Raw genomic sequence first — 144,179 nt, 5'->3', positions numbered from 1 at the left:
CAATCACAAAAAATCCTTCAACGAATGAAAATCGCATTCTAAAAGTGCCTTTCATATGCTTAGAAACAAGGAGAGAGTAATCTAAACACCTATAATTTTTTTTCTGAATTTATCCACATAATCAACTGATCAAACTTACTGTAATGTTATTATTTTTAACTTATTTATGATTTTTTATTATTATATTTTATTTATAGGTTTGATTAACAATCATGATAAGAAATAATTAAAATTATTCAAATATATTTTCCAAAACATGTTAATTATATTATAAAATAAAATATTAAATATATTTGTAATAAAAATAAAAATATAATATATATTTATTGTAACATAAAAATATTATAAAAAAAATATTATATTAAAAAAATGATATCCAGTATCGATGATAATGTATAATATATAATCGATTATATAATTTTATAACATAATAATGAACTATTATGTATAACTTATAAAATTTTACATAATGAATTATTATGTATAACTTATAAAATTATATAATCAATTATAATAATATAATATAATAATAAAATAAATAATAATAATACAATTATATTTATATATTTATAATGATAAAAATATTATAATATAAATATTAAAATAATAATAATATGTAAAATTAATTCGATTAACATCGTTAATTAGAATCCCATTACAAAATTATTGTTACAAATGTTTTTCTCTATTATTTTTTAAATCAAATGAATAGTTTTATATTGAAAACTCTAAATATAGATAACTTACAAAAATGATTAAATTATAATGCCTTATTTTGATTGTTTAACAAATTCTTTCTATTTATATGCACGTGTCATTCTCACTGTATTCAAGCAGTTATATATGGATAAGTTTTAATAGCATATAATGTTAAAACTAGAACATTAAAATGACTATGATAAACTAGAACAAATAAAAAGACAAACGGTTAACCACACGTGATTAATTTTAAACATTTATTAACTTAAAATGGATCCAAAACACAGCACGATCACTCGTTTACATTTCTATAAAATTCCAAAAGTGAATGGATTTGTTTACATTAGAATAAATTTGTCAACAACTATTTTAACATTAATATTTTGACAATTCATAATATAAAACATGATTTTTACAATTAATTCTATAAATATTTTAATTATTATTTTTTATGTGATCAAAGAAAGAGAATTAATAAGGAATTTTCTGGTGCAATATTTTTCTTGCATAGATTTACTTGTGTTATATTTTTATGCTTATATAAGTCAACATTCAGAGTGCAGATATTGAAGTGTTCTCAGGTATTCTGCTTCTCTTGTAGTTCTTCCTTCTTTTATTGAGACAGAGTCTTGAAAACCATTCCCTGTGTATCACAGAAAGTTCTCTCAGACACCTCCCCAAAGAAACAGAACCTCATACATTGCGAAAGCAATGGATTCTCAACCCCCACAACCAATTGAGTGTCACTTTTCTTTCATTTCCAACTCTTGGCCATATGAACCTCATGATAGACACAACAAGGTTATTTGCCAGGCATGGTGTTAATATGTTTTTGGCTTTCCAAAAGGCCATAGACATTGACTTCAGCTTTGGATGCCATATCAGAACCCAACTGGTTCCTTTCCCTGCAGCCAAAGTAGGTCTCCCCGAAGGGGTTGAAAACATGAAAGGTGGCACTTCCCTAAAAATATTGCGTCATTCCTTCATGGAATATCAATACTCAGAAGTCAGATTGAGCTTTTGTTTCATGATATGCATCCATCTTGCATAGTGAGATATGTTTTATCCTTGGACAATGGAATCTGCAGAAAAACTGGGTATTCCAAGAATCTTCTTTTACAGCTCAAGCTACTTATCTGAGTGTGCTGCTCATTCTATCCGGAGGCATAGGCCTCAAAAGAGATTAGTGTCCGATACCGACAAGTTTACAATTCTTGATTTTCCTCAAAGAATAGAGATGACCCGTCTGCAGCTAGCAAACTGGAAAAGGGTTCGTAAGGATGTCCCGCACTATTTAGTGGAAATGTTTGAATGAGAGTGCATAAGCTATGAAGCACTCTATAATAGTTTTCATGAACTTGAAAGTGAGTATGAGCAATTTCATGAGAGAACAATGGGGATCAAATCTTGGAATATTGGACCAGTTTCAGCCTGGGTTAACAAGGATGATGGAGAAAAGGTGAAGAGGGAACACAGGGAGGACCTTCCAGAAGAACCAGAGTGGCTAACCTAGCTTAACACTAAGGGAATATGCAATTTATGTAAATTTTGGAAGCCTCACTCGGCTCCCTCATGCTCAACTTGTTGAACTGGCTTATGGGCTTCAACATTCTGGTCATAGTTTCATCTGGGTCATGAGGAAAAGGGATGAAAGTGAGAATGAAGACAGTTTCCTGCAAGAGTTTGAGAGTTTGAGGATAATATGAAAGAAAGCAAGAAGGGTTTTATCGTATGGAACTGGGCACCCCAACAGCTGATATTGAATCACCTTGCCATAGGAGGCTTTGTGATTCACTGTGGTTGGAACTCCATTCTTGAAAGCTTGAATGCTGGATTGCCAATCATCACATGGCGTATGTTTGAAGAGCAATTTTTTAATGAGAGGTTGCTAGTTGATGTGTTGAAGATTGGAGTTCCAGTGGGAGCTAAAGAAAACAAGTTTTGGGCATTCAGTGGCAAGGTTGATGTGGCGGGAAGGGAGGAGATTGCCAATGCGGTGGTACAGTTGATGGAGAAAGAAGAAAGTAGAGAATTGAGGAGAAGAGCAAGAAAACTCAGTGACGCTTCCAAAAAGACTATAGAGAAGGGCGGAGACTCTTACAACAACTTGATTCATTTGATAGATGAACTTAAATCGTTGAAGTCATTAAAGGCACTTGCAAAAGCAAGTTAGATAATTGAAATGGAGAAGCAATCTAGTGGTTCTAGGAGGTGCATGTGGTGAAGCCTTTTAATAAGATGTGCTAAATAAACTACTGATTTGCATGGCTTCTTGCATGCATGACACTCTTCTTCTCACCAAAACAGTAGGTCTATTTCCTTCCTTTGAAATCTGGAACAAACTCAACATTTATAATGTTTCTCATTCAAAAACCAAAATTAAGAAGCTCAAAATCTAACTCCAGAGGGCACTTCAGAGGGGAGAGGGCTATCACTACCTATCTTTTTTATATCAACAAGATTTTTGATACTTTTCTACCATTGATTTTTCAATATCTCCACATGATCATATTGAAGTTATATTAGATGGTTTACTTGAAGGCTACGATGTTTTTGTTATGTTTGTTTTTTCTTATACCGATTCTTACTTCATTGAAGACATTGAAGACATTGAGGCGTTGATTCTTTCTCAAGGAGTAAATGTTTGACAAACATAGAACTATTGATTTTAATTCTCTTGGGGCTAATCTTATAACCAGTCTTTGGCCTTCAAATACCAAACTTCGCTCCACTGGTTTCTCCAACAGAGTCAATCGTTCTTTTTACAACTCTTCTACAACTAAGAACAACATGTTTGTATGTTCAAAAGAAAAGTTAAAGACCTTATTGGAACTCCATAAATTCTTGGCAAAGTCAGAAAATAAAGTGTTAAATATGTGGTAAATTGTTACATTCTTCTCTTAACTAACTATTCACATTGATATGATACTGATAACCAAACTTCTATTTATGCAAATTCATCTCAGTTCTCAACTACGCCTGATTCTATATCTTCTTTGCTTGGGACACCATCCACTATTTAAGATCATTTGTGTTATCCTGACCATGATGTATCTCATTACATTACTCATGACAACAACAACTTTTCTTCCAAGCACCCTAATACCTATAGGAGGTGCATGTGGTGATTTTCTGAAGCCTTTTAATAAGATGTGTTGTACAAACTTAATTTTTTTTATTTCCAACATTGAAGTAGAATAGAGCGTATGAGTGTGGTCTAGTAAGTTATCATAATTTAGATATGCATTTTTTTGATTTTGGTGTGAAACTTCATCCAAAATGAACTCTCTGGTGGACGCATTATTTGAAATTATAAATTTGTTAATTTGTTATATTTTTTAAAATTAAAGTTATCATTATTATTTGGTTGAAAATGAAAAGGAATTAATAAAATTAAAAAAAAATTGATAGTTTTAATTTTGGATGCATTAAAAAATAAATGTATTGATTGTAAAAAAAATATAGAAATATTTGTAATGTTTAAAAAACTTAGAAATATAATCATTGAAGAAAGATGGAGAAATGAAAAGTGAGAATTCGTTGTAAGTAAGTTTCATATGAGAACACATGATTTGTATTTATAATTGCATGCATGAGTCAATCTTTAAAGCAAAACAACATTCTATCACTTACCTTGTCCTCCAGTTGATACCCTAACACATTTGTCAATGAAGTTACAAACAAAACTTGTCACATGATCAAATTCCATCAAAGCTATGTTGATGTAATAAGAAGTTGTGTGGTAATGTCGATAGTTCTTTCAAACGTGTTAGTGGGATAAAGTCAAAGGCTGACATGTCTGTAAAGCAACCCTGAGCAATAAAGTCGTGACATGGTCACATCCCATTCAATCACTCTTCACAATTTATCTTAGTATAATGAAAAAAAAAATATAGGAATGTATTCATATTCTTAAAAAAATACACTAAAAATAAATGAACATCTTTAAAAAAAAAATTCCAACATCTTCATGATTGAATCCCTTTTTCTTACGGTTGAAGAATAAGTTGTTATCCACAAACTATATTCAATTCGTGAAGTTATGAATTCTATCCCAAAGCAATCTTTCAAGCAAAACAATTTTGGATCATTTACCTTACTTATCATCTAGTGGATACCTTTTGTATTGCAACACATAAAAAATATAAAAATAAGTAAACATATAAGTTAAATATATTAAAAACAAGATAACAATGGGGTCATATCCCCCTACGATTGGGCATCATCCATGCGCAAAAAGTAAGCACTATGTATCATACCCCTAAAGCAAACTAATTTAAGGAGCCTTTTGGAGACACGATTTGGAGTTCTTAGAAATATAATTGGGTCACAAACTTTTTGACATTCAATACATAAATAAAAATGTTAAGGGAAATGAATCAACCCAACTCATGTCCCCCTACGATTAGGCATCATCCAAGCCCAAAAAGTAGGCACTACCCTTAAAAATACTAATGAAGGGACCTTTTGGAGACATGATTTGGAGTTCTTAGAAGTACAATTGGGTCACAATTTTTTTTTTCATTTAATTCATAAATAAAAATATTAAGGGAAAGGAATCAACCAAACTTATGTCCCTCTACAATTGGGCCTCATACAAGCCCAAATAGTAGGCACTATGTATGACTACCTGTAAAAAAAAACTAATTAAGGGGCTTTTTGGAGACACGATTTGGAGTTCTTAGAAGTACAATTGGGTCACAAATTTTTTTCATTAAATTCATAAATAAAAATATTAAGGGAAAGGAATCAACCCAACACAAAGGGGTCTACAAAATCCAATGGGTTTAGACATTATTGTCATTTCATACAAAGGAATCCATTGTAAAACCATTATTACAACACCTACACATTCCCATATGCACAATTAAAAATAAGTCTATGTTGAATAATGTATATTAAATATGTCAGAAATTTCTTGCTTTGACAATGGATGTCATTTTTTATCAACTATAAATATAGTTCATCATTACCTAAACCTACACAAAACATCCAATCAATTATCACATGTTTATGACTATCACAAAATGACCTAGTCAACTATCATTACTTTGGTGAATTACAATGGCCAAATAATCACTGGGGAGCTTCACTCCACCATCTTTGTCAGTCAATTAACTGCTTCAGTTTAGGATTATCAATCTATGCCCCTATTAGTTCTTAAAAACCTCATTCTATGTTTGTTTGTCCCAGAGGATGGGAAGTCATATGATGTTGATTTATGTTATTGGTGTCCAATGTATATGAATGAAATTAGGAATTCATATTGAGTTCAGATTGAAGACGATGACGACGTACAATGTGTCGTTCATTTTGGAGAAAGATATGAACTTCATGCAAGGTTTGAACTTATGACATTTATCCAGCAACATTCCAACACGTAGGAGGACATTGAAAAAAAAATAAATGACTTTTTAAGGATTAAGTGAGTGTATGTTCCTTATTGTTACCTTCTTTATCGTTTGTGCTTTTGTTTTAAAAACCATTGTTAACCCTTTTATTGATGTTCCTATTATTTCTTGTTATATTACGATTGAGTGTTGTACTTTTGTTATTGTACGGTTTTTATTTCAACAATGATCATTTTGTAAAGCATTAATTTATTACTTGAAAAAAAAATACATTGACAACAAATTCATATCCATTAAAAGAAACAAAGGAACAAGTAAACAAAATTTGGATATTAATAACCCATAGATTCTTGAGCAGAATGTCAAGCCAAAAACAACGTCTCACATTGAATATGACTCCATCAACCATCCACAATAAACCACACAAAGCACAAGACATTGTTCACCCACATTATTTCCTGCATAATCCACAAATTCTTGAGCAAAGTCTTAAGCCAAAAGCAATGTCCAAAATTGAATCTCACCCCATCAACTATCCACAATGAACCGCACAAAGCATGAGGCACTATCCACCCACGTTATTTCCTGAACAACCCATATATTCTTGAGCAGAGTGTCAAGCCAAAAGCAATGTCCCAGATTGAATCTCAGCCCATCAACCATCCACAATGAACCACACAAAGCACGAGACATTGTTCACCCATATTATTTCCTGAACAAGTTCTACATTATAAGCTATAAATATAACTACACCACATTTAACCATTCACGATATTTATGAGAATATTGCACTGTTAATTCTTGGTAAAGTCAGAAAATCCAATGTTAAATATGTGGTAAATTGGTACATTCTTCTCTTAGTTGTTGGCATTGATATGATACTGATAATCAAACTTCTATTTATGCAAATTCATCCCAATTCTCAACTACGCTTGATTTTATATCTTTTTTGCTTGGGGGCATTGTCCACTATTTAAGATCCTTTGTGTATCCTGACCATGGTGCATCTCATCATATTATTCATGAAACAACAAAAAATTTTCTTCCAAGCACCCTAATACTAGCACAAACACTATAAAACTAGGTAATGGTATAGGTATGCAAATTTCTCATGTTGGTGTTGCTACCTTTTTTTTATCCTTTTACAAAAACACTTTTTCTCTACACCAAGTTTTTCATGTCCCTCACATTACCAAGAATCTCATTGGTGTTTCCAAATTTGCTATTGATAATAATGTTTTCTTTAAATTTCATTTTAACTTTTTCAATGTTAAAAATCAGGATACAAAGGAGATAATTCTTAAAGGAATTATCTAAGATGGTATTTATGTTTTTCCAATTTTCCTTCTCCTTATATGTATGTTGTTAATAAAACTAGTCTTGATTCTTTTTTCCACCTTTGTTACAACTTTGGTTCTTCTAGAATATGGGTCTTCAAGTTCAATTGTTCCATCCGTTTTCAGTTTCTTGATATCCCACAATTTTGCCTTCTTCTTCTTACATTTCCTCCTAGCTTCTTCTAGCCTGATAGGTTGTCCCGAGTTATATTCATCCTCTTTCAAAGGCTTCCCTTGTTTGACCTTGTCTTCTTCTGTCTTTAATTCTTGATGAGGTATAACTTTCTCTTTGGCTTTGAAACCTCCATCTGCTCCTCCACTGTAGGAAAGGCTTTATCTTTTGATGCGTCCTCTTGTAAATCATCCTTTTGATAACTGCCTAATTTGAGTAATGTTTCATATTAAAATATAGGCACTTATGAGTTTTAATTGCTAAATTACATATACAATAATCCCATATTTATTAATTTATACCTTTTTACATTTTTTATGATCTTTAATTGAATAAGAGTATTTTATTCCCAAATTTGGTGTTAATTTCAGGTTTTTAGGGAAGAATGGAAGTTTGGACTAAAGAGGAATTATATAAGTTACAAAGAGAAAGTTGGACGGTCTTAGAATGCATAAAAGCGCAAAAAAAGCCAACTTTGCAACCAGGGATCTCGCTTAAGCGAGCTCATTCTCGCTTGAGTGCGAATGCTCCAATGACGTTTTAAAAAATCGATGCCTTTCTCGTTCAAGCGAGATGTAGCTCGCTCAAACGAGAATGCGTCAGGAAAATTGGGCCATTTTTATGTTTTATGAAGGAGCCCATCAACACGACGCAAGAAGTCGCCTAACCCTAACATATTAGGTTAAATAGGGGGCTAGAGGCTCACCCTTGTGTGTCAGATTGAGAGGAAAACATCATTGAGTGACTTGTAACCCAATTGAGAGAAGAGAAGATACTAGAAGATGTGTGGCTTATTATACCCTTTGGAATTGGGGATAATAAGTTCGATATATTGAGGTGATATTTAAATATGATATAATATTATGTTCTTGATTGATTATTGGTATTGTTGTTTTGTTTCTAACTCTTGATCTAGAATCTTAAATTGAATGAAAATTATTTTTATGGTTCTGACCTAAACAACAATTCTTAACATATTTGAGTGTGACTCTAAGTTGTTTTTATAAATATGCCTAAAATCGATATTTAGGAAACATTCTTAATAATTTTATATGCGAGAAATCGATATAAATGAATTTTATACGGGCATCAAATTCAATCAAAGAACTTAATATTAAAATGCTAATCAAAATACATGAGAGTGAGGAAGATGAAACCTAATCTCTATTTTTCCAACATGAATCAACTAATTTTTTGCCTATTTTCTTATTAATCATCGTCAACACAACCATTTTCAACACACTTATAATTATTCTGTTTCATATGTAGTGAGTATTGTACTTGATAATTCAACGGTTCCTTGTGGGATCGATATCCGTCCACAAGGAAAAATTATTACTTCTAGCAACGTGGTGCACTTGTCGTAAAAATTCATCACCTTTCTTGCATTATACTTATTTATATCATAAAAAATATTGACAAATACCTCATCACTTTGAGCTTTACTATGAGTTCTTGATATGATTCCAATAGCACAATTTGAATGATTCTTGACATTCTTAGGAATAATCTTGAGTTGGATATGAGATATGCATTTAAGATAGAATTGGATCAAGGTTCTATAATCAAGAACTCACCAAAACTAGTACCAAAACCCAAACTCATATGGAAGTTCCATGTATTGTCAAATTGAATCGTTTAAAATGGAAGAAAAGGCAAATGCACCGAACAAAATGATTAAGAACTGAATTACACCGAACATATAAGCTAGAAAATGAAAAAGAAGCAAAGATGAATCGGCAGAAATGAAAAGACCGAAGCAAAGCAGCAAGGAATTGAAAAGTGTCGAACAGAAAAAGCTAAGAAGCAAGCTAAGACATGAATATAACAAGAGAAGGAAGGAAGGAGAAGAGAAAGCTCATGAAGATGGAGGAATGGTTGGATGATCACGCCACTTAGAGGATGGTGACTCCAAGATGAGTGTGCAAGCCGCCACTTGAGGTAACCATGGAACTCTCAAGATAAGACTAGCGAGGAAGGCACAAAGCTCTCCAATGCTCTCTCAAAAATTGAGTATAGTTTCTCTAATCAAAATTCAAATCTCCAAAAATAAAAAGGCAGCACCTTAATTTATAGCCTAAAGGTGCTGAAATGCAAAGCTAAATAAATTCAAAATTCCCCCCAAAAACAAATGAAAGTGGCGCCAACTATAGTCATGAGGAAGGTGTGACCTTCTCTCTCACTTTGGCACCTCCCTATTACTCCTACACCTATCTACTAACGCACACCCCCCCTAAGACTCCTAACTAAAGACCTAAAGATGCTTTAACAAAAGAGGTTTCTAATGTTTCCCTCTAAGCACCTTCAAACAAAGAAATTACAAAAAAGAGAAAATAAACGTCCATTAGTTCCTAAAGCTTTGAACATGCTCCTTGTAAGCCTTTGAGGTGGGCTTTGACCTCCATGGGCGTCTTCTATTTGAGCCTCATCCTCTTCTTGCTCTTGATGATTGGCCTCCATGTCCACTTGAACTTGATCTCCACCAGTTCTTCTTTATCAACATCAACTATGATTCTAGCAGTTTTCATAAAAGGTCTGCCAAGAATCAAGGGAATCTCCTCATCTTCCTTCATGTCCATGATAACAAAATCTACATGGAATATAAACTTGTCTACTTTCACAAGAACATCTTCTACCACACCATAAGGATATTTGACGGTTTCGTCTGTTAGTTGTAATTGCATTTTGGTGGGTTTAACCTCCAAATTACCTATTTTTCTTAGAATCTCCAATGGAATCAAATTTATGCTTGCTCCTTAATTCAATTAGGCCTTACCCACAAAAAAACCACCTACAGATACAGGAAGATTAAAACTCCTTGGATCCTTGAATTTTTTGGACAAGCGTTTTTGGATCATGCCACCGCATCTAACTTCCAGCTCTAAACATGTTTTCCTTCTAACTTCTTCATATGATGACTTTTGCTCCGGCATTCCTGCAAAATAATTTTTTAGGGAGCAATTTATTGAAAAAAAATCTTGCCTTCTCTTTTTTTGAAAGGAACATGAGGACATGATAAATCTTTTTTTAGAACACCTCTCTCCTCATCTTCACTCCTTTTTTTATTTTTTTTCTCCTCTTCTCTTTTCTCTTTTCTCTCCTCTCTCTTTCTCATTCCTTTCCCTCCCAGTCTCATTTTTTTCTTCCTCAGCTCTTACAATCTCACCATCATCCTCTCCTATTATTTTACCATGCTCAGCGAGAATTTTTTTGCAATGCTCTTTGGGGTTGGTCTTGGTGTTGGCTGAAAATTGGTCACTTTGCCCTTCTGCTATTTGTTGGCAATTTGTCCCACCAAAGTTTCTATATTTCTGATTGCCACCATATTATTCTCTTGACTAGCCATAGTAGCCTTCATGAACTTTTCCAAGGTGTACCGACCAGTCTCGGACGTAGTCAATTCTAACAACCATTTCTTTTGAATACCTTGTCTATCATGTTAATCATTTGTTGTTAATGCATCAATAATCTTCATCGCTTATTCAACATCAACAGACATCATGGTGTTGTTAGATGCATCATCTTGGAGCATCTTAGTATCAGATCTGAGACCATTAAGAAAAATGCTCAGTTGAGCAATGTCTTCAAACCCATGGTTTGGGAATTTTCTTAGCATCATTTTGAATCTCTCACATATCTCATAGAAAGATTCATTTGCTCCTTGTCTAAACATAAAAATTTTAAACTTTACTTTGATGTAGCGAGGGATTAGAAAAAATATTTGCAGAAATTATTCCTCTACATCCTTCCAACTAGTGAGACTTTGATTTGGATGTGATTTGAGTCATTCCTTAGCTTTTCCTGCCAATGAAAGTAAACAAGCGCATATAAACATTCTCAATATCACCTAATTGAAAACCCATTGTTCCCACCAATTCATAAAATGTAGCCAAATGTGTATATGGATCCTCATGATCTATTGTTGTGAATTGATGGATACTGATGAGACTAAGGAAAACAAGTTTCATCTCCAAGGCCCTGGTGGTAGTAGGTATTGCAATACTAGAAAAATGTCTTGGTCCTTTGTGTGTGGCTCCAAGTGTCCTCCTAGGAGGTGGTGCTTGCTCTTCTCCATGTTGCTTTCCTCTTGGAAAATAATAGTGGAAAAAGAAGAAATGGTTGAGGATTCCTCTCTAGTGTCTCATTGCCTCTCTTTTTTCTTTGTCTTTCTACTTCTTTTCGCTGCCATTTCAATCTCTGCTTCAATTAATAATTGTTCTTTGAGAATTTGACCTCTCAATATCATATAATACAATTAATTCAAAGGTTAGCAGAAGGATTCACTAGAAGTAACAGAATAAATTGCTTTTTTTCTTTAAAATTTAAAATTGAAACAAATAAAAGAGAATAAATTCAAATAAATCTAAAAATAAAATAAATTAAAAAATCTGAAAATAAATTAAAAGCAGAATAAAGTTAAAAATAAATAGAAGCAAATAAATTCAAAATAAAGATTAAAACAATAAAAGCATATATTCAAATTAAAAGAAAATAAAATAAAAAACAAATATGTAATAAAATAAAATAAAAAAAATTCTGTAAATAAAGCAGATTAAAAATAGTAACAAATATAAAAAAAATAAGCAATTAGAAACAGTTAGCATATTCACAATATTTAGAAATTTATACTCAAAAATCAAATTGTTCCCTGACAATGGCGCCAAAAACTTTGATGACCTTTTACGGCAACTGTACCGCGTTATCAGAAGTAATAATGTGTCACTAAGGACGAATATCAAACTCACCAGGAACAATTGAATAATCAAGTAAAAGATTCACTAAATATAAAACATAATAATAAAAGTTTGTTGGAATTAGTTGTGATGACAATGATTAAAAAGAAAACAAGTCAAAAAGTTTGTTGTTTCAATTGGAAAAATAGGATTGAGTTTCATCTTTCTCACTCTTTTGTATTTTGATTAGCATGACAATATTGTGTTCGTTTGATTGATATTGATGCCTGTATAAAAATCATTTATATTGATTCCTCGCATAAAAAATTATTAAAATGCTTCCTAAATATCGATTTCTTGCATATTTATAAAAACAACTTTATCCTCAAGATCAAACGTTGATAGCAATTAACATTTCAAATCTATTCCTAACATTCAAATATGTTAAGCATTATTGTTTAGGTCAGAACTTTTGAAGTACTTTTCATTCAAATCCAAGATTCTAGATCATGGTAAACCAAGCATTACAAACAAAATAATAATACCAAACATCAATCAAGAAAAAAAAATTGTTTATATATCCCAAAGGGTAAAATTAGCCACACATGATGACTATTACAAGCAGGAAGAGCAAGAAAAGAAGATCCAGGATGTTTTTCCTTGACGACTCCCTTCTCTAATGTTTCTCACACCTCTTATTCTCCCAATTGGGTTACAAGTCACTCAATGGTATTTTCCTGTCAATCGTGCACACTAGGGTTGTGCCTCAAGCCCCCTATTTAACCTAATTTGTTTGGGCTTAAGTGGATTCTCGCTCAAGCGAGATTGAGCTCCTTGAGCGAGTAAAACATCGAAAATGACCAATGCTACTGGATCATTCTCGCTCACTTGAGCGAGATGCTCTGATGCCCAGTTCATAGCTGTTACATATTCAATGCTAGTGGTAACTATTAGTAATAATAGTTATTTATTGTGTTCTTTATGTTGTTATTTTACCTTGATCAGTCAGTCTCTGGTCATCCGGTACTGACCTATACACTTGCCCCCAAACTCGAAAAAAGTAATTTCTGAAGAGTAAAAAATAACTGGAAGAGTTCCTGAGGTAAGACGTGACCGTTGACAGCATTTAATGCTTGGCAGAGAAGCAACTTTTGAAGGGAAATTGCTATTCTTGTATGCACTGTTCCATCACATGGGTTTTGAAGATGGAGATCCTGTGACGTTTCGTATGCCGAGTGGCACAGGCCGTTGGATGAAAGGGGATCTGACGGTACTGGTTTTATCTTAAGGTTGCTATAAATAGGAGGTACCTTGACGTTGAAAGGGTTTACGTTCTAAAACGTTCCATCAAGTGCTCTGAGTGTCAACCCTGTCATTCTTTCTTCTGTATCTTGTATCCAACCCAGGTTAGTAATGTATTTGTCTTCTTCCAACTCTTCAAATATCGTGATTCACGTCAATTCTTTTGTTACACGTACTGCATTTGATGGTCCCAGTTATGATTGGGTTGATCCGTCTATTTTGAGAATGCCTACAAAGTTCAGGGATTCTAATACTCTAGATCAATTTCTATCTGAAACTTCTTTCATAAAACCCGACTGTCCGACTGATGCGGTAATGGTCGACATCTGTTGTCACACTAACTGAGTTTGTCATGGTCGGGAAAACGCGTCGCACAATTTTTTCCTTGTATATAATACTTTCTTTTCTAACCTGCACATAACCCTGCCTTTTGATGATTTTACCATGGGAGTCCTTCGGATCCTTAACGTGGCTCCTACCCAATTTACATCCTAACTCGTGGGTGATCCTTTAGACGTTCTAAGTTCTGTGTGATCTCTTTCAACTTATTCCTACTCCTCAGTCTTTACTGTTTTATTACAACACTCGTCCCAGTATTCCCGTGAGTTGGTTGTCTTTATCGAACCGATCGGGGAATGTTCGGTTCGCAACCTTTCCTACTTCGTGTAAAATTTTTAAAGAAAAGTATTTTACAATTTTTGTGGAACTGGACGGTTGTGACCACTTTTATAATTCTGAGGATCAAACAAAATTCCCTTTCCACTGGACTCAAATCCGACCCAGCTCGGTACTTGTCATGGTCGTCCATGTCGCCGCTGGACAAGTCAATTTTGGTGGTTTTTTTTATCATCTCCCTTATAAACTACCCACCCGAGAGTTGATAGTTTTGTTTGGGTCGTCCAAGAAGTAGGCGGACTTCACTGGTACGTAGATTTCTTGCATTTGGCTTTGTAATAGTCAAGTTAATGTTTAATTTTGTATGTACTTTACATATATTATTACTCGGATAGATCCAGCATTGAGTAATTTCATAAGCAACCTCAAGCGACAGGCACCCAATAGGAAAATTGGAAGTTTTGAAGCGGTAGGCAAGGGTAACCCAGTCATTCCGGTGGATGTATTCCCGGCCAGAGCTCCGGCTGCCCCAATAGTGAACCGGAAGAGAGGCCGACCGCCCAAGGCTCAAGCTAACGTAGAGGTAGGGTCCTCTTTGGTCAAAGGCCCTCCATGTTAAATCCCTCACTGCAAGTGGCTTAGGCTTTGGAGTTCGACTTGCTTCCTGAAGACGAGAGTCTCTTGGTAGTTGTCCCCACCGGTGACCTGATCGTTGAACTGGTTGAGTTGCAGGGTTGGGGTACTCTAGTTGGAAAGACTCTTGGTGAGGAGCTAAAAAGGACTAATACAGTATTGGTCCCTAGGTTGAAGGCGAGTTGGTGAAATTTGTCAACTCTTTAAAGGCGACAACGACAACCGTGGAGGAGTCTAAGGAGAAAATGCACCAAGATCAGGTGGCGACCGAAGCTGTTTAAGAGGCTTTGAGAGCTAACCTTGCAAGGGTTGAATTCGAAAGGAATCAACTCTTGAAGGAGAAGGCCGAAGCTGAGGAGAGGGAGAGGGTATTTGTGGCTGACCTAGAGAAATGCCACTTGTTCATGCTACGTATAAACGAGGAGAGCTTTCGGCAAGCCGTTCGTCAGGTATCCTTTTACCATGGCGTACCCACGGATGATACTCGTTATGATCTTAACAAAGAGTTTATGAATGGAAAGCTCGTGTCGCTGGGTGATGGAGATGATGACGCCATGGGAGATAATGAGGGTGACCGTGCTGGGCCGACCGAGCCAGAGCCATCTGTTGAAATTAATATAATTTAACCTGAACCCGGGTTGTGGGCTTTGAACAATTGGCGTTTGCTTCACATGATTGTATATGTACAACTTTTGAGATATGCTTGACTATTTATTTGTATTAACTACCTCTCATATGCGTATGATTTTTATTCTTAGCATTTTGATAAAAGTTTGTTTATCTTTCTGATGCTTTGAGCATTAGTCGCTTCACGTGCATACCGGTTGCCTAGTGTGATTTTCATGTTCTGATTGTTTATTTTGATGCTTATGTTTGACTCTAGTCACCTAGCAGTGATTTTCCTTAGCTTTTTTAACTATCATTCGTCCCTGTCATTTAGCGCAATATGCTTGTTTCGCTTAGCGCGGTATATTTAGTTTTATTCTGGTCGCTTGGTGCGGTGTTTTAATCTTATCTTGGTCGCCTAGTGCGATATTTTCATCGTTTTTCTGGCCGCTTAATGCGATTTAGTTCTGGTCGCTTTTGTGTAGTGTTTTAATTTTACTCTGATCACTCAATTTGATGTATTCATTTAATTATGGTCGCTTGGTGCGATCTATTTCAGTCGGTCGTTAGTCGTGTTATGGTCAATATTGCGTCAACTGAGAAATGGTTTTTTAAAGTGCCTCGTTAAAACCTTTTTGGTCGAAAACGCTACTTAGGGAAAAACAATCAAGCGAGGAAAGAGTATATTATTTTATTGAGATTTGATCAACTATAATAAAATTTGATATGCGTGGCATTCCACGTTCTCGGGATGCTTTTCCTTGACAAAAACTCTAAGTAGCAGGCTTCGCCTTCAATTATGTCGGCAATACAGAATAGTCCCTCCCAGTTGCTCAAGAACTTGTCGCTATCCTTTTGGGCGTCACTTCGCATGCACCAGACCAAATCACTATTATGGAATTTCCTTGGCCTTACTTTTGTATTGTATCATCTTGTTGCACATATTTTGCACGCCTTTTCTCTTATTCTAGCTTTGTCTCTGAATTCATTTATGAGATCTAGTCCGATGAGCAGACTTTCTTTGTGCAAGTCCAAATCTAGAGTCTGACGGTATAATGAGGGCTCTCTTATCTCAACAGGAATCATTGCTTTGGTTCCATATGTTAGACTGTAAGGGGTTTCCTGAGTGGTGGACTGTGGTGTGCACCAGTAGACCCATAAAACTTCGAGGAGCTCCTCAGTCTACTTACCTTTTTCTGGTCCGAGTCTCTTCTTCAATTCGTTAAGAATGACCTTATTAGATGCTTTGGCCTGGCCATTGGTTTGTGGACGTTCTACTAAGGTTGTGAAGTGCTTGATTTCTAGTTTGTCGTAAAACTTCGCTAGACCTCGATCCATAAATTGTCGACTGTTGTCGGTGATGATAACATGGGGTAGTCTGAACCAGCATACGATGTTTTTCCGAACAAAATTCTAAACATTTCGTGCGGTGATTGCAGTTAAGGGTTCGGCTTCTATCCATTTGGTGAAGTAATTTATGCCGACTAATAGATACTTGCATATTGTCCTTTGCACGGGGCAAATGAGTTGATGATGTCCATCCTCCACATCACGAATGGCCATGGGGAGAGAATATAGTGAAGATTCTCAGGTTTTTGGTGATAGAGGGTACTGTGCTCTTGACATTTTATGCACTTTGGTACAAATTCCTTGCAATCGCCCTGTACGGTTGGCTAGTAATAACCCGCTTGTATTACCTTTGTCGCCATCGTCTGGGCTCCTGAGTGAGTGCCGCAAACCTCTTCGTGTATCTCTCGCATGACGTAGGCCTCTTGTTTGGGAGTAAGACATTTTAATAGCGGGCGGGTGTAACCTCGTCGGTAGAGGTCTTCGTCTATCAGTAAGAATCGAGCAGCCTGTTATTTCGTTGCTTTCTCGACACGTGCTTCACACATTCTGTCAACCAAGAATTGCTTGATGGGCGTCATCCAGTTTGGCTTCACCATGCATACATTCGATCCCACATTGGGACTTGTCTAAGTGAGGTGAATGACCAATCGATGGAGCCTTTTTTCTTGGTTGTTGCTAACCGAGAGAGTGTATTAGCTCAAGCTTTTTGTTCTCGTCAAATGTGTTGGATAGTGACTTCAGAAAATTTTGTGAGCAGGTTTTTCACAAAGTGATAATACTGTTAAAAGAATTTTTCTCGAACGTCAAATTCATCTTTTAGCTGACCGACACTAGTTGCGAGTCGCTTTTGCATAGTAGTCGTTTTACGTCTAGGTCAATAGCGAGATTGTGGCCTGCTATGATGGTTTCGTACTGCGTGCCTTCTACTTCCGTCAACTAGGGACTAAGTTCGACTGCAAAATCAACTAAGGCTTGCGATTTGATCGCCCCCCTGGGTTGATATCGGATGTGAAACTCTTATAACTCTACGACCCAACCGATCATTCGTCCTGCCAAGTATGGCTTTGCCAGTATTTTCATAATGGGGTAGTTGGACCTGACTATGATTGGGTGATTCTGATCATACATTCACATTCGTCGTGCGGTTACAACCAATGTTAGGGTGACCTTTTCGATCATTTGATATCGAACCTTAGCTCCGTGTAGCACCTTACTGATGAAGTAGACTAAGCGCTCTTCGGTATTTATATCTTGTACCAACACTGTACTGACTGCTTCCTCTGATACTGCCAAATAGACAACTATGAGTTCCTTCGCAACCAACTTCTGAATGAGTGGAGGGGATGCTAAGAACGTCTTAAATTGAAGGAATATGTTTTCGCATTTGTGCATCCATTTAAAATGTAAGATTTTTTAAATTTTTAAAATGTATAAAATATAAGTTTACAAATTTGATAAATATAAAAAATTTTAAAAATATTATAAAAGAATTTAATATAAAAGAATTTAGAAATATATATATTAAACTAAAAATAAATTCAAATAAAAAAATAATATTAAATATTAATAAAAAATGTATTAATAATTAAAATAAAAATTAATCTTTTATTTATTATTTATTTTATTATAATATGAAAATTAATATTAATAATTAATAAAGAAATTATAAATTTTATATGTATATATTAAAATATAATTTATATATATATAAATTATATTTATATATATAATCAGTATAAAATTTATTAAATTTTATAAAAAAAATAATATATAATCAACTTTCTCTTTAAATTCCTTCAAATCCCTTCCTGAAAGCAAAAGAAGTTTTGTCAAAAAACATTCATTGTTTCGTTTTTTAACCCCAATTCTTTCCTCGTTTTTCCAACTTTCTCTACTTTCTCCATTTCCTCACCAATCCTTGCATTTCTTCACCTGGATACAAACAGGCCCTGAGAAAGAATCAACGCCTCAATGTTTTCAATGAAGTAAGAATCGGTGTAAGAAAGAACAAACATAACAAAGACATCGTAGCCTTCAAGTAAACTATCTAATATAACTTCAACATGATCATGTGTAGATAATGAAAAATCAATGCAAAAAAGTATCAACAATCTTGTTGATATAAAAAAGATAGGTACCGATAGCCCTCTCCTCTAGAGTGTCATTTGGAGTGCGAAGTTAGATTTTGAGCTTCTTAATTTTGGTTCTTGATTGAGAAACATTATAAATGTTGAAGATGGTTGTTGCCCCTTTAAGACATGTGTTTGATGAAGCCATTTGTGTAAATTTTATTAGTATTTACATTTTCTTTAAGAATGTCTTAGGTTTAGTTTAGAGGTTGTTTAGAGTAGGCTTTTTGCTAGGTAACTCACTTCTTAACCCCTGAGCATGTGATAAGAGCAAACACAAGTTTTCTGAAACTGTTTTTCACATGTTTTTGCAAAAATATCCTTACTGCATAAAAAATGAATTTGTTCTTCTCTAAATGAGTAGATTCTTTTCTTAAACTGATGCCTTGATTAAATGTTTCTGAAAATCATGTTTTGTGCATCAAGTATTTTAACAAATTATTCATTCCATCAAAACGACTGTGTTTCACGTGTTAAGAAGTTTATGTTATCGTTTTGAAAATAAATCTGTTCATCTGTAAATGAATTGATTCTTTTTAGTCTGGTGCAATGTTTACCTTAAAAGGCTTTTTTCGTTTTATCCTTGCACCAGGGTGTTTGACTAAGTCTCCTTCACATAACAGATTCTCTAACTACTTTTGAAAATAAATCTGTTCTTTTTATAACAGCTTTAACTGTTTTTTGAAAATATGTTATAAGATGTTTTTCTATAAAAGGAGAGGTTGGTCCTGCGTTTAAAGATTGATCATACAATTGAGAAAACAAGTTTTACAACAGAGAACTAAGGATTTTCAGAGAATTAGCATGTGTTATTGAAAGATTTTCTAAATCACAAAGTGTGCTTGTTCTTGGTTGGTTCTAAGGCTTGGTTAGAGGTGTTGTCACTGTGTGAGCAATCTGTTCTACTGGTCTAAGGTAGATTTCTGCATTCTCTATCAAGTTTATTCGTTTCATATTTCAATTTCTTGTAATGTGTGGTTGTAAACTCTTCTTGATAGTGTTTCTTGAAGAGTGTGTGTGCTGGACTAGTGTTTTTCAGCTAGTGTGTCAAGTTTCTTGTAGGGCTCAGGAACAGTGGTTGTGTAAGTGTGTTTGATACGTTTGTTTAGTGGATTTCACCTTGGATTAGGTGAGACTCGATGTAGCTCATTTGAGTGAACCAGTATAATTGTTGTGTGTTCAATTTCTCTTCATCCCTGCACTCGGTTATTGCTTTATCTATTAATATGTCAGAAATTGAATCTATTCAATTACAAATAAATTTGTTCTTTCTGGGCTTGTTCGTTCTGTTCTTATTTTCTGGAAAATTTATTTGGTTCTATTAAAAAGATATATGAACTGTTGAATACAAATGGAACAATTTGATTGTGGAAGGTTACCCAATTAATTGTCAAGCTGGTAATTGAACTTTTATCTCTTGCTTTAGAAGTTGAAGGTTTGTTTTTGCTTTTCATAGTTTCCTCTTTAAAATCAATGTGTGTAGCTTGCAAATTAATCTGCATAACTTCAAGAATTACTTGGCTGATATAAACGTTTTTAATACATAAACAGTGTAAAAATAAATCTGTAAATTGCTAAATAAATCGATTATTTTCTGTGTACTGTGATAAAATCTGAATCTGCGCGAAAGTTTTAAAAGGTCAATTCACCCCTTTCCCCTCTTGAACTTTGACACTATTGAACCAACAATAAACGTGTAATTTGTTCCAGATTTCAAAGGAAGGAAATAGACCTACTGTTTTGGTGAGAAGAAGAGTGTGATGCATGGAAGAAGACATGCAAATATAAGCTAATTTTATTGCTATAGTTGAAAAATTCTTGATTGAAGATGTTGTTCTCAACATCGAGTTTAGCAAATATGTTAGTAAAGAAAGAGAGAGAAAATATTTTATATTATTATGACGCAAAGATACAAGCCAGGGTATAAATATATGAAGGGATTCGTACACCGGAAATAACCGAAAGATAGCTAAAACAGTTACAGTTAATCAGTGGTTTGTTTAACACAAATTATTAAAAGGCTTCACCCGATACACCTCCTAGAACCACTAGATTTCTTCTCCATTTCAATTATCTAACTTGCTTCGGCAAGTGCTTTTGATGTCTTCAACGATTTAAGCTCATCTATCAACTGAATCAAGTTGTTGTTAAGAGTGTCCACCCTTCTCTAGAGTCTTACTGGAAGCGTCACTAAGTTTTCTTGCTCTCCTCCTCATTTCTTTGCCCTCTTCTTTCTCCATCAATTGTACCACAGCATTGGCAATCTCCTCCCTTCCCACCACATCATCCTTGTCACCTAATGCCCAAAACTTGTTTTCTTTAGCTCCCACTGGAACTCCAATCTTCAACACATCAACTAGCAACCTCTCATTAAAAAATTGCTCTGCAAACATAGGCCATGTGATGATTGGCAATCCAGCATTCAAGCTTTCAAGAATGGAGTTCCAACCACAGTGAGTCACAAAGCCTCCTATGGCAGGGTGATTCAATATCTGCTGCTGTGGTGCCCAATTCCATACGATAAAACCCTTCCTGCTTTCTTTCATATTATCATCAAACTCTTTCAGGAAACTGTCTTCATTCTCATTTTCATCCTTTTTCCTCATGACCCAGATGAAACTATGACCAGAATGTTGAAGCCCATAAGCCAGTTCAACAAGTTGAGCATGAGGGAGCCTAGTGAGGCTTCCAAAATTTACATAAATTACAGATTCATTTTGCTCAGTGTTAAGCCAGGTTAGCCACTCTGGTTCTTCTGGAAGGTCCTCCTTGTGTTCCTCCTTCACTTTTTGCCCATCATCCTTGTTAACCCAGGCTGAAACTGGTCCAATATTCCAAGATTTGATCCCCACTATACTCTTATGAAGTTGCTCATACTCACTTTCAAGTTCATGAAAACTATTATAGAGTGCTCCATAGCTTCTGTACTCTGATTCAAACATTTCCACAAAAAAGTGTGGGACATCCTTACGAACCCTTTCCCAGTTTGTTAGCTGCAGACGGGTCATCTCTATTCTATGAGGAAAATTAGGAATTGTAAACTTGTCGGTATCGGACACTAACCTCTCTTGAGGCCTGTGCCTCCGGATAGAATGAACAGCACAGTTGGATAAGTAGCTTGAGCTGTAAAAGAGATTCTTGGAATACCCAGTTTTTCTGCAGATTCCACTGTCCAAGGATAAAACATATCACTCACTATGCAATCTGGATGCAGATCTTGAAACAGAATCTCAATCTGACTTCTGAGCACTGATATTCCATGATGGATTCGACCCAATATTTCTAGGGAAGTGCCATCTTTCATGTTTTCAACCCCTTCGGGGAGACCTACTTGGGCTGCAGGGAAAGGAACCAGTTGGGTTCTGATATGGTATCCAAAGCTGAAGTCACTATCTATGGCCTTTTGGAAAGCCAAAGCATTAGCAGGGGTAGCTATAATGGTAACATTAACACCATGCCTGGCAAATAACCTTGCTGTGTCTATCATGGGGTTCATATGGCCAGGAGTTGGAAATGGAAGAAAAGTGACACTCAAGTGGTTGTGAGGTTGAGAATCCATTGGTTTGGCAATGTATGAGGTTTTGTTTCTTTGGGGAGGTGTCTGAGAGAACTTTCTGTGATACACAGAAAAGGGTTTCCAGGATTCTACCTCACTAAATGAAGGAAGAACTATACCAGAAACAAAATACCAGAGAACCCTTCATTATCTTTATCATAATGGATTGTGTTGTTTATCGGTGAAGACTTAAACAAAGCCAACACATCTCTTTCACCCTTCCTCAAACATGTCTTACGTGGTAAGTGTAGTTCGTTTTATGTGATCATTTATCAAGGACAAGTACCATTTTATATGTTTGTCTTGTCTGTTGTTTGTTTCATCAGTTTGCCTTTCTCCATTATTCTTCACTTCATCAGTTTGTTTCTTCTTGACTTGTGTATATTTTTTTTCTCAAATATTATTATTTTTACTTTTATTTTTCATTTTGTATCTTTTTTATTTATTTTTCTATCTAATACTATTTATTTTTCTTGATAACAATATTTCCACCTTTAAATATTTATAAAATTATAGTAAATTTAAATATTTATAAAATTGAAATAAAAGAAAATTAAAAATTAAAAATTAAATATATAAAAATTTATAAAAAAAATATCATGTAAGTAAATACAATATTTTATATAAAAAAATACATCTTATTTTACTGTTCAAATATTTTGAAAAATACATAAATTTATAAACTTCTATTTTACATATTTAAAAAAAAATAAAAATTTGTGATAAAGATAATTCTCACGTCCAAATCCAAAAACCTCACTCTCTTTTCACTTCTCTATCACATTTCTTTCCACTTTTCTCTCACATCTCTCATTAATTAATGAATAATGTAAACACACCCATAGAGTTATTGTGATTTGTAATGCAGGCAACCTCCACCTATATCATTATGTACATAGGTATAGTAACAAGACAATATTGGACCTCTCTACAAACAAATAATATGTGGTTTCCTTTATAACTTTTAATGTTTATATATTTTTTAATTTTCTTTTTATTTTTAACTAGTGTCCAAAATTTTAACTCACCATCTAGGCTATTATTAGCCAACTTCTATAATTTAACATCGCCTTTTAACAAACTTTCTATAATTTAACATCGCCTTTTAACAAACCTTTTATAATGATAAATATTATTAGTATTAATAATATAAATATTAAAATAACTATCATATGTAAATTAATTTAAAAAATAATAATATTAATTAAATAAATTTTTAAAGTAATGATAGTAAATATAAATTAAATAAATTAATAATAAATAAATAAATTTATTAAATAATAATAAATTTATTTTAATTTAATTTGTATCAAATATTTAATAATATTATTAATAAAATAAATAAAAAAATATTAATAATAAAAATATATAGTTATTTATATATAAAAAATAGAAAAATATTATTAATTACAAAAAATGAATATATAAATAAATAATTTTTTAATTATTTTTAAATATAAATAAATTTATTTATAGAAAGAAAAATTATACCCAGTAATGTTAAAGAACTCATTTTTTTAATAGTTATTTAATATTATTAAAAATAATTTACAAAATTTTAATTAACTGAAATATATAAAAAAAATACTTTATATTTTATTATTCAAATATTTTTAAAAATACATAAATTTATAAACTTCTATTTTACATATTTAAAATAAAAATAAAAATCTGATAAAGATAATTCTAACATCCAAATCCAAAAACTTCACTCTCTTTTCACTTTTTCTCTCACATTTCTTTCCACTTTTCTCTCACATCTCTCATTAATGTAAACCCACCCATAGAGTTATTGTGATCTGTAATGCAGGCAACCTCCACCTATATCATTGGCCATAGGTATAGTAACAAGACAATATTTATTGAACCTCTCAACAAACAAATAATATAATATGTGGTTTCCTTTATAACTTTTAATGTTTCAATAATCTTGACAATAAATAATTATAACAAGAAATTAACAATAACATCTTATAATTAGCATTTGTCAAAATAAATCCAACTCAATCTAATTATTGAATCTAGGGTGTTAAAATGCAAAGTGATCTATAAAGTAAAAATAAATAAATCAAAACATGATAAAAAAAAAGTAAAAGTAGAAACAAATTTAATTCGATTAAAATCGTTAATTAGAATCCCATTACAAAATTATTGTTCCAAATGTTTTTCTTTGTTAATTTTTTTAAGCAAATGAATAGTTTTATATTGAAAACTCTAAATATACTATAAGATAAACTAGAACAAATAGAAGAAAAAAACTCTTAACCACACGTGATTAATTATAAACATACTCGTTTATATTTCTATAAAATTCCAAGAGTGAATGGTTTTTTTTACATTAGAATAAATTTGTCAACAATTATCTTAACATTAATATTTTGAGAATTCATAATATAAAAACATCCTTTATACAATTAATTATATAAATATTTTAATTATATATTTTTTATGTGACCAAAGAAAGATAGTTAATAAGGAATTTTCTGGTGCGATCTTTTTCTTCCATAGAATTACTTGTGTTACAATTTTATGCTTATATAAGTCTACATTATGATTTGCAGATTGTTCCTGTCGGTTGACTCGAGGGCCATCGTACGTCTCACGATACTCCCCGCTCGATTCTCTGTGCCTTTGTTCGTGTCTTTCTTTCGTTCAAACACCTGAAATCACAAAGACAAAGGGCGTCCTAGAGGCCGTTTGCACTCCGACGCTGACGCTCAAGTCAGTGTAGGGCTAGGAAACACCAAAGTAAGCTGTAAAAAGCTTTTGTGCAATCTGTGTGTGTGAAGCGACGCAAATGAATAGTGTACCTTACTAGGTTTGTTACTTCCCTTTATATAGTCCAAGGTTTCCACTACCCAAAATAGACTTTCTGAGGGTGGGCCCTAGCGCTGCTATTACCCACTCTTAGGGCAACCTAGCATGTAGGGCTTCCTAACTGGAGTGCAACCTCTGACGGGATGACCACCTGGATGCCACCTCGTGCACTTGATCTCTGGGATCACCCGTCCTGGGAGAGCCCTAGCCGTTCACGTGCCATGCATGCAGCTCACCCCTGGAACGTGACTTTCTCATGTCGTATCTTTTCCAGTGGCTCTTTACTTGTGTTACGCCTGAACACGTCATCCACACCACACGCATGGACTCTCGTGACCTAGGCTTCTCCCTAATTGATAACTGGTGTGTGGTCTGGGATCCACCTCTCGTGGCCCAGCTCTGCTGTTCGAGTCGCCGATGTCCGACCTCTCTACACTGCCTGGTGGCACATCGACACGTCCTGGTGTACGATGTATGACCACTCTTCGGTACCTTAGCGCACGTGGCTCGCGAGATTGTTCCCACCAATGTGCTCATGAACTACTTCGTCTTGAGGTTGTTCTCATAACACCTCTTAGCCTCCTTCTGATTTGACTTGATGGTAATCACCTTTCCCCCCAGGCAGCTTCATCTTCATGTGCCTCATTGATGATACCGCCTCCAGCTTGTTCAGCGTAGGTCTACCTAGCAGTATGTTATACGTAGAGGGGGCGTTGACAACGAGGTACCTGATGTTCTCTGTACGAGACTCTGTGAAGGTGGTCCTCAACTCCAAGTGCCCACGCACCTCCACCTGGTCTCCCGCGAAACCTTGCAGGCAACCAGTATAAAGCCTTAGCAGGTCGGGGGACAACTGCAGCTTGTTGAAAGTCGTCCAGAACATCACGTCTGCCAAACTTCCTTGGTCCACCAGTACATGGTGTACCTTCCTCCCAGCAGTTACTACTGAGATCACCATCGGGTCGTTATCGTGTGGGACAACGTCTCGGAGGTCAGCCTTGGTGAAGACGAGGTCGACGTCGAGGTCGTCATCTGCCTCTTGCGCTTCTACTAACATCACTGCTCGTGCATATCTCTTTCGCTGAGAAGCGATGCACCCTTCTCCTGAAAAACCTCCCGAAATGTTGTGGACTTCACCGTGCATGGGGATTTCATGCCCCTGGTCACCCCTATCATTGCCACGTCTGCAGCACCTAGTGTTTCCTGTAAGTAATCCCTCAAGAAGTCGTTCTTCACCAACTCGTCTAGCTGATGACCTAGCACCAAACAGTTGCGTATAGGGTGGTCAAAAGCTTGGTGAAACTCACACTAGGTGTTCTTGTTGGGCCCGAGCTTTTTGTCGGTCTTGGCGGGTATCTTCAATCTCTTTGCTATGTTGGGGATAGCGATGAGGTCCTTCAATTCTACCACGAAGTCGTGCCTTGGTGATACATTTTCTCTTGCATGGCCCCTAGTTTGGGGCTTCCTGTGTTGGTAGGGCTGCTGTTTCGTCGGGGTCTTCTTCTTTGTCGTTGCCTCATGTACCCTTAGGGGTTAATGTCGACCTGGTGCACGTGGGTGCGTGGGAACAACGCACGTGCACTTCTCATGGACTTCTCCCTCTGCAACAATGTGAGCCACCGCTCGACGCCTTATCTCGCCGAAGGTTTTGGGGCGGTTCCTGATGAGTGTTTCGCTGAAAGGCCCTGGCACGATGCCTTTTCTGAACGCGTGCACTATCATCGTTTCGTCCTTGATATTTAGCCTCACCACCTGTGCTCCAAAGTGATTGAGGAATTCTTTCAGTGACTCTCCCTAATATTGTCTTACGTCAAAGAGATCGTAAGAGACAGGTGGGGGAGCCCGATTCGCGATATACTGCTCTCTGAATAGCTTAGTGAGTTGTGGGAACGACGTCACGTGGCCATCAGGGAGGCTAATGAACCAATCCATCGTTGTTCCCACCAATGTGCTCATGAACAGCTTGCATCGCACCGCGTCAGAACCCCCAACCAACATCATCTGTCTATGGAAGGTTGTGAGGTGAGCCTCTGGGTCCTCTACATCCGTGAAGGTGGCTTTCGGCCCCACCAGCTTGGTTGGTATCACGGCATCCATGATTGCTTGTGAGAACGACATCGAGAATTCCCTGGGTGGCATCACATGTTCTTGATCTTCCACCTCACGTTCCCCTGCCTGATTGTGCAAATCCTTGCGCAACTCCTCGTTGGCTCTCTGCAATTCTTTGTTTCTCAACAACGACGCAGCCAAATCAATCCGGATGCATTCTTGATTCGCTCTTGAAGTCGCCACCATCTCTTGAAGACCCTGCATCGTTTCCATGATCTATTGCAGGGTGAGGCTTTCGCCTCCATTCAGTGCAACGGATCATTGCCTCATGTTTGTCATATTTCTTGATCTTTTCTTCTTGATCTTGCGAGTGGGACAGTATTTTAAATCGTGCCCCACGGTGGGCGCCAAATGTTCCTGCCGGTTGATTCGAGGGTTTTCATACGTCTCACGATACTCCCATGCCCGATTCTCTATGCCTTTGTTCGTGCCTTTCTTTCGTTCAACAAAGGGCGCCCTAGAAGCCGTTTGCACTCCGACGCTCAAGTCAATGTAGGACTAGGAAACACCAAAGTAAACTGTAAAAAACTCTTGTGTAATCTGTGTGTGTGAAGCGACGCAAATGAATAGCGTACCTTACTAGGTTTGTTACTTCCCTTTATATAGTCCAGGGTTTCCACTGTTTCCACTACCCAAAATAAGCTTTCTGAGGGTGGGCCCCAGCGTCGCTATTACCCACTCTTAGGGCAACCTAGTGCGTAGGGCTCTATAACTGGAGTGCAACCTCTGACGGGATGACCACCTGGATGCCACCTCGTGCACCTGATCTCTGGGGTCACCCGTCCTGGGAGCGCTATAGTCGTTCACGTGGCATGCATGCAGCTCACCCCTGGAACATGACCTTCTCAGGTCGTATCTTTTCCAGTGGCTTTTTACTTGTGTTACGCCTGAACGCGTCATCCACATCACACGCATGGACTTTCGTGACCTAGGCTTCTCCCTAACTAATAACTGATGTGTGGTCTGGAATCCACCTCTCGTGGTCCAGCTCTGTTGTGCGAGTCGCCGATGTCCGACCTCTCTACACTGCCTGGTGACACATAGGCACGTCCTGGTGTACGATGTCTTACCACTCTTTGGTACCTTGGCGCACGTGCCTCGCGAGACACTGACCCATGGCGCTCGTGGAACCCACCTTACGCGGTCCCTTCGTTACTAGTGGTGAAACGACACCCGAGGACAGGTAGGTACACATATAATGAAGGGTTTTCTGGTGTAGTTCTTCCTTCTTTTACTGAGGCAGAGTCTTTCTCTGTGATCACAGAAAGTTCTCTCAGACACCTCCCCAAAGAAACAGAACCTCATACATTGCCAAAGCAATGGATTCTCAACCTCACAACCACTTGAGTATCACTTGTCTTCCATTTCCAACTCCTGGCCATATGAACCCCATGATAGACACAACAAGGTTATTTGCCAGGCATGGTGTTAATGTTACCATTATAGCTACCCCTGCTAATGCTTTCGCTTTCCCAAAGGCCATAGACAGTGACTTCAGCTTTGGATACCATATCAGAACCCAACTGGTTCCTTCCCCTGCAGCTCAAGTAGGTCTCCCCGAAGGAGTTGAAAACATGAAAGATGGCACTTCCCAAGAAATATTGGGTCGAATCTATCATGGAATATCAGTGCTCAGAAGTCTGATTGAGATTCTGTTTCAATATCTGCATCCAGATTGCATAGTGAGTGATATGGTTTATCCTTGGACACTGGAATCTGCAGCAAAACTGGGTATTCCAAGAATCTTCTTTTACAGCTCAAGCTACTTTGCCGACTGTGCTGCTCATTCTATCCGGAGGCACAGGCCTCAAAAGAGGTTAGTGTCCGATACCGACAAGTTTACAATTCCTGATTTTTCTCATAGAATAGGGATGACCCGTCTGCAACTAACAAACTGGGAAAGGGTTCGTAAGGATGTCCCAGACTTTTTGTGGAAATGTTTGAATCAGAGTGCAGAAGCTATGGAGCACTCTATAATAGTTTTCAAGAACTTGAAAGTGAGTGTGAGCAACTTCATGAGAGAATAGTGGGGATTAAATCTTGGAATATTGGACCAGTTTCAGCCTGGGTTAACAAGGATGATGGAGAAATGGTGAAAAGGAAACACAGGGAGGACCTTCCAGAAGAACCAGAGTGGCTAACCTGGCTTAACACTGAGCAGAATGAATCTGTAATTTATGTAAATTTTGGAAGCCTCACTCGGCTCCCTCATGCTCAACTTGTTGAACTGGCTTATGGGCTTCAACATTATGGTCATAGTTTCATCTGGGTCATGAGGAAAAAGGATGGAAGTGAGAATGAAGACAGTTTCTTGCAAGAGTTTGAGGATAATATGAAAGAAAGTAGGAAGGGTTTTAGCGTATGGAACTGGGCACCACAGCAGCTGATATTGAATCACCCTGCCATAGGAGGCTTTGTGACTCACTGTGGTTGGAACTCCATTCTTGAAAGCTTGAATGCTGGATTGCCAATCATCACATGGCCTATGTTTGCAGAGCAATTTTTTAATGAGAGGTTGCTAGTTGATGTGTTGAAGATTGGAGTTCTAGTGAGAGCTAAAGAAAACAAGTTTTGGGCATTCAGTGGCAAGGATGATGTGGTGGGAAGGGAGAAGATGGCCAATGTTGTGGTACAGTTGATGGAGAAAGAAGAGGGCAAAGAAATGAGGAGGAGAGCAAGGAAACTCAGTGACGCTTCCAAGAAGACTATAGAGAAGGGTGGACACTCTTACAACAACTTGATTTAGTTGATAGATGAGCTTAAATCATTGAAGACATCAAAGGCACTTCCAGAAGCAAGTTAGATAATTGAAATGGAGAAGCAATCTAGTGGTTCTAGGAGGTGCATGTGGTGAAGCCTTTTAATAAGATGTGTTAAACAAACCACTGATTAACTGTTTTAGCTGTCTTACGGTTATTTCCGGGTGTACGAATCTCTTGATATATTTATCTCCCTGGCTTGTATCTTTGCGTCATAATAATATAAAATAGTTTCTCTCTCTTTCTTCTTCTAGCATATTTGCTAAACTCGATGTTTATCAAGAATTTTTCAACTATAAGCAATAAAATTAGCTTCTATTTGCATGGCTTCTTCCATGCATGACACTCTTCTTCTCACCAAAACAGTAGGTCTATTTCCTTCCTTTGAAATCTGGAACAAACTACACGTTTATAATGTTTTTCAATCAAGAACCAAAATTAAGAAGCTCAAAATCTAACTTGGCACTCCAGAGGGCACTCTAGAGGAGAGGGCTATCACTATCACTACCTATCTTTTTTATATCAACAAGATTGTTTTTTGCATTGATTTTTTAATATCTACACATGTTAGAAATTATATTAGATAGTTTACTTGAAGCCTACGATATCTTTGTTATGTTTGTTCTTTCTTACACTGATTCTTACTTCATTGAAGAGAGTGACCCGTTGATTCTTTCTTAGGACCTGGAGAAAGCAAAGAAAGTTGAAAAAACGAGAAAAGAATTGGGGTTAAAACACGAAAAACTTTTTGTCAGAATTTTCTTTGATTTGGATTTGAAGGAATTTAAAGAGAAAGTTGATTATATATTATTTTTTAATAAAATTTTATAAATTTTATACTGATTATATATATATAAATTAGATTTTAATATATACATATAATATTTATAATTTTTTTATTAATTATTAATATTAATTTTCATATTATAATAAAATAAAAAATAAAAAAAGATTAATTTTAATTTTAATTATTAATACTTATTTTTATTAATATTTAATATTAGTTTTTTTATTTGAATTTATTTTTATTTTAATATATATTTCTAAATTCTTTTATATTAAATTATTTTATAATTTTTTTAAAATTTATTATATTTATCAAATTTGTAAACTTATATTTTATATATTTTACATTTTAAAAAAAATAAAAAATCTTACATTTTAAAAAAATTAAAAAAAATTTCACAATCATCACATCACTCACTAACTTCAATAAACTTTCTTTCACAAGTCTATCCTAACGTATCTCAATCCAAACAACTTCACTTTTATCTCAAATCACTCCAAATTCACTCCCTCAAATCTTCTCCCCAATTCAAACACATCATCAAGGAGTAAAAATGTTGAACAAACATAGAACTATTGATTTTAATTCTCTTCAGGCTAATCTTAGAAACATTTTTTGGCCTTCAAATACCAAACCTCGCCCCTTTGGTTTCTCCAACAGAGGCAATCGTTCTTTCTGCAACTCTTCTACAACCAAGAACAACAGGTTTCTATGATGTTTGTGTATATGCTAAGTTTAATGAAATTATTTTTCTTTATAACACACACTTATTTTACCTATCAGTGTTTTACTACCCTTTTTACATCCTCGCTTAACATGTATGATAACACTCACCTATTTTACACATTAAAGAAAATGAAAATAAATTTTTAAAATTTATAATCAAAATAGTACTCTTCTCTACAAGAATTTATTTATTTAAGATCATCCAAATTCATGCCTTCATCAAGTCTTGCTGGGCCTCACTTAGCTAACTAGTTAGTTCATTGACTTACGAACAATTTTTAAAATTTTAAGTCATGTGTAAATTTATTTTTGATTAAAAAGTAAAAAAAAAAATATAATTTTTGTATTATATCACAATATACCGTTGGTGCAAAAAAAAATGAAAAAACGGCGTTTTAACTTAGTCAACCGTTGTTTTATACTCGTTTTAATTTTGAAAATGTCACTATATTTTGATAGACAACATTTGACAGTAAAAACGTTATAAAATGTATCGTTTAAATGGACTTTTTTTCACTAGTGTACAATAATATTATAATTTATATTATGAATATTTACAAAGTTTCAGAAACATCAATTAACTAGATAAAACTAAGAAAATCGTATTATTACACATATTATTTTAAAAAATTATATATATATATATATATATTTAACAGAATAGGTTAAGGTTATTAATTTGTTCTTATCCATTTTTGACATATTAAAATGTGTAACAAGTGAAAACGAGACAGAATAGTCCTTGTCAAAACTAAATATTTTGCTAAGTGTTGTATCAATTATTAGAAAGCTAAAGCAAAAATAAGTTATTATAGATTGATGTCTTTGTTCATCATGATGTCGTCCACATATCATTGAAGCTGTTATAGTTCGGAAACACAATACATAATTTGCTTTTTGTTGTTCTAAATTTAGGATGGCAATGAGCAAAATTGACACATAATATATTTAATTTATTGGTAGCACGTCTGTTTTGTATATACCAGTATATATGCTATACGAATAATCAATTATAAGTGCCAATTTCATTTTTCTCGGTTAAAGCACAAACTCTCTGAATATCTTCAGAGAAAGCTTTAAATAATCATTCTGATGAGGTTTCAGTTAATATTATGAGACTTCTTTTGTTTAGACATTCTTTCTAAGCTTATTCTAAAGTCATCCAAAATACTTGCTATGATATGCCCTTTTGATACCATTTGAAGCTCTTGTCAAATTTGTCAGTTTGCATAATGTTCCTCAAACATTCCACAGTTAAAAATAACTGATCCCACAAAAGCCGAACAAGCAGAAAATATAGTATTCATAAGTCAAGAACAATGGAGAAAGGCAAACTGATCCAACAAACAACAGACAAGACAAACATAAAATGGTACTTGTCCTTGCTAAATGATTACATAAAACGAACTACACTTACCACGTAAGACATGTTTGAGGAAGGGTGAAAGAGATGTGTTGGCTTTATTTAAGTCTTCACTGAGGGATAAACAACACAATCCATCCTCCTTTTTGGGAAAAGGTAGACAATTTCTACGGAGTTTTCTGAAACAGGTATTGTTCTACTATCTTTCTCTTCTTGGGAATTTCTTTTATTTAATTAGGCCCATGTTATGATTACAAAGAATGAAGGGTCCCCTGGTATTTAACATACGGTTCTGGTTTATTTTTTGGGAAACAGGCTTGAAATTCTCTCTCAGTATCATACAAACTTCTCTCCAAGCTTTATTTCTTTAAAGCAGCATCTACCGCTGAGGAATAGAGCCTCATATATTGAAAAAGCAATGAAAGCTGAATCGCACGACCAACTCAATGTCCTTTTTCTTCCATATCCAACACCTGGCCATATGATCCCGATGGTAGTCACTGCAAGACTATTTGCCAAACATGGTGTTAGCGTTACCATTATTGCTACCCAAGCAAATGCTTTAACATTCCAAAAGGCCATTGACCGTGACTTCAGTTGTGGATACCACATCAGAACTCAAGTGATTCCATTCCCTGCGGACCAAGTTGGTCTCCCTGATGGGGTTGAAAACATTAAAGATAGCACTACCCCAGAAATGTTGGGTCAAATCAGTCATGGAATATCAATGCTTAAAGATCAAATTGAGCTTCTGTTTCAAGACCTGCAACCAGATTGTATAGTGACTGATGTTTGCTATCCTTGGACAGTGGAGTCTGCTGCAAAACTAGGCATTCCAAGGCTTTTCTTTTACAGCTCAAGCTACTTCTCCAACTGTGTTAGTCATTCTATCAGGAAACATAGACCTCATGAAAGCTTAGTCTCTGATACCCACAAGTTTACAATTCCTGGTTTACCTCAAAGAATAGAGATGACGCCACCGCAGGTAGCGGAATGGGAAAGGACTAAGAATGAAACCACAGGCTATTTTGATGCAATGTTTGAATCGGAGACTGAAAGCTATGGAGCACTGTATAATAGTTTTCATGAACTTGAAAGCGTTTATGAGCAACTTCATCAGAGTGCATTGGGGATCAAATCTTGGACTATTGGACCAGTTTCTTCGTGGGTTAACAAGGATGATGGACAAAAGACTAATAGGGGACACAAGGAGGACCTTGAACAAGAGCCACAATGGCTAAATTGGCTTAACTCTAAGCAAAATGAGTCTGTACTTTATGTATGTTTTGGAAGCCTCATGCGGCTCCCTCATGCTCAACTTGTTGAACTGGCTCATGGGCTTGAGCATTCTGGTCATAGTTTCATCTGGGTGATCAGGAAAAAAGATGGAAATGAGAATGAAGACAGTTTCCTACAAGAGTTTGAGAAGAAGATGAAAGAAAACAAGAAGGGGTTTATCATATGGAACTGGGCACCACAGCTGCTGATATTGGACCACCCTGCAATAGGAGGAATGGTGACTCACTGTGGTTGGAATTCCATTCTTGAAAGTGTGAGTGCTGGATTGCCAATGATCACGTGGCCAATGTTTGCAGAGCAATTTTACAATGAGAAGCTGTTAGTTGATGTGTTGAAGATTGGAGTCCCAGTAGGAGCTAAAGAAAACAAGTTCTGGACAAGCTTGGGAGAGGATGCAGCCGTGGGAAGGGAAGAGATAGTGAAGGTTGTGGTGCTTTTGATGGGAAGTAGCCAAGAGAGCAAAGAAATGAGGAACAGAGCAAGAAAACTTAGTGATGCTGCCAAGAGGACTATAGAGGAGGGTGGACACTCTTACAACAACTTGACTCAGTTGATAGATGAGCTTAAATCATTGAAGATATCTAAAGCACTTGCAGGTTAGATAATTGAAATGGAGCATTAATGTAGTGGTTCAAGGAGGTGCAGCTGGTGATTTTATAATGCATTTTGCTTTTATAACAGGATGAACAACTTCAAGTACTTATGAAGCTCACTGTTTTACATAGATCTAGCTTGTTACTTGTATTGCTGTTTCGGTATAATATTATAGTTTTTCCTATGTAATGTCATTTGCTTGTTTGAAGATTTTGGCTAAGAAAAATGAAATGAAAAACAAGAAAACAAAGACTTACAACTTAACTAAGGGATCGGTAAATTTCCCCTCTAACAAAAAAGGGAGGAAATAATTCTTCTAACTTGGTCTAAATTTCTTATTCAGCATTTCTTTTAGAACAGAGTTTGGAGAATGATAAAGAGCCTATTTGTATTTGAATTCAAATTATTATGAAAATAAGAGTTTCAATACAAATCATTACCCAAGTTTATTTTTTATGAGGACAAAATTTTGTTTTTAAGTTACAAACAGGCTAAAAATCATTGTTTGATGCCATTCAATTTGCCCAAATGAGAAATACTCCAAAACATTATGCAGGAACATAGGCATCCCATACTGGTGAATAATAGACGATCTTCGATCCCTGCACATATATTGAAAAATAAAATTATTATAAAATCCCATTTGTGATGGCCTAAAGTTAAATTTCTTGTTAATCTCAAAGTCGACAAAATTTAATCATACGAAAACCATTTGAATCTATTTATATAAATTGTAACATTCACTGGAAATCAACGAAATGCTTTACTCATTCTTCAAGTATTATAATATCTTAATACAATGTTCGTATCTATGATTAATATATCAGTTTTACCTTGATTATGGAGCCAGTAAAGCATTATTATTATTATATATACTTTTATAATATAAATTATGATTTCTATATAATGACAAAACCACCGGCCTGTGGTATAATAAGGGAGCAAAAGGTAGGTTATGCTTGCCTTATATGAGGACGGCCCCTTAAAATAACCAGACTCGGGGGAGCTAAATTATTTAATTTCTGGTTTGGATGCAGCCATTTCTGAGAAACAACGAGTTGATGAATATTCAGATTTTGATGTTGTGCTTTGTTAGATGATAACTCAGTTTCTTTTGCAATAATACCAAGTTTCCATGTGTTGTTGTTTTAGTGGTTCCTATTGTTTAACTAGAACAAGTATTCACTGCCTAGGGAACAAAATATATGACATGAACAAGTTCCAAGTCTGATACATCCACCTATATTTTAACCTGATTATGCAGTTTGATAATCATTTTAACAAGGTTTTTGGCCGTCAACACATAGAAACAGACATTAGCATACTTTTAAGTTTGACTCTTTCAACTTAAAATATGTTAATCTAGTTTTTATCACAACAAAAACAAAAGTAGGAGACAAGAAGAGGCAATTCAAAAGGGTACAATGAACAAGAATAACGGTTTGAGGCAGAAGCTAACGAAAAAAACATGACAAGAATAACGGGGAGAACAAGAACCGGCCAAAAGATCAAGTTAATAATTAACAGAAATGGTTCTTGTCTTAAGTGTGGTGGTTATAAAAAGAACAGCACTTACCACTTGAGAAATGGATGTGGAAAACTGAAAGAAGGGTACGTACTGTGGTTTGTGTTTGGAAAGAGAAGTGTGAGTAGTTTTTTTCTGACCACAGTTTACCATGAAGACAGAGTCGCAAGCCCACCGACTCAATGTAGCTTTTCTACCATATCTATCATCCGGCCATCTGAACCCCATGGTGGACACAGCAAGACTTTTTGCAAGATATGGTGCTAGTGTTACCATTATCACTACCCATGCTAATGCTTTGACATTCCAAAACGCAATAGACAGTGACTTCAATGGTGGATACCACATCAGAACACAACTGGTAGCGTTCCCTGCAGCCCAACTTGGTCTCCCTGAGGGGGCTGAAAACCTCAAAGATGGCACTTCCCCAGATATGGTTGGTAAGATCTTTTATGGTGTGTCGATGCTCCAAGGTCCATTTGAGCGTCTGTTTCAGGATCTGCAACCAGATTGTCTTGTAACTGATCAGCTTTATCCTTGGACAGTTGAATCAGCTGCAAAACTAGGCATTCCAAGGCTTTGCTTTTACAGTGCAAGCCAATTCGCAAGCTGCGCCACTCATTTTATCATAAAGCATAAGCCTCATGAGAGGTTAGTTTCTGCCACCCAGAGGTTCTCAATTCCTGGCCTTCCACATAATATTGAGATGACCACCTTGCAGCTAGAAGAATGGATAAGGACTGAGAATGAAATAGCAGACTTAATGAATGAAGCCAATGAATCAGAGAGCAGAAGCTATGGAACACTGTGCAACAGTTTTCATGAACTTGAAGGTGATTACCAGCATCTTTATCAAAGTACAAAGGGGGTCAAGTGCTGGAGTGTAGGACCAGTTTCAACCTGGGCTAACAAGGGTAATGAAGACAAGGTCAATAGGGGACACAAGGAGGACCTTGCACAAGAATCAGAGTGGCTACATTGGCTTAACTATAAGCAAAATGAGTCTGTACTTTATGTAAGTTTTGGGAGCCTCACGAGGCTCTCTCATGCTCAAATTGTTGAAATTGCTCACGGGCTCGAAAATTCTGGCTATAGTTTCATCTGGGTTGCACGAAAAAAAGATGAAAATGATAATGGAGACATTTTCCTTCAAGAGTTTGAGGAGAAGATGAGAAAAAACAAGAAGGGTTTTATCATATGGAACTGGGCACCACAGCTGCTGATATTGGACCACCCTTCCATAGGAGGCATAGTGACTCACTGTGGTTGGAATTCCATCCTTGAAAGTGTGAGTGCTGGATTGCCAATGATCACATGGCCAATGTTTGCTGAGCAATTTTACAATGAGAAGCTGTTAGTTGATGTTTTGAAGATTGGAGTTCCAGTGGGAGCTAAAGAAAACAAGTTCTGGACAAGCCTGGGAGAGGATGCAGTGGTGGGAAGGGAAGAGATTGCAAAGGCTGTGGTAGAGTTAATGGGAAAAGAAGAAAGCATAGAAATCAGGAGGAGAGCAAGAGAACTTGGAGGTGCTTCCAAGAAAAGTACAGAGGAGGGTGGATCCTCTTACAACAACTTGATGCAGTTGTTGGATGAACTAAATTCATTGAAGGCATCTAAAGCAACTGAGGAAACAAACTTGAAAATTGAAATGAAGGGATAGCCTTGAAAAGAAGGTTTCAAAAAGATAAGGAAAGTGATACTTTAAAAACTATTGGAGTTCTATACAATTTTTTTTTTTTTAATTATATTTTTTCATCCCCTCCTCCAGTTTACACCTACACTAAAATATTAATATTTATAATAAAAAAAATTAAAAATAAGAAAATGTCTTTAATAAAATATTAGACAAAATATAAAATGTTAAAATAATTTTTAAAATTAAAAAATTAAAAATAATTAAAATATTAATATTTAGTGGGATGTAAAGTGGAACAATGGGTGTCAAACCATCATTTCCTTAGAAATATATATACTTTGACAACTCACTTTATACAAATTTTGATGTAGTGAGTTTAAAAATAAATATATATAATAAAAGGTAAATTTGTAATTAAATGATATAAAAAAAGTATTAAAATAATAATATTGGAAGTTGTAATGTGGTTGTATAAAAAAATAGAGTTGTCAATGTATCATTGTTCGAAATGATGGAAAATGAAATGACTAAATTAAAACTATTGTTAAAATTTATATATTCTAGTTTTTTTATTATGAGATATGTTTTGATTATGTTGATTTAACGTTAAATTGTAAATCATGTCTATTTATATTTTTACAATATATAAAATTTAATTATATTCTTTATATATGCTAAAAATAATTATTAACGTTCCAATTTTTCAACAATACAGTACTTTTGTATCTGGATCGGTATTGTACCCGTATGCATACAATATAGGCTATAAATTACATGTTATGACAAGTTGCTTTCTTTTCTTTTAATGGTAGAAAAGAGAGATTAAAATTTGGAGAAAAGAACACATACTAGAAATTCATGGTGCAACTGTATCATAAACCACAACCCAATAATGAAGGTTAAAAATCCAAATTATGTTCATCTACCAAATCAAAATGGTAAAGCATAAACAACAATTTAGAACTAATTATGATGTGGTATTGTGCTAACTGTCAAGTTTCTTTCCAAACTAGCTTTTATGTGATAGCTGTCTTTCTAACAAAAGCACCATAAAAACACAAATCTGAAACAAACCAACTCTTTACATACTCTTAGCAATTAATAAATGTTATAATAAATATATTATGGATTAAAATATGATTTATATTTACTTTGAATTTAAAAAAAACATATAAGAGAACTAAGATAAAACTTAAATATGATAAAAATATTTGACATAAAAAATTATTTTAAGTTCAATGGAGTGTTATTAATAAAATAATTTAAATATTATTTTCAGTTTTAAAATTAATTACTTCCTAATTATTTTTTTTTTCAATTTTAATTTATACTCATTCTTATTAAAATTAAACTAAGTATATATAATTAATTAAAAATTAAATAAATTTATCTAAATATTTTTGCATTACTTAATATTTCATAAATATTTATTATTTAAATTTAATTTATACTTATTCTCAATAAAATACAAGAAAGGATATATTGGTAATTCATTATATAACTTCAATCATATATATAACAAACTTTTCACTCAAATTCAATCATTTCTTTTTCTATTCAAAAAAAAAATATTCAAGCCTTTTCCTTTCCTTCTTTTTTTTTTCATCACCACTCTAATCTAAACACAACATAAGAGAAAATGTCAAATTATACTTTTTCATTCAAGTTATTCATTAATAATGTTATTATCCTACACTCAATGCTTTAGCATGTAATATTATTTATAAACACTCTTATTTTAATATTAAAATACATAATAAAATTATCGTTTTCCTATTTAAATATTTTAGTAGAAACCTACTTTTAGTAGAAGAAAAAAATAATTATTAATATTTTCATTTATATGTATGATTGATGAATCATATATATATATATATATATGTGTGTGTGTTTCACTTATTTTAGGTGAAATGAATTATTCTCAATCTCAATCTTCAAGTCTTATTTTAGCAATTGTGATTAATAGATTAAAAGTGCTTACTAATTATTTTTTAGTATGGAGACAATAATCTCTCTTCTTTTTTTTCAGATGTCTCTAACTATTACTATTACGATCATTTCTCCTTTTCATTAATATATTAACAAAAACTGAAGGTAAAAGAAAAGTATAATAGTTGTGTATGTTATGAAATTGTGAATATATTTTTCTTTATCTCTTTTACTATGCATACAGAAGATAATTAGTATATTTAAAAATATTATTGAGTGCAAATATGAATAAAATATACATACAAAATGAGAAAATGTTTATTTATTTAAATAAATTATAATTTAATGTTAGTTTTATTTTAATAATTAATTATATTTTGGAAATATTTTTTTCACTCAACTTATAACTTATGTGGAGATAATACATTATTTTTTATTTATCTCTTCTTTTAATGAAAAACAAAGTGAAAAAATATAATTAGAAAATATTAAAAATGGTAATAGTGAAATATTATAACTAGTTATACAAGGTATAACTTTTTTTGTGAAAAAAGTTACAACCAATTAAAATAATTTTCTTTAATATGGTTACTAATAATTGTTATAGTATTACATTATTACATCAGTATAGATTTTGATTAAAAAAGAGAAAGAATTGTACTACTTACTCGTATACATTTAAAGTGAAAGAGATTATTATCTTGATATAAGAAATTATTAATTTATTTGTATGAGTGAGTTAATGTAAAATAAAATAATAAAATTATCTGGATGAGCACGATGACCAGACATGCATCATTGCCATCATCGCTACATGCATTGGTGTGGCAGCTATGATTGCCTTTCTTCGTTATACTCCACACTTCAACGGATGCCATCACGCCACGTCATCTCCGCTACTACTCTCGCGCGCGTCATCTGCTGCTACTCTGTTCCCCGAAGCTTCGATAACTTCCATAACGATTTTACCAACATTGCCACCTTACATAAGCAAACACAAAACAACGTTATTTTTCTTTCACTTCAATTCCTTCAAATCTCAATCCAAAACCAAACACAAAATGACAAATCTCGACGGAAATTCGTCGCCAAAGATACATGTTCAGACTCCGCCAGTGGAGCCTTCAGCGCCGCCCAGCGTGAACCACCGGACGTCGGCCACTAACAGCGGTGGAATAGGCGGAATCCTGCGGCGGTTGGAGAGGGAGGACTTGATGAAGAGAGGGTCGTTGGCACTGAGAGGGATCGCTCTGCTTTTCTCTCTGATTTCATTCATTGTCATGGCCAGCAATAAACACGGCGATTGGAGAGATTTTGATAAATTTGAAGAGTACAGGTAGAAATCTGACACCCCTTTTTAGAGTTTTGGATTAAGAACCATGGGTATTGGTCAAGATTTGAATTTTTTAATGTTCATCGGAGAATTGAGATTTCAGATAAAACTATTCGATGGTCTGAGTTGTTAGGATAGTTGATTGGTTTTGAGACAGGTAAATGTTAGAAATGTAATGAGTTTAATAATCAAGAAGGGTTGGTCTAACCAAAATGACTAGTCTCTCGTGGAGTGAATCAAATCATTGCTCGAATTTCCACTGATAGAATCTTGTGTGTGAATTTTTGTCTCCTGGAGGGAAAAACTGTGATAAACCAACAAAATAATGAGTTTAATTTTACTTTAACACCAGGGATCAATACACTTTAAAGAACATTGAATATTTGAATTAATTGTCAGAACTTGTTCAAACTTAATGTAGTGTCTCAAATTCAGACTTTTAATATGCAGTTATGTTAAATAGTTTCGAAAAAGTTTTATCACTCCTAATAATGAATCTTGTCACAACAACTCAAGCAAGGTTGTTTCTCACTAGGATATGTAATACATGTGGTTTCTTTTTTTAAAAGTTACACTTTAATGTAACTGTTATATAAAATGCGTGATCTTTATCATGACAATTATAATTGATCGAACCGCATTACAAAACTTTAATTTGAGATATGTAGATAGTGGTTTCACGATAGTAATGAAGTTGAATTGTGATTTGGAGAATGACAGGTATTTGCTAGCTATAGCGATTTTGTCTAGTTTGTACACTGGAGGCCAAGCGTTCCGTCAAATTCATGAACTTTCCACTGCAAAACAATTGCTTAAGCCAAGAATGGCAGCTATGCTTGACTTTTTTGGTGATCAGGTATGACATAATTTTTCTCTTATTTCAATGATCCTGCTTCTTCTTTTTTATCCCATGTCTGATTCTATGGCCTGTGAGGAGTCACTAATCAAGGTCAGTGTGTTGAAGTTCAAGTTGAATTCACTTCCCAAAGGGACTTCTTTTTCATACTAGTTTTGTTTATTTGTGTATGTTTCAGAACTTTTAAAATTACATAACCTTTTGGTTTGTTGATGAGATTCTTTGTAATATATTGCAAATTAAATTAATTTGTTGCCCTTTTGAGGCTGAGTGGCTGAGATATCCCCAGTGTGAAGAGATTATATTGGAAACTTGTGACTTCTTTCAGAAGTTACCTTCACGGAAGTCATGAAAATGAAAGCTTATCTAGATTCAAATATTTAGTAATAAAATGAAATGTTTTTCTGAGGATGCAATGACGTTTTAAGTGCTTCAATAATGCAATCACATGGGAGATTTTTATTGGCCTTAATTATTTGTTTTGGAAAAGTTAATGAATCCAACTGATGGCACCACCATATAATCTTCAGATGATTTATTGGTTGGTAGAGGCTTCATTTTTAATAATTAAAAAATTTATAGTATATATTTTTATTCAAAATCAAAACCTTTATGATTGGCTATGATTTGCGAAATATTTGCCTTGAAGGACTACAAATGTTAATTTTGCAACTTTTTTCGTTGCAGATTATTGCATATCTTTTGATATCATCGGCATCTTCTGCAATTCCATTGACAAATAGAATGAGGGAAGGAGCAGACAATATATTTACAGACACTTCAGCTTCAGCCATTAGCATGTCTATTTTTGCCTTCTTGTGTGTAGCAGCTTCAGCCCTTATTTCTGGCTACAAACTATCAACTCAACCTTACATCTGAAGTCGGAACTGTGCAAAACTCTCCCTATATTGTTTCATACTTTCATACTTCTATACAAATCACATTTTTCTGTATAGTAAAGATGAGAAAGGGAGTCAGGCCTCACCTCTCTGGCTCTGTGCATATGTTAAACAGTGAGATTTGATGTTGATTTCATATACCAATACATGTAATTTTCAATCTCTTTTCTTGTATTTGAGACTGTTTATTGACCAGTTTGGCCAAAAAAAAAACAATGTGGGGAATGCATTATTCATGCCTGACTGTGAGACACAAGTAATAGAAGTCAGAACTGAAGTTCATTTTGTTTCCATAACAATAAAAGACTTGACTTGTTAAAATTCTAGAGATTTCAGCTTTCAAAATCTAAACACTAGTTTACTACAATATTCTCAGGCGTGGAAATTTTCTGAATTTGCTTTTTCTTTTCTAATTAAATAAGAAGTCACTAAACATTTCATTATCATCAAAATTTGCATAAAGGACTTTGTTTTATTTGAGGGCAATAAAGACTTTGAATTGAATATTTATCAAAATTCCTGAGATGGTGTTGTAAATTATGGAAATCCTACCTCCTGATAATCAGTCATCACAAATCATTTAATAAAAACTAAAAGTAGAGAGTGCATAGTACAAATTGCCAGCACAAACATTCTTACAAGATTAAATAATGAAGATTCTTCTAAGAAAACCTTTTTCCCTACAAATACAACAAAAGAATAACAGAATTCATTCGTCAAATCCTATGATATGTTCTATTGGGAGATGAACTTAGCTGACAGGTAGTGTAGCAACAATTTGCTGTCACCATGGCTGTAGTGCCATTCACTAATCTAAATGAGGTAACCAAGTAAACATTGGCAACTCTTTGTCCATATTCTGCTGTGTGACTAACTAAAATCCTACATGCTATACAATAACATATCCAGGATAATATCAATATGTAGAGTTGTGATCTAGTCCCAAATTTAGAAGTCCTTTGACAGAAATGACTGAAGGAAGGAGTCATCCTTCTTCTCATCCTTGACATTTGAGTGTGCAGCATCTGAGTACAGTGCATGATCAGCATATGAACCCATTGATTTGTTAAGAGCCGAATGGCCAAAACTTCCTGGGTGCTGGAACCTGTCCTGTGAAAACGATTCTTGATTTCCGGTTGCTGGAAGCCTGGTATTATCGTAGAGAGAATTTTTGAAACCTGATGAGCTAGAATAACAGTTCACTGCCGAGGGTCTTATAGGAGCGGATATGTTGCTGTTCAGGGAATTTCTGTTCATGTTATAACTTGCGCTACCACGTGCAGCAGGCACATCATGGTTGTGTTTCCCTTCATAAGTTGTGATCACAGCTTTGATATCATGTGCAGCTCTCTCAACATGTTTTCTCACTGAACAACCAGGGGCTGTGCATTTGTAATAGCTCCTGCACATGGAATATGAACAACTTAAGTAATGATATTGATGACAGCAACAACAAATGAATTGTAAGGCTTAGAACCATTGACTAAATGGTCTTTGTTCTCTTCAGTTAATTACCTTGCATTTGGATTTCCTTTCACTACTTTCTGTCCATATTTCCTCCACCTAAAGCCATCATCAAGTATATCAATTTCGCTTGTGGTTTGAACTACAACTCTAGGCTCTCTCACAGTTCTACTCCCTGAGGCGGAATAGTCATCATTTTCATTATCTCCTTTCCTGCAACAATATGAATCAGAATTAGTTATATTTCAAACCAAGTAAACTCTGCATTTTCATTCTAAAATAGTGAATCAGGTTATTAGACTGCCGTCTATCGGTCTTACCATCGTTTGGCCTCTGGTCCAAGGTTATCTTGATCTCCCCCAGAATAACTGGTTTGGGATGTTTGCTCAAACTCTTCCTCTCCTACGGAAGCTGAAGAATCTTCCTGCATGGAGAAATGATCCATTTGTGGATTGCCTAGGGTCACCACTGATTGATCTGAAATCCCCGAGTTTGTGCAAGATGAAGAAGGTTGATGAATTGATTGAGAGTTTGTTCTTCTAGTAGACTGTGGTTTTGGGTGGTTATGATGGCCCTTGTACACTATTTCAGTAATTTGGCCATCCAAAGACATCTCTACTTTCTTCTTCACTAAGCAATTTGGATGTGTGCACTTATAATAACTACGAGGATTTTCACTCCCTTTCACTTGTTTCTGTCCATATTTTCTCCAGTTGAACCCATCTTCTGATCTCTTTTGTTCTCTAACAGACTGAGATGCATTGGGGTAATCAAAACGACTAGATCCAGGAACTGAATTGCTTTGTAATTCTGATTTATCCGATGCCATTTCTGAGGAAAAGCTCTGAATTGAAGGGTATTCAGATTTTGTTGCTGTCCTATCAGATGAAAAATCAGTTCGCTTTGAAGGTTCATTGAATTTCCATATATCTTGTTTCTTAAGTGGTTCCTGCTGTTCAAGTAAAACAAGTAGTTAGAATACAGATCCAAATACACGACAAGAATAACATGTTTCAAGCCATCAATAAATCAAACCTTGTTTACTGTGATTATGCAGCTAATGGATTTCTCGAAACATAGAGACATGCATTGACATACTTTTAGCTTAGACTTTTTCAACTTAGAATATGCTATGCAAGTTTTGTTTTAAGCATTCAAACCGTGTTTATGCCAACAAAAATAAAATAGAAAAATAAGATTAACAAAGAAGAACAAAATAATACAACGGGCCATTAAAAACAATAAAATGACCCCACAAAGCAATCCAAGACAAAGAAAACTTCTGAAGAAACAACATTAGAAACAAGTCCAAATATGTAAATAACAGAAAAGAGAATAAGAACCGGCCTCCAAGTGTCTTTGATGATCAAAGATTAACCAGAAAGACACGCAGAAAATAATACTTGTTTAAGTCAAATGGTGACAAAAAACAACAGTGCTCACCACTTGAAACATGCCTGAGGAAGATTGAATTTGAGTTTGGAAAGAGAAGTCCGAGTAGTTTTTCTCATCCTCCTTGTCACGTTGTTGTTCTTCTCCTGAACCGTTCCTCCAGTTGAAGGTCTGGCCAGCCAAAGGCTCAGTAGTAGGAGATGCAAAAATCTAAAACCACACACATAACACAAAAGAAACCCCCACAATTAGCGATGCCCCACAACATGAAACCAAACCACAGCAGCTTATGTGCATGAGAGAGCTTGTAACTTACATTTGGAGAAGGAGAAAACAAAGAAGAGTTGAAGAACTCAGATGGGCTGAAAGCAGACGAAAAGGCCAAGTAAGAAGAAGGGGAGGCTGGAGAGGGAGAGAGGGGTAGTGAGGGAGGTTGAGCAGACTTGAATTTTGGAACATCAAGAAGTCCAACTTGATGATGATTAAATTCAGAAGTTCCCCAGTTGTTATTATGATCACCCATGGTCATGTTACTAGTATTGTTGTTTGTTACTGTTGTTGGAAAGGAAAGAAGGTGAGTGAAAGATATCCTCTTGGATGAAGAAAAGGTTGGTTGGTTTTGAGTTTATATTGGAAAGACAGAAAGTGGTGTATGGCGTGATATAAGGAGAGGAGACAGAAGTGAATAGTGATGCAGAGGTGCATGATTTTGTGGCAAAGCATGAAATCACCAGCAAAAAGTCTTGGAAGAAGGTGCTTCTAGGAAGCTCAAGAAATGTTTGACCGTGGAAAACTGAATTGGGTCAAGACTTGTGGCTTTGACTGAGCTGCCTCAGCCTGCCAGCTCGTTGCTACCACCCTTGTTCCATTATAACACAAATTATTGGATCATTTTGTATCACAAGAAATTAAGGTTATGATTATCTTTAATCATTTTTATCTCAACATAAATCAGAATCATATAATATATGTGTAAACAAGAGTAAAGTTTAACTTTGAAAGTTAAACAAAATTAGAAAAAGAGTTAATACATCTGAGTAGTTGGGAGAAAATTAGTGAGTTAAATACCAAACATTTTACATTATGGAGAGAGGGAACTGTGGCTTGTAAATATTATTGGATTGTACTTCTGTCTCATTATGTGGTGCCAATGTCAGAAATCCAATGTTATAAAACAACCTAAATATTCAATGTCTATCTTCAATTATTTATTGGACCGTTTTGTTTGGGGAGCTTTAGGTTGTTTTTTTATTTCTGAATTGGTTAAATAACTATACACGTTTCTTTTTATTTTTTTTATATGCCTAAAGATTTCTTGTTGGCTTGAGTTACTGAAAGAGATAAGGGAGAATACATCACATTCTAAATAATAATTTTTTTGGCTAAAATATTGTAAGCAGATCGATATTTAAAGAAATAAGAATAAACTGTCATTTAATTTCTGTTCTATAGATCTAAGTTGACGTTATTTAATTAAAACGTGTCTGAATAAACAAAAGGGTTCTATGGTGTAGTGGTTAGCACTCTGGACTTTGAATCCAGCGACCTGGGTTCGACTCCCGGTAGGACCTTTACCTTTTTCAATGTAATTTTTGGAAATTTTTTATGAAAATTTTTACAATCTTAATCTTTAATGTAACTCCTGGAGTAGCTATTTTTTATTTCCAAAAAGGAAAAATTAAATATGTACTAATTATCAATTAAAATATTAACAAAATTTTCAAAAGTAAATCATATCTAGGTCATATGGACACTCATACAAAACTTAACAAAATAATTCTTTTAGGATTAACTTCTAAACTTTCACAAATATCTGCTTATGTACTAAATATAATTATAACACATTCTATTTTTATAACAAGTAAAGGATAAATTAAATTTAATAATATTTACAATTTAATTCTTAACTTAATTCATAAATATTTAACTATAAGAAATTTCAAATTTTAATTATTCATTACTATTATCTATATTCTATCAAATATTAACATTTAACATATTTCAAGACTCATATATTTGTATCCTGAATTTTTGTAGCTTATAGTGTAAGTTTAAGACATTTACTACATAGACACAATGTAAGTGTAAGTTTAAGGCATTTAGATTAATGTAAGATCATTAAATTCCATAATATCATTTACAGTATATTTTTTATATGATTTTTTCATATTCATTCTATCATACATATTCTAAAATATTTCTTAATATTTTCAATTAAATATAACATTGCTTTCTAATGTAATCATTTAGCCGGCTTCAAACAAACAAAAACAACCATGAATTTTCCATCCCTTATCTTACATAGTTTCAAGCTTAGGAAAACTGTCAATTAATTTAGTTCTCTCAAATATGATATCATTTAAAAATTAATTTTGAAAAAAAAATAACCGTCACAATTTTTCTATATGTATTTAAAAAAAACAATATAAAATTAAGCAAATATGACCAAATTAAAAAACACAACGTCCTAACTTTATATGATAAATAAAAAAATATTTATTTTAATAATATATATATATCAAATTATTATTTTCTTGTTTTAAGATTTTTTTACGCTTGAAATACTTTCATTTTCTTCTATTAAATATAAGAAAACTTTAATTGCATTAAGATTCCTTTCTTAAAATGCTTAAATATTCATTGTGTTAAATGCAGCCTAAAAAATAACAATAGATAATAAATTATCAAATATAGTATTTTATTAAAAATATGATTAAATATATTAATATTATAAAATGTTATATTTCTAATGAAAATCCTAAACATTTAATTATTTATGTATTGCAAAATAAAAAATAATAAAATGCCTAATGTTATTTTTATAATATAATGATATAGATATATATGTCATTAAGATTTTACAGCACAACAATTAATTAAGATTTTGAGTATTTAATACAAAATCTACTAGACAAATTTCTCATTACATTAATAAATAAAATAATTTATAGATAAATTAATTTAAATTTAATTTGTTGGGAAAAGAAGAATGAATTTACGATTTGTCACTATATGGGTGAGAAGGAAACTACGTAGGTTGTCACGACATAACATAACTTTGTATTTGTAAATTTCTCAACAATTGTTGCTGCTGAAGTACGCACCAATATTTAAATAATATACTCTATTTACTCAAACAAACAAACAAAAAATAAGAAAAATATATATTGAGAACTAGCTTCATTATAAAATTATTTATATAATTTTTTGAAGTCTTAAAATATGTTTTTTACCGTAATAAGTTTTCAAGACTAAACTCACATAAATATTTTTCTTAATCAAAGTATGAAAAGTATAATCTGAGCAAAATATAAATATGATCACCTGAGTATTGATGAAACAATATAATATATTTTCAAAAATAATAAATGAAATATTAACTATTAAAAAATGGATATGTTTAATTTAATGTATTTCTTTTTGATAAATTGAATGGATTTACTTTTATAAATAAATGATAGAGAAACTAACTATTCATAGATTCAGTTAAATCATTTATAACATGAGTGGACTAGAATAAAAGATCACACTTTTAATATAATGATTCGTACAATTAATGGGTGATTTTTTTTTTCTCAAATGTATTTCTTTTAATTTGTATGAATTGAAAAATATTTATTTGAAGAGATTTCTTGAATGGATTCAATACCTCCACACAAGGATAGTATGATTCACTCAAAATTATTTAAAAGTAACGAGTGAGTTTTAATTAAGTAATAAATTATATTTTATATAATAATAAATTTAATAAACTTTATTTGACAATGAAAAAAATGTGTGAGAATATATTAATAACATTTTTCCATTAGAGAGATAATGTTGTTATATAGAAATGGTGAAAATTGAAAAGACTAACAGAGTGAGTGAGTCACAGAAGAGGGAAAAGAAGAACCAATTTCTGATTTGATCTCGCCGGAATCTCTCAGATCTGAGATTTCCGTCGACGGGATCCGATTCGCTGGAACCCAACTCTACCGTGGGTCTGTTTCTCAGGTTCAACTGCATTATCATTCGTATTAGCCTCTTAATCAGAGGTTTTATTTCGCTTCAAATTCGAGGTAAAGTTTCTACTTTTGTTGCAGCCCTCGTTTTGTTTCGTCGTTTTAGAAATGGGTTTCAGATTTAAGACCCTAATTGGTGTTATTGTGTAATTTTTGTGCTTTATTTTCCTCTGTAATAAGTTACCTTTTTTTTAATGCTGTTGACTCATTTCAGGTGATTTGAAGTTGAAAGGTGGAATAGCTTAGCTGTTTGTAAACCAACCAACACAGAGAAGCATGGGAAGCCAGGACAATAATGGTTTTTCTCCTCTTCATTCATGTCTTCTATCTGTTTGATTGTTCATTGAAACTTCCTGAGATGAGTCTCAACTTCATTTGAATGTCTTAATTCGGAGATGAGTAGTGCTACATACCCTGAAAGTTTTGGTAGAATTCAACTAGAATTTCACGGATTGCTGACTCATTCTAGAAAAACAAATTAGTTGTGAGATAAATTTTCATCCACTGATAGGGTAACGATTTATATGGGGCTAACCAGTCAGAAACCATTCTAGATATGACTTTTAAAATAGTTATTATATGACTCGAGAAACTTATCGAACATGAGAATCTGTGATTAGATGAAAGTGTAAGTGTATTCTACTAATTAAATCGAAAGGATGAGTAGTTTATTGTGTTATTCTTTGATTTTATAAGTGTTCCTGATTTTTTTTGGTGTGTTTTCCGCAGCATTGTCATCAAACTCATTTCTAGCTTACAAATCTGCTAAGGTGTTTGTTGCTGGTCACCGGGGTCTTGTTGGTGCCGCCATTGTCCGCAAGCTGACCCAACTTGGGTTCACTAATTTAGTCGGACGTTCTCATGCTGAGCTTGATCTCACTCGACAATCTGATGTTGAGGCCTTCTTTGCCTCCGAGAAACCTGAATTTGTCATTGTAGCTGCAGCCAAAGTTGGTGGAATCCATGCCAACAACACCTACCCTGCTGATTTCATTGCCATCAACCTCCAAATCCAGACCAATGTCATCGATTCTGCTTATCGCAATGGTGCCAAGAAACTATTGTTTTTGGGTTCCTCTTGCATTTACCCCAAATTTGCTCCCCAACCGATTCCAGAAGATGCTTTGCTTACTGGACCCTTGGAGCCTACAAATGAATGGTATGCCATTGCCAAGATTGCTGGGATCAAAATGTGCCAGGCTTACAGAATTCAGTATAAGTGGGATGCAATTTCGGGAATGCCCACCAACTTATATGGACCATACGACAATTTCCACCCTGAGAATTCACATGTGTTACCCGCTCTCATGAGAAGGTTTCATGAGGCAAAGGTCAAAGGAGCCAAAGAGGTGGTGGTATGGGGCACAGGGAGTCCATTGAGGGAGTTCTTGCATGTTGACGATTTGGCTGACGCAGTTGTCTTCATGATGGAAAAGTATAGTGAACTGGACCATCTGAATGTAGGGAGTGGAAAGGAAGTTACCATTAAGGAATTGGCTGAGTTGATGAAGGAAGTGGTGGGGTTTGAGGGAGATCTTGTTTGGGATTCTACTAAGCCTGATGGAACTCCAAGGAAGCTGATGGATAGCTCAAAACTTGCAAGCCTGGGTTGGACACCAAAAGTCTCCCTCAAGGATGGTCTTGCTGATACCTACAAATGGTACTTGGAAAATGTCAATCTATGATTCACCTGGTTAACCAGACTCTGCCATGTCAAATTTTATAGTTACTTGTCATTTCATTATCAAGAATTTTTTGGTTAAAAAAATAATGTATGGAGTTATTTTTATTCTTGAAGTAAACACTATGTTTTTGTTTGTTGTCACTTGCATTGATTTGTGCAGTTTTCTACAGCCAGTCAGGTTATTGGTTTGAGTCATTTTCTTAAAGTGTTTCCTCGTAAAATACTTGCATTGTTTTACCATTAACAAAAATAATAAAATAACGCATAAGCTAAAGAAAACACATTTTCGACTCTTTCGTCCCGCAGCTCCATATATTCTTCTCTCAAATGAAAGTTTATTTTTTAAATTCGTAATTAGCTTTCAGATTACATAATCCATAAATCTTTTTTTTTTTTATATGTATGATTAGTTTCTAAATTATGTAATTTGGAAGTCTTTTTTAGTTTTCAGATTACATAATCCGAAAGTTTCTTTTCAAATGTGTGTCCGGATTACACAATCTGGAAGTTACTCTATGGGATAGCACAAAAAGGATAAAAAGGTATTTTACTTTTGTATGGGCAGAAGAATAAATGGAGGTGCATGAAGAAATAGTCCACATTGTCCACATTTTCCCTCGATGCTTTCCACTCAAAGTAAAGGGTCCATTTGATGCTTTAACATTTAAAGGACAACACAAAATTGAGGCTTTTTTACAAATTATATGTAATTTACTTCTTTATTTACGTGAATGAATATATTTTATAAAAATTACGAAAATATATAAGTCATATTTAAAATTACGGTTTTATTATTAAGAATTCGTGTTTTTAAGAAAGGACTATAATTGTTTAAAAATATATATTTCATTAAATATAATTTTGAAAGTATACTAATAACATTAAAAAAAAAGTGTTTTAAACCATCACTTCTTTATAATTTATTTTCAAAAAAAGTGTTAGATATGGAAATATGTAAGAACTTTTTAAGCGTTGCGGAGCCACTAATGGGTGAAAATTTAAAAGAATCAAAGCATGTAGACATTTTTTTTTATAATATACTCTCCTGGTTGGAGAAATTTATTGAAAATTAAAAAAAAATTGTAAGTTTTATTTCTGCAAAATTTATTGAACCATATTCATGATTTTATAATTTTGAACAAGTTTTAAATAATAATAATAAAGAACATGTTAGATAATTAGTTGTTTTTTTGCATTCCTTCTTAGCTGAATCAAAGTTAGTCTAAGAGTTAACACTTTTACCTATAATTTTTACACAAATGGCACATTGTTACTAATATAATTATAAACTTTATTGTCTCATGCCAAAGTTTTGTCCTTAAAAATCCAAATTCTGACTTTTTTTCGTGGTTGGAAAGCCAATTGTTTGGTTGTCTGGCACCGAATTCTAGTATGATATTTTTATTTTTTTCAAAAAACAAAATATAATTTTTATAAAACAATTTATACAATAAATGTGATTAAAATCATTTAAATTATTAGAAAAATTATATTTTTAAATGAAAATTTAAGAAAATAATTAAAAAATTAAGAATTATATTTTTACAATTTTGATTTTAATTAATCTTTTTAATGTGAATAGGGATTTATATAGAATTAAATAAAAAATAAATTCGAGAAAAGTAAAAAAATAAATAAATTAATAAATGATTATCTAAACAAATAAAGTTGAAATTAATTTGTTTTACTAAAATTAAGTTAATTTTACTTAATAATATTACTGTGTTGAAATTAATGAAAATGTTGAATATATTAGTTGTAATTGCTAATTTGTTACATATTTTACTTATTTAAATTAAAAAATGTGTTTAGTTTTAAAAAATAAGGATATCTTAAAAATTTGAAGTGTGATTGCTAAGAGTTGAGTAAAGCATATTTTAACTTTTCATTAATTTGAACATAATAACATTATTAAGTAAAATTAACTTAATAAATTAACACCTTTTTTTAATTTCAAATTTATTTGGTTAAATATTCATTCATTATTTATTTATTTTACTTTTCTTCAATTTCTATTTTATTTACTTTTATACAAACCATTATTAATATTAAAAAAATTCAATTAAGGTACGCACTTTAATTATTATTATTTTAATTTATTTCTTAACATTTTCAGTTTTTGAAAAATAACTATTTTCTAATGGTTCAGATAATTTTAACCAATATTTATTATATAAGTTATTTTAAAAATGTCTTATTCACTAACTCTATATCCAGAGGTTATTCTTGAAATGTTGTTAATTTTGTTCTCTGTATGTTTTTACCCCTTCTACTTTTATCAGTTTTTTCGTTTAAAAAAATTATTAACTTAGTCTTTTTTTTCTCAAATTAAAAATCATTAACACTCTTCACTAAATTCGTCGAAACCTTTATCCAATGTTATTTTCAAATCAATATACTCACTCCCCTAAACCCTAAATCATAAACCTAAACCCTAAACAAACATTTGTTTTTATCTTATTTCTCACTTATTTTTTATTTTCCTTCTCATTCACCTATTTTTTCTTTATTTCTCTACTTCCTACCAAACTTACTCTTTGCAATATTTTCTTTTATTTATTTAGAATTAGAAGTTTAGAATTCTTTTAAATAAATTTTTCGATAAAACATTTATTTTAAAAAAATTAGTTACTTCATAAATTTGAATACTTTTAATATTTTTAATGAATTCGGTTAAAAAAATTCATTCAAAATATTATCTACATTCATCTAAATAACCTACCATTTAAATTTTATGTATAAATGGTATGAGTATTAGTACTATCTTTTCATTTTCAATTACAGGGGTTAAAAAAGATAGAAAAAGAAGGGACAAGTTTATTAACAAGTTAGACACAAAAGATGAAAATAACAGCTACACTATCTCAGTTACAACAAAATATACTTAGATGAAAATAAAAAATATTTTTAACACTCTATTTAATTTTTTTATAAAAACTAAATTAAAAATACACATATTTACAAGATATTTAACACTTGAATAAAATAAATTAACTTAGAAAACTTTATTGTATTAGTTTCTTCAAAAGTTTATTTTTTTAACTGATATATGAACTACTTTTAATTTATAGAAAAAATTTATTTTACTTTTTCATTTTGTCTTTTATGTGTTCATAGAATAAGAAAATCATTGAACTAGAAAACATAAACGTAAAATCACGAGACCTGAATATTGCTAAGACCTAGAATTTATTATTAATCATGAATATTATTATTACCCCTTAAGCACTTCCGTGTTCTTTTATCATTGTCATTGGATATTCAAACCTTAATATAGGAGATTAACTAAAAGGTAGCATAGAATAGAGCATGCAATGAAACTAAGACTGATTAACATCATTTGGAAGCCAGAAACTGCATTCCATATTAATAAAAATGTATGAGCACATGTATACGTTCCTCTTCTATTTTGCATGATATGGTGACATATCAAGGAAAGGAAAAAGACCCTCAATCATCAAGCAACAATTTTCTCAAAAGGGTATTAATGTTTCCTTTGTTTTCCTTTAATTAAAAATGGTGTAGCATATCATACACAGATCAGAAAACAAAATAAAATTCGGAAGCAGCAAAAACATATATATGGTGGCTTTGAAGAAGCATGATGCCACACACCTACAAAACAAATAATATCAATCAAGAAAGGACAGAGTAATATGTCAATCAAGAATGTCTGTTATAATATGAAGCACTAAGGTGCAAAGACTAAACAGTTAACACTTCCAAAACATCCATTAGCTCAATGGCTCAGGCCATTTATCCTACTTTGTTGAGCCACGTTAGTTTCCATTATAATTTAATATCAGCATATTGCATTTCCAAATTATTTACGTAATTTGTTCATTTGATACAATGTGTGGGCTTCAGAAAAGAAAGAATAGATTTTATCTACACTGTTGCTTTGTTGTTTCACAACACTGCAGAGACTTTACCACAGCACAGATTGGACAAGGATGCAACATTGTTTTTCAATGCTGTCCTATCACTGTGAAAATAGGATCAAATTGAGCATATGCTGACTCAAATCTATATGCCACCCCATCCCAGCACTTGCTTATGAACTCACTAAGACTTTCTCAGAAACTCTATCAAACTTCATGTTGGTTAACCAAATTCAACCACCAGATTAGTTGCACTGCAATATTATCTACATCTTTTAAAACTCATTTTTAAAAGCTTGTTCTCCCAAGAACGTGGTAGATAATAGTCAAATTATAAAAAAAAAAGCATTAGAGGGTAAGCTTAGCATATTGGCAAGTTTGCAGTCTTTACTGTGACTTATTTCTTTAAGTGATTAATTACATCTAATTTCAAGCACAACACCGTAGATAAGGGGAACAACAAACATTATAAAAGGGAACATACATGTATTCCAAGTTAACCTTTCAAATCCAAGTGAAAGTGAGCAAGATACAAAGAAAAATACTTAATTTCCAAAATCCCTCTCCCAGGTAGACTAGGCATAATTCTTGAACTCATGTGTAGAAGTCACATCATGTGACACATCACATGCCTAAGAACACATAACATATATCTGGATTCCAGAACATAAAACCAATCATCAATGACATGTTGCTTAAAACAAACTGTGGAACTGGAATCACAATTTAACTAATAACCCATCACTCTCAAAGATGCCACACAGATAAAAATACAATTAATAAGAAAATAGGAGATAACACTCCCAAGTCAAAAAAATATGAGTTACTTGGTATAAAACAAACAACAATAGAAATAGGAAGAAATAAGGCACACATTTCCAAAGCCCAGACCTCAAGTTTTTCTATTAGATAATAAATGTGGTCCGAAAAGGTAAAATCAAGATCAACATGAAGTAAGTGCTCGGAGATTAGGATAAGATCACCTTTCAGAATTTTGGACAATGAATCAAATTTAGTGTGTTCAAGAATCATTTTCCAAATCGTCAGACTCAGAATCACTTGCATTATAACCTATAAAAGATGCACCAAAACAAAAAATAGTCACACTAAATTACAAAGAAAAACAGAGATAATATTCTGCAAGCATAGCAATAAGGGAGGATTTACCTGGAGGTTTACGGCCAACTCTCCAGACTGAAGATCTAACCCTCGACGCTTTAGTCAGCCAAACTCTTCCCTTCATTCCCAAACCAATAACATCAGCCTTGGAAACAAAAGAAAATGACAAACAAGTACATTCCACACATCATTTATAATTACACTATTGCTCTTTATATTTGATTAATGGTCCATATAATCCATATTTCGCGCTATAAACTCTTTACATACATTATCTGCAGCCACTTCGGTGTACTACACATCAAAACAAAAATTGGAAAACACAAAAAACTGAGTTTCGACACTATTAAAGAAGAAAACCTGACCTCATAAGCTCAAAAGACTCTTCAAATTGATAGAACTTCTTGTATTGCTACTCTAGACATATGTACATAGGAATATAAGCATGATAAAGGCGTGTATGTTAAAATATACATGCTTTAGGATCATAGAAAGAACTAAAATGCTTAGTTGCATTACCCAAATAAAACTCCAATTCTGATTGAATTACAATCCCCGGAACATATAACTTTTGCGGCAAACAAAACAAACCCAACCCAATGAAAGTTCAATGAAGTAGACTGAATCCAAGGAAAACAAAAAGAAAAGCAAACCAAAGCAACACACCTTCTGACCATCTTTGGGAATACCATAGCCATGATAGTACATCTGACTCACCAAGACCTGCATGTTGACATCACCTGCCTTAGCCTCCTTGAGAGTGTCCTTGAACCACCGCTTCGCACAATCTGCCACTACATCCGACAGTGGCACGCGCCCCGTGTTCTCCATGCCTCTGCTTCAAAGATGGGGTTTTCTTCTTCCTTCGTATCTAGAACAAAACACAACAAAAAAACAAAAGGGTTTCGTGAAAAGGGGTAAATTTCCCACAATTCTTTTGAAAATACAAATTCAGGGGTATGTTTCGGATTGAAGTGGAACAAGAAGACAATCATAATTTCAAAAAGCGATGTAAAGTTGGTACCTTTTGTGTTGTCGGCAATGGTGTGTGAAGATGATGGAAGAAGAATTAAGAAGGGGTTTTGAAGTTTGCAGAAACAAAAAGAGAGAAACAGCTACCAGGCGGCGTTCGGAGCTGTTTTCTCTCCAACCATGTTTTTGTTACTTCTTTACTGATTTATATTTTAACATTAAAACGGTTATTAATTATAATTAAGAACACAAATTTGAAATTTCTAATCTCCAATCCAACTCTTTCTTTTAAACATAAAAAATAAAATACTATTAATTTTCTATATTTTGAAAATTAGTTTATGCTATGTGTTAATATTATTAAGTATTTAATAAATCACTACTGTTATAGTGCGACGCTAGCGTAATTATGGAATAATTTAATTTTAAACCAAATACTCATTAATTCCTTTTATAAAAATGAAAATAAATATTTTCTTTCATATTTTACTATGACATATTAAGCCCTAATGATTTCCTAACAAAGAAAACCACACTATGAAATAAAATTATAGAGTTGATATATTATTATTGTACAATATTATATATTTAATGCCGGAGACGTGATAATGACATGTTATAGTGAGATTGTGTTAGTGACAAGTTCGGATGGAATTTATGAAATAATAATTTTTTAGGTATTTGCTCTCTTGTTTGAGTTTTCAGTGCAGTGTCTCCGTTGTTCTCAGTGTCTTCATTTTATTCGATTTCTCAGTGGCTGGTCCCTCTTTGATTCTGTTTTCGTTTGTTTGTGTTGTGACGATGAAGTCCTTTCGTTGTGTTGGTCTCCTCGCTGATATCGTCACTGGTGTGGTGCGTTTTCCATGGTGGTTCTGATTCGCAGTGTGCAAAGAAGAAGAATGAGAGCGCGAGAATGAAAAAGAAGGCAAAGAAGTAGAAAAAGAGCGCGAGGAGCAACACTGGAAGACGAAGGAGCATAATCGAACAAAGAGAATAGTAGCGCAAATGAGCAGTGAGGTGCGAACTTGAAAATAGGGTAAAAAAATAATATATTACACTGGCCCTTAGTAACAACCGATGTAATATATTATTTTTTTACTCAAAATGGTCCATATTACACCGGTTAAGCCATCTAACCGATGTAATATATGTTGCCCATATTACACCGGTTAAGTCATCTAACCGATGTAATATACCATGTTAACAAAAATTAAATAAAGTTTTTAAAAAATTGAAGTCTTATAGATCGGTTAGATGACTTAACCGATGTAATATGTACAAAATATTTACGAAAAAGTCATGACGTTGAACACTTGAACAATAAACAAAGAAGCAGTGATGACCGCACAAGAAAGACATTTACCTGATTTCGACCACCCTACATTGAAAAAAGTATTGCTTGGTCTATGTTTCTCGCTACTTCTTTCTTCCTCCCTCCGACGAGGTCACTGCTTCTTTCTTCCTCCCTCTGACGAGGTTGTTGCTTCTTTCTCCCTCCCTCCGATGAGGTTGCTACTTCTTTCTCCCTTTTGTTCGAAACTCTCTCGCACCCACACTCAAACACTAAACCGTAACATTGATGTGATTCCAATAGCATAGAAGAGAATGATTCTTGACATTCTTAGGAATCAACTTGAGTTGGACAAATGTTAGGCACTTTTTCTTAGAATTGGATCAATGTTCTAAGTCAAGAACTCACCAAAACTAGTACCCATTCCAAACTCATATGGAAGCTCCAATTATAGTCAAATTGAACCGAACAAAAAGGAACAAAAGCTAAGCAAACTGAAATAGAATGCTGGAAATTAAAAAGTACCGAACCAAAAGCTGGAAAAAAGAAGAAGAAAGATGAAGAACAGCAAGGAACACAAAAGAACCGAAGCAACACAATTAAAATCTGAAAATGCCGAACCAAAAACAACAAGGAAACAAGCTAAGACAAGGAAATAACAAAAGAAGAAAGGAAGGAGAAGAGAATGCTCATGAAGATGGAAGCAAGGTTGGATGATCACGCCACTAGAAGGATGGTTGCTCCTAGATGAGTGTGCTGCCGCCACTTGAGGACACCATGGATCCTTCAAGATAAGACTAGAGAAGAAGGCTCAAAAGCTCTCCAATGCTCACTCAAAATTTAAGTATAGTTTCTTTACTCTAAATTCCAATCTCAATTTTACAAAGGGAGCACCTCTATTTATAACCTAAGGTGCTGAAATGCAAGCTACACAAATTCAAATTTCCCTCCTAAACAAGTTCTAGAACCGGCGCCAATTACAAGGCATGAGGAAGGTGTGACCTCTTCCTTCACTTTGGCACCTCCTATTCTACTCCTACACCTATCTACTAACGCACCCCCCCCCCCCCCCTCCTAAAGCTCCTAATTAAATACTACAAGATGCTTTAACAAAAGAGGTTTCTAATGTTTCCCTTTAAGCACCTTCAACCAAAGAAATTACAAAAAGAGAAAATAATTGTCCCCTAGTTCCTAAAGCTTTGAACATGCTTCTTATAAGCCTTTGAGGTGGGCTTTGACCTCCATGGGCATCCTCTATTTGTGCCTCTACCTCTTCTTGATCTTGTTGATTGGCCTCCATGTCCACTTGAGCTTGATCTCCATCATACTCCCCGAGTTGGAGAGAATTCGACCACGAATTCTGGAGACCAATGAATGGTCTAAGAACATGATGCATGAGGCGCATGAAAGTACTTGGTGCATTAGTTAGACCAAAAGGCATAACTAACCACTCATATAAACCAAAGTTGGTCTTAAAAGTCGTCTTCCATTCATCACCCGGTTTGATACGGATTTGATTGTAGCCGCTTTTAAGATCAATCTTTGAAAAGATTTTTGAACCATGTAATTCTTCCAACAAATCATCTAGTCTAGGTATGGGATGCCTATACTTAATTGTTATGTTATTGATGGCCCTACAATCCGAACACATTCGCCATGTGCCATCCTTTTTTGGCACTAAGATGATAGGCATAGCACAATGACTCATGCTATCTTGCACCCACCCTTTCTCAATCAAAGCCTCAACTTGTTGGCGAATTTCCTTGGTTTCACTTGGATTGGTCCTATATGCTGGACGGTTTGGTAAAGAAGAGCCCGGTATCAAATCAATTTGGTGCTCAATCCCTCTCAAAGGTGGAAGTCCATTTGGAGGATCTTGAAACACATCTTGGAACTCTTTTACCAAATTTTCCAAGCAATGAGGACTATCAACAAGTGATTCTACTCTAAGAGTTCTAGGGATGGCTAAGAAAAAAGGATGATGAGCCACTATTTCCCTTTCAATGTCACGCCTAGACACAAGGAGTGTAGGCTTAAAACTCTTATCTTTTTTATCTTTTTTATCTTTTTCACTCTCCCTCTTTTTCTTCATGATAACTTGGTCCTCATGGACTTCTCTTGGAGAGAGAGATTTTAAAGTAACCTTGTGACCATGGAATTCAAAAGATAGTTTGTTGGTAAAGCCATCATGTAAAACTTTTCTATCAAATTGCCAAGGCCTTCCCAAAAGAACATGAGTGGCTTCCATGGGCACAACATCACATAATACCTCATCTTTGTATTTTCCAATGGAGAAATGGATGAGGACTTGTTTATTGACAATTATTTCTCCTACCTCACTAAGCCATTGTAATTTGTAGGGCTTTGTATGAGAGATAGTAGGCAATCCAAGCTTACCTACTACTCTTGTACTAGCCACATTTGCACAACTACCCCCATCCACTATCAAAGAACAAATGTTGTTTTGAATAAGACATCTTGTATGGAAAATATTTTCCCTTTGACTTTCATCAAAAGGTTGTGAAACTTGTCCAAGAAGTCTTCTCACAACTAACAAGTCCCCTTCAAGTGGACATTCGCTCTCTTCCTCACTAGATGCATGAGAATGCAATGAATGCTTAGGAGAATCCGAATCATGTTCACTAACTACAATGCCCTCATGCATGTACATACTTCGTTTTGAAGGACAATTTGTAGCTATATGACCATAACCCATACATTTAAAGCATTTAGTATTAGACGTTCTAGTGGGAGACTTAGGTCTAGAAGTAGATGGCTTAGTTTCCTTGGGTTTGAAAGAAGAATCTTTGGAAGGATGTTTAGAAAAAGAATTTTTATTTCTCCAAGACTTGGAGTAGTATCCATCATTGGAAGCATTTTTGAAAGAGTTTTTCTTAGCAAGTTGGGCTTCCACCTTCATTGCAAGATGAACTAAAGAGCCCAATGATGAATACTCTTGTAACTCAACAATGTCTTGAATATCCTTCCTAAGACCACTCACAAACCTAGCAATCATAGCTTCCTCACTTTCTTCTAATTCAATTTTAAGCACAAGCGTCTCAAGCTCCTTATAATATTCATCCACATTTAGGGTGCCTTGTTGAAACCGTTGGAGTCTCAACATGAGGTCTTTCCTAAAATGTGGGGGCACAAACCTAGCGCGCATATGATCCTTTAAAGAGTTCCAAGAGTCCACGGGAGGACCCTTGTGATAGATAATGTCCTTTACAATTCCATGTCACCATTTCATGGCATAATCACTAAACTCTAGGGTGGCTAGCTTAAGCTTATGCTCATCTTGGATCTCATGGATCTCAAATATTTGTTCACACTTAGCCTCTCAATCTAAATATACATTAGGATCACTAGAGCCATTAAAACAAGGAAGCTTGACCGAAGGAAGCCTAGACTTTGCATCTTGATAGAAGCCATTGCCGTAGTGTTGTCTTTCCCCTTGGTGATGATGTCTTTGTCCATGGACTTGGGGTGGAGTTCTCCTTCTCCTATGCTCATCTTCACGGCCAAAATCATTGGAAGAAGCTCTTGTTGAAGGTCTATGATGCTCATCATGGATTGAAGGAGATGGTCTAGCTTGTTGCACCTCCATCTTTTGCAATTTCTCCTCCAAGCGTCTAATGGTTCTTTGAGCTTCATGTAATTCACCAAGGATTGAAGCTTTGGAAGGAGAATTCTGCTTGTATGATGCATCACTTGAAAATCCAGCCATTTGGAATTAAAAACAGCAAACACACAAAAACAACAAACAAGTTAAGAAACAAAAAAAATTAGCAAAAACAGTGAGTGTGTCCAGCAAAAATGCCGAAGTGAAATGAAGCAGAAAAAGAGGTCACTCTCAAAGAAATAATGTCCTTGCACCAATCTGATCTTGAGGTCTTGGAATCCTCAAATGAAAGATGTCAAAGCAAGCACACCAATATCAAAAGCAACCACCACAAAACCAATGAAACAATAAAGACAAACAAGAAAAGGTATAAGCAAAGAAAGGTAATTGCAAAAGGAAAACTATATGTAAGACAAACTCAAAGAGTAAGGAATGAAAGACAATCAAGAAAATAAAGAACTCAATGAGAAAGTAGGCACACAAAAGAATACTTAAGGAAAAGCACTAGAGTAGATGAAGAAAACAAAAAATTTAGCTACTGGAAGATTTTTTTTTTATGCAAATTGTGCTTGATGTTCACTGATTTAACTGGAATGATGTAGAGCGAACTGGATTATGAAATTTAAACCACAGAAACTTCAAGATGTTAACTCAATAATGGCACTGGAATCACTTAAAAACAGTAAGGCAATTAATTGAGATAAATTTTTTAAAATCGCTGCCAGATTACCGTATTCTTTTCGGCAGAATTGTATACTTTTTTTATTTTATTTATCATTTTTTGTGTACTTTGAATTTTTGAGTAATTCTTTTTTCTACTCTTTTCTAACACTTTGAATATCACAAATCCAGAATTTCAGAATTTTTCAGTGAGTAAATCAATTGCAATAAGAAAAAACAGTAAGCACTTTTTTTTTTCAGAAACAGAGGAATCCTAATAGGAATGAAAAAACAGAATTATGAACTAGCAAAGACATAATGGAAAATGATGTATTGGAACTTGTATAGGTCTAGAATACAAGTATGAACTCAAATCTAAAACAGAAAATGCACAAAGGATCAATATCAATTCAGAAAATTATATGACACCAAAGCAAGAAACAATAAAATCAACAAAAGTACTACTAGAAGTGATGACAATTATGGAAAAACAAGACTAAGACAAAACTTGTATGGATTCAAAAAGGAAAATACTCAAACATATGATAGGCAAAAGAATTAAAACAGCAAGCAAACTCAAAATAAACCTAAAACAGAAACTTAAATTGCAAGAAAATTAAAGAGCTCTTGAAATTAAAGTGCTACACAACTCAAAAATTAAACAAGAACACACCTAAACTCTTGATACCACATGATGTGATTCCAATAGCATAGAAGAGAATGATTCTTGACATTCTTAGGAATCAACTTGAGTTGGACAAATGTTAGGCACTTTTTCTTAGAATTGGATCAATGTTCTAAGTCAAGAACTCACCAAAACTAGTACCAATTCCAAACTCATATGGAAGCTCCAATTATAGTCAAATTGAACCGAACAAAAAGGAACAAAAGCTAAGCAAACTGAAATAGAATGCTGGAAATTAAAAAGTACCGAACCAAAAGCTGGAAAAAAGAAGAAGAAAGATGAAGAACAGCAAGGAACACAAAAGAACCGAAGCAACACAATTAAAATCTGAAAATGCCGAACCAAAAACAACAAGGAAACAAGCTAAGACAAGGAAATAACAAAAGAAGAAAGGAAGGAGAAGAGAATGCTCATGAAGATGGAAGCAAGGTTGGATGATCACGCCACTAGAAGGATGGTTGCTCCTAGATGAGTGTGCTGCCGCCACTTGAGGACACCATGGATCCTTCAAGATAAGACTAGAGAAGAAGGCTCAAAAGCTCTCCAATGCTCACTCAAAATTTGAGTATAGTTTCTTTACTCTAAATTCCAATCTCAATTTTAAAAAGGGAGCACCTCTATTTATAGCCTAAGGTGCTGAAATGCAAGCTACACAAATTCAAATTTCCCTCCTAAACAAGTTCTAGAACCGGCACCAATTACAAGGCATGAGGAAGGTGTGACCTCTTCCTTCACTTTGGCACCTCCTATTCTACTCCTACACCTATCTACTAACGCACCCCCCCTCCTAAAGCTCCTAATTAAATCCTACAAGATGCTATAACAAAAGAGGTTTCTAATGTTTCCCTCTAAGCACCTTCAACCAAAGAAATTACAAAAAGAGAAAATAATTGTCCCCTAGCTCCTAAAGCTTTGAACATGCTTCTTGTAAGCCTTTGAGGTGGGCTTTGACCTCCATGGGCGTCCTCTATTTGTGCCTCTACCTCTTCTTGATCTTGTTGATTGGCCTCCATGTCCACTTGAGCTTGATCTCCATCAAACATTCTTAAAAATTGCCTTCAATATCATATCATTCCCATCAGAATTACAAAAAATCTCACTGTCACTGATGGAGATCAAGCTCAAGTGGACATGGAGGCCAATCATCAAGAACAAGAAGAGGTTGAGGCTCAAATGGAGGACGCTCATGGAGGTCAAAGCCCACCTCAAAGGCTTACAAGGAGCATGTTCAAAGCTTTAGGAGCTAATGGACGTTTGTTTTCTCTTTTTGTAATTTCTTTGTTTGAAGGTGCTTAGAGGGAAACATTAGAAACCTCTTTTGTTAAAGCATCTTTAGGTCTTTAGTTAGGAGTCTTAGGGGGGTGTGCGTTAGTAGAGAGGTGTAGGAGTAATAGGGAGGTGTCAAAGTGAGAGAGGAGGTCACACCTTCCTCATGCTTGGCGCCACTTTCATGTATTTGGGGGGAATTTTGAATTTAATTAGCTTTGCATTTCAGCACCTCTAGGCTATAAATTAAGGTGCTGCCTTTGTATTTTTCAGATCTGAATTTTGATTAGAGAAACTATACTCAATTTTTGAGAGAATTGGAGAGCTTTGTGCCTTCCTCACTTAGTCTTATCTTGAGAGTCCAATGGTTACCTCAAGTGGCGGCTTGCACACTCATCTTGGAGTCACCATCCTCTAAGTGGCGTGATCATCCAACCATTCCTCCATCTTCATGAGCTTTCTCTTCTCCTTCCTTCCTTCTCTTTTTATGTTCATGTCTTAGCTTGCTTCCTTTGTTTTTCAGTTCGGCATTTTCAGTTCATATGTGCTTTGCTTCGGTTCATTTGCTTCTTTGCTGTCCTTCATTGTTTCTTCTTCATTTCTAACCTTTTTGTTCGGTGCAATTCTGTTCTTGTGTTGTTTGTTCGGTGCCTTTGCCTTTTCTTCCATTTTGTTCGGTTCAATTTGACAATACATAGAACTTCCATATGAGTTTGGGTTTTGATACTAGTCTTGGTGAGTTCTTGATCATAGAACCTTGATCCAATTCTATCTTAAAGTGCCTATCTCATATCCAACTCAAGATGATTCCTAAGAATGTCAAGAATCATTCATATTGTGCTATTGGAATCATATCAGTCACATTCTCACTCAATGTCACATATATGTAGCATGCATGTTAATAGACATGTCTTAATAAAACATTTTCGTAAAATTAAATATTGAGTGACATTACACATGCATATACAACAAGGTAGTATGAAAGAATCTCCACCATCTAACAGTAATAAAATTAGTTGAACAGATATTAATTTTAACATTTCAATAATTTGCAAATCAAGAAACTCTACAAAAGAAGGTTAAGGTTATTTGGCAAAACTGTTTGAAAAAATAATTAAAAAATAAAAATTAGCTTCAAATTAAAACTTTGTAGTTGAGAGTTGTTAAGTAAACTTATTATATTATGAACGTTTGATAAACTTATATGTTAAAGTAGTTGATAAATATAATTGATATATTAATTTATTTTTTTTAATTTTTATTTATAAGCAAGTAATTTTAAATGTATTTTACCTTCAATTAGTATATAGTTGTTATATTGTTTATTCTATTATGCATCTTAGGCTGTCTTTTTTAATTAAATTTAAAATAAATAAAATACATAACTCTAAATAGATACCATACATTTATTATGTTAATTAATATAATGGCTAGAAAGTGTAATATAAAAAAATGATCATCTTTGAATATCTTGATGTTTAATATCAAAATAATAAAATATTATTACAAATAATATAATAATTGAAATGAATATGTAACATAAAATATATAAAAAAAACTAATTTTTCTTTATTATTATGAAGATTTTATATAATAAAAGCTACAAATAGAAAATATCTTATATTAAAATAATATAATTTCATTTTAGTTGTGAAAAAAAGAAACAAAAATATATAAAAAAAATATCTTTTAATAAATAGTTTAAAGAGAATAGATATAAAAATTAAAAACTAACCATTTTAGAAAATACTATTTTAAGTTGTGTCTCAAAAACATTATAAGTTAATGGCAAAAAAAAACTTATTTACTAAACCTTGATATTAAAATTAGACCAAATTTTCAGTTACTAAAAATTATTATCATATCATTTATAGCCGCATAAAGGGAGGCACATTAATATTGTGTTTACCCAGTTCTTCATAAATGGTATTAAGCATTTATATGTTTTTCATTTTAAGATATTGTTAAGTACTTTTTACTATCTAATTCTTAAGGTACAAACACCTGAGAAATTTCTTAGAACTTTTTTTTTTCAATACAATTTTTATTTGTGTTCACACTTTTCGCTTCAGTGAATAACATTATAAAGGTGATATAATTATGTTTCGTTTTCAAATCTTAAATAATTTAAGTTAAATTTAGTATCTCTGAAATAATACTATAAATATTAAAATTAAAACCCTAATATCCAAAAAAAAATCATAAAATTTTTTTAATCTTTGAAAATTCACTTCTAATTCAGATAAACTTCATCGAACTTCAAAATTTTATCATAATCTACTATAATTATATATACCTTTTGAAAATCTTTCAAAATTTTAAAAATCCATTTTAAATAAAATGAAAAATTTATCTCTAACTATCAATAAAATACTACAAGTGATCATAAATTACTGTTTGTTTCATGATGTCCAATATTTAAATTTTATTTACATTAACCATACATAATCATTAAAAACTCTCTCTCTCTCTCTCTCTATTTCTCATTAATATATATATATATATATATATATATATGATAAAAGCACTAGATAACGGATTACAAAATTGATAAACCAAAAACTTACAAGAAGCACAAGATAGTACACGTTCTTATAGGAGGAGAAAAAAGAATTGTTGATCTTGTTTGACACTGCGGTTGCACGCTGAGCGTGAATCTGAGTGAAGTGAGTTTCACCTCCGAAAAAGGCTCTGAAACTGATGCTACGCAATTTGCCTGCTACATTGTTCATGCAACTAGGTGTAAATTGGGAGGTGTAGGGTGGGTGGGAATATGTGTTGTATATGAATATAGAGTAGGATAAAGAATCTTTTGTATGACTGTATCACCAGTTTTCCTATTCATTACATAGGTGAATAACTTGTTACAGAACTTTTCATTCTGTGCTAAATTTCAAGAATCACTCCAACTATCTGCATCATCATCTTCATCACTTCCAGCCAATGCCTAATTCAATAATTAGCATTAGCTTAGTTAGTTGGTGCTGGGAGAAGGGTTTGAGGAGCAAACGCTTGTTACAGTAAACAGAGTGAGAGACAGACCTGACGAATTGCATTTGCTTTTTCCAGGATGGCAGCAACCCTCAAGTTCGTTTTCGGACCCCAAATGCTGGGTGGTCGGTTCACCGCAGCCGGCCTCAAGTTGAAGGACTGACAAAAAATGTATACACATTTAAAATTTAAAATGTATATACAAAAGTACGAACATCATGAATAATAAGATAAAAGTTCCTAGCTCTAACCTTAGTTCTTATAATTTCTAACAGTGAGTCTCTTTCATCTCCCTTTGCTGCTCTGGGGGGCATCACCCTTTCAGTAACTTTCCTCAACTGCAGTGATTCAAAGGCAGTGTGTCATGCAAGGATTTTAAGACTACATAAAGGGTAAGAGAACAAGAAAACTGTCATTACCCTGCTTTTGTCAAGAGCAGCTACAGGATCAATTACAGGATCTTGGGGAAGAGGACGCTTATTCTTTGGTTTTCCATCTGGCATCTCAGTCCGAGCAGATGTATCCAATGGAGACGCCATTTCTCCATCTGAAGGCAGCATACTGTGATTTGAGTGCTCAATTCCTGGACTGGGAGGGGACACGGGTGAGATTGAAGTATCTTCTTGTATCCTCCCTTCCAGATTAAGTGAAGACTGCTTAGGAATTTTAACTTCTAAACTGGTCCCTTCCATTAACAGTCTCGGAGTTTGTGCTGGTTTCTCTTTTGGAGAAAGGGGAACATCTTCATGTAGCACCAAATGCAATTCTCCAGGTCTATCCATTTTAACTGCTAAGCTGTCACCTTCCGTTAACTGACTTGGAGATTGTGTTGGTTTTTCTTGCTGAAAAATAGGATCAGCCTCAGAAATAGCACACACAGCAGGCAGCGTTGATGAGTATGGATTTGAATTCAATGTTTTTTCTCCCTCCGAAGCAACAATATAGCCAAGTGGAGGCCTGTCCCGGAATGCTAAGAAAGGGTTTTGTATCTGGCTTTGCTCTGCTACCAGGAAATTATATTGACCATTTGCTTCATTTAACATTACAGGAAATTGAAAAGGAATAGCAACAGGATTCTCTGAAATTCCCGCAGAAACCCCAGAAGAATGTTGATACTTATTGCTTTGCATAGCCATGACAGGTAAAAATAGATTCTGATATGGCAGGGTTTCTTTCTCAGAAGTAAATAAACCAAATTGAGACTTATCATCAGGTTTATTTGGCTGTATTGGTTGGAGTGAGGCTAGACTTGCTTCTTCTCTCTGTGTAACCAGGGAAGCATGTTGAACCTTGCCCGTTCTCCATTGCATTGGAGGCAGAGGGGGCATAGGTGCCATCTCCTCAAGATGTTTTTTAGTTGCCTTGCGTATGAAGTCAGAAATAAGTGGTTCTGATGGATCCATGACATGTTTTGTTGGGTTAATTCGTTGATCAGATGACCTTCGAGGGTCTTGGTCCAAACAAACAGGCACTGTTTTCAGGTCATTGATCGAAGAGCTATATTGGATTTTCTCAAGAGATGAATGCTCAATATTATTCCACATTCCAGAATCAGGAGGATAGCATGGAACTGATCTGTTCATGTCTGATGGAAATTCAGTAGAAGCAATATCTACTTGATCCACTACCTTCTGGGCTGCTAATTCTGTCAAAGATTCTCTATTATCCACCTCATTAACTATCATCTCCTTCTCATGAGGATCTGCTAAAATAGAAAGAGATTCTTCCAACTTTGTAAGGTTACTCATTGGAGATGATATTACATCAGAAGACGGGGGTTCAATATGACCATCATCTTCAACTACATCCAAACTGCAGGTGGATACACTTATTTCTTCTTCACCGAATAACCTTGGCGCCTCTTCAAAATTTCCTTGCTGATCAGGATGCGGAACTTCAATTTCTGCTAAATCTGGTTTGTTTCCGTGTGTAAAATCTAAGCATGGCTCCTTTGTAAAACTACACTTAGGTGTAATCTCTGCAGCAGGAAGCAGATCTTCTGAGTTCAATTGGGTAGCTATATTATCGTCCTCAGATTTTAAATCTCGGCCATCAAGCAACAGCTTAGTACCTGGATTCAGGTCTACTTCCACTGCTGGGCAAATTGGATCCTCCCCATGAATATCAACATCTTCACTAACCAACATTTCAGAAGAGTATTCATTAGGAGATTCTTCCTGCATAACTTCAATCTCAGAATGATCACCACATTCACCTTCATGAGCTAAGTTTAATTCATTAGAAACTTGTAACAGAGCATTATAATGGACATAAGGATCACAGACATTCAAATTGTTTGAAGGATTGTTATCAAAGGAAACCACTGGGCAAGCATCATCTCTTATTGGGTAGAGAGTATCAGGTCTGGCCACTATAGATTCAACAAGACACTCCTTTTCTTCATCATCTTCTATTCTTAAATGAAGTTCAGGGCCAGATGGTGTTTCATCTGATTGACTCTGTGCAGGTAGGGATGCTGGTGATGCAGCCCCAAGATCATAAGACACCGATGAATGTCCGGAATCTATCAGACCAGCAGTGACTGGTATAGAATCAGAAATCGCTTCACGCCGAACATGAGCATCATCATGCATGACAAACTCACGACAATAAGTCGTTTGCAACTCATAAGTTGGGAGAAACTGGTTGGATGGCATATCTTCAATCTGCGATGTGGAGTTTCCCATAGATTGAAAATCTGAAAACTGCACTTGTGATTGAGAATGTTCCACATTTCTAACTCTTGTGAATGAACAATTATCATCGGATTCCCAGGAGGTTCCAGTTGAAGGAGAATCTAACAACAGACCTTGCCCTTCATTATGCTCTCCAATTCTATCTTGTTCAAAAGAACTAATTTCTTCAGAAGTTGAAGAGTCTCCAAATGATTGAGAATCTGAAAACTGAGCTTGCATTTGAGGCTCTCCTTTGCCACTTGAATCTGTTAAATTTTGAATATCTAATAAGCTATTCATAGGTCCATACTCATTATCTGTTTCCAATTCAGGCTCCATGGTAGCTAATGCATCCATATAATCATCAACCTCGCTAGTCACATCATCAGAGTGGTAGCTACATTCTCTTTTCTTTTCTTCATCAAAAACCAATTCTGCTTCATCAATTACCTTGAGATAATTCGAAGACATTTCCTCTGTTACACCACCCGAGATTTGTTCATTCACCTCCATAATATATCCACTTGTCTCCCTATCCATTTCTGTGTATGGGTTCAGTTCTAGTTCCTGCTCATTCTGTGTTGAACACAAGTTTTCATTTCCCAAAGACCTATTCAAGGAAGTAATGCTACTGATTTCAAGAGTTTTAATCCCACTTTGACTATCATCTAACACCAATTGCCCAGGCTGTGGAATTTCACATACCAGTTTATGATCAGGTGAGTGAATTTCCAGAATTTTCTCCATGTAACTTTTGTCAGTTTTTGCTTCAACTGCAGATCCATTCAACTGTTTCTTTTTCAACTTCACCAAACGAGCAGGATCACTAAAAGCATTCTCAATACGCTCCTCGAGAAACAACTCATGCAGTCTGCAATAATGATCGAATTTTGTGTCAATAAATAACCATTTAAAGACCTTGCATTTCTAAAACCAGAAGATAATTAATGTGCCAAAATAAAATTATTGGAGCTCACTTTGCATGTGATGGTACAACTTCTGGGGTTTCACCATTCTGCAGTCGTGTTGCTTTCTTTTGCTGGATACAAGAAAAAAACTATATATAATATGTAATGAAAGTTGCAGATATTCAATTTTCCATAAATTGTTTTCTGTGCTATTTAAGTCTATTTTCCAGAAAATTGTGATATGAAGTTGTAGAATCAGCAATTAGTACCTTAATTTTACGAATTTTCTTTTCCCTTTGAACTTCTCCTGTTGCTGTTCCAGAGGAAGCAGACTTCACTGTAAAGAACGAGGGATCAGTATAACGCTTCAGACATGCCCCAGCCCCAGCAACATCAAACCTTTCAGGGCCAAAAGAAAAAAACACAAATTTCAAATATCTATAACAAAAGTTACTAAGTATAGTAGTAAATCCTCTATTTGTGCTTGAATTTGTTTCTAAGAATCTGGACACCATACTTGTCCAGAAGGAACAATCTTGGAGGACCACGACATTCTTCATATGAATCCATTATAAATCGAGGTAAGTCTCCTCGGGTAACAAGATTGTGTTCAGACCGAAGATTGGGATGCCATTCAATTCCTGCAATGCAGAAACATGTTAAAATTTGTCAACGGAACATTATCACCTATGGGTGAAATATTGGAGACACAAACAATAATCAAAAGGACTATACTGATTAATATAACCTCCATTTGTATAAATTGATGAATGATGAGTTAGTGACCGAAAATCTTTCTCAAGTGCTGGAACTTCAGCCTCGAGCTGTTGAACACGAGATATAAGACTGTGACCTCTTGCAGTAGTAGCCATTACCTCTTCATGCAAGTCATGGAACATCTCAGCAGCAAATCTGACAAAAAAGTACAGTTAAATGCAGAAAAATTAAAATAGTAGCAGAAAGAATTATATTTTAAAATTCTAAATATTGATGTGGAACACACTACAAAATGGAATTAAGTTTCTAATAATGGATTGCAAGGAAAAAAAATTACATGATTACTGCCACTCTTATGAGATACATAAATTTTCCTACCAGAAACATTTTAATAAAATCCACAAGATTAAGCTCCTGTTTGATAATTTTTTTTATTTTAAAACACTGGAAATGTCTGTTCACGTAGCTTCTTCATACAAACACTGTTTTTTTTCAAATTTATTTTCAATTTAATTGTTTTCAAAACTGAAAAACATAATTACCTACAGGCCGTCTCTGTTTTCGCTTTTGCTTTCTTAATTCTGGGAACAAGGAAACAGTTAATTCTATTTCTCATTCTCTAAAAGGTTTTCAAATTAATATTACGAAACATGTTTTTTCTTCTTATTTTGTTCTTCAAAACAGTTTTTTAAAACTATTTTAAAAATAAAAAACCAAAAAACAATCAACTAGGGCTTAAGCCACCTGGGCTCAGTTCACGATGGTTGTTGATAGATCCTAAGATTGACCCTCACTCCTTATCCATGAAAGAAAAAATCACAACATCCGTAATTCTAGCCAGCTTAAATATTACTTATTTTTTTCTGCAGTGATTTTAAAGAAAAATCTATAGATACCCAAAAGCATAATTCAAAAGCATAAACAGTCCAATCATATTTAAACCAAACAACTCCATTTCAGGCAAATCGAAAACCTCATTCCAGAAACTTAATCAAAGAGTTGTAATATACCCATCGTTAAATCAAACACCTACATAAAAGCCATCCAACATCTTTCCATCCTCCACCCAGAAATTAAAACAGTCTATGCAGGGCTTTTTTTTTCTCGCTTTTCATCCTTTAAAGAAAGTGGCAACTTACAAAGCAAGAAGAACCAAAAGCTAATGAAAATCAAGGAAAAAAACACACAAAAAACGACAAATTAAAACCAAAACGGAAACAAAATCCAAATCTAATCTCATGGATCAGATTCGACTACTAAAACACACAACACATAAATCAAACAACAACCACAAAGTATGTCAAAACGGAGAACAAAAAGAAAATCGATTCATTCACCAACTCCATCCACCCGAACCAGCTAACAAAGTTCCAAACAGACCAAAAATAAATAAATATAAAACTAGCTAAATTAAAGCTCCTTCCTCTAACAAACTCCATCGTCAACAACTGAACAACAATTAAATTTAAAATGTTTCATTAATGGAGATATTTCTTTCTTCAAACTCAGCAAGACTCCTTTAAACCCAGCGCGATAAAGGAAACCTTGAGCGCAACTGCAACTACTGAGCAACCACAAGATGGAAGAAGCAGTTACAGAAAGAGAAGTTAGAGAGAGAATGTGAACTGACTGAGCGAGGTCGCCGAGCTGGCGCAGAAAGCCTACGAGTCCGGCCATTGCAACAGCTTCCAGGAGCGCTTCGGAGTCATTGCTATCGGCGGCGCCGTACAGCTCCGGATCCGTCAGTGCGTGCGCACTCCGAATGTGGTGCCTGCAAAGTGGCATTCTCCAAGATAGTGCAATTGCGAAACCCTGGCGTTTTTTGATCTTCTCTCCGGCAGAGAGCTGCTTTTTCCGGTGGTTTTGCAGTGGGAATGAAAGAGACAAAGAGAAGAGAGAGACTTTAGTTTTTTTTTTTTACATTAAAAAAAATTGAATATGAATTATATACAAGGTGGAATGCGTGTAAGTTAGAGACGTGAAGAGGGTGATGGTGTCTGTTATGAGTGGAAGTGATATATTTATTTTCTATTTATTATTTTGCTGCGAAACGGTTAAAAATACAGTTAAAATACTTTATTTGTATTTCTCACTCTATTTACTCTCTACCTATATATTTATACAATTTAATATATAGAGTTTAATGGTTGAATAAATATATCAATAATATAAAAAAAAGTATTGATAATGTAACCTAAAGAAGAAAAAAAATGCTTATAGTGATTATATAAAAAAAATAAATCTGAGAGGGTGATGTAATAATGGTGTCACGTTTCTGATCTTTGGTAGAGCGCGCATTGTGGCGCTTATGATGCGGTAGGTAGTATTGGATCATGTTGCTTTTGGATTTCGTTACAATAATAATATAATAATGACAAATATTATTCACTTTATATAGAAATATTCATTAAATAATTAAAAATAATCATTTAAAAATATAATTTGTGATTTTTTTAATACACTTTTAATTAGGGGGTGGTAAAGCGGGTCGGCCTACCTCGCATAGGCCCGCAAAATGCGGGCTGGTTTTCATGACCCGTCCCTCATGCGGGTTGGCCAGCGGGCTTGCGGATCAATCCGTTTTTTTTTGGAACGTAAAGGAGGAGTGGAGGCAGGTGTGCAGCAGCGAAGCGACAGTAGCGCACGACAATTGCAGGCGAAGCCACGTGGAGTCGCAAGCAAAGCGAGCGACAACGCTGCAAAGGAAAGTGCGTGTGTTGTGAGCATTTTTGGACCTGCGTTGTGTTTGGAGTGAAAACATAGTTTTCTTTCACTCAAAGTTGTCACTCCTCCACTAGATCATTGTTGGCAAGTCAATTAATTATTTTTTTTTGTGGGCTACGGGCCAGTTCGCCCTGCCCCGCTGCTGATCCGTGCGGACCGTGGATTATATGGAGCAGACTAATGCGGGTCAGCGGATTGAAAACATCAGCCTGCCCCACAAGAAGTTTTAGATTAAGACTAATATTGACTTACTGTGTAAATCCCACACTAATTTGTGTTTTACTTCCTCTACTTGCTATGGTGATTAATCCAATGCCCATATCCATAAATTTTTTATAAGTATTCTGAAAAATAAAAAATAAAATAAATCGGTCTTATGTGTCCTTCTTAAGTATTTCTTTCTAATCTCAAAACAAATAATATTTTGAATTTTAAAGTTTAATTAATATATTTTTCATATACTTATACAGTCTGTTGAATTTAATGGTGTCCATTATTAGTATTGTAGATATCAATTATCACTGCATTTATGTTTTATAGTCCAAATACTAATGTTTCCCTTATATTACATTCTGAATTTATATGTATTGATTTTAAACATTTTAAGAAATTAAGGTAAACCTACACAATTTAAATTTATGGAAAATAATTAATATATTTTACTTTCGTTTTCTTATAAAGTGTTATATAAAAATAATTTATCTTAAACTTAAATATCAGTAAATTGATCTTACTATTAAATATTGTTTGGTTGTTTAAAATCGTCTCTTGCTTAATTTGTTTTTAGTTATTAATATGTTTGTCTTGAAAGCATTGAATGATAGCAAGATGACTTTTTTTTATAAAAAAACTATTATGTTAGGTATGAGAGACTATCAAGTTGATTGTTTTATATCATATTTTTATCTTTTTATGTTGTTAAGGAGAGTTATTTTATCTTAACATAGGTTAGACAATAGGCGGTTAGTCAATGAACTGGTAGTCAGTGGACGATCTTTTTTTCTTTATATAGTCATAGAGGATTATGAGATATATTTCAATGAAATAACACTTTTCTTTTTCTATCTCTTTTCTCTTTCCTTTTTCTTCTCTCACATTCGTCTCGCTATTCTGTCATAGAACATAGCAACTTAGTTTCTCTTCTTGTTGTGTTTTTCTGTTATCGTATCAAGAGCAAAAGAAGTTTTCTTCAAAACAGATCCTTTTCTTTCTTGACTCTTTATTTTTTTATTTCTTTCTACTTCATGGCAAATCTTTTTAAAAATTGTTTGTTTGATCCAAGCAAGAATCCTACCACTTGCCTTGTTCAACCCGTTCTTGATGGTAATAATTACTATTTGTGGAGTCAGTCCATGGTAATAATTACTCTGTCACTGAGGAGTTTGTTTTATAAAACATGGTTTCCCCTCACAAGACAACAAAAATGCTTTTTTTTTTTCAAAAACAAAAAGGGTTGTGTTCACTGCGAGAGGAATGGTCATGCTGTGGAAGTCTTCTATAGGAAACATGGGTTTCCTCCTGGGTACAAATTCAATAATTTGAGACAAAGCATCAACAATGTTGAAGCTGTGTGAGAAAGCACTAAAGATGTTGTGTTGCATTTTTCTATGATATGATTTTAAACTCACGCAACAACAATATGAGATGCTCTTAGCTTTCATTTAGAAATTAGAATTTGATAACAATGTTGATTCAACACATATCAATCAATTTGGATCTGTCCTCACATCAATGGATCACAATTCCAATATCAATGGTAAGATTGAAGCTGAAATGTTCTTTGTTAATATCTTTGAGAAAAATATAAATTGGTGGATTATTGATTCGGGAGACAATGATATGTGTGTTTCTCCTTAAAGATTTTTTTTGTCTTACCATACCATTGATCCTATTATTGTTAAATTGCCAACTAGAAAACAAATTAAGGCCACTCATAAAGGTATTGTAAAAATAACTGATAAATTATTCTTACAAGATGTTTTATGTATACCAAATTTTAGTTATAATTTGATTTGTAATCTTGAGCTCATCTTTTTTTCAAAATCTTGTACTATTTAGGATATGAAGACCAAAGAGAGATTAGTATAGTTGAAGTTGGGTTGTATGTTATAAGTTCTCAAAATAATCTTTCATGCTGCTTAAATACATAAAGATGTTGCTATAAGCTGTTATGAAGTCGAGTACAGAGCTCTTGTTACAACAACCTGTGAAATTCAATGATTGAGGTATCTTTTGAATGATATTTGTATCGTACATAAAGATTATGTTCTTCTATATTGTGGTAACAAGTCTGCTATTCAGATAACATCTAATCAAGTTATGCATGAGAGAACCAAACATATTGAGATCGATTGTCACATTATGCGTGCGAAAATCAACCAACAATAGTCTGTTGAAGATCTTGCTTATATCCTTCAAAAATCAATTAGTTGATATTCTCACAAAATATTTGCCTCCTACTAATTTCAACATCATTTGTTCCTAGTTGGGAGTGTTTAACTTGTACTCCGAGCTAGCGAGGGTCTCTTAACATAGGTTAGACGGTAGGTGGTTAGTCAATATGTGGTCTATTTTTCTTTATATAATCATAGATGACTGTAAGGTATAATTCAAGGAAATAATACTTTTCTTTTCCATCTCTTTTTTTTCTCTCACATTCACATTGCTACTATGTCACATGACAGAACACAACTTAATTTTTCTTCTTGTTGCGTTGTTCAAACTTAGTATAAAAAATATTATTGTTCATGTTGATTTTTTTCATTAATTAATCATGGTTTATAGAAGTTAATTAGTTATAATAATTATTCTATATAAAAAAAATTATATTCACAATTTTGATTAACTTTCAAATGCCTTAGAAAAATTGTTAGTTGAGCAAGATGAAAAAGACTTTTGAGACCGAGAAGTAATTAACTCTTCAACTAAATCACATTACTTTTCTCTGTGTATGTTTTTCTTATTTTTCTTTGTTAACATTTTAACTGTGTGAATTACTTTATAGTAGACTATTGGAATGAGTTTGTTGAAATTATTTTCACTATAATCATTAAATATTATAATATAATTTAGTTTAATTTATTTAAATCATTATATAGTTAGTAGTTTTATCTAAATATTTTAAAATCTCAGTTGAGTATTATATGTGTACCCAAAGCATAATTATGAATGAAGAAGATTTTGAAGGTATATGAATAAATAGAAGAGGTAGGTGTACGATAGCATATTCACTTTCAACATCAAATGGAACACTTTTTTGGAGTAAAAGGAGACAATGTTGGAACTTGGGTATACCTGATTGTGACTCCAATTTATTATTCTGGAACTTATCTACTTCTCATGCTCTCAACTTATATTGTTTTGTTTACAGAGACAAGTTAGCAAACATAGGTTTGCCTTAAAAAAACATAAATTACAAAAATGTTGTACATTTTTTTAAACATAATTTCTTTTAATTGTTTTATAAGATAGAATCACTTTTAATTTAATTTTAGATAAGTGGCAGATATTTTATCATATAAGTAAAACCAATTGGTTTATTAAATTTCAAATAAGTATGATTAGAGAAATTGTGCGTTTGTTAAGGAAGAGCTTTTGACAACGTAGTTTGATCAGACATGAAAATTCGGCGTCCGTGTGGACCCAATGGGATAGTCCGTGTAATTATAGAAATCACTTTTTCTGCTTTTTTGTTTACTTTCCCTTTTTCGGTATTCAAAGCGTTATTTATTACTCTCTTTCTCTTGGTCATATTTACAAACAGAAAATAATTATGAACAATAAACAATTTCAGAAGATTAGACACTGACATTAACATTTTTTTTTTCTTTTTTTACTTTCAAGCTTGATCTTTACCCACCTTTAGATGTTAAGTTTTTAATTTGATTTGAAGGAAAAATTGGCCAATTAGTTAATTTTTTTTTTCTAATTCTCTATATCATAGGATAATCTCACTTATGAATATGTAGAAATCGATTACAAATCTTTCACAACATAAATATGTCTCACAATATCTATCTAAATATAGAGCCTAAATAATATTGTATAATATCTTGATCATACATTCAATATCCAAAAAATAAATGAAAATAAATGTCTACACATTATATTCTATGTTGTTATATCTATTATTTAAAGGTGGATAATTTCATAATGCCGCTTCTTTTTATTTATTTTATTTTTGAATGATATCTACCTGAATGTATATTTAAAAAGGGACGGTATGTTTATTAAATAAGAAGTAATTTCGTATAATAATAAATATACAATTAATAAATAGAACCTATATTTTATATACTAAATAGTCTCATTATTATAGATTAAGTATTACTATAGATTAATGTCACAATTGTTTTATTTTATAGTTATTACTCTATTATATAGTTATTACTCTAAGTATAACATCATTTATTACTTATAATCATAATATGTTGTAGAATTTTGTTCCTTATTTTAGAAGATCATTTTAAAGACTCTAAATGTGATAATAAGTAGTGAAAGATCAATAATTGTATTATTTTGTTTTTTTAAGGACATTTCGAAACAAAGACTTGTATGATGTCACTTAGGTAACACTACAAGCATAAGAAGAGAGAGAAATTCTCTCAAAGGCACCACCTAGAGAGATTCTCATCCAACCAATTCTTGAAGAGGCATAAATACTTTTTTTTCTGAGATCAAGACTGACTCATCTAAGACCTTTTTCGATCGAGTGGGATCAAGCTTAAATGTCTCATTGAGTTTTTTTGTGAAGAACACAGTCACTTTAGTGACACTGAATGACTTGTTAAGTTCGTTCATGGTACTGCAAACATAAGTACTAGTTTTCGGTCAATAGACGGGATTTGAATTGGTACGAGGTGGGAAGTTGTTTAAGATAAGCAACGCGCTTGCTTCGATGAATGAGGTTTGGGAAGTTGTTTGGATTGTAGTAGTTAACGAGGTTTGAAAGCATAGAAAAAGGGTAATTTTTAAAGGGAAATAGTAAATGTACTGGAAACTTTTGCTTTGTTTCAATTAAAGACTTAGTCATGAGTTACATCCAAGTCACAATTTGCGAATTTTTCCTTTTCTGATTGGTGCATAAATCCGTTGGTTTGTATGAGGATGATCCCATGACGTATTCATTTAAGTTGTATGACTATTTCCCCTAGATGTCTTCCTCTGGGTTAGCTAGGATAGTTCTGTTTAGGCAGACTTTGGAGTAAGTTTTGTGATCAAGATTATGGGTGGATTCATGTATAAGGGTTGAATCATCTCTAAAGTAATTCATATTTATTTATTTTTTATTACTGATAAAAAAAAATAAACGTTCTAACACTGTAAGTTTGATTTTGAAGAAAAAAAAAGTTAAAATTGATTAATTATACGAGGTATTGTAATTTTTGTTGATAAATAAATAAAAATCTTATTTAAGTTTCTTACATATAAACTATACGAATTAGTCTCTCAATAACAAAATGATACTCAATTTAGTGAGTTCTTAAAATTACAATTTAATAACAATGTAGTCTTAACAACGAAACCTATCACACTTTTTAAAATCAAAACTTTTATTAAAACTAAACAAACAGCATGTTCACAAACCTAATAAATAATTTAAAAACAATACTTCACAAATGGAGAAGTAATGAGAAAACATATATTTATCTTAATAAAAGTTGGTGATCGTGACACAATTTATATAATGATGTATATATTTTGAATGAATCTGTCCCCAAACAAAAAATAATGGTTAAGTTTCTTCCAATACATTTTTCTGGAAAATATTTACATACATTTTTTTTTTTGTTTTCTCACTCTCTTCAAGTAATTCTCTGAACTTTGGAAAAAAAGATATGAAAAGGTTCGGTTTGGTTAGGTACATGTAAGATTGAAATTGGGAAAGTGCTTTTCAATACCATGAGAGAACTGTGGAAGCGCTTTTTTGGTACTTTCCCCCCACAAACTCTCCATCACATGATTAAAGCTTAAACAATTAGAACCCTTTATATATAATGTCTTGAGAAAGTCAAAATATATATTTTAAATTTATATATATATATATATATATATATATATAATTGTGATTAATACATTAAAATAAATATATAATTTAATATGTTTATAATTATAAAAAAAATACATGTATAATTTTTTTTTTAGTTCTTTCAAATTCTTAGTAACTGAATACAAATAAAAAAGGACAAATTTATGATAAATAAGCTGGGCTTAAAATATATAATATAAAATTTCACTTTATATTCTTAAAAGGATTTTCATATAAAAAATAAAAACACTTAAATTAGTTAGAATGCAAAATTAAAAAAAAAAATACATATAATTATTCAAATTCTTATATTTCAAACATCATGGATAGATAAAATATATTTTTGAGTAAAAAATAGTACAAGCTAATATATAAGAAATATTGTGCTATAAAGTTAATATTTCACTGTCAATTGATCAAGACAGAGTTATCTTTTTTTTTTCTTTTAGTATAGAATAAATAAAAAATGAGTAGAAACAATAAATTTATATTTTGCTATTTATATTTAAAAAATATAATAGAATGATATGAAAAAATAAAGAGAAAGAATGTAAAAAATATCTTAATTTAAATTTTTTGAAGGATCACGTCCTTCCCATAATCCTCCCAACATGCATACATGTATATATTTTTTAAAAAGCTATAAAATATAATTGTACTTAGTATTTATGTATGCACACCCTTCAATTGAATGCTTTTGGAGCACTTCTCCATCAAAATAGTGGGTGTTTAATCACTGGAGAGAGGGTGTCCCAGTTTTAATGATATAAAATTAAGCTCAACAGAATCAAGAAGATGTTGCACTCCTCTTTAATTGCATCTTTTCCTCAATCACTACTTTTTGCCCTAACACATGATTACAGATAAATGTTTGATCACAGTTTTGTATATATTTGTTCTTGAGAAGCTGATATAAAATTTGTATTTTTTTGGATAATTTAGTCTCCTACTACTTTAATTCTACAATTTTGGTTCATTTGTAATCTTCACAAACAATATTTAACATTAAATATCATATTCACTGAGGACTGATCTAATACAAAGTTGTAATTAAAAGTATCACTTTACTTCAGTATAGAACAGCCAAATGAAAAATAATTTAGTTGGGTGTCAATTAAAATTGTGATCAAGATTAAATTACATGCTTAAAAAATGTTGAATGTTTAAAAATGTTGCAAGAAAAATTGAACTCTTTTTCATTTTGTGTTATTTATAGGAAGTGGAAAATATATATAACCATGATGTATATGGTTGCATGTAATGAAATGGAAGTGCATAGAATGATGTAAACTTTGCTTGAAAGGTTTGGGAAGTGGGGGTAAGCAATTGTGGAAGTTTTTTCAATTTGAAGAATGAAGATCACACCTTGAACCTAGACAAATGCATAGGCACATGATGAAGACACCAAGATGTTGGTTGATTAATTAATATGTGTAGGTATACATAGTTGGGGAATTCAGTTGGCACCTTTTCTTCTTGTTAAGCTAACTCTATGCTTTTGGTTACTTTCTTCTTTGACTCACATACATCTAACACTTTTTTTTATAGAATAACTGATTTCTTTACTTCTTCTGTCCCACAAATCCTTGGTTGCTGAACTTCAATATGGTGTTTTCACCTTCCTAAGACTGAATTGGCATTTTTGGACCCACCAAATGAACTACTCTTGTTATGTGTTACCTTCACATGATATATAGTTTAAGTTTTTCAACTCTAAAATCATAAAATGTACTGTGAAGTATGTGTAAAGCCAGTACCATAAAATGTTGATTTTTCATTAAAGTAGTGTAATTTTTTTCGCAAATTACGATTTTTAGTAAAAACATATTTTTTTCCACAAAAATGGTTAAGTCATACACAAAAATGTTTTATATAAAAATTTTACATGTCACATATATAACTTCACTTAAATTAAATTTCAAATTTAATTAAAGTTGTCAGAATACCATTCGACTTTTGTTTAACGAAATTGACAAAATTGTACTTAGTAAAGTATGACTTCTATATAGAGTCTTTTTTGACCTAAAGTCATATCCATGAAATACGACTTCTACTCTAAAATCGTCCACATGTGTATAACTTATCCATCTTGATGAATTTTTTTTTTTACCCAAAATCATAATATAATTTGCAAAAAAAAAATACATTACTCATGCAAAAACCTGAAATGTTAATAGATAGTTGAATGGTAATGGAAGTAGTGGAAAGAAGAGAGTAAAGAGAATAGTTTTTATGATGAGAGAGAGAGAAGGAGAAGTATTAGTGAAGCATGTGAAGGAAGCAAATGACAAAAATGATGGTGATGGATAGGAATGAGGTTTGTAGAAGGTAATGATGAGGCAGAGTTGAAGTAAAAGGTGAAAACCCAAAAACAGAGTGAGTTATGGTTTAAATCTGGTAGCAAGAAAAGAAGTAGAAGCTATTGAATTTGATATTTGAAGTAAACACTAAAAGCTTAGTTTATCTCTTGGCCACGGTACTAACAACACTCAATTATTTCTTTGAGTTCACTCTTCATTATCTTCTTAAAACCACAAAATTACTTCTACTAATTAGTGCAAATCAGAAAACTACAACCTACTCTAGAAAGACATCTACTGAAAATGCTTCCAAGAAATCAGTTGTTAAAAATGAAATCCCAAAAGGCTTATTCTAGAAAGACTTGTATTTTTTTATTGACCTGGACTTTTCTTCAGAGGATTTAGGCCCACGATCATGTCAAGACTCTTTCTTCCTACACCTCCATACCTTCTTGTGCCACTCATACTAAATGTTAAAAATACTGTTTTATCCTTTTTTTGCCACCTCCATACATAATCCGAAAGATGTTTTTGGATCTGGAAGTGTTCTTGAGATTTATAAAATCTGGAACTCTTTTATAGATTTAAAATAAGCCTATGGATTATGTAATCCGGATATATTCGGGATTACATGATCCGGAAGTCAATCTCATATTTAGAAAAGACTTCCGGATTATGTAATCCGAAAACTAATCACACATGAAAAAAAGACTTCTGGATTACATAATCCAGAAGCTAATCTTATGTATAGAAAAGACTTCCAGATTATGTAATCCGAAATATTAAAAAAGAGTATTTTTGGAATAAAAAACATTTTTGGGGGTGGCACAAGAAGGTATGAAGGAGCAGGAAGAAGCAGCCTCATATCAATGTCCTAGCCCAATACCCATAACTGTTCCACAAGGCCCAATGAAGAAAAAGTTATAGGCAATATCTTCCTGCACCCCTACATTTTTCTTCCTGCACCCTATATGTTATGCAAAGACCAAACTGTCCCTATTATTTTTTAAAAACCCCAAAATGCACTTGAACTGTATTTAATTTTTTGCATTCTGGATTATGGAATCTGGAAAAATTTTGGATTGGCACTTCCGGTAAAATTTCAAATCCATCAATCTGTAATTCAAAATATACATTTCACATTCAAAAATCCACTATTCAAAAAAAGCATTCCAGATCCATCAAATCGTAACATAAATATGCATTCTGGATTCAGAAATCCATAATTAAAAAAAAAACATTCCAGATCCACCAATCCGTAACAGAATTAGGCTTCCGGATTCAGCAATCCAAAAATCAATAATTTATTCAAAATTTACTTCTGAAACACCCCCTCATCCAAAAAAAAAAATGATTCAGTTCTGAATTGATGAATCCGTAGCACACTCACAGATCCCGATTTCTGGTATCCACGGTACCTTTTTCAAATAAAAGATCAAGGTCAGTTTCGAGATTTAGAAAATTGTGGGGGTGGAGGAAGAAGAAGCCTAAGTTATATTGATGCTACACCAAACTCAATACAGCCGTCAAACAATACTATAATCCACGTAGGAATAACATTTTTATTTTTTAAGAATCAAATTGTACCATTAATGAGTTTGCAAAAAAAAAGCACAAAAGTTGATAACATTTTTTTTCTAATGTAGGAAAATATGTGTCTTAATTATTTAGTTTTAAACCTAAGCCAATATTTAATCACCATTCTGAAATGCATTTGTACAGAGCTTTTACTTCCTGCACCCCCATAATTTTTAACTGCATTCCTATAATTTTTAAAATGATATTTTACCTTTTATAAAAACAACTTGCATATTACCCGTTTTGGAAATGTTCTCTAACAAGCTTTCTAGAATTTTTGAAACATTATTTTTAAAATAGAATCTCTAGAAAACACTTTGAGAATATAAATACATTCCAAGACGAATTTTTGGAATAAAATTTCCGAAACATTTTTTTCAAAACATATATAATACTTTTCAAAATAAGTTTTCTTAAACAAATTTTCTACAATACATTAAGTGCATTTCATTATCAATATCTTCCACAACAGAATTTTCAAAAAACAAACTTTTCAAAAAGTTTTCTAGAATGAGTTTGTTTAGAACAATTTTCTTTCTCTTTCTTCTTTTTCTTGAAGAATACAATGAAGAACAGAAGTGGAATAACCATTACAAATTACAACAATAATAGCACATCTATAACTACAAGAAAATCATGAAATAGAAATCAATTTTAGATTAAAAAAATAATTAATTGCTATAGTAACTAAATTAGAGACAATTTTAGAAACTATTTTTTATTTTTAAATTAGTTTCTATTATTGTTAAATAGTTTCTAAATTGGTATCTAATTAGCAATCAAGGTTTTAACTACCAATTATTTAGATTCTAATTTTAGTAGAAAAACTTTGGTTGCTAATTAGATACAAATTTAAAAACCATTTAACAATAATAGAAACTAATTTAGAAACTAAAATTTTTTTTAGTCTCTAAAATGATATATAATTTAGTCATTATAGCAACTAATTATTTTTTTCTTTAAAATTGGTTTTTATTTCATGATTTTCTTGTAGTGTTTAGTTTTTTTTTTTTTTTACTATGAAATGCCTATCCATGATTCAATAATTTTGGTAGGCCAGTGTGTATTGTTTGAAATTATATCTTAATATTAGTCCATAAAAACTTGAAAATCACAAAAACTAACAATTTCTTTTGTTTTCCTCAATGTAGGAAAAATATAAATTTTGTATCCTAATAATAATTACAGTCCTGGGTCCTCCAAGAGTTTTAAATGAAGCACATATTCAAAAACAAGGGTGATGGAAAGATGTTGGTGACACCACATGAAAGACGACACACCTTAAAAATAAAGTGGTCGTGCTACAATGTCTTTACCTTGGTGGTGTTTTATGTTCTTGTCACTCATGCTTGAGCACAATGTTTCTTGTTTATTCCTCTAGCCCTCAAAAATTGGTCTTAGAACCCTAACATATTGAAGCAAAAAGATTTAAAAAAAGAGAATAATAGGTAGTGTAACGTCCTTAGTGCAAAGTTGGGGTCTTAATTATTACGTGAAGATAATGGCAGCACTAAATAACAAAGCGAATAAGGCCAAGTCCATTCTATATATTTCTACTTCCTTTCGTTATCGTGTTTGGTTTTGTATATGAAAACACGTTTGGGACCAGAAGCGCAATACAGTAGCAGCGAATGGGAATCCCATTAATGCTGTATCTTCCTAACTCTCCTTTTCTTTTCTGCTCTCAAGAGATTTTCCAAGATACACTATTCTTTCATTTCATCACATTTCCTTCTCTTTCTTCTTCTAATTTTACAACTTATTATTCACTATCATCTATTTAATGAAAGTCGTTAGATACATTAGTTTCTTAACCTATGAAATTTAATGTTGGATCTCAAGACTCCAAATTCGCAATCCTACCCACCCCATTAATAATAATAATTATCATACATACGTATATATCATTTTTTAGTTTTCATTTATTTATTTTTGTGCCCAAACATTGCAGTTATTTTAATATTATTGTTAGAGAGAGGTGATATTTCAAAATAGTAATATTTTAATAATATTTATATTATTTTTTAACTTTAAAATCTTAATATACATTATTATATTATTATAATGGATTGTAAAGTGAGTATATGTTTTTTCAAGATGTGAATGTATTATTTTCCATATATATGTATGTATTTATGTATCGTTTTTGCACTTGAAACTCCACTTACTCACACTTTTGCAAAACCCTCTGCTTCCTCTGTTTTTCTCTCACCTTTGTTCTCTTTCCACTCTCAACTCTAAACCATGATTGTGATGTCTGAGAAACCCCTTCCGCCAGTTCCTCCACAGGTTTCAGACACCACCTTTTGTCCTTCTTCAAAGAGGTACTAAACTTTGTGCTTCACTAGTTTCTCTGTTTAGCTTTACACTTTGCAAGTCATTTTTTTTTGGCAAAAAAAGGTCTCTCCCACCCCATGATTCATTGTACTTCTAAGGAGAGAAAGCACCACATTAAAACTATACATTACCTTTTAGCATGGTCTAATAGTTTTATACATTGAAATAATGTTATTTTTGTTATTAAAGTCTATTTAAAGAAGTAATATCTCTTAATAAAAGTTATATAATCTGAGGTGTGGGTTGAATTTCTGACTATATGGTGCATGGAATTCATTTAATCATGCTAGCAGTTACACAGATAAAAATCGACAGACTTATAATTTATTTTCTTTTTTTCTTGTTCAATGTTCTTATGTTTGATCTTATACTTTAGGTTGGAAGGAAAAATTGCTATTGTAACTGGGGGTGCTAGGGGAATAGGTGAAGCAACTGTGAGAGTTTTCGTGAAGCATGGTGCAAAGGTGGTGATTGCTGATGTTGAGGATGCAGCTGGAGCCATGCTTGCTGAGACACTGTCTCCCTCAGCAAGCTATGTCCACTGTGATGTTAGGTTGGAGAAAGAGGTTGAGAACTTGGTTAGTTCCACAATTTCTCGCTATGGACATCTTGACATCATGTTCAACAATGCTGGGGTGCTAGGGAACCAGTCCAAGAACAAGAGCATTGTGAACTTTGATCCTGATGAGTTTAACAGGGTCATGTGTGTGAATGTGAAGGGAGTGGCTTTGGGGATGAAGCATGCTGCAAGGGTGATGATTCCAAGAGGAGTAGGGTGCATTATCTCAACTACTAGTGTGGCAGGGCTCATGGGGGGGCTTGGACCACATGCTTACACAGCCTCAAAGCATGCCATAGTTGGGCTTACAAAGAACACTTCTTGTGAGTTGGGGAAGTATGGGATAAGGGTGAATTGCATTTCACCATTTGGGGTGGCTACTTCCATGCTTGTGAATGCATGGAGGTCTTGTGATGATGAAGAGGCTGATCATGAGGGCATCAATTTTGGGGTGCCTTTCCCAGAGGAAGTGGAGAAAATGGAGGAGTTTGTCAGAGGTCTTGCCAACTTGAGAGGAACAACTTTGAGGGCCGTGGACATTGCTGAGGCTGCACTCTATCTTGCTAGTGACGAATCCAAGTATGTGAGTGGCCACAATCTTGTTGTGGATGGTGGAGTCACTTCCTCAAGAAATTGTATTGGATTGTAACTTCAATTTCTTGGTATATTCATGTTACTTGTTTTTCTTGAGGATCATGCAAATGTGTGAAATAGTTTCTGCAAATACATGATTAATAGTTTCAAGATTGATATCAATCACTTTTAGGACAATCCAGAAGAGATTGATCTATTAAATCTATTTAGTAGGTAAATTTCAATGACATGGTTAAGAGATATAAATCCATTTAATTGACCACAAATCATAATATGAAAGCGAGATATTTGTTGCTAATAAATATAAGATTCTTATATATTGACACATAATATTTGACGCTGTAGACGTGGTAGTGACGTGATAAAGTGAGATTGCATGTGAATGAGCGTAACGTGAACTTTAAAATAGGGTAAAAAAAAATATATTACATTGGTTCTTAGAAACAACCAGTGTAATATTTTTTTTTTTACTCATAATGACCCTTATTACACCGGTTAAGTCATCTAACCGATGTAATATATGACCCATATTAAAAAAATTGATTTTTTTTTCATAACGAGTGGGTGAGTCATAAACATCACATAGGTAACCACTTACAGACCCATAGATAACCAGTTTTGCGTGTGCCAGTATATGTGGAGGAACCTGTGGCTGGGTAAACAGTTCTGATAGGGTTATTACATCAGTTAAACCATCTAATCGATGTAATATATTATTTTTACATCGGTTAAGCCATCTAACCGGTGTAATATATGGTTTTTATTAAAAAAATGATTTTTTTAATGAAAAGTAGGTGACCATAAACGTCACATAGGTTACTTACAAACACACGGGTAACCAATTTTGTGTGTCAGTATATGTGGAGGAACATGTGGCTGGGTAGTTCTGGTAGGGTTATTACACCGGTTAAGTCATCTAACCGATGTAATATATGGTTCTTATTAAAAAAAAATTCATGAAGAGTGGGTGACCATAAACATCACATAAGTAACCCACTTACACACACATGGGTAACCAATTTTGCGTGCGTCACATAAGTAATCACTTACAGACACACGGGTAATCAGTTTTGCGTGTGCTATGGATCATATATTCTAATATAGAACCAGTGTCACATCTTCACCAAATATCAAGTCAGCAACGTCAATTAATATCACGCAAGCGGTGTTAAGTTTGTGTTAGTGACAAATGATGATGTTAATAAAACATTTTTCTAAATATAATGAATCACGGTTACAAACAACACCTCCTTCCGGTCATTGTGAAATGGACAATCATTAGTTTAAAAAAAGACCAGAACATGATAAAGAAAAGAGGAAACAGATTAAAAATTTAACATGAAAATTCAATGTTTGTTCTTTGAATATTGCACCTAGTTGTGCATGTAGTTGTCAGCTATGAAACAAACAAAAGAAGAAGATGAAACAGTTGGTCTGGTTAACAGGGCATCTTTGTTTCCATTAGTAATTGGATTGTCAATGCCAGTTTAATTAAAATTTGAATATCAAAAGCCTATAAAAGAGTTAAAATTGAGTCAAGCATTCCTATTTATTATACATCTTAACTGATACAGGATCATTTTATATTGTTTTGATATAAATTTGGATCCTAGAAAATTTTCACTGGCTACTTCTTTCAATAATAATTTGAATAGTTTTATGAGTTTTTCTTGTTTGTTCCTACCAAGGTTAAACTTTTAAATTAGTATTTCATAATAAAATTTGTCTCTTACGAGTTAAGATATAATAGAGTTAGTATGTTAGCATGACACATTAAGTAATATGTGACTTGTTATATTATCCTCAAATTTTACAAGATAAGACATAAATGTAACATGAGATTTTGAGAGAGGGATTATAGAAAGATGCATGATTTAGGAGGTTCATTAGTTTATGTCGAATCACCCAATATGTACTTCACAAAGTACAACCAATTGATGGAAATGCTGAGTATTCTAATCAACAATCATATACTAACATTGTCTTTGGAATTTTTAAGATTGGAGTAGACCCAAATTGGGCTTTGTACAAGCTGTCAGGGTCATCATGTACCCCTTTATTTAGGGCACTCTACTTGGTTGACCTTAAGAATCCCATTGTTTTGGAATCAAACACAAACCTTATTATTTGAAATGATATCTTCATAACCAACATGAACGGTATTTAATTAGGTATAAGATTTTAACTACGCACTATTTTAATTATAAAATTGATAATTAAATCTTTAATTAGATATTAATTAGTTAATTAGATATCAATTTAGAAATGAGTTTATATACTTTTATTAATAATAAAAATTATTTTAGAAACTAATAATTTGTTAAGTTTATAAAATAATATCTAATTTAGTTAATATAATGAATAATTATTTTTTATTTTTAAAATTAATTTTTATTTAATAATTTTTTTAATATATATACTGAAATAACTAATAAAAAATAATTAATATATGTCTTTCCGATTGCAAATTGAAATTCAAATGTATCCACCAATATAACCATGACATAAGTTTTATGAAAAGTGTCTGAAAAAAGTTTATACATGGATTAGGCAAAGTCTGAACGAAATCTTTAGTATACAACGTGTACATTTGAAAAATTTGTGAAATGTTGCATTAGAGTTTTAGGATTTCTCTCACAAGAAACATCTTGTCCTCAACTTACACCATGAGACAATAACAAAAATGTAATAAAACGTTATGATCTGTAAAAATTGTAATCATATAAAATCCTAATAAAGATTTGATGGCACCAAATCATGAAATAACAAAACTTAATCATATCCAAATACGGTTAAAAAACCCTAATAAAAATCTCATGACACCAAAACATGAAATAATAAAAGTTCATCATAAAGAAATGGAGTTAAAAACCATACTAAACATCTAATAGAACCAAAACCTAGAAAAAGGAAAATTAATCAAATGCATATATTTGTGAAGAAGTGGGATGATTTCATAGAGAGGTAAAATGATGCAATGCATATATTTGTTATATATTTATAATTTGTTGCAAGCACCAACCATATCTCTTTCCTGATTTTGGTGCATTATTTCCTCCAACAAGCCAATGGACTCACTCAATTAATTAGTTTCCCAAGTCCACTATGACATGCCTTGTGTCTGTCCTACGGATTGCGTCTCTCTTATACCTAACCTATTTTTCTGAGACCAAAATAAAGTCATATTTCAAATAACCATTGCAATAAAACAAATACCATGACTAAAAATTTATATATAACTTTTTTTAAATTGTCTTCAAAAATTTTGACCCCTACATGTAAAGGAAAAGTAAACTAATTATTAATTTTTATTTTTGTAGTAATACTAATAAGACAGTGTGTGTGTATCAACTCACAAGTATAAGCATATTGGTTACGGATGGAAAAAAAAAAGTCTATTTAGTTAAATTTCTCTACATTTGTATTATTTAATTAAATTTGATTTGATTTTAATCTATATTTTATAACATTTTCTAATCCCAATTACAATCAATTTAAAGAAAATTGGAAACACAATCCTAAATTTCACTCCCATAAATCCTAAAGTCAAGAATAAGATGAAAATCTAATTCTCATTCTCTCATGTCTACGAACCTGAATCTCAATTTCTCTGTCTATGTTTCCAAAAGAGAAATGTTTCTTCTTATGTTAATTTGTATTTATTGTTATTATTACATTGTCATATTCTTCATCATTCTTGCCTTGAAGAAATATAGACACACATGAAAGTTCAAACATTGGGAACTTTGAACTTAATCGAAACTTCTACCGCAGATATAGTTATGATTTATAATTTGATCATTTGTAGCCGATCTAGTTTCATTATTTTATTTTTTTATGACATTTTTTTTTCAAAATGATTTTACGATACTCAACTATTGCATCCTTGCACCCTTATTTAACATATGTTTCTTTACTGATTAACAAAACTCTTATTTTATCAAACTTGAACTTTCATTTTAAGCTAAATAAGTTGCTAGAAATTGAAGGTTCACACATGCACCCTCATTTCAAGGTGCTTGGGAAAATATGAAAAAAGAGAGAGTATACTTCTAATAAAATTAACTGTTATGTAGGTTTTGTGTTGAATGGGATACTTTTGATGAGAATATAGCACTGGCAAAAAAAAAAGCAATAAAAATTATTAAATGGTAAAGCCCAATATATTTTGGGCCTAAGGAATTGGCCATTGGGCTCATGGCAGTGTTATAGTCGAACACTGATAAGCTAATTGAAGGACTTTTTCTTCCTACACCTTCATACCTTCTTGTGCTACCCCAAATTAAATGTGAAAATACCATATCTGGATTACATAATCTGGAAGTCAATCTCATATTTAGAAAAGACTTTCGGATTATGTAATCTGGAAGTTAATCACACATCTAAAAAAAACTTCTGGAAGTTAATCTTATGTATAGAAAAGACTTCCAGATTATGAAATCCAGAAGCTAATTATAAAAGACTTCCGGATTACATAATCCAGAAACTAATTCTGAATCAAAAAAAAGATTTCTGGATCATGAAATTTTAAAAAAGATATTTTTGGAATACAAAAAAACTTATGAGGGTGGCACAAGAAGGTATGGAGGTGCAGGAAGAAGCAACCTAATTACAGTGTTGTGGATAGGTTTTTCTTCTTGCAGCTAATAAATTTAAACCTGAACTCTATTATTAACATGAAATAACAAAAATATTCTCTTTTAATTTTTAAATAAAAGTAAGGGTGCATGTCAGAATGCATTCTGATTCGATATTCCAGAATTTAGTTATGATCATTTGAAAAAAATATTTTGCATTTTGTTCTAACTTACGATGGTCTTGTTAACTTTAGATACATCATCATCTCATAGAACACATGTGATCACTTTTTTTATAATCAAAATAGTTTTCTTACAAATATTTCTGCAACTTTTTGATAGAGTCAACTTTTTTAGAAAAAGATAAAAGACAAAGTACAAAGTTTCAGAGCCAAAGGATAATAAAAATTATTAAAACATAAAATAAAAATATAGCGATACTACAACAATATTAAATTAAATTTTAGTTACAATTTTAATTCTAAAAATGTGGAGTAATTTTTTTTGGTCATTCAAATTTTAAAAAGTATTTTAGTTCTTTAAAAGTTAAAAAAAAATAGTTTAGAAACATTAAATTTGAGCAACTAAAATGAAATTTTTAAGAATTAATGATTATGATTTAGGATTTAAGATTTAAAACTTTCATTAATTTTTAAGATTTAGTATTTAGAAACTAAAATTATATATTTTTTAATTTTGAATTTTAAGAACTAATATAAAAATTACTTCAAATTTTATGGACTATAAATAAATATAAATATAAATTTAATTAACCAAACTTTAAAACGGGGAATTGCAAGATTATTTAGATTATCATTGTTCTATGAGAGAGTAGTAAGACAAGATGTGGGTTCTTGAGCTATAGACTCTCGAGAGACACAATTTTGGTGGTCCATGAAGCTTTCAGCCTTAAATGTTGTTAAGAACATAAAAATATTATTGTTATTATTATTAGAGTGAAGAGAATTGACTGAAAGTTTTTTGTTGAGTGTATGTATTTATAAGTATTTGGATGCATATAAATAAAATTGAGTAATAAAAAACATTCAATTTCTCAATTACAACTCTTGTGCTTCACTAAACTGATTAAGTTCTTGAACATTTGAACATTTTCTAAAATATGCATGTACTAGTTATATTCTAATAACATATAAGTGAGTATGAATACAAGTTTCTCAAAGCTTGAAAGTGGAATAAATAATTAATCAAGCAACTGAATAATTAGGTTTTTTTGGGTTGGGTTGGAAAAATTATAATTTTCTTAATGTTTTATTTGAATTAAAAAATAATTTTGAGATAATTTAAGAGAAAAATGTGAGGAGAATCAAATTATTTTGATTAAGATAAATAGAGTAAAAAATAAACAAAAATATTTTTGTTTTATAAAAATTATGGATATGATTAAAATTTAATTTTTTTAATTGATAAAAAGAAAGATTATAAATTTATTTTTATATTTAAAAATAATTAAAAAATATATGATTTATTTATTTGTATATTTTAATTATTTATTATAATTAAAATATTATTTCTGGTAGAATCTAATATATGATTTTAGAAAAAATACTAATTATATAATATTATCAAAACATACAAAATTGTCGGATATTATAGAGGTACGATCCAAATTGGCTTTGTTCACGTGTTTATTATTTGTTTGAACTTTTTTCTTTACACTACCCATAATTTAAAATCAGAACGAGTTTCACCTACCTTATCAATTAGCTCATACGTATCGTGCACTAAAACATGCATTTGTCTGCTCAATTTCCTACATATCCATAAAAAATTCTTAGATTTATAATTTTATGTACCAAAATCTTCTGTTAGTGATGATCTGAATTATTGCTTCTCAGAATCTCAGATTACTCGTGGGAATTTTGAAGACGAGACCTGCCATATTTCTTCCTGCACCTCTATCACCCTGCAGTGTCTCCATACTTTAGGTAAAAAAGTCTATTTTATCCTTAATAAAATAAAAAATAACTCCTAAGTCCGACACTCCCATAAGCTTCTTCATTGAGTGAGAGTAGCTGTGAACTCCTTTTGTGGGAGAACTCGTGGAAAAAACCATCTTTGATGGCATGAACTAACACGTTAAATGTTTAAAGTATGAACTAACAAAATAGTAAAGTACAAGGATAATGAAAACAAAACTGATATGAATTTTGACAAAAAAATAGTCCAAACCATATGCATTACTCGTTTAATATGGTTTTTGAATTTTATAATTTGAAATACAAATTTGTATTTCGAATTATAAAATTCTAAATGCATTTTAATAACTTTCGAATTATAGTATTAGAAATATTCAAAAGTTAATTTTCTATTGTTCAGACTGGGTTAAAATTAACACTAATTGAACTGTTAGGGATTATTCAGGTCTTGCTACTTGTGGAGGTATTTTCCGTGAGAGTATGAGGGAGTTTATTTGAGCTTTCTCTGCGTTTCTTGATGTTCAGACTGCTTTGGTTACTGAATTTTATGGAGTTATATATGCTTTGGAGGAAACTCAAAAGTTGGGACTTACTAATGTCTGACTGGAATGTGACTCTGTCTTGTTTGTGTTGCGTTGACTGCTAAAACAAATATTCCTTGGATGTTTCGTAATCAATGGAATACTTGTCTTAATTACTGTCGAAAAATCAAGTTTAGGGTTACTCATATTTTTCGTGAAGGAAATGTGTGTGCTGATAAGTTGATTAATTTAGGATTTATTTATAGAGAATTCTTTCATTGGTATAATAGGCTTCCATCTAGTCTGTTCTTAGAATTTTTTATTAATAGGTATAGTCTACCTATGTATCCTTTTTGTTAACATATGAGTTTTGGTCTAGTCTCCCATATTTTTGTATTTTCTTTCTTTTTCTTTTTTTTTAATAATATTTTTTTCATATGATGACAAATGATTGTTGTTACTTGAGGTGTCAGCCTAGCTAAGATGACAAGTAGCATAACATGAAAGTTTTTTATAAAACAAAATTCTATTGTGAATTTTAAATTTTTTAGGACAAATTTAGCTTTTGAATTGTATAATTTGAAAATTAACTTTATGATCCGAATTTTATAATTTGAAAATCATTATTTAATCTAAAAAATACTTCCAAATTATAAAATTCGGAATACAAATTTAGAAAAATATTTTTGAAATTACAATAATTATGGGGTGCAATATGGGGTGCAGGAAGAAATCCCTCAGTCATAATGTCAAATATTAAAGCCACCTTTTCTCTTTGATTTGGAAAATGGATTAATCACGTTTATAGCCATAGTTATCATTACACGACCAAAACAATCACCATGGAGTTGTTATGGAGTTGTTTCAGTTTAAACTTACATATATATATATAATGAGAAAAAAGTATTTTTTTTTTTATGATAATACATCGACTTCCTTTTATTTTTTAAATTCTTTCAAAGTTGACTTTAGAAAAAAAACAATGTAACACTCGTACACTAAAATATGTATCATTCAAAAGAGTTGCAGAAGGTCATTAATTTGATATTACAAATCTTCAATTCTTTTATGGATCCTGTTCAAATGTGTGTTGATATTGAAGTTCACAGTCTCGCTTTACCATCAGGTTCAATGTGTTCACTAAAAAAAGTTTTACAAAAACGCTTACTAAGATCACCACATACATAAACATGAGTCATTATTTTAATATTAACATTGACCCATAATCGATTATCAACCAAGGATAGTCAATTATACTTTAGGAAACACACTTATAATCGATTATGACATAAGGAGAACCAATTATCCTTTAAAAAATTACAATGTGTTCATTCAACAAATTTTACAAAAATCTTTATTAGGATCGCCACTTACGTAAACATGGGTCACCATTTTATATCAACAAGGACCCATAGTGGATTATGACATTGAATAATCGATTATGAACTAAAAAATCATCATAATCGATTATGGCCAACATATAATCGATGTTCTATCAAAAAAGGCCCCATAATCAATTATGGAATTCTTCAAAGACATTGGATATCAATTATCAACTAAAGAAAATACCATAGTTGATTATCATTGCTTCAAACACATTTTCTGTGCTAAAATGTTCATTTTATGTGTAAACCTTACCTCAATTTTGCACCACCAAAGGACCAATGAAAGGGCACCACGATCAATTCACAATTGTCAGTGTTGGAGATCCCAAATTACTAAGATAAAGATTTTTCATAGTATATAAGTAGATGCAAACCTCACCTTATGAATCGGTTTTAAAAGGTTGAGTTAGACTTAAAGTTCACTTCCTAATATGATATTAGAGTCATTTATAACTTATCGTAGCGAAAGTTTGTTGGACTTATCAAGTCACCATCTCATGTACCAGTTGACAAGTCTCGGCATGAGAAATTATTGGAGATCTCACATCAACTAACCATAAAAACTTTTAATAATATATAAGTGAGTACAAACTTTAACAATTTCCATTTGCTAATAGCTAACTTAACTTGACTTTCCCATAATTTTTTCATACTTCTAACAAGAAAGAAAAAAACCAACATCTGCATTTTTCTTCACTCACATTTATTTGCCTTTCACTAAAGGCAAACAACAACTTTATCCACAATTCCATCTCCATAAAACACTTTTTTGAAAACAAACTTAGTGTTAGCGTTTATAAATGAATAAATATTAAAATTACGAAGAATCTTCCTTCCTCGATCCTACCTCATGCAAAATCTTGCTGCTCAATTTAAGGATAAGATATTAATTTTTTAACATCATACCTTTAGTCACTATTTTGGAAAAAATTGTCCTTGATTGTTTTTTTTTAGATATCATGGTTCACCATTTTGTCTGAGTTTATATATTTTAAAGATTTTTTAAAACAATTTGATTTAAATATAAAAATATCTACAAACATCTATAAATACGTACAAGTATGAAAAAATCCACATGCATCTTTTTGTGTGAGTAAGAAGATAGACTTTTCAAACGAGATGAATAGTGGGTACCACCTACCTACCTTCATCCCTTGTAATCCCTACTCGTGTTACCTATAAGAATATAAGCACCATAACAATGAAAAGTGTAGAAAGATTTGAAAGTTAGCAAAAAATGACTTTAAGCTGATCATTATAAAATAAAACAAAAATCAGTTCCATGATATTTTTTTATTTCGTTGTTACATGCTGAAGATGCGAGAGAATGAAATTTTTACTCGTATATTATTGTTATGATGAGTATACCCCAAGAGAAAAAATTCAAAAAAAAAAAACATAGATCTCCTGTGAAAATTTTCTTCATTTCTTATAATTTTCAGAAAGGTTATATTTTTTTGAAATAAGAAAAGTTAAATTCAGTATTTGTTGACTCTATTTTAAGTGCGAAATATTTAATATAATCTGTTGCAGTGAGAGATAAGAGGATAAGGTGTATAGTGAAAGTTTGAATTTTTTGTGTGAAGTGATAAAAAGAGTTTTTGCATTTATGTTGTTTTGGAGTGTTAAGAGTGATAGAAGAGAGAAGAAGAGTATATTTAATGAATTGGGTTGGTTCAGTGTAACAGTTGAAAGAGAGAAATGATGAATTCAATTTGGATTTAGATTTGTGAGGCAGAGAGTGCAGGAAAGTGGCAGAAAGGTATGGAAATTAGCCTAAACTTTGCAGACACGCAGAGGATTGCTTTAAGAAGATTTGATGTGTCCAAAGGATTCACTACATACGTGTCACTCTACATGCTTCTGTCTCTCACCCTTTTTCTACCCCTACCCTTCATTTTACACAACAAAATCACACTTTTATTAAGTCTACTAATTTAACTTACAATGATTTTATTATTATTATTTTAATCAAATGTAGTACTGTTAATTTTAAAATGAAAAAACTGTTCCCATTACTAAATTAATTAATACATTATATTTGCACGAGTTTTGGAGGTAAAAAACTTACTTAACCCGATATTTTTAGTTGTACAAGCTAAGTATTAACTTGCAAGAGTTATATTCTCACTGGTTTTTAGCTCTTGGCCATTTGCTGTGTACAACTCACTGGAAAAGTCCATAATGAGTTCAGAGGAAACCAATGTTACAAGAAAAGGTTCAAGGAAAAGAAGGGATCATTCTGATGATGCTTGTAGGTCACCATCATCACCACCACCACCACCATGTGTCACAGTCACAGAGAAAGAGACCATGGTGAAAGGTAACAACAACCACAACTCCAACAATGAAATTCATGTCTTAATGTCTTCAGATGCACAATATTGTTACTACATGTTGGAGGCCATGCCTCAGCCAGGACCTACATGGTCCACAGCAGGTCCTTGTGTATTGGCTGAGCCAACACCAAGACCAACACCATCACCAACACCAACACCAACACCAACCCTAACACCATCACCAACACCACCCTTTGAGGCCAACCAAGATTCTTCATGCACTTGGTGGCTGGAAGGGCTTGATGACAGTATGACCACAGAGAAACTGGATATCCCATTTGAGGAAAATGTTGTGATGGAAAACTGTGAGGGGCTTGGCTATGAATCAACTCTTGTGGATGCCATAGATCTTAGCTATTGTTGTCCAGATGATTGGTTGGTGATTCCAGCAATGGACCAGGATTTTGGAGACTTGCTAATGCCATAAGAAATTGCTGTTTTTTTGTTGCTTGTTCATATCTTGGACAGTTTATTGCAGCAAATTTAATTATGTGTTTTTTAAAAGAAAATATTATGTAAATTGTATAGTCCTTTTCCTTTCATTGTATTCCAACAAATATTTGTTCATTTCACTGCGTGAAGTTTCCCAGAATTTTCATTTTCCAACCTACTAAAAAACTTCAATTGCTCCTTTGCACTTCAAATTTGTGGAGATGGAATAAGTTTGATGTGGTAAGACTTCAACTTTTTCTTTCAAAACATATTATGTTTCGTTTTTGTATTCTATTTATTATTGTACTTAAATTTTCCGTGAGTGGGGCTCATTTACTAGCTTGGAATTTATCAAATAATAAAGTGCATAATAGAAAAAAGGTATGCCAAATAATTAGAGTGGACAAATTATTAGGTCTGACTCAAAAAATAGTAACTTTAGTTTAAGCAAGTGAATTTTCATGAGACCCATTTAACATCTAGTTCAAATACACTTAAACTAGAACAGTTTATAAATTTATAAATCATTCCATTCAATAATAATAAAAATAATAATTCAAAAAGAATTGAAAATTATATTATTTTATTAAAATATGTATATATATATATGGTTTAATTTTTTTATTCATCTAAAATATAAATAAGGAAGAGTTGACCCATTTTTTTTATTTGACCTGTCGGATTGTGCTGGGCGGTTTGCTTTACCACCTTTACAAATAAAATCTTCGAAGAAATAAGATTTTGTTACTTCAATATGCACTTTATTTTATTTTTATTAATTACTTTTTAATAAATTATATATTATTTGAAAATTAAATAATTTATTAGTTTTTAAATTAATTTTTATTCTTTACCAAATTAAAAATTTATTGATTTTTAAACTAGATTTATTATTTATAAAAAAATTAAATTAATATCTAATTAACTATAAAAAAATTGACTATCAAATTTAAAATTTAAATAATTAGTAATTAAAATATTAGCAACTAATTAAGTACTAATTTAAAAATTATTTATTGTAACGTCTCTATACTTCTTCACTAATAACCATAATCCATACGCTACAAAAAAAAATCATGAAATAGAAATCAATTTTTAGAGACAAAAATAATTAGTTACCAATTATTTAGTTTCTAAATTTGGTTTCTAAAACCTTGGTTGCTAATTAGATACCAATTTAGAAACTATTTAACAATAATAGAAAGTAATTTAGAAACCAATTTTTTTTTAGTTCTTAGAATGGTCTCTAATTTAGTTACTATTGCAACTAATTATTTTGGTCTCTAAAAATTGGTTTCTATTTCATGATTTTCTTGTAGTGATAATCGGTATGAAATATCAAAATAAATATATAAACATAATACAAATGTTTACAATTCTTACATATAATGTTTCAAAATATCTCTCTTTAAGACTTTAAGTATTTACATAAAATTAAAATAATTTTTCAAATATAATATTTTCATCTTCCAACTCTATCACCTGTAATATCATTTGCTCCTGCGTGTAAGTTAGTTATAAAAAAATTCTATATAATTTTAATTTCAAATTAAAACACAAAAAAATCATCAATCTCATACCATTTCTCAAACATTTCACATAACCATCAAGTGTCTATCCAAGAAATTCACAACTCATCTTTCTCATGTCAGACTTCTACTGACGCACAACACATAAACACTTAACTTTACTTCTGGAAGACTCGTGTATTGAAATTAGAATCCTGAAACCTGCATCTGTCATACTACTCGTTGTGAATCCACACAGCCATGTGTTGGAGATCCCACATCGACTAGAGATTAGAGCCTTTCATTGTATATAAGTGGGTGCAAACCTCAACCTCATGAACCGGTTTTATGGGGTTGAGTTAGGCTTAAAGTCCACTTTGTAATATGGTATCAGAGTCATTTCAAGCCTATCCTAGCGAGTATTTGTGTTGGGCCTATCGGGCCGCTATCGGACCACCCATAATATATAGTCCCACGCACGAGTTGGCAGTCTCGGCGTGAGGGGGTGTGTTGGAGATCCCACATCGACTAGAGAGTAGAGCCTTTCATTGTATATAAGTGGGTGCAAACCTCAACCTCATGAGCCGGTTTTATGGGGTTGAGTTAGGCTTAAAGTCCACTTCGTAATACCATGCGCATGGGTTATTTTTTAACAATGAATCTAAAGTTCACATTAAGGCCTTTAGTGACCCGGATTGGACATTTTGTCCTAACACAAGACGTTCTACTGCTAACTATTGCATTTTTCTAGATTACCCTCTTATTTCTTGGAAAAAAAACACATTGTTTCTCGATCTTCTTCTAAAGCAGAATACAGAGTACTCACGACTACTGCTTGTGACCTACAATGGATCAACTATATATTTTGTGGCCTTCATGTACAAATCTCTGATCCCACTAGTGATAATCAATAGGTTTGCCACATAGCTCATAATTCTAGCTTCGATGAAAGAAGAAAACACATTGACATTGTTTATCATGTGATTCGTGAGAAAATGCAGGACTAACTCCTACATCTCCTACCTATTTGATCTTCTAATCAACTAGCGAACATGTTTACGAAAACTCTACAATGGGTCTCCTTGAAAAAATTTGTGAACAAGCTTGGTATCATAAATATACATCATCTAGCTTAAAGGGAGGATATTAAGAGAGTAACACAAATATACAATTATATCACTACAAGAAAATCATGAAATAAAAACTAATTTTAGAGACAAAAAATAATTAGTTAATATAGTGACTAAATTAGATACCACTTTAGAGACTAAATTTTTTTTTAGTTTCTAAATTAGTTTATATTATTGTTAAATGGTTTCTAGATTGATATCTAATTAGTAACCAAGGTTTTTGCTACCAAATTTAAAATCTAAATAATTGGTAATTAAAATTTTGGTAGTTAATTAGATACCGATTTAGAAACTATTTAACAATAATAGAAACTAATTTAGAAATCAATTTCTTTTAGTTTCTAAAATGGTCTCTAATATAATAACTATAACAATTAATTATTTTTGTCCCTAAAATTGATTTTTATTTTATAATTTTTTTTGTAGTGACAGTTTGTTATTTCTAGTTTTAAGTTTTGTAAAACCCTATAAAAAAGGAAGAATTCTTTATTGTATGTGTGAAGAATCATAACAAAAATAAAAATAGAGTTTTGAATTCTTTAATTGTTGATTACTCTTTTTCTTCTTCTTCTCCAATCCCTAGTGCGGGTTGATCTTCAAGGGAGTATGAAGTTCCCTTTTCTTCTTCTTTCTTGAACGTACACACTGAAACTCAAACTTTACCTTTTTCTTTTGATGCATATCTATGTTTACTCTTTTTCTCCTATATTGTTTTACTGCTTTGTCCTTAAATCTTCTCTACCATTTTTCTATATCACTCTCCATTTATCGTGAAGATGGTAATAATAAAGTGGCATGAGATGATTATTTTGCACAATGAAGTTTCTCTGGATTGAAAATGACCCTTCTCCTAACACACGTCACCTGAAACAGTGATAACTAGAATATACTGGTCCAATAATGGAGCTTGGGGCTGCCATGACCTGCAATAAATATTCATGTCATACTCATCCAAAGTCTCTTGCTATTCATTATGATCCATCACATTTTATAAGCATTGTTATGTCAATTAAGCTACACTTTGCAAGTGGCTTATGACTATGCTATTCATTCATTAACCCATGAACCATTTATGTTGCACTTGTTTAAAAATAGACAAGAAAAGACATTTTACAAAAAAAAATGGAAAGTTATTTTTTGTATCAAAATTATTTCTAAAAAGTAGAACACCACCAATTAGACAATAAGAAAAACAAAGTTAAAAAATTAGAATTATCTTTATAAAAAACGGTAGTTTTTTATTTATTAAATTAAATACTAGAAAAAAACGAAATCAATTAATCATATAGAGATAAACAATTCGTTAAGACATCATTAAATAAAAATTAATTTTAAAAATAAAAAAATAACTACTGGTTATATTGACTAAATTTGATAATACTTTATAGTCTACAAAAATTATTAGTATTTAAATTAGTTTTTATTATTGATTGATAAATAGTTTCTAAATTGGTATCTAATTAGTGTTTTAGCTACTGATTATATTTAAATTCTAAAGTTAGTAACTAAAATATTGACAACTAAATAAATATCAATTTAAAAACTATTTATACATAATAAAATTAATTTAGATACCAATAAATTTTTTAATCTTTAAAATAATATCTAATTTAATTAATATAGTGATTAATTATTTTTTATTTTTAAAATTATTTTTTATTTAATAATTTTCTAGTGGTCATTTTATCTTTTGTAAAAGTAGTTTTTAGATTATCTATTCTAGAAGTTTTTTGAAAGAAGCTTTCTAACACTTCCAGAATAAAATTTCCGGAACATATGAAATACCTTATTGAATATGAGCTTTCAAGAATGAGATATTCGAAACATATGAAATGATGAACTTTCCATAATTTTTTTTATAAACAAACCTTTTGGAACATATATGACAATTAGTAATAATGGGGTGGAGGAAGAAAAAGTCATAAACTACCAAATTAACTATTAAGGAAATAATAATTATAAAATTATATGCAATTATTGTATGTAATATTTGATGATATTGTACCCAATTATATGCAATTAATTTAATAATTATAGAATCTCATGATTAGTATCCTACCTAATTAGATTGTAATTTGGGAGAGAGAAACTCCCTATATATTCCATATACATGACTGATGTAATATACACATAAGAGAATAAGAAACATTTTTTCTTCTTACCATTTTTTATCATTTCTTATATGGTATCATAGCACCGATCTTGGTGCCCTGACAGCCTCTCCATTTTTGTCCCCTAAATAAAAAATCATGTCTGGCAAAGAAGACACCAATAACGAGTCCGATAGAAACCTCGTACAACACTTTAGTGCCGAACAAATTCAACAATTGGCAAGGGCTATTTACTCGCTCAACAATAACGGTAAAAGTGACACGTTTGTTAGCTCTGCAGGTCTGCTTGCCCATAACTCCTCTTCTAATTCTGCTTTTACGAAACCATGGATTTTGGATAGCGGAGCAACCCATCACATTGCATCTGATTCACAATTTTTCACACACACTTCATCATCATTTATTTCAAATGTTAATCTGCCCACAGGCTCAACTGCGCCCATCTCATCTACAGGCACAATTAAATTCAATGACAAAATCACTCTCAAAGATGTTCTTTGTGTTCCTTCTTTTAATTTAAATCTCATGTCCCAGTTCACTAAATTGTTGTGTCGTTTTTACTCCACATGGTTGCGTTTTACAGGACTTGGCTACGGGGAGGATGATTGGCTCGGGTAAACAACACGCAGGTTTATACTACATGTCCCCTCTTCCAAACCAAGCCCACGCATCTCAAATATCGACCGATCCTGATTTATGGCATAAGCGCCTTGGACATCCTTCTCCTGTCTACAACTTGTATCTTCCCTACTACCTATCCCTATCAGTAAAAATCTCATTCTCATTCATAATCATTGTAGTATTTGTCCCAAAGCTAAACAGACAAGGCTACCCTTTCCTTTAAGCACAATAAAATCTCATTCTCCATTTAATCTATTGCATTGTGACATTTGGGGTCCTCATAAAACCCCAACTCATTTTGGAAAACGTTTTTTTCTCACTATAGTCGAGGACTATACTAGATGTACTTGGCTATTTCTTATGAATCACAAATCTGAAACCCAACATCTCTTAGAGTCATTCATTACATTTGCACAAAATCAATTTCAGGCATCTATTAAAACCATCCGCGTTGACAACGGACTGGAATTTATTTCAATGTATGATTTTTTTCTCAAAAAAGGTATTGAATGTCAACGCACTTGCGTTTACACTCCTCAACAAAATGGGGTAGTAGAACACAAACATAGACATGTTTTAAACACAGCACAAGCCCTCCTATTTCAGTCCAATTTACCATTAGAATTTTGGGGAGAATGCGTTTTAACCGCCACATATATCATTAATCGCTTGCCATCAGCTTTACTAAAAAATAAATCACCTTTTGAGCTACTATATAATCAATCACCTTCACTTTCTCACCTTAAAACTTTTGGTTGCCTTTGTTACGCAACTGTTGTTTCACCTATCCGTGTGCCCGACAATGCATCTTCATTGGTTATCCTCACAGTCAAAAAGCATACAAATTATTTGATATAGATGCAGGCACTTTTTTTACAAGTCGGGATGTCATCTTCCATGAAAGTGTTTTCCCATTCTGCCAACAGTCACAGACACAATCCTCACCTCCATTACAAGGTATTTTGCCCACTATTGACATTGACTTACCCATTCCTGTCCAACATTCACTCGATCAACCTTCTTCTCTTACTCATCACAATGCACCTGAACCTCCATCAAACCAACCTTTTTCTCCTACTCGTCACAATACACCTGAACCTCCATCAAACCAACCCTCTTCTCCTACTCGTCACAATGCACCTGAACCTCCATCAAACCAACCTTCTTCTCCTACTCGTCATAATACACCTGAACCTCCAGTAGACCAACCTTCTTCTCCCATGCCAAGAAGTTTAGCACCCATTACCAAACCTTCTCCAATCGACCTTCCTGTTCGACGATCCAGTCGCACATCAACCCAACCTTCCTGGCTTCAAGACTACGTAACGGGATCCCAAGCCAATCATTCGACCACTGCCCAAGACCGACAGAATGGAACCAGGTATCCTATGCATCATTTTCTTTCTAATTCACGATTTTCTTCTACACATAGTGCATATCTTGCTAACATCACAGCCACCAAAGAACCTCACACTTATGCTCAAGCTATCCTTGATCCAAATTGGTTTACTCACCAGCTAGATGTGCAAAATGCCTTCTTACATGGCACATTGCATGAAATTATTTACATGGACTTGCCACCCGGACATCATCGACAGGGGGAGAACATTGTATGTCGACTCAACAAATCCCTTTATGGTCTCAAACAAACATCTCGAACATGGTTTTCAACATTTTCTCATGTGATTAAATCTGTAGGATTTCAACAGTCCAAGACAGATTACTCTCTATTCACAAGACAGAATAACTCATCATTTACTGCCCTTTTGATTTATGTGGATGATATTCTTCTGACAGGAAATGATTTGACAGAAATTCAGCGTGTTAAAGATTGTTTATTACAACAATTTCGCATTAAAGATCTTGGAGACCTAAAATATTTTCTAGGGATTGAATTTTCCCGTTCCAAAGCTGGTATTTACATGTCCCAAAGAAAATATGCGCTTGATATTTTGCAGGATACGGGACTCACAGGTGCTCGTCTAGACAAATTTCCAATGGAACAATACCTAAAACTCACACCAGACGATGGAGAGTTATTAAAGGATCCAGTCAAATACAGGCGACTCGTGGGACGACTGATATACCTCACGGTTACTCGGCCTGACATAGCATTTTCGGTTCGGACCCTAAGTCAATATATACAGGATCCACGGAAACCTCATTGGGATGCCGCAATTCGAGTCCTAAAGTACATCAAAGGATCACCAGGACAAGGATTGTTATTGCCATCCGAAAACAATCTGACATTGACAGCTTATTGCGACTCAGACTGGGGAGGTTGTTAGACAACTCGGAGATCAGTATCTGGATATTGCATTTTTCTTGGTTCATCTATTATCTCATGGAAGTAAAAAAAACAGACAAACGTATCAAGATCATCAGCGGAAGCAGAATACCGCGCAATGGCCAATACTTGTTTGGAGATAGTTTGGTTGCGATATCTGTTGCAGGATTTAAAGGTGTCATGTAACTTGCCAGTTCAACTTTTCTGTGACAATCAAGCGGCATTACATATAGCAGCAAACCCAGTATTTCATGAACGCACAAAACACATTATAGACTGCCACATTGTGAGAGAAAAATTACAAGATGGGATAATCAGTCCTTCATATGTACCGACACAGTATCAGCTCGCAGATATTTTTACGAAGGCATTGGGCAAGGAACGATTTTTGACGCTACGACACAAGTTGGGGGTTCTTGATCTTCACCTACCAACTTGAGGGGAGTATTAAGGAAATAATAATTATAAAATTATATGCAATTATTGTATGCAATATTTGACGATATTGTATCCAATTATATGCAATTAATTTAATAATTATAGAATCTCATGATTAGTATCCTACCTAATTAGATTGTAATTTGGGAGAGAGAAACTCCCTATATATTTCCTATACATGACATATTGTATAAGATGAGAACTACTAAAATACCCATAAGTAAAAAGTTAAAAACCAACTCTGTTTATCTCAGTTATTCTCATAATTATCTATGAATTTTACCTACAAATTTGAATCCGTAGGTAAATTCAGCATTACCTACGCATATTACCCATGAACAATATTATCTACGGATATTATCCACATATCTGAATTTGTAGGTAAATTTGACATTACTACTAACTATTATCCACGAATTTCTATTACCTATTAACTATTACCCACGGATCTCTATTACCTACCAACTATTACCCACAAATCTCTATTACCTACAAACTATTATTCACAAATTTCTATTACCTACTAACTATTATCCATAGATCTCTATTACATACCAACTATTATCCACGAGTTTCTATTTACCTACCAATTATTATCCACAGATCTCTATTACCTATAAACTATTATCATAATAATTATATACATAATATTAAAAATATTATTATAATATAAATAATTATAAAATCATAACTAATATTATATAACTAGTTATACATATTATTAATATTATAAAATTAATAATATTAATATAATAATATAAATAATTTTATTAATATTATATTATTAATATAAATAATATTAATAGTATTAATGATATTAATAATATGAATAAAATTAATAATAATAATATTAATAACATAAATCAAAATATTAATATCATTAACATTTTTTATAATATTTAATAATAATAACAATACTAATAATATTTAATAATATTAATAATATTTAATAATACTAAATTTATATAGATTGTCTTTACTTAAAACTTATTAACACAAATGTCACTTAAAAAAATTATTATCTATATCAATATTTTTCACATTATTTTTCATCTCAATTTTTCTCTACTTCTAAATTATAATAAGAATTATTTTAACAACCAATAAACACACCATTGATACATCATATTTATCATGCTGATGGAATGTTTGTGTTATTTTCTCATCAATTAAGATTGTGTTTTTAATGTAATTTTCGAAGTTATCAAAAGGAATGAAGACCCATTCGATGCTCTTGACATGGATGCTAGCAATGAGAATTCCTTGGAAGCTGATGCATTTTTACAACTTATAGCAAGTTTTGGTATTGCATCTGGTTTTAATGATGAGGAGTTATCTAGGCTAATTCCAGTGGTATCTCCACGTCGTCAAAGTGTTAATTTGTGTCATTACCTTGGGTATACATATTTAAGTTATTCACAAATTAAAATATTTGTATACAATATATGTACCGTAAACTAGAGTCAATGGCCATGTTGTGTTCTAGATATTACTTGAAGATTGTGACTTTAACAACTACTTTTATTTTTATTCTCACTATTATAACATTTTGAAAACAAAAATCTTTTATAAATCTTGGCTCCTCTCTAAACCATCATATATGTGAAGTTAGATTGGAATAATAATTGGTGAGGATGATAGCAGTGGATGTAAAAAATCAGGTATGGAGAATCATTGAACTGAACTATAACTAGAAACACACACTCAAACCAATCCATGTCGAACTGTTTTAGTTTTGTAAGCCAATTTTTCATGTTTTTTTAGTTTTCTCACAAAAAATTCAATTACATTTCGAATTTTCAGAACAGAAATAACAAATGTGTTTATTTTAAAATGAGAATACCAAAATTATGGATTCAACAAATAGAGGATAATATTACAAATTAGAACAGAGATGAACAAAAGGGAACAGATATGAACAAAAGAGTAAACTGAAGACAAAAGATATGAGAATGAATATCTCTTCTTTAATATCATCTCTATAAAGAGAAAAACATATGATAATTAGAAAAGACACCCAAAATTAATATTAGGATCCTTCTGTAATTCTGGTATCCGTATTCTTTAATAGACAAAAGTTATATATTTTAAAATATGATGTTAATTTTCATGTATATTGTAATTTTTAAATTATCAATTAATTATAATTTTATCTCAAATAACTTTAGAAAAAAAAATTATAATATTGAATACATAATATAGAACAAAAGTTATATATTTTAAAATATTAAATACATAATAATAATAAAATAATAAATACATAATAATAATAATAATAAAATACAAATATACATTAAAAACAAAAATAAAAAATACAGATACATAAGTGCAAAGAGAGCCTATGTTTCCTCTAGTTCTAAAAAAAGAAAGTTAAATACCTAATAATGTATTTAATAAATTAATAGTTTATTTATTTTGTTTTATTTTTTAATTCAAAATATTACTATATTTTTATAAATATTTGTTAGATATATATTTTTATTATAGATGGTGTTAAAAAAAATTTCTTACTGTGTTCATAGTATGAATCTATCAGCACCCATTATTTATGTGTTCGATTTTAACAGGGTACACTCAATTCTTAAAAAAATTGAAAGAAAAAATAATAAAAATTTTGTAAATTGGTTTATAAAAATATATAGAAAATAATTTTTAAATTTATATTTTTTTTCTTATTTTTAGCAAAGTAAAAATTATATAAAAAGAGCATAAATATTTTTAATAAATTAGATAAATGTGAAAAAATAAAATACTTCAATATGCAAAAAATTTAGTGTTTTCAATATGATCCAAAATTCTGTCATGATATTCAACAAGTGGAAAGACTAATTTTTTCTATAGTTCACTGAATCAAAGTGTCATTTGTCTCAATAAGATTAATACAAATGTGTTTTTACAATAATAAATATGATTTATACAAGTGTCTAGATAATAGTTTCTAGTTTCTAAGACATTTTGGGCATCAGTGTTCTTGCCTATAAAAGAACAACACATACTAATTCAAATAATAGTAGTCAATTCATTTTATACAAAAATAAATAAATAGCATATTGTCAATAATATTAGGATTGAGGAATGAAAAATATTATTTAACATATTTTGCTCACTTTAAAATAGGATTACAAAATAATTCTTTAATCACAAACTAATCTATATGTTAATTAATCATTTGTGAATATGAATAGAGTAATAAAGTGGAAGCGGCACAAAACCGTGAATGGAAGCGAAAACGAAAGTGCGAGTGACACATGATACTCTGGAATAACATGATTACAAAGTAAAGAAGGAAACACATTATTTTGTTTACACTAAATGATAAATATTATGTATTGTGGTTATTGGTTGTTAAAATAATTCCTCCTCATTAGTATTATAATTTAGAAGTAGAGAAAAATTGAAATGAAAGATAATGTGAAAAATATTAAATAGATAATAAAAAATGTTTTTAAGTCACATTTGTGTTAATAATATTTAATAATATTAATAACATTATTATAATAATTAATAATATTATTAATTTAAATGATAATAATATTAATAAAATTAATAATATAAATAATATTAAATATATGAATAATAATAATAATATTTATATTATTAATATTAATAATCATGCTAATAAATATAATAAAATTTAAGTGTTTAATGATTAAAAACAAATTTCATTATTATAATTTCATGGAATGAGAAGGCTATCCTTAACAATTTTTTGAAACACAAGATTTAGAAGTGTAGATTTAAAATTATAAAACATATATTCTCAAATTATTCTTTAACTTTGCCTTTTAACAATTTACTAGAAAAGAATAAAAGTATGGACCATGAATTGGTTTTGAAAGCATTTTGTTTAAAATTATTTTAAAAAAGAATATGGTTTATGAAAAAGTTAATTATAAAGAATGTAACGTGTTTGAGTAAAACTGTTTGTAACATTCAATAAAAAAGAAATTTCTATTTTTCTGCTAAATTATTTATAATTACATTTCTATATAATAAAATATTTCGTACCAATGGCATGATATGAGAAACAAGATATAATAGAAAAGGATATGATAGAAGGTGATATACTTAGCAAGGCTTAAAATTATATTTTGTAATATAATTATTTAACAATGTTATTCTTTAAATGTTTAATTTTTTATAAAAACCATTTAATTATTCATGAAATATTTTTTAAAACTTGTGTAAATATTAAATTAAGTAATTATGTTAAATATTTCAACTTTGAAATAATATTTATTGATGAACCTCACATGTACTTTTAAACCTTGATGAGTTCACCAGCCTTAACTTCTTGAGAACACAAATTGTAATTCTTCAAAATGAGTTTAAGAAGACAAACTGTAGAGACTCTATTTGCATGTGAAGACATACTTGGAAGGGAAAAGTTTCTGATATGAAAATATGAATGTTACATCAACGCAATAATTCACGTAATAACAGCATTTGATGAAACAATGTAAACATTATTTTATACAGATTTAGGTGGACCTTTCAGATGCCAAATCAAGAAGCTTACGGAAGAACTGATGGGGATACAATGGTGGTTGTTCAGCTAGTGCCTGATATATGTATAGAATGATAGTTAGAATCATAAAACTGGAATGTAGATGTTTGTTCTGATGCTGTGTCTTTTTACATGAATGAAGGTGTTTTCAATTTTTTATATATCCTTATTTTAGTCTTATTTTTATTTATCAATTTGGTGGAAAGCTTCCTTTTGGTCCCTACTAAAGTAAGCTTTCAGTTCAATCTGCTTCAAGTTCATGGCGTTTAGCCTTTGTGATATGCCAACTGTTTTTAGATGCAGCGTAGAATAAACTATCCCCTAATTGTTTTTAGAAAATTATTAAATAAAAAATAATTTTAAAGAAAAAATAACTAATTGTCATAGCAAGAATTTACCTGATGAATCAGAACAGTGGAAGGTGTCATTCCAGGCACAGTATTTACCTCTATAATCAAAACCTACAAAATTGGAAGTTATCCAGGAATAAGATGATGACAAGTTATTGAAACACAATTCCATGATGAGAAGACGAAATACTAAGTGTATCAATGTTTCAGGTTGAATCAATAACAAATTTTTTAACATTATTAACTTCGGAAAAAAAAAAGATAGAGAACGGAGAAAACATATTCCAACAAGGAATTCAACTAACCTCTCCATTGTCAACATTTACAAATGCATCAATTCGTGAAAATCCTTCCAATTGTAGAGTGTTTGCAATCAGTTCAATATGCTGTTTACACCTCTTCAAAGCACTCTCACTATAAAGAGAAGAAAAAGATACTTAACATTAAAAATCAAGTAAAAGAAACCTACAAATAATAAAGTAAGAAAGAGGTATGACAGCACAACATTGCACAGTGAAGAAACAATGAATTGTTATATAACCTTTCTCTACATAATAATTACATGATGGAGCATGACACATATCTATCTAAAATACAAATTAGGAAATCTGCATTGCATTTCATAAGAAAATTTCTGAGACTGTAATTTGAAAATATGTCAATCATAGACATCCTACCTAAAGCACCATCCTTAATTGCAAAAGAAGATGGATTTACATTACCAAACAATCTAATTTAACAAACCCATAGTGAAAAGACAGCATCCTTCCAACTTCAACCGATCAATATATAAAAGGAAATTAAGGAACAATAACTAATGCTAGGGTAGAAAGTGTCCACCCCCACCATTTAAGTTGCAAAGAACATAATCATCAGCAAACTGACAGTAGAATCAAGCCTTAATGACATTCTTATAACCATGACACATCAGGATACACCCATATCAAATATTGGATTCCAAACTTCAAATGCTCAAAAGACATGAGATTAAGAGGCACAAAGAAGGTTCTGCCATTGGGTTGTGGAATTTAATTAGCATACCTCATAATTGACAAGGGAGGCGGAGTCAGATTGATGCCAGTCCCACCTGCCAATATACAAGTATATGATAAGAATGAACTATTCTGAACAACTGCAGTTGACAAAAGTGGGAAAAGTACTAGAAATAAGATAGATAAGAGGCATTCACACATAGCCCCCATCCTAAAGGCAGTTATAACTTCTTCAAAGATTTTCTTTTGTCTACTAATCAACAGTAGCATCCTCGTAACCTTTATACTTAGTTTGGATTAGCTCATTGTGCTATTAGAATTAAAAATCTTTAAAGCACAGCCAATTAAGAAGCATTTTCTTTAGAGTTTGATGGGAACTTAACTGTCATAAATTATGCTAAAGTATTTCTCCATTTCATTTTCCCTGCTTAGCTAATAAAAATAAGTGATTATTTTTTACATTGAGCTGAACCAAGCACATAATTCCCATTTTTCACCCAAAAAATTTCTAACTCATATATTGATCTTATTTAGCTTGAAACATCTTAACTGAAAAACCTTTGATCCTGGCAACTTCGAAGTGTACGTTTTTTTTTTCTTTATAGAAATCCTCAACTTCACAACTCCAATGTTCTGTTGGAGCACAAGGCCACTAATTTCTATCTTTACACTGTAGTTTCTCAGTTTTGTAATTATTCTTCTACAAAACAATGATTAATTTTAAATTCTAGTTCTTTCTAAGATGGAGACCAACCTTGAAACTTCTCCTCTAGTGACAAGATATCACCAGATTCCTTGACAGTTACACTTGGACTTAGCGAGTGCATTGATCCACGTTTTCCTATGACGCCAACTGTTATTTCCACCCATCTGTTGTTCCCTTTCCACCTAAGGCCACTGCCAGTGGCATTCTGAAATTTGGTTGTCACAATTATTTCATCTGTCTCTATGAAAGGTTCAAAGATTAAGTGCTCTGGAGGAGGGTTTGGCATCTCAATCATACCATGTGCCTGTACATTTAATAAAAAAGTTTAAGAGCTAATGTAATGCACTGGTGCTACTGGTATGTTATACTATGAATGGACAAAACAACATTTTCTATACATATTAAGGCAATGCCATTACATAGTCATTGGTACCATTTTTTAGCAAATGCATTTTTCCTTGTCTCTCTCATATACAGCATCAGAGTTATACTATTAATATTCACTCAACATTCCTCAACAAGCGAGATCTTGACGATTACATGATTTTATTACTTATGCATACCTTTGATAAGCTATTTGGAGGAATTCTTAGTAGACAGTCCTCCAGAGCTTTGACATATATTGCAAGGTCCTTGGAACAACTGTATGAAAATAGAATTAGCTAGTTGTAAAACATAATTCATTGAATCCTATGATAACCTACATAATTCATTGAATCCTATGATAACCTTTAATCACTGATATTATTCAAAAGAGATACTAACAAAGTAATAAATCTACCATAGTCTTGCAACCCCAGTTGAGCATCCATCTTTTGCTGGTTTGACACATAATGTTTGGCACTGCAGCTTCGAGGTGAGGTCATGCCATGTATCATTTAAGGACTTATTAAAGAGATCGGCTTTTTGCCTGACATCCTTGTTTATGGTAAGAACCCCCGAATTTTCAAACTTTTAAGATCAGGATATTAGAAAGCAAAGTCAGAGAAACATATCAGATTGTTGGAAAAACTAGACTTAGATTTCAATGGTTTTTCTTAAAGATGAAAAGAATTGTATCTGACAATTGATAATAATTATACCTATTAATTTTAAAATTGGTATAACTGTCATAAATATGTAATAGCCAATAACCCCTACACTAACATTAATAATAGTAGAAATTCTAAATTATAGTAATAAACTCTAATAATAGATAGAGGCACATCCTTGATACAATTGAGAAATTAATGTAAGGAGTGTTCTTTATCTTTCATAGAAAACAAATATTCAAGTTAGGGACACGTACATGTTTTAAAGCCACAGAAGTTGCAACTTTGTCCATACAAATCTTTGATGCCAATGCACTAGGACCTTAAACAAAAGATAAAAGAGAACAAAAGAAAATAAAAATTAAAAGAATAAATAAATAAATAAATAAACTTGATTAGTGGAAACCATTAAACCTAATAGTCTCACATATTAGGTGCACGTTATAAACAAACCTGAGTAGGGCACTCCTTCAGCATCCAACAAAGATTGAAGTGTACCATCTTCTCCAATACCTCCATGCACTATAACAAACAAGGAGTAAAACATTGTATAAACAACCAATCATAAGCTTGCATTCCATTAAAGTTTATCTATACATTTAAATTGTTAAACAACTGTTGGAAGAATATTCTTGCTGATAAAATAAAAAAAAAAACTGTTGGAAGAATATGCCATATTCTGGTCAGTATCACTATTAAACAAAGAGGAGTGTCAGAATTTGCTGTTGTTGCGATGGTGTTTGATAGTTATGAGTCTACTAGAGTATTAGTTAGTGCCATCAAATGTTAGATACAAAAAGGATTTGGATCATGGACTTAGGTTGCCTTTACCACACCTGTTCAATTCCTTTAAGACTTTAGAACTGAAAAAAAGGAGGTATAGTTCTTCTTGGGAACAATAAAGGCTATAAGATGCAAAGCTTTTATAGTTTGTTGGAAAGTCAATTTGCAATTAATGATAGTTTTATGTACTATTGAGGCTTATAGAAAGGGTGAAGGAAACTTCGTGGTTGAAGGGGATGATAGGAGAGTTGGGTATTATAAGAGACTCTGTGACTATTCATTGTGATAGTCAAAGTATTATACATCTAGTTGATCATCAAATATATCAAGAGAGAACCAAACACATTGATGTTAGACTGTACTTCTTAGAAACATTGTTGAGTATTGGGAGGTCAGGATTGTGAAGGTAACTTCGGAGGAGAATCTTGCATATGTGTTTACAAATTATTTTCCAAGATTGAGGCTCAAACATTGTTTTGAGTGGATTAATTTTTTGTTTGAGGATGATGGAAGGTGATGCGAGAGCTCTTCCACAATTTGGAATCAAGGTAAAGAATTGTGATGTATTAACTCTAAATCGTGATCATCTTATGAAGAGCATAGAAGACTGTGTACTAGAGTGCTTCTAGTAGTATTAAGATTAGGTACACTGTCTACCTTTTGTAATCCCATAAATGATGTTTGTTTTAATGGTTTTAACAATTTTCTGTAATCCTTGTTCTATTTATAGAGATATGTTATACTTTTTGTAGTACGTTTTGTGATATGTGTCATCTATGTCTAGAAAAGTCTATTATAATATAGTTTTTTTTTTTCATTCTTGTTCTTGCCTTCTCTTGTGATTGTTGTGTGAACCCAATAGGGTACGAAAGCAAGTTAATTTATAGAATCTCTTCCCCATCTCAATCAAGCATAATGTCAAATTACAAGGGACTTGTAGTTCACTTTAGAATAGGTTACCATTTATTGGCTTTACTATAGTCATATCTAACAAAAAATTTCCCAATATCCTTTTTGTGGTTCTACCTCAAGAAATGTAACTTTTGATTATCTTGAAGTGTTATCAAAATGATGTCTGTCAAGATGAAGCATGAAGCACACCGAATGTTGATATTGCAGCTAACTATTCATCTTCAATAATATATAAATAGTGAATATGAAATTATATTGTTAGAAATTGACATAGGTTAGTGGGTCAACTAAGAACAGAACAAATAGATAATGGGCCAAGATACAAGTTTGGAAAAGTGTTCAAGCCAGATGCTAGAGATGTTTGGCTGAAAGGGGAGGGGAAGAAGCATGTGGTTAAGGATGTGGTTAGTTAGACATGTAAGAAAGAGAGGGGAGGTAAGCTAGAATTCAGTCAGAGAGAGTAGGAGTACTTTTGTGAACAAAGGAATGTTCCTTGTGACAGAGGAGTTCCTCGACGAAAAGCATAGGCATGGCGTAGAATTTCAACAATTATTTAGCGTTCCATTTTTCAAAATTCATATTAATATTGCTTTTGTGAGTGAAAGTGAGACAGTACCATTACTAACAAATAAAATTGAAGTTAAAATTTAACAAATAGAAAACACTTTTTGCTCAATACCTGCAATAAAAACTGTTGCCTGGACTTCCTTGGCTAGCTTGATCCACTGCCTTAAAGAAAATTTCATTGGCAGTTCATCAGCAATATCAAACTCTGTAAACCAATTGTGATCCTTCAAACCCTGCATAAGCTCATTCATTACTTTCTTCCGTAGGTTAGATGTTATGGCAGCTCGTTCTGGCTCAATTGCTTCCATGCATGCATCCAGTACCTCCTCAGTAGTATGTCGTAGCACAAGAGAATAACTATACACAAATAATTACTATAGAATTATTTCATTAAACTATATTACTAAGAGTTCACGTGCATAAATGACAATCAACACAAGTATTATAGTAATCGTGGATTGAGTGCCTATGTCAAGCTACTTAGACAGATTGTTGGTTCTAAACTGGAATGTACCAGTAATTGGATACATTTCTAGATTGCAATTGCTAAATTTATAACCCTAATGAAAAAAATATAATTTTACTTTCTGAAGCATAATATTGTCTAAGAGAAAGTATGAACCCAAATAAAATTTCTAAAGGAAAACCCGAAGCCTGTAATAAGTTCAGGATAGAAGATTTCAAGCCGAATATAACATCCTGTTAAGGACCAACTCTCTGAAAAGATAAGCTGTTAGATGGAGGTCCAACAATGGTTTTTGGTTTTTGGAATACTTCCTTGTTCAAGATTTCCTTGGGCTTCACAATAGTCAAATTGTACTTTTCTCAGTGATGAAGTTTAATTTAATTGTAGAAGAAAAGATCAAATTTCACCATTTGGTCACTGGGTCTTTGATATCATGCTAGAGTCCAACTTTAGAAATTGGTTTTAAAATCTAAAGCACTTTTACAAAACCAGCTTATAAAATGATCATGTTTCAAGTCTATATGCTCTATTTAAGTCATCTCTCTAGTTGAAGTGAGACTAAACCACAACCACCTTTGAGGTTACACTTGAGAGACAACTCTCGACAAGGTCGCAACTAAGGCAGAATAGGATGACTACAATAAGCGGCATTTAACACCAACTCTCCTGAAAGCATAAGCTAACAGGTGGAACCCTAGGAATAGTTTTATATCCGTCTAACAACTGTAAAATAAAGTTGTTCTCATATGCATATCCAAAAACCAAGGAAAATCTTGAGGTAGAGAAACAATACTTACGGTAATGACCAAACTGTTCTATTCATTACGTCATCAGCCTTCTTTCCCACATCAGCACTAGTTGAAAACTCTCTTACTGGGGAAAGCAAACATGGAGTGACCTCAAGCTGCGTGAACAATTATTTTAGTCTCTGATGACATATCATAAAGTACAATGTTAGTCTTTTCAGATAGCAAATTCCATAAGTTTACAGAATGCCATAAGACCTATATTATCTTGAAAATTAAATATTATCTGCTAAAAGATAAACTAAAATATCACATCCGTGAAAGATCCTATATTCTAAAATTACCCCTACTCCACTTCAAAAGATGAAGAGAACCTGGCTAAGTGTGTTATATTTGTTACATCACATTGCATGAAGATTCTGAATGTATGGAAATATGCAATAGCTCAAACAAACAAAGGAAAAGTGTCAAATTAATGCTTATACGTTTCTCTCAGAAAATTGTAAGAACAAGAACATAAATATATTTAAAGGTGGACGCCAAACTTCTGCAGATGGGTTAACAAAGCATGTACAGTAACTGTAAGGTCTTCCTGATTGTGGACACTTACATCATGGAAGGCTCGCAAATTAAGCCAAACATTTGTACCACTCATAAGAGATACTTGTCGTTCTGATGTGTCACCTCCAAAAATGACAAAAACTTTTCGAGCTCCTTCATGGTGAGAAAATGAATTGTTAAGTTGTAAGGATTTTGACCTGCTTGGAAGTTGACCTGATATACCACTAACTGATGCAAGATTTGGAAATCGCAAGCAAGCATGATGAATAATGCTTCTGAGGATGTTTGTATGAGAAAACCCAACCTGAATAACATGTAACATTTTCAAGTAGCGAACGATAAGATTGTCCATGCATAAACAAGAAAAAGAAAAATAATCAATTTTATCATGTAGAAGTGATTTAACTGGTCAGTGCTGTGTTTGCACAACAACATGCTTTCAGTATGTGTAACAATAGATAGATCCGGTATAATCCCGTTAAAAGGAAATAGACAATTTGTTATGTCACTGAAACGCATAAGATTAAAACAACCACAACCACTTCCTTCCCACTAAGTCAGATCAGATACATGAATCACACAATGCCATTGGACTTGGTTAAAAACAATTCTCGAGGATAGTATTCCCCACAGATCCCTTGTACTAATTTTTTCCAATGTTCTTCTTGGTCTCCATCTACCTGTATTTATAGAGATAAAAACCTAGAAGTTACTCTCCTCACTAGTATTTCCAGTGACCTTCTTTCCACCCATGCAAACCATCTTAGCTAAATATTTTCATTCTTTTCCTTAACAGGTGTCATAATATCTCCGATCATATACAGTCGTTTTGTATTTTGTCATTTCTTTTGTGATCACACATCCGTCTCAACATATTCATTTTTACTCCTTGCACTTTTTTTTCTCTTATTGACAATTAAAGCCCAACATTCCCTATCATAAAGAATAATTGGTTGTATAGCAGTGTGATAGAACTTCCTTTTGAACTTGTTAGGTACTTCACTGACCTATAACCCCTAATGCCTTTCTTTATATAACACAGTGAGATTAAATGGTCAATTTAAAAGATAAATAAAAATGGCACACATATAAATACAGACCAATTACAGACACATAATTATGACATAAATACTTTTGGAAAATATAGGGAACTGTGGATATAGAATATAAGAAATGTGATGCAGACACGTCCAGAAGTACCTTAGAAGCTTGCTGAAATAGAAAACTGGTTTGTTCCATACCACTGATCTGAAACATGCATCGATTTTAACATTCAGCAAACTAGTAAAAAATCAAAATTAGTAGTAAAACTGCTAAAGATATCCATATTATTCCCATGGAAGGGAGTCATCTTACCAGGTTAATGTCAGTGAATACTATGGAACCTGATTCAGTCCTTCCAAAGTCGCTTTCTGAAGATAATGATAACTTGGAACCTGGATTTGGCAAAAACCATCCATCAATTCGAGCAAAGTCTTGCAGGCAAAGATGTTGAAATAACAGAGATGCTCCTTTGCGAATATTTTCAATTACTTCCAAAGGAAACCGCGGTGGAGTGTGATAAGCAACCTGCAAATAATATATGCTTCATCTGATTAAGAAAACAGTAGCCAGCATTGGCTGAAATGAAATACTATATTAACTGAAGGTAAAAAAAAAGGGTCACTTGGTGCACTATTTTTAAGCTCAGAAAGCACGTGCCATATATCTTGAGTGCATATAAACACATTCACACGACTACTGACCTGTTGGGTTGGAAGGTACTTCCTGCGGTAATTAAATATTGCATCATTCTCTTTCACATCATTTGCCCCACGAAATTGAAGCTCCACCTGTGCATCTAAATGTTACTCCGGAATTTAAAAAATTTATTAGGCAATAGCCAACTTAATTGCCTCGTACAAATTGCTTGAGTAATTTCACAGACATTGGCAACCACAGAATGATTAATCTATAAATACAAGCAATCCCAACTATTATCACTGAATTTTCTCTCATGAGTCATGTCCAAATTATGGCCTTGAAATGTATCCCATAATACATTATATTTTCTCGAGTTTAAAATTCCTTTCACTTTCTTCTTCATTTTATACTTTTGAAAAGAGAATTTCAGTCGGGTCTAGTTTGATTCAATGGAATCCTTTGGTGGAATGAGAAGGAAAGCAGTGGAATAATCATTATCTTTAACATGTCTCATTCAGTATAAAAAAATAATAATCATTCCATTCCAAACCAACATTAGGTAACTGGTACATTAAATTAGATAATACAAAAATATATTGTTGATTGGGAAAACTAACATTCAGTAGGGAGGGCGGTTGTGGCAGAAGTCAAGACAAGGTGGTAGCATAGTACATATTATCAGTTTCAGAAAAGACAATATATAAAGGGAATTTAATTTAGATCAATCCAATGTTGTAGATCTCACATTGACTAAAAGTATGACTAATTTATACTATAAGGATAGACAAACCTCACTTTATAAAGTTGGTTTTATAAGAATGAATTAGATTTAAACTCACTTCCTAATATGGTATTATAACTTACCTTAAAAAGTTAAGACGAATTTACAGTATATATATAGGACACTCCTCATCTTATAATCTTATAAGCTTATTTTAGAGTTTTTCAAAGAGTTTTAGTGCGATGAATAGAAGGAACTGATACTTTCTGCTGTCTTATTTTAGATACAGAATCCCCTGCAAACTGATGTTAACACGTGCAAATATTACAGAATTGCAGTGAATGAGCAAGAAATGTCAAGGGAGAAAAGACAAAACATACCTCAGTTGGGAGTAGTACAACAGGAAAGCAATCAGAACCAGACCCTACATCAAGGACAATGGCTGTAAACTCACTCCCTCCTTCAAGAAATATTTCTATTAGCACTTTATCGTCAATTCCCTATCACATTCAAAATCAATTATCAATTCCAAAAGTTAACTCATAAAGCAACTTACACTGACATTAATTGAAGTTTCATCAAATTTCTCCTAATCCCCCTCCCTTTTGACACTGATATTAATCCCCCTTAATTATATTCCACTAACACGCCCCCTATACATTACACAAACACCCCTGGTTACTCAATAAACAAATTAATCCATGTAACCGTACAAGGGGATTGCTGTAAATGTTAAAAAAGTAGAGTTAGGTGAAATCTTAAGAGATTTTAGCGTAATTTGCTCTAACATATATCATAAGAGATGTCCAGCTTGTTACACAGATATATTTTCTCAATAGACACGTTCAAGAAAAGAAAATAAGAAGGTGAAATGAAGTAAACGTTCTTAATTATGTTAAAATTAACTTAACCCTTCAACTTTTACAGAACCTTTTAGCTAACTTCTCCATAAATGAAAATGCTTAAATTGATTTTATCTTATGAAGGAAGTTCATTCATTTTACAATTATTTTTCTTCTTCTTCTTCTTTTTCTTCTTCTTATTATTATTATTATTATTTTTATTTTTATTTTTATTACATAAGTACTTAAGCTTATTAAAACAGCGCCTTAATATAGTTCTAGTCAAAATGTATTCCTCCTCAGTTCTTGATTTTTCTTCGTAGTGATATATAATTGAATCTGGATCTTAAATAAAAGTCATCACATATAAAAGTGTATGCTTGCATTCAAGTTTAAAATGTATTGGAAATACCTCAGACATAATTTCGTTGGCTCTTAAAAGAGAATCATCAACACCATAAGCAACTCTAACACCAATGCTTGACCCTCCTCTTGTTGGTTTTACCTAAAGCATCAAATTTACAACATCAACAAGCATAAAATAACTCCCTCGCAATGAATTAACAATGAACCTATAATGACAGAACTAAAATCAAATGGCTTACCACAACTTTCCCCAAGTCAGGGTCCAGCTGGTGCTTTTTAAACCATTCTGATACTTCTGATTTGTTTGTTTCATACCCCTAATTGACATCATATTATAAAATAGTGTGTAAATAAGAAAAGTTGGATGAATAGATTTTAAAGACAGAAAAGAAAACACTTTCAAAAGCAATTAAACATGGACGAAATCTAATACAATAAAAATATAGTTGAACATTAATTATGAAGCATCCAATTATCTAACATTTAAAAACATCCAATTATCAGACTTCTGTGACACATAATTAATTATCATTACAAGGTGAAACAATAGCCTGTTTAAAACACAGTTTATAATACCTGAACTAAGAAACTGGGTACTGTTATGAATCCCTGCTTCCGGAGCTCCAGTGAGGCTTTATGCTGACAATTAATTTTAAGGGGACAAATGAATCAGAGGAACAGTAAAAGTCAAACTAGTAAATAACAAAAGATTACAAGAGAGGAAAAGGTTTGAAAATATAAATCTTAGATCACAAATGCATTCCAGTTATGATAAACAGAAAAAAAAAAACATGTTGGAGAAGAAACATAACAAAATACATATGTCCTATACCTTGTCAAATGCTTGGCCGCACTCCTTTGATCCCGTGCCAACAAATGGAACATTATATCTTTCCAGCAATTCCTATTAATGTTTGACACAGAAATATCATTGATAAATACACAAGCTCATTACAACCTAGAAGAATTCCAAATATATATGTGTATATATACTGCACCTGAATGCCACCATCTTCACCAAATTTACCATGTATGACTGGAAATACTATGTCCACAGCTGTAGCTAGATGCTTTGCTAAGTCAGACAAACTCTGGAAACTTTGGGCAAGGCTGCAAATTGAAGAAGTGGCCATCTTTAATCTCAAATTTTAAATGTAAATTATTTCATACAACAGTTTACGAGTATTTGATCCATACTTTGTAGGGGATATTAAGAAGGAATTATTAGTAAAAATATTTATATTTTAGGAACATTTAACCACACGTGTGTGTGGTTAATTATTCCTATATTAGAGAAACTGTGACCAGAACTATTGTAATTTTCCTTAAGTTGAAAATGTACACTAACCTTTCGAGTTTAAAATCAAAATCAGCGGGTGTGTTGGAATATACCTGGGAAATAATATAGAAAGTAGAAGAATGAATGGCTTGAATGGGACAGACCAGACATAACCAAACCAAAAGAGAGATCATGGAGATTTAAAGTCAGAGGTGATGATCACTAAATAGACATTTCACTTATTTGTGTTAACTGGGATTAACCAGGAATTATATACTATTAAACTTAATGAAAGTTGTAAGGAAGGATTGAGTAGACTGTAGACCAAAGGAGAACCTAATTCAACTATTATTTTGCCCCCATATTGTTGTAGAAACTGTGACTTGTCTAGCCTTGATTTGGTTCAAATTTTCTACTATCTAATTCATCATATCATATGAGTTTAGCCTTATTCGTATCAGAATTGTTCTTAATATATACCAATCAGCGTAAGAAAAGCTATAGTTTGACAGACAGAGAGCTCATGGAGCATATTTTGAGAAACATGTATCGTACTAACCTGAGCTGAGGAAATTGCATACGCATTGAGATTGCAGTCAATATAAAAGCAACTAACGTGTAAATTGTCCCCCTGTCATACAACAGGAAAAGAAATGAGTTTCATATATATGAAAGAAATAAGATACTAAAACAGAAAAAAAAAACACCTTCAGCTGCTTTCCAAATTAGCACATACTGTTACAACTCACCACGACTAAAACAAGCCAAAATAATAAAATGAAAACTCGAGAAATTTCTCTCACAATTTCAGTATAGTACTATAACTATAACTTCGAAGTAAACTGAAGAAAGAGCAATCACAGGAACCAGCTGCATTAGTCTCTGATTCAATAGACCGGAAGAAACACATGGTAGGACAACAAACATCTAAATGAAGAGCATAATTAACTTGTAAGAGTTCGAGTTTTAAATTTTAATAATCCAAGGCTTAACATTAATAATAATAAAATAATTATGATGAAAAAGGTCATGTTTCAAAAATCCGTCCGCACCTCACATACAATTTCAACGTCTCTCAATGACCACGATAATTGACGTTTTCATATTTAAGGTGATTTCTCTTGAGTTAACACCTAGTACAATGCTTGGCTTTTGTAATATTACTTCAACAATATCAATACTTATATGATGATTAAGTTTTTATAAGTAATTAATTTTTTAAGAGTAATAACTAAGGTCGATATCCAATGAACTTGGGTCCAGTGAGCCAATTATTGCATTAATGTTTGATGCGAATCTTAACCTCACTTAAATTTATCGTCTCTCTCGGAGGAAGTATTTTCTGATAATCGAATTAGTCCTCTGATAATCGAAAAACGCTTAAACGAAAATTTAGCTGTAACAGAATCCGAAGAATCTGTACCTGCAAGTGATCAAGGAGTGATCGAGCAGAATTGAGGGAAATCCCACGCTCAGCGGAAGGACCACCGCATATGAGACCAACCTTCAACACTCTCCCCTTCTCCTTCGCCTTCTCCATTACTCCGCCACCAACAACGGCCACCTCGTGGTTGGAGCGGAAGAGGTTGATAGAGTTAGCAAGCGAGGCGGAGAGCGAGCGAGAGAGGGAGAGCGTGCGGCGGCGGAGAAGTGAAGGGATATTAGAGAATAAAGAGTGAAGTGAGTGTGAATTTGTGTTGAACTCCACATTTTATGCTATAATGCAAACCCAACACCAGAGTAGTTTTTGCATGTTTCAAGTGCCGACTCGCCGGCAACTCACAAATTTTACTTTTTAAAAACAAACTCTAACATAAACATCAAATTCTTATGTACTCATCATATTATTTTCTATCGTAATAAATAAATGAAGTTAAATATATTTTTCATTTGTATACACATTTAAATATTTATAATATAAAAAAAAATTCTTTTATATAAAATGATTGTTAATTTTTTTTAAATTATTATTATTTTAATAATTTAAACTATTTCAATTATTTACATATTACAAACATCTCATTCATTAACTAACATATTTAATCTAAATAATTTTGTTAAATTCAGCTAAATCAAAGTTTCTTATAAATATATTTTTTAATACATTGGTAAAAAAGGGATTAATTAACGTATTTTTTATTAAAATTATTTTTTAAATAACCCACCTAGTTCTGTTTCAACCTAAAACTCTTGTGAGGGAATCTATAATATTTAAAACGGGGAGATACGATAAGATAAGGGATGAGGATATTGAAGCAAATTTAATAATAAAAATAAATATATATTTAACGATTCTTATAAACTTGTTTGTTTTATTGTTTGTTACTTATGTTTATGGAGGAGACCCATGTTTCAGATAAAAAACAAGTATGGTCCAGATTTGATTTGATGTGGCACGCATGACTTTCTTTTTATCTATATTTTTTATTTTGAAATTGTGTTTTTTTGAAATTTTTTAAAATTTGTTCATTTGTATAAAAATTACTTAAAATTACATTATTTCAGTTCAAATACCCAAGATAAACTCTATAAAACAACTATTTTTATATTTATAACTTTCACCTTTATTTTAGGAACTTCTACAAATATCATTGCTTTTGGAAAACACCCCTCTCAAAAAATTTAGTTCTTCAAATCGAATTGAATTTCAAATTTAGTCATAAATACATTTAGCTTCACTCTTTCTCATATTTAATAGTGTTATTTTCTTTTTAGTTACATTTCTAAATTAATTATAATGTTACGTATCAGTCAATTTCTGTAATCAATGTTTTTAATCGAAAGGAATTTTTTTACAATTTTAAAAGATGAACATCAAGATTATTTTTATCTATTATTGGACTCGTCCATTATCTCGTTAAAATTTATCTTTTTAAAAAAAATATTATTATTATTTATTGTTTTTTTGTTTTTATTATACCTTATGAGTATATAGATTTTTCTGTATGAGATGTTTTACCAGATTATGATTCTAAAAGCTACGTACAATAAAGACAGGGTTCAGAAACGTACTACACAATCTAATCATGAATAAGTGTAATATATACATAAAACAGAAATGGCTCAGCACTTTGTTATTCTCTTTTGTTATCTTTGTTGATTTGACAGAAGACTGAACATGTCAATAACACGTCATTTGTGAACTTATTCATAACAAACCTGTGGTGACAAGTAGCAGAAGACCAAAATATGCATATATAAACTATAGATCAGTGACATCTTCTTTCGTCATTTTGCCAAATGCAAATTATTGAACTTATAATATGACAGTGATGAAGTTGTTGCCGTCTTCTGCGTCTAATGGAATCTCGTAAATGATCGAAAAAAGACACCAATTAATTATTCCGAGTTAGGTTTACAACGAAAATAATAATTTTGAGATAGGAGCAAAATGATTCATAGACCACTAAATCACAACAAAAGAAATAGTTCATAAAAAGCTGCTTCTTCCTCCAAAAATATATTTATGTAAAAAAGTTAAAATATTTAAAGGTTTAATTATCGAAACACGTTTTTTCTTATATTGAGATCATGTAGTCGTGAATTACATTTTGAAATTAATTGAAATATTTGTGTAAGAATTCAGAATTTGTTTCTTGGTTTACTAAAACGTTTTAAATTATTTAGTTCTTAATGTAAATTTATATTTTAAATTATGTAATTTGAAACATTTTGTTTAAAAAAATATATTTTGAACTATTCAAACATCGATTTGTGATTTAGGATTTTTTTTTAGATTGATAGAATCCGAAAATAACTAAAAAACACGTTTTAAATTATATAATTAAAAGTTTTTTTCAAATTTTGAAAATATTACATTATAAAATAAATAATTTAGAAATCCTTTCTAAATTTGAAAATAGCTTCCATTCCATATTTAACTAAAACGGACTACATTATATTATTTATTTTATTTTATTTTTCTTATTTATGTATTCTCGTAATTATTATTATTTTGCTATTAAAAAGTTAAGATTTGAAAAAAAAAAAATCTGCCATTATCTATAATCGATTAAGAGCCCACAATCTATAATTGATTATAAAAGACTTTTAAACTCAATCATAATAACATACAACTTAATCAATCATATGGTATAACTCAATCATTGTGTTGTGCTTCACTTTCTCTCTTTTTCATATTTCTATTCATGGTTGTTTGAAAACGGTTTTTCTTTGTATTTCTTCTGGTCCAAATCCACTTCCCTTCCCTCTTTGTTTCCCTTTCATGCTCTTTCGTGGTATCCAAACTCAGCAAGTGATTTCCTGTCATTTTTTCTCAATCAATGTTACACAAATATTGTTTGATAGACAATCATTACATAAAGTTATTTTCTTCTGCAGTGGGTACTTTCATTTTAGCATTTATTGTTTCTCTTTTTCTTTTTCTCTTTTATTGTCTTAATCACCATTCACTACAATAGTGCTGATCAAAAAAAAAAAAAAGAACATTCACTACAATAGAATATACTTGGGACATAACAATACACTATCACTTGGTTTTGAGTTTGGCTAGTACTTTATATTTTCATTTTAGTCATCTTGTTTGTATCTTATGTGACATTCTCATTAAATTTTGTTCATTATTTTCTAACAGTGTCGTCTCTCACTTTCACTTCAATGCCATATTCCTCTTATCTCTTGCTAAAATACCAATGTATAGGCCATCTCTCATTCAGGTTAAATCATCCTCTTCCATCACTTTTTCATTCAAAGCATTCTTTACTCTCAACAAAAGGGTTGACTTCCAAGAATCCTGCATTGAAACGGTCAAGTCATATGCAACGTTAGAAACATATAGAATTAGATAGGTCTCTGGAGATTACTTTTAGCTATCTCTTAAAAGATTGAAAATTGTCCTTTCAATTAATAGATACAAACTAATTTGACAAGGGAATTAAATAACACACGTCGCTGTAACTTCAATTTTTTACATCTAAGATGATAGTACCGCTGCTACAATGCCCATTGCAAGATAGCAGATAGTGTGATAACCACTAATTTGAATTTTTCTTTAGTTTATAAAATGCATACTATATATAAATTTTCAAAAATGATAAAAATTACTCAAAATTATTAATAGTCATAATTAGCAATAAAAAGGCATCGATATCTTAACCATACAAGTAAATTACCAACAAAATTAAAATTCAAGTTTTCAAGATAGGAATTGTCAATCATCATTTTCTAAATCCAAGTCTTTGTATCCTTTTCACTATTATCATCTATAGATTTTAATTTTGGAAATTAAAATCCCAAAAGTAGCTTTACAAGAAGACATAAAGATAAGAATGCCAATAATGTACAATATACTTTATGCCATGTTGGTTGAAACAAACGAACAAATTCAGTGAAGACAAATATGCTAAAATAAATGTATGTACAGACAGATACAAAAAGAGGGGGTAGAAATGAAGGTGTTGTATTTAAGGCAATGGTAGCCTTGTGAAAAGAAAAGACAAGGATAAGTCAATTAAGGCTGGTTAGGTACATATAATGTGGAAACTTATCCTTCCTCCAGCTTAAAAAGAAATGGAAGATTGGGAGGACGGAAATACAAAGAAATGTCACACAAGATATAAGAAAATAATATATATGCTGTCAAAAAGATTAAAAAATTACAGCATTTAAGAACAATGGCAAATACAGTGGAGCAAACAACATCAATTTTAAATTGGGATCAATGTTTATGAGCTAAAATTAATGACATCTATATCAAGCATGGCAAAGTTTGACAAGGAGATCATCATTGCCTCTAAAATTAATCAATTCACATATCAAACAACGTAAACATTTTATCTTACTTTCCAGCAGTTAACACAAACGGATTTTGATTTTAATAAAATGCTGCAAACATTAAAAGAATTATATAACATTAAAGAGTAGTAATGTGACTGTTTTTCTTTGTCTTGGGACACAGAACTATAATACCAGTGGGGTTGTGCCATTAAACTCCTTGACTACTCTAGTAAACTTTTCAACATCTCCCTCGTAAATTGAAGCAGCCAAATCCTGAAATATGATAATTATTTTCAATCGATAAATGAAACAGTGACAAAAAGAATGAGAGCAAAGTAACAAGCCAAGCTAATAGCACTAAGAAAAGACCATTTTTGTAGGAATTTAAGGAAGACAAGGAGTTATTCCAAAAGACAAACAACATTGAAGCGCTGAGATTGATGGACAATTTAAGATGGTGTATATTAGAAAGAATAGAAGGGTGTGCAGGTAACTAGGGGAGTTAATTACTACTGTTGCACTTGTCATTGAGACTTAACCACTAATTGGACAAGCTGTTACCGTCAGTTAGTAGTGAGATTTCAACTCATAGGAGATAGAACCAGTCATTGAGAATTTAAAGACAAAGGTAAAGGACAGAAGGAAGGTCAAATTTCAAGAGTGTAGACTCCTCTTTGTACACTTAATTTTTCTTCTTCCGTTTTAGATTTGCAATCTCCCATCCAGATCTTGATAATATACACAATAAAAAATATCCCTATTCTTTCTATTATTCGACTTCATCTGAATATGATCCAGTTCCATCAAAATTCCACCACTTACAGCCAAAAATTTGTATTCACGGGTTCTGGAGAATGTGGGATCCAAGTCCTATGTGATAAAAGGAAAGTATGTTAGAAGTTTAAGTATAAAGCATTCACCAATACGTAAAAGAAACTCTAGAAAAGAACCTGATAACGCTCCAAAGAGTTGGAAATTGCAACAAAATCCCCTTTAACAACATGACAAAGGCCAGAATTAAGAAGATGTCCTCTAACTCCATATTTCAACATGTTGCTATTCAGTGACTGTCGAGCAATATCTTCATAAATCTTAATTGCCTTCTGATATCTGGTAAACATCAAGTAGATCAATATACCCCAAGTTTTAATGTTTGCAATTCACTTCATCTCTAATCAGTTTGAGTAGATGAACATTAGATGGTATGCATATCCCATGCTATTAATTGATAGCTCCAACCATTTCAAGAATAGAACAGAAGTTACATGCAATTTCAAGAGATATGCAGGTAAATGAAAGTTAAACACACTTACTGTTGAAGCTGGGCAAAATATTCTGCAACTTTAAGCTTGCACTGGATCACAGAGGTTGCTGCATCCCCAATTTCAAAAAGTTCAGCAGCCCTCTCATAATGCAATCTAGCATTCTCTACGTCTGGTTTGAGCTCATATAAATTGCCAATTTCCTAAATCCAGAAATACAAATTCAACTCTGAAAATAACTTTATTTTCAAACAATTTAAACTCCCTACAAGAACCCCAAAGAAGGAAAGAACCGCATGGACATGAACTTGAACATGAAAAAGGTCGTCAACAGAATTGGGGAGACAGTACGGGAAGGCACATGCCAAAACAGACTTGCCCAAGTCTTGCTTGTCCCTACACTCGGTGAATGTGTATACTCAACAACAAAAGGTACCTTTGAATACTTAGCAGCCAGGATGTGCCTACCCATCTCTTCGAAGATCGTCACTGCTTTATTTAAGTAGCAAATAGCTCCTTAAATCCCAAAACAGAAGCCAAAAAGGTTAGCTAAAGGGCCTGTTTCATTCTTTTTCAACTTCTGGTTTAACAGCAATTTTGTAGTACAATTTCACATACTCATCAATCAATATCAATTACATATTCTATCAAGTTTCACAAAGTATTTCCAAACAAGCGCTTTAAACTAAACAGAAACAGTAAGAAATCTTTCTTGTCTTCCTTTTTTTTATCTTGTTCAACATCTCTGAGTTCTGCACGTGTGTGCCTTACACCACTCTGCACCAACTGTATAACTACCATTTGTTTAGATTTAAAAAAAATTCAAAAAATAGATTTAAAAACAGCTTATGCTACTGAAATGCATCTTCACTGCCCTGGGAATGCCAAAACACCAACGAAACTGGATTGTATACAGTCTACGCATTCACCCAGTCAATACATTATAACTATCAATAAAAATTGAATAGCTGAAATCTCAAATGCGTCTTTAAGGTCCAATTTACCAAGATAAAATATGAGTAATCCCATCTTAATTAGATGGTTCCAAGTTATTGACTATGTGAATGCGTGAAAGAAAAAAGAAAGTTTAATTACTCTGCCAGCATACTCACACAATCTTTACATTTTACTCCTTACCCTCGAAACCTACCCTTTTAGTTCTTACACTACTCATGCACACTTTGTAACTTGTTTCCATCCTTACATATACACTTTTCTTATTCCATTCTAGTCCCCACAATTTCCTACGACAACGACAAAAACGGTACTTTTTAGGTGCAAGAAGAACTAAAAAAAATAGAGAGATTATGTACATGGAGCAAATGAGTAATTAAACAAAAGTTCGATAGGGAATCCCGGGAAGGACGTCGAAGAGCACCTGCTAATGAAGTTTTCTGGTAGCAATGAGCAGCACCGATATAAGCATTTGCAGCATCATGCTTGTTACCTAACTGCACTACTCATAATTGGAAAAAAGGGGCATCATATTATATGATATATATATAGTAACAAATGAAGCCAATGCACAAAACTGGGTTTCTAAAGTGTGAAAAGGATGATGGTGAGAACAGAACCTTCATGTGACATTTAGACGATTTTACGAAGAGTGAGCCCGCCTTGTCCCCTGAAGGAACAAAGAAACAGTTAAAAGTGTGAGCAAAACATGAAAAAGAAGAAAACTTTTGGGAAGAGATTGTGTGAGACATGATTTGGCGAGTTTGAAGGAAGTAGCGGATTTGTGGAACAACAGAGCGGCGTCTTCGAAGTTGGAACCGAACAAGGGGCAACAAGCGTGGAGCTTGTTCTCCGCTTTCTTGGCGAGTTCCTGTCCCTTCGCTTTGTGATCGTCCATTGTTGCTTTCACTCACTGCGCCACGCGATGAAGCAAGCGTTTTGCCAACACAAAGGGGTCGTCACAGACGCTGTTGCGTAAAAACGACGTCGCGTAATGCAATTGGTTATGCATCCTTTTTCTGCTCCTTTGCTTGTTAGTTCGTTTTAGTTTTGGTTAATTAATCGGTATTTTAATTCGTTTAAAAAAGTTTGTTCTAAAAAAAATTAGCAACAATGTCTCAAAAAAAATATTTTTTAATTTTTTTTTTTTGAAAATTATCATAAAAGATCTCACAAAATCGATTTTCATTCTCTATACACAGTGAAAAATCGATTTTTATTCTCGATTTTTATTCTCTATACTATGTACGAAATTGATTTTATCTTTTTCATAATATTTTTTCTGCATTAAATCCTTACATAGTAAAAAACTAAGATGATATAAACATTTTAGAACAAATAACAATTTACATACGATGGCAAAGCGGGGCGAACTGTGCGGGTCGGCCCGCGACCCGTTGGTAAAAAATGCGGGGCGGGCTGTGTGGACCGGCCTGCGGCCCGCTGGTAAAAAACACGGGGCGGGCTGGCCCGCTAACCCGCAAAAAAAGAAATGGATGAAAGTTTTTCTAAAGCGACATCCAATGTTATTGAAATGAAATAATATCAATAATGTTTTTGAATTAATGTTTATGTTTATGTTTAATGTTTTGGAATTAGGTATTTTTAATGTTTTGGAAGTGGAAGAATAGTGATATTTGATATTTATCTTAATGTTTAATGTTTTGATGTTTGAAAAGGAAGAAAAAAAATTAGGTTTGATAGTAACAAATATTTTAATTTGACAATTTTTTAAGAACAAAATGTAAAAAAAAAAAAATGCGGACTAGCCTGCAAACCCACGGACCAGCTCTTATGCGGGACGAGTCGGAAATTCTAGCCCGAATAACTTTGCGGGGCGGGCCAACCCTCCCCGCATTTTTGAGGGCCAAACGCGGGACGGGCGGGCCCGCTTTGCCACTCCTAAATTTACATATAATTCTCTCAAATTCGCATATTTATGGGTAGATGACAATTTGTTACTTATCGGTATAATTTTATTACAAAAGACAGTCTAAAAACAGTGGAAATAATGATAAAAGGAGCAATTAGTTGCTATTAACACACTATATATTAATACCAAGGAATAGTTTGGGGTTTGAGTGGAATGGTTAGAAATGGAGTGAGTGACATGAAAGCTATGATTGGGATTGGGAAGCCTAGATGTGATGGTAGAGGAAACAGGAAAATGAGTGTAAGTGCACTAGAATAAAGTGAAACATAATAATGGTTACACAATTGCATTCATGGCATACCTAGGATTCCCAACCATTTTGGACTTGGAAAATTTAGAACTAAACAACTAATCATTCATCAAGAATTTCATTCCTAGAGTACTACACTATATTTGGTAAAGATGAAAGAAATAACTATTATGAAAATACTTAGGTAAAAGTGGAAAAAAATAGGAAATAAAATATATTTGACTAAAGAGAAGAGATGGGAAGAAAAAAAAATAGAAATAGATGTTACGAAAGTGGACTTTAAACCTAACTCAACCCCATAAAATCGACTCGATAAGGTGAGGTTTGCACCCATTTATATATTATGAAATGTCCTTATCTCTAGTCGATGTGGGATCTCCAACACACACCCCTCATAAGCCCAACAAACACTCGCTAGGATAGGCTCAAAATGGTTCTGATACCATATTACGAAGTGGACTTTAAGCCTAACTCAACCCCATAAAACCGGCTCAAAGGTTTGCACCCACTTATATATTATGAAATGTCCTTATGTTAAGCTTAAAGTCCACTTCGTAATAATAGATTAGAAGTAAAATATTAAGTCCACTATGTTTTAAAATCATTCCTTTAATATGCCACATTTACCAAACACTTATCTTATTTTCATTCCACTCATCCTTTTTTTATCCCAAAACCAAACAAACATTCTATGATTTTTCACAAGGAATTTTATTCAATGACACGTTTATTTGTTCACTTTAAAAAAAATAAAAAATTATACATATCTTAAACTTCTTATTCATGATTTTTTTTTCATTCTACCATATCTAGTATTTACCTCTTTTTTTTTTCCTTTTTTTCTTAATTGTAGATGTCATTATAATAAGTTTAACATATATATATCTTATATGATCATTGCATTAGAGTATGCTAACATAACAATAAATTTAAGATATTGAATCACATAAATAAATAAAAATTTATATTGAAAGCAACTTGGTTAAAGATAAATATTTCATAATAATAAATAATTTTGGGTTGAAGTGTAAATAACAAGTAATTAAATAAAGTTTTATAATATATAGTATCTTAAAAATGATGTAGCATAGTGAAATCCATAAAAGATAAATTAAAAACCTCATGTGATGTAAATTCTTTTAATATAACATCATCAACTTTATATAATTAATTTTTAGTGGTTAATTTAACATGTTTTAATCTTGAATCATAATACATCTTAAATTACAAATGCTAATAAATCTCCCTCTAGATAAACTTTGATAAAAACATAATATAAAAAGAGAAGGTGAGATACTAATATATTTTTTTCTTTTATACTAGAGAGGATTTCAATCTAAATAATTAGGATGTTTCACAAAATCTTTCAGTTGGATGAATGAGATGTAAATTAAATGCTTTTTATCGGAAAATAAAATAAAATAAATGTGGTTCATTTAAGGGGTGGTTCAACCCTTGTACACAACACCAACAAGAGACACCCTAACACACAGGGCTACCAAAAGAGCAAGCTCCCCTCAAAGACACAAAAAAACACCCAACCAATCTAAACCCTTCATAAGTTTTTAATTGAATGCATACAAACCAGAGGTTCTTGGCACCAATTCGAGAAGGAGAAGTCCACAGAAGACAACTTTGATTTGATCTAAGACCAAACCTTTAATTGTGACAGAGAGAAAATTTCATAATAGTCAATCACTCTACCTTTAAAAATGTAATTATTCTTATGCCTTCAAATCTCGCTTATCTACGCAATCCAGATATTTCCCATGATGAGATTGACAAACATAGGTGCGTCGAGTAAAGTAAATTGCATAAAGTGTGAGATAGACGTAATCAAGTCTACAGAGCTCACTCCTAACCACGCATAACAGAGATTCCAAACTAGTCAGGTCACACTGCATCTGAAAAAAAAATGACTTGTGGACTCCCCGAGAACCCTACACAAGCAGCACAAGTTGCTCTCGACTACAACTCCACGCCTCTCCGGATTGACCTTAGAGGCAATCTTGTTTTCAATCACCCTCCAAGTTGTGACATGGGCCGAAGCCAAAGCCTTAATCTCCCAGAAGAAGTTGAACAACCGCAAATTTCCCCCCTTTGCCTCTACTCTCAAAATACCGTAGGTGGACTTGACTGAAAACACTTAACACTCACTTTCCTTCCAAACCCATTTATCCTTTGGCTCTATGTCTCCTCCTAAACAAGAAGACTCCTTCTCCAATTGAGCCACCAAGCCCAGACGTTATTGTCCTATACCCCACAATCAGATAGGGATGCCTCTTTGTTTGTAGCCAAGGAGAAAAGTCTCGAAAACCTACATTTCAAGGCGTCAGATCCCACCCAATTATCTTCCCAAAATAGAGTACTTCTCTCATTCCCTACCTCTCATTTAAAGCATTCTTCAAACTTATCTCTCCAGTCTTCTACCTTCCAGATTTCCTTCAAATCATTCCACCACAGAGAGAATTTGTTGTTAGAGACTCTTTACTCATTTAGGCTTCTTCACAAAGTTAAAATTGTAATTTTATAATTTCATCAATTCAAAATGTTTTATCCATCACACCCATCAAATTATTCATAAACTTTAAAAAAAAAAAATCTTCATTTACTTTCACTTTTTACTTTCTTTCTTTTAACCCAAACAACCTCAATTTACACTACTTTCTTTTCATTCCCATCCTTTTTCACTTCCTTAGATTCACCACTTGAAAGAAACAAAGCCTAAGTGTTAAAGTGTCTATTTTATTGGAATATTAACATTTATAGTTGCAAAACAAGTTGTTAAAAAAAACTTCTTTAACAATAAATCACAATTAAAGATGGTTGTCTATTAACAAGAAATCAATGTCATGCTTCATTAAATACGGAGACAATTTTTAGCAAGAAACTTTCTTAACATCTTTTTAATTATATACATCAGTTTTTGAAATTGAATTAAAAAAACACATGCTTAATACATCTTCCGACTACCACATATTTCATTTCAGTATTTGAAATCATTTGAAATGGCCTTAATGATTTTAAATAATGCAAAATTGTTCTTATTACATTTTTAAAAGCAATGCAAAATGAACTGTATATAATATGTTTCTATACCTTCAACCTTAATAAGGAAATAAGCTAAAAGGAATTATTTTACAATGTTTGAAGATTATGAAGGCTTTTTTATTTTCAATTGGTTTTAAATCACTTTATATATTTAAATCACTAGTACATAGATTTGTTTTGGTGAATAGCATATTCCAGTAGATGATTTTATTGGAATTAAAAATTTCCTAACGAGTTAACTCTCTTATTATTTCCCTATTTACAAAACTCAAACTACTTGTACAACAATGATGGTTAACTCAAAATCTTCCAAAATGAAGCATGAATACTTGAACCAACAAATTGAGTAGTTTACTAGCTTTCAACTGATAAGATTAATTGGATTTAAAGTAAACATATAAAAACAAAATGACCAAGTCATCATTTTAACCATTGGAAATAATTTAAAAATACCTTTAAGTAACTAAAAAAGTGACAAGTTATTAACTAGAATATTATTTTTCAAGAAAAACTAATTAAATTATTAATATTAAATTTTAGTTTTTACCTAAATATTTTTTCTCAATATAACGCATAATAATCATTAACAAAGTGATAATTGTTTATGCAAAAAACCCCGAAAACGAAATTAAATTAATAGTTTTAATTTTACTGACATGATTTAGTATCTATTTTAAAAATTAAAAATATACCCAAATAATAAAATACATCCGAATCATACATTACTATTTTTTGAAATTAGGTCTATTTTTTACACTTCATAAAATTATAAATATATCTATATCACTGAAAACAATTATTTAAAAATTTATAACAAAATGTTCTAAAATCAATAAATTAAAAATGATCTATGTTTTTTATATTTGAATTTATAATTAAATTAATTACAATTTTAGGTATATAATTTAAACCAACTAGTATTTGTGTGATTTTATTTTTGCCTTATTGGTTGTTTTGGATTCATTTCCTTACTATTTTTGTAATATTTTACATTTCAAAATAGTTTTCTAAAGAATTCCCACAATGAGAAAAAAAAAGTATCTATGAGATTTTCTTTCTTTTGTGTGTTTTTGTTTTTTTTTTTTGTTTTTTTTTTTTGATCAGCAATGTGTGTTGTTGTTAATTAGGTTTAATTATATTACATTACTTAATTAATTTGGTAGCTGTGAGTTAAAAAGAGGATCCAACAAAAGTGTGAGCCCAATATGAAAATGTGAAGCTGACAACTTGAATAGACATCCATGACTGATGACTATATATGCAAAGTTAGGCCACAATAGACTAACAAGAGAATTGGGCTGCTGCTATTCAAATTTTCCCCCTCAACAGTGTTCTTATTTTTAGATGTACTTTTCATTGAAAATTGTTGGAATTTAATGATTATATATTGTTGGTGTAACGTTTTCTTACATTGTTAATCAATAAAATTTCTGTGTATATATAAAATGTAAGATATAATATTGTTATTAAAATTAACGAAATTAATATATATGATAATTTATAATTAAGTAACAGTAGAAACCAATTTTATACTGTCAATCTTTAGTGTGTTTTATCTTATTATTATTATCATCATTTATATTTTTGTAGTTGTTAATAAAAATAATATTTTAGTTTTTTACACCAATTTCAACTTTTTTAGATCAAAATTGAATAAAACACAGTATTCGTAAAATATAATTAAATTTCATCTTATACAATCAAATTAACTTTCAAGGTTTTTGAAAATGAAAAGTTGCAAATGATGGTATTCATTATATTTAATTTATGCTTATTTCCAGTAAAAGTTATAAATTTTTACTTTTGATTCATATATATTCACAAAGAACTGTGTCTATCCAATCTTATACACACAAAATACTATGTAAGAAACATTATTATTTCTAAAAAAAAATACAAAAATAACGTGGTTACCAAAAGTATCGTAATAGAAATTAATTTTAGAGATAAAAGATAACTAGTTGTTATAGTGATTAAATTAGATATAATTTTATAAACTAAAAAAACTTTTGGTTTCTATATTAGTTTCTATTATTGTTAAATGATTTTTAAATTAGTAACTAATTAACTACCAAATTTAGAATCTAAATAATCGGTAGTTAAAACCTTGATAGCTAATTAAATATCAATTTAGAAACTATTTAATAGAAACTAATTTAGAAACCAAAATTTTATTTAGTCTCTAAAATATCTCTAATTTAGTCACTATAGCAACTAATTATTATTTTTTTCTAAAATTGATTTATATTTCATGATTTTATTGTAGTGGACAATATTTCATTCATCAGATAAATTATCTTCCTTTCATCAGAATCAAGAATCAAATATATCTTATCTTAGACACCTCTTATAGAATATGTGTGTTATATCAAAATAATTGTAAGATGATAACTAAGAGTTTGAAAGTAATTTGGTTAGTCGAATTAGGACCAGCATGGTGTGTGGGAAGTTTGATATTGAAGGGGAAAAATCCATGAAGGAAGAAACAAGTGATGGTTACTTTGAAGTTGGTTTTGGCCATGCACATGTGAAAAGTAGGACCATTCAACCACTATGTACTGATAGATATTACAGTCATAACATGAGATTGAGATGCTTGTTAAAGGCCTAACTTAGCGGGATCGGTCGTTGGTTACACAAACATGGTTTGGCCATTATTCTCTTTGGGTTGCAATCCAACTTTCCTCTTTCAATGAACTCACTTTTCTTCTCAAACCTCAATAAACATGTAATGTAGTTTAAGACCTTCCATCAATAAGTAATTTCAACAGAATGATTAAAACACAACTTTCATCACAATTCTGTGACAATAGTATCAAAACGTATTTGAATATCTGTTATTGAATTTATTAGATCATCTGTTATAAATTCTAAGAAAACCTAAATTCTAAGAGATATGATAATATAAATGATTCTCACCTGCAACTGATCACCATTGTAGTTATAGCCACATCAACCCTATTATTATATATAAATTTCTAAATTATGAAGGATCATGATGAAACTGTAATGCTGTACACTGTAATTTGAAACTATTAGATATACATGAATTTACCATTTGGTTGATCTTGATGGACATGGCAACATATTTTGGTGGGGTGCATTTTGGTAACCAGTCGCTTCTGTCTTTATGATATTTGAGAGAAAACAACAAATTGATAATTGATAATGACCTTGCATATTTCTTCTTTTTTGTGTTTCTTTTGCTAAAAGTATGCTATTTGTTTCCCTGTGTTAACATATTCTAGAAGTTTGTAATATTATATATATATATATATATGTTTTTCATCATTCTTCTTGTACTTATAAGCCAAAATATTATTAAATTTGATTGTAGTTGTTGGGCATTAGGAACAATTAATTGAAGAAACATCATAGAGGTTCTTTGGCTTGGGAAGAAAATAGAAAAAATTGGGGAATTACTTCAATATTAACTTTTGAAAAATGTACTTTAGTGTATATTTGTTGTAAGTCTCCACTTCAACATATTTACTTGAGAGTTAAAGTATTTTTTTTTTTTTTTTTTACACCTATTTTCATCATACTAAAATAGAAGAGAGGAACGCATCGATGGAAGCTTGAAAAAATTTGATAGAAAATATTTGGTTTTGTAAGAATGTAAATTTTAATCATATTAAAATTTTTTCAATTGATTCTAATATTGAAAAGTATATTGTTGCCGGTTTTTGTTTGTTGCTCTTAGCCTTCTAGATAAGGGGCCTTGAACATTATGTATAAGGATTGGAGTACACATAAAATATTCCATTTTATTTTATTTATTTATTGTTGAGACATTTTTTTTTCAAGACACACTAATAAGTCTTGCATAAATTATATCCTTAACCATAGTATGTTGTTTTATTTGGATGTTTGAAACATGTAATATGTTTTATTTAGATGTTTGAAACATGTAAGAGTGTGTGGTTTTTACTCTTTTATTTTTTCTTTTATGATTCATATTTTTTTATTGTTTAAAAAAAATATAAAGTATATGTTAAATGAATTATTTAACTGAAACATGGGTAACACACATTATCTGAATTTTTTTTGACCCAAAAGGCACTATCTGAAAATTTTTTGCTTAAAAAATAAAAAATAAAAAATAAAAATCCTGCACTTGTTTTCTTTTTCTTCTTTTAATAATGAGAAATCTTATGATTTGATCCCAAAGTTCCACTTTCTTAAAATGAGTGTTGGATTCCATTATCACATAAGTTTAATTAGTGCAACAGAAATTAGCATTTCCTACATAACATGAAATGATTGAGATGCTGATTTTGGTTCCCTTGAATTCAAAGTATTCAGCAATTACGTGCTAGGTAGAACAACCTCATGTTTCCAAGTCCTAAGCAAAACTTTTGGTCAATCTCATGGAAACAACAAAATGCATGCCTCTAATTTACTCCATTGGAAAACACTTTCTTCCCTTTCAACGTTGAAAGCTATTGATTCAATTATGCAGTCATTAGTGTGATCATTCTCTTTAGACGAGTAAAATTTTCCGTATATGACAATTACTAAGTTAATCTATCTACTGCTACATGCTTTTCTGGGTTCACACTCAATTGCATATTTTGATTAAGTTCAGTAAAAGATATATACTTTGATTTACTCTGTCCTTATCTCATTACAAAAATTAAGCAAAATCATGTCTTCGAATAATCTTTTCTTGCTTTTTCCATTTGACTAGACAAGAATAGCAATCATGCTATTCACTAGGAAAATGCCTCTTGTCCCTACCTAAAACAATTTTGTTTAAATATCATTTTCTTATCATAAATCTAGAAGAAAAATGTGTTCAAATCTTATACTAACTTGCTGATATATAATCATAATTAATAATGCAATGTATATAACAGTCTGTATCTTAATAGTTTTATTTGTTGAATATATTCAATAAATTTTGAATGAAATAATTTATACAATATGACCAAAAAATGAAATCCTTATTACCTACTTAATTAAAACATTTTCTGAAGTGCTTGCGTTATGATGACGATATGATGGTGCCAGGTACTGAACCATAATTCTTTATTCTAAATTTTGGAAGAAAAGAAAAAGCTATATTGACAGCAGATGTAAATTATATGAATTTGGGTCAATTAGATATGCACGTTCCCAACTTTATTAAGCCTTATTATTATTAAAATGTTGCCAATAAAAAAGCAACCCTAAAGTTCCCCCAATCTGTTTACAGTGCAAACTGAAGTAAAACAAATGTTATTACTTATCCCTAAAGATCAATATAAAATGTCTTGTACGTATTAGTTAGTATTTAGAAAGGTTAAATACATATTTTTCGATTTTATATTTTTGTGTTAAATTGTTTTTTATTTTTTATATTTTTTTATTCATTGAGAATTATTGAGATGATTTTTTATTATATAATAAATAAATTTTTAATATAAACTGTATTATATCACTATAAAAAAATCATGAAATAAAAACTATTTTCTTAAAAAAATAATTAGTAAATTAGAAACTATTTTATCGACAAAAAAAATTTGGTTTTTAAATTAGTTTCTATTATTGTTAAATGATTAAATTGGTGTCTAATTAACAACTAAGGTTTTTGCTACCAATTATTTAGTCATCAACTAATTATTTTTTGTTTCTAAAAACTAATTTCTATTTTATGATTTTCTTGTAGTGTATATTAACGTTTTAATTTATATTGAAAATCTGTTTGTTAGGTAAAAAAATTAATAATAATTAATTTTAATATTTTTCTTATTACAAATCATAAAAATATAAAATTCAAAATAAAAACAAAAATTAATTTCACATAAAAATATTAAAAAAATAACGAAAAAATACATTTACCCCTTAACTTACAGTCACAAGAGGTGGTGTGTTTTCTCATATGGCAAATATTGAATTATGTCCCACTTAATTAAACTGGTTTTAATTATTCCTTTTGGGTCCATTATTTGACATTGTGGTTGCAAGTGACATGCCCATTTAACAGAGTCCAATGGCACCATACCTACTTTCTTTGTCCAACTCCCTATCTTGGTTAACACCACATAAGGCACTAATTTGATTGTTAATTAAACTATTTCTTTTAGAGTGTGATGTCAAGTGTAGCTTACAAAATTGACGTGTCTGAGATAATATATTTGTAAATCCTAAAAGGCCTTCCAAAATCTCACTCTCTTTTCATATATTCCTATACTTTTTTATATATACTATAACCTAATTCTTTTCATGCATACCTATTCTTTTATATTGCAATATATTTGGTTGATATTGTCTTCTACTACTCACATCATTATCAGTGTCCTAGTGGAGTGGAAAGCCAGGTCAATGGGCTGCATCCACATGTTGTTTATCAATACCATCCAGCCAAAAAGTTAGTCTCTTTTGTTGGATCTTCAAAGTGTTAAGTACATGGCAAATAACATAATGAATATGTTAGTCATAATTAATATGCAACAAGGTTTGGCCATACCATTGCAGTATCACACTCCATTCTCTATGGTTGCCCTTTCACTGTCAAATTTGCCAAATGTCAGACCATGGTTGGTTCCAGAAATCCAAAATGTGAGCTCAGACTCATGCAGGACCCAAAGGAATAAATTTTACGGAACCACTAATCTTTGTTTTCACACATAACATGTCTTGTTGGGAAAACACATGACCCACCAATGCCTTTTACACTTACCATGGCTCTTTATTCAAGCCAAAAAGAG

The 144,179-nt window shown here is 32.2% G+C and overlaps 10 protein-coding genes, 1 non-coding gene and 3 pseudogenes across 16 annotated transcripts; 7 read left to right on the top strand and 7 right to left on the bottom strand.

Moving 5' to 3' along the window:
• The window catches only part of LOC137824527 (soyasapogenol B glucuronide galactosyltransferase-like), a 4,684-nt pseudogene extending 1,812 nt beyond the window's left edge, over positions 1–2,872 (top strand).
• A 7,101-nt stretch (positions 2,873–9,973) lies between these two features.
• Positions 9,974–10,492, bottom strand: LOC137824526 (uncharacterized). The gene is made up of 2 exons (XM_068630193.1): positions 10,336–10,492; positions 9,974–10,224 (listed from the first exon to the last, which is right to left on the bottom strand). The coding sequence occupies exons 1-2, from the start codon at positions 10,490–10,492 to the stop codon at positions 9,974–9,976; spliced, it is 408 nt and encodes a 135-aa protein (XP_068486294.1).
• Positions 10,493–20,740: 10,248 nt separating this feature from the next.
• LOC137826277 (soyasapogenol B glucuronide galactosyltransferase-like) lies at positions 20,741–22,701 on the bottom strand (annotated as a pseudogene).
• A 5,898-nt stretch (positions 22,702–28,599) lies between these two features.
• On the top strand, positions 28,600–30,316 carry LOC137827078 (soyasapogenol B glucuronide galactosyltransferase-like; annotated as a pseudogene).
• A 3,086-nt stretch (positions 30,317–33,402) lies between these two features.
• On the top strand, positions 33,403–38,062 carry LOC137824525 (uncharacterized). The gene is made up of 3 exons (XM_068630192.1): positions 33,403–34,879; positions 36,244–36,296; positions 36,548–38,062. Exons 1-3 carry the CDS (start codon positions 33,403–33,405, stop codon positions 38,060–38,062), a joined length of 3,045 nt encoding a protein of 1,014 aa, XP_068486293.1.
• A 2,697-nt stretch (positions 38,063–40,759) lies between these two features.
• Positions 40,760–43,291, top strand: LOC137823742 (CASP-like protein 4B1). Its single transcript, XM_068628996.1, has 3 exons — positions 40,760–41,303; positions 42,021–42,156; positions 42,844–43,291. The coding sequence occupies exons 1-3, from the start codon at positions 40,801–40,803 to the stop codon at positions 43,033–43,035; spliced, it is 831 nt and encodes a 276-aa protein (XP_068485097.1). The 5' UTR covers positions 40,760–40,800; the 3' UTR covers positions 43,036–43,291.
• Positions 43,292–43,608: 317 nt separating this feature from the next.
• On the bottom strand, positions 43,609–47,052 carry LOC137823741 (probable WRKY transcription factor 26). 4 transcript variants are annotated; one of them, XM_068628991.1, is made up of 5 exons: positions 46,228–47,052; positions 45,963–46,121; positions 44,840–45,471; positions 44,571–44,732; positions 43,609–44,457 (listed from the first exon to the last, which is right to left on the bottom strand). In XM_068628991.1, the coding sequence occupies exons 1-5, from the start codon at positions 46,438–46,440 to the stop codon at positions 44,004–44,006; spliced, it is 1,620 nt and encodes a 539-aa protein (XP_068485092.1). In that variant the 5' UTR covers positions 46,441–47,052; the 3' UTR covers positions 43,609–44,003. The 4 variants fall into 4 exon arrangements, with proteins under 4 accessions (XP_068485092.1, XP_068485093.1, XP_068485094.1 ...); XM_068628992.1 differs by having other exon boundaries at positions 44,840–45,468; positions 46,228–46,843; XM_068628993.1 differs by lacking the exons at positions 45,963–46,121; positions 46,228–47,052 and adding an exon at positions 45,555–45,754.
• Positions 47,053–47,410: 358 nt separating this feature from the next.
• TRNAQ-UUG (transfer RNA glutamine (anticodon UUG)) lies at positions 47,411–47,482 on the top strand. Its single transcript has one exon. It is a non-coding gene; the product is annotated as a tRNA-Gln (tRNA).
• Positions 47,483–49,569: 2,087 nt separating this feature from the next.
• Positions 49,570–51,737, top strand: LOC137824192 (putative GDP-L-fucose synthase 2). The gene is made up of 3 exons (XM_068629676.1): positions 49,570–49,969; positions 50,127–50,210; positions 50,642–51,737. The coding sequence occupies exons 2-3, from the start codon at positions 50,189–50,191 to the stop codon at positions 51,595–51,597; spliced, it is 978 nt and encodes a 325-aa protein (XP_068485777.1). The 5' UTR covers positions 49,570–49,969; positions 50,127–50,188; the 3' UTR covers positions 51,598–51,737.
• Positions 51,738–54,926: 3,189 nt separating this feature from the next.
• LOC137824337 (uncharacterized) lies at positions 54,927–57,829 on the bottom strand. The gene is made up of 5 exons (XM_068629939.1): positions 57,621–57,829; positions 57,263–57,467; positions 56,645–56,714; positions 56,461–56,548; positions 54,927–55,211 (listed from the first exon to the last, which is right to left on the bottom strand). Exons 2-4 carry the CDS (start codon positions 57,425–57,427, stop codon positions 56,499–56,501), a joined length of 285 nt encoding a protein of 94 aa, XP_068486040.1. The 5' UTR covers positions 57,428–57,467; positions 57,621–57,829; the 3' UTR covers positions 54,927–55,211; positions 56,461–56,498.
• A 9,779-nt stretch (positions 57,830–67,608) lies between these two features.
• Positions 67,609–74,355, bottom strand: LOC137825876 (protein SCAR2). 2 transcript variants are annotated; one of them, XM_068631673.1, is made up of 9 exons: positions 74,014–74,355; positions 72,415–72,578; positions 72,184–72,307; positions 71,936–72,065; positions 71,736–71,797; positions 68,503–71,629; positions 68,335–68,421; positions 68,135–68,242; positions 67,609–68,039 (listed from the first exon to the last, which is right to left on the bottom strand). In XM_068631673.1, exons 1-9 carry the CDS (start codon positions 74,166–74,168, stop codon positions 67,986–67,988), a joined length of 4,011 nt encoding a protein of 1,336 aa, XP_068487774.1. In that variant the 5' UTR covers positions 74,169–74,355; the 3' UTR covers positions 67,609–67,985. The 2 variants fall into 2 exon arrangements, with proteins under 2 accessions (XP_068487774.1, XP_068487775.1); XM_068631674.1 differs by lacking the exon at positions 74,014–74,355 and having other exon boundaries at positions 71,936–72,003; positions 72,415–72,554.
• A 12,792-nt stretch (positions 74,356–87,147) lies between these two features.
• On the top strand, positions 87,148–88,680 carry LOC137827305 (short-chain dehydrogenase reductase 2a-like). The gene is made up of 2 exons (XM_068633598.1): positions 87,148–87,337; positions 87,727–88,680. The coding sequence occupies exons 1-2, from the start codon at positions 87,258–87,260 to the stop codon at positions 88,556–88,558; spliced, it is 912 nt and encodes a 303-aa protein (XP_068489699.1). The 5' UTR covers positions 87,148–87,257; the 3' UTR covers positions 88,559–88,680.
• A 23,483-nt stretch (positions 88,681–112,163) lies between these two features.
• LOC137827304 (uncharacterized) lies at positions 112,164–126,135 on the bottom strand. The gene is made up of 24 exons (XM_068633597.1): positions 125,725–126,135; positions 124,861–124,932; positions 124,371–124,414; positions 124,021–124,132; positions 123,855–123,926; positions 123,599–123,661; positions 123,262–123,339; positions 123,069–123,161; positions 122,195–122,314; positions 121,156–121,242; positions 120,767–120,979; positions 120,611–120,658; positions 119,460–119,714; positions 118,901–119,007; positions 117,750–117,994; positions 115,829–115,897; positions 115,633–115,697; positions 115,126–115,295; positions 114,908–114,986; positions 114,393–114,648; positions 113,688–113,733; positions 112,952–113,060; positions 112,695–112,757; positions 112,164–112,351 (listed from the first exon to the last, which is right to left on the bottom strand). Exons 1-24 carry the CDS (start codon positions 125,839–125,841, stop codon positions 112,271–112,273), a joined length of 2,664 nt encoding a protein of 887 aa, XP_068489698.1. The 5' UTR covers positions 125,842–126,135; the 3' UTR covers positions 112,164–112,270.
• Positions 126,136–128,654: 2,519 nt separating this feature from the next.
• On the bottom strand, positions 128,655–133,297 carry LOC137825711 (alpha-soluble NSF attachment protein 2-like). Of its 2 annotated transcripts, XM_068631450.1 has the most exons (9): positions 133,004–133,297; positions 132,874–132,923; positions 132,678–132,750; positions 131,736–131,815; positions 131,351–131,502; positions 130,988–131,147; positions 130,860–130,907; positions 130,230–130,310; positions 128,655–129,054 (listed from the first exon to the last, which is right to left on the bottom strand). In XM_068631450.1, the coding sequence occupies exons 1-9, from the start codon at positions 133,149–133,151 to the stop codon at positions 128,974–128,976; spliced, it is 873 nt and encodes a 290-aa protein (XP_068487551.1). In that variant the 5' UTR covers positions 133,152–133,297; the 3' UTR covers positions 128,655–128,973. The 2 variants fall into 2 exon arrangements, with proteins under 2 accessions (XP_068487551.1, XP_068487552.1); XM_068631451.1 differs by lacking the exon at positions 130,860–130,907 and having other exon boundaries at positions 128,770–129,054; positions 133,004–133,275.
• Between the last annotated feature and the right edge of the window lie 10,882 nt (positions 133,298–144,179).

The sequence above is a fragment of the Phaseolus vulgaris genome, chromosome 8 (genome assembly GCF_000499845.2).
Source record: "Phaseolus vulgaris cultivar G19833 chromosome 8, P. vulgaris v2.0, whole genome shotgun sequence".
Classification (NCBI taxonomy): Eukaryota; Viridiplantae; Streptophyta; class Magnoliopsida; order Fabales; family Fabaceae; genus Phaseolus; species Phaseolus vulgaris.
The sequence above is the reverse complement of the archived record's forward strand: the minus strand, read 5'-3'. Positions and strand labels throughout refer to the sequence as shown.

Coding starts and splice junctions, on each gene's coding strand:
- LOC137824526 (XM_068630193.1), bottom strand. CDS start 10,492: ATGCCGGAGCAAAAGTCATCATATGAAGAAGTTAGAAGGAAAACATGT. Junction 10,225..10,335: donor TGTAGGTGGTTTTTTTGTGG/GTAAGGCCTAAT, acceptor TACAACTAACAG/ACGAAACCGTCAAATATCCT.
- LOC137824525 (XM_068630192.1), top strand. CDS start 33,403: ATGAAAGCTGAATCGCACGACCAACTCAATGTCCTTTTTCTTCCATAT. Junction 34,880..36,243: donor GATATCTAAAGCACTTGCAG/GTTAGATAATTG, acceptor ATGTTAATCTAG/TTTTTATCACAACAAAAACA. Junction 36,297..36,547: donor AGAAGAGGCAATTCAAAAGG/GTACAATGAACA, acceptor TTCTGACCACAG/TTTACCATGAAGACAGAGTC.
- LOC137823742 (XM_068628996.1), top strand. CDS start 40,801: ATGATTGCCTTTCTTCGTTATACTCCACACTTCAACGGATGCCATCAC. Junction 41,304..42,020: donor GATAAATTTGAAGAGTACAG/GTAGAAATCTGA, acceptor GGAGAATGACAG/GTATTTGCTAGCTATAGCGA. Junction 42,157..42,843: donor TTGACTTTTTTGGTGATCAG/GTATGACATAAT, acceptor TTTTCGTTGCAG/ATTATTGCATATCTTTTGAT.
- LOC137823741 (XM_068628991.1), bottom strand. CDS start 46,440: ATGACCATGGGTGATCATAATAACAACTGGGGAACTTCTGAATTTAAT. Junction 46,122..46,227: donor TGTTTTCTCCTTCTCCAAAT/GTAAGTTACAAG, acceptor GTGTGGTTTTAG/ATTTTTGCATCTCCTACTAC. Junction 45,472..45,962: donor CCTCAGGCATGTTTCAAGTG/GTGAGCACTGTT, acceptor TTACTTGAACAG/CAGGAACCACTTAAGAAACA.
- LOC137824192 (XM_068629676.1), top strand. CDS start 50,189: ATGGGAAGCCAGGACAATAATG. Junction 50,211..50,641: donor GGGAAGCCAGGACAATAATG/GTTTTTCTCCTC, acceptor TGTTTTCCGCAG/CATTGTCATCAAACTCATTT.
- LOC137824337 (XM_068629939.1), bottom strand. CDS start 57,427: ATGGAGAACACGGGGCGCGTGCCACTGTCGGATGTAGTGGCAGATTGT. Junction 56,715..57,262: donor TTCCCAAAGATGGTCAGAAG/GTGTGTTGCTTT, acceptor TTGGGAATGAAG/GGAAGAGTTTGGCTGACTAA. Junction 56,549..56,644: donor AGTTGGCCGTAAACCTCCAG/GTAAATCCTCCC, acceptor CATCTTTTATAG/GTTATAATGCAAGTGATTCT.
- LOC137825876 (XM_068631673.1), bottom strand. CDS start 74,168: ATGCCACTTTGCAGGCACCACATTCGGAGTGCGCACGCACTGACGGAT. Junction 72,579..74,013: donor CAGCTCGGCGACCTCGCTCA/GTCAGTTCACAT, acceptor CTTTTTTGTCAG/ATTTGCTGCTGAGATGTTCC. Junction 68,040..68,134: donor AAGCAAATGCAATTCGTCAG/GTCTGTCTCTCA, acceptor TTATTGAATTAG/GCATTGGCTGGAAGTGATGA.
- LOC137827305 (XM_068633598.1), top strand. CDS start 87,258: ATGATTGTGATGTCTGAGAAACCCCTTCCGCCAGTTCCTCCACAGGTT. Junction 87,338..87,726: donor TTTTGTCCTTCTTCAAAGAG/GTACTAAACTTT, acceptor CTTATACTTTAG/GTTGGAAGGAAAAATTGCTA.
- LOC137827304 (XM_068633597.1), bottom strand. CDS start 125,841: ATGGAGAAGGCGAAGGAGAAGGGGAGAGTGTTGAAGGTTGGTCTCATA. Junction 124,133..124,370: donor TTTGATTTTAAACTCGAAAG/GTTAGTGTACAT, acceptor TTCAATTTGCAG/CCTTGCCCAAAGTTTCCAGA. Junction 115,296..115,632: donor CTTCTGTGGCTTTAAAACAT/GTACGTGTCCCT, acceptor TGATCTTAAAAG/TTTGAAAATTCGGGGGTTCT.
- LOC137825711 (XM_068631450.1), bottom strand. CDS start 133,151: ATGGACGATCACAAAGCGAAGGGACAGGAACTCGCCAAGAAAGCGGAG. Junction 132,924..133,003: donor CTTCAAACTCGCCAAATCAT/GTCTCACACAAT, acceptor TTGTTCCTTCAG/GGGACAAGGCGGGCTCACTC. Junction 131,816..132,677: donor CCAGAAAACTTCATTAGCAG/GTGCTCTTCGAC, acceptor TTGGGATTTAAG/GAGCTATTTGCTACTTAAAT.